Source organism: Eulemur rufifrons, chromosome 30 (genome assembly GCF_041146395.1).
Source record: "Eulemur rufifrons isolate Redbay chromosome 30, OSU_ERuf_1, whole genome shotgun sequence".
NCBI classification, from domain to species: domain Eukaryota; kingdom Metazoa; phylum Chordata; class Mammalia; order Primates; family Lemuridae; genus Eulemur; species Eulemur rufifrons.
The window spans coordinates 37,362,967-37,507,145 of NC_091012.1; the positions used below are offsets into that span (position 1 = coordinate 37,362,967).

Here is a 144,179-nt window from a genome sequence, read left to right on the forward strand (position 1 = left end):
AAAATATATAAAGCAAGAATAAGTGGAACAATTGAAGAAAACTGAAAAATCTGGCATTATTGTGGGAGATTTTAAACACAATTCTCTTAATTATTGTTAGGGCGAACAGGAAAAAAAAATTAGTAAACACATAAATGTGAACAATACAATTAACAAGCTTGATTTATGGTTATTTATAGAAACTTGTACCCACAATGAGAATATAAATTCTTCTCAAGCATGCGTGCAAAAATGGACCACAGTCTCAACGATGTTCACATACTTAGTTTCATGAAAACAGCACTCTTTAACCAAAATTAAATCAAACTGGAAGTCAATAGCAACAACAAAATGTATTCAGAAATTTGAAATCACTTTTCTAAATAAAAACTTAGAAATGAATGATTAAAAATATTGCATGTGAAAACTATTTGGATGCAGTGAAAGGGAAACATAGAGGGAATCATACAGCCTTAAGTATTTATATTAGAAAAGAACAAAAGCTTGACAATTGAGTTGTGTCCAACATGAGAAATTGAAAGAACAGTAGAATAAACCCAAAGAAAGTAGAAAGAAGGAGCTAATATAATAAAGCAGAAATGAAATTAATGAAAAAGAAACTGCAATAGAGAAAATCAACAAAACCAAAAGTCGGTCCTTTCAAAACACTAATAACCTAGACAAACCTTTTGAAAGATTGATCCAGGGAACGGTAATCCACAACAAAGTGACTATAATCAACAATCAGGTACAGTATACTTTAAAATAACCAAAAGAGTGGAATTGGAATGTTCCTAACACAAAGAACTATTAAATGCCTGAGGTGATGGACACCCCAATTACCCTGGTTTTATTAATTCTCATTGTATGCCTGTAACAAAATATCACATGTACCCTATAAAGATATACAACCATAATAAAAGTTTTAAAAATTTTAAAAAGAAAAAGGTAATCTACAAATAAATAACATTAGGAATGAAGAGGCGGACATAATTATGGATCCAGCAAAAATTTTAAAAGGGAAGTAAACTGCAAGGAAAAAGTTTATATTAAATTTGAAAACCTAGATGATATAGACAAATTTACATAACACTAGAACTGCATGTCTGGTGGAAATGATAATCTTTTTAATAAATCTACTAAATAACCAGAGGGAAAAATGAACCTTGATCTTTACCTCACTCCATACACCAAAATTTATTTTGGTCAGAAATCTAAATGATCTCTTTCTATATGTGATATTTAAAAAAAAACAGAATTCTAGAAGAACACCTGGGACATCATCTTCATGACTTTGGGGTTGGCAAAGTTTTTAAATAGAGTACAAAAAAAGATTAATTGGAATTAATTAAAATAAGAACTTCTGCTCATCAAAAGACACTAATAAGAGAGTGAAAAAGCAAACCAGAGACTCATAGAAGACATTCATCATATATACATCTAACAAAGGAGTTGAATTCAGAACCCCTACAAATTGTTGAGAAAAAGACAACCTAATAAAATATGGGCAAAGGGCCTGAAAAGGTACTTCATGAGGACATATACAAATGGCTACTAAGCAAATAAATCGGTGCTACTACTCATTAATCAACAGAGAAATGCAAATTAAAGCCATAATGAGATAACGCTCAACACCCACCACAAGAGCTAAAATTAAAGACAGAACTTACAGACCTTACATGTGTTTGAGAAGATATGGTACGACCACAGCTCCTCCGGTTGCTGAAACCACATTGACATACTTGGCTCCCCCAGCACTTTAGTTGACAGTTCCTCACAATGTTCCCTTGTCACAGCTTGACAAACTGTGATGTCAACGCATGGCAAGGCTTACCTTCGTATCATTCCCCATTGGCAAGAAACAGAAGCACTGTGCTCAAGCCCAAAGGCGCAACCAAATAAATCCCCAAATCTCATATTAAAGGTCTACCCCAGGGACCATCCACAGTACCAATTCTGTTTCAGATTCATTAAATCAGGAGAGAGAAACCACATAGTGATTCCAGCAGTGAAAGTTTAATATAAAGAATTATTAACTATAACGAGGGAATAGAGTGACAAGAGATTGGCTAGCAAGAAATAAAGAGGCCTCAAAATATAGAAGGAGTAGATATAAGGAGTGGTCACTATCCCCCCAAACTGAGACAGTGTACCCAAAGAAGTCCACCTCCCCTCTCTGCCCCCCTCCACCTCCCAGCCATTGCTGAGATAGAACATTTATGGAAAAGCCACCCTACTTCCTTGGCTGAGTTAAAGCAACCAAGGCAGAATCCCCCAAGGATTGAGTTAGATCCCACAAGGAAGATTTTCCTGCTCGCAGGTGAGAAGGAGAACCCAAGGAAGAATCTTACCTAGGCTGAGATTGAGCATCCAAGAAAAAGTCCCTCCCCCGTCTCCTGCTCCTGCACCCTGGCAGAGCTGAGATAGATCTCCTAGGAATAGTCTTCCCCAAAGGGCTAAGATACAGACCCACGGGACAGCCCTCTCCATAAATGAGTTAGAGCATCGTAAAAGCACCTCAACCCCCTCATGGGAGCAATACAGCACCCAAAATACAAGCCTCCTCCCCCAAGAGTTGAAACAGGGCACACAAGTAAAAATCCCTGGGGACGGAGTTAGAGGTCACAAAGAATAATTTCCCCCTAGGGGATGGAGCACTCAAGGAAAAGTCCTACTCCCCAGAGTTAAGAAATATCCTAGCAATGCTGAGATAGAGCACTAAGGATGAGCCACCCTAGGTTTGAGATACAGCCTCCAAGGGAAAACCTCAACCCCAGAGCTGACATAGAGCACCCCAGGAAGAGACAGAACATCCAAGGAAAGCACCCCACACACAGCTGTGATGAGTACACAAAGAAGAGTCCCCACGGGGCTGAGATACAGCATCCAAGAAATAGTCCTCCCCCACCCCAGGGGGGAGATACAGCATCCAGGGAAACTCCTCCACTTCGTGACTGACATAGAGCTACCAAGGAAAGCATTCCCCAGCATGACCGTGATGAGCTCCCAGGGAAGAGTCCGCCACAGTGCTGATATGAAGCATCCAAGTAAAAGTCTTCCACACAAGGACTGAGATAGAGCCCCGAAGAGCAATCCCTCTAGACTGAAATAGATCACTATGTCAAATCCTTTCTAGGGCTGAGATAGAGTACCTCGGAAATAGCCCCACCCAACGGGGATGAGACAGAGCCCACAAGGAAGCAAAACCCAGGACTGAGGTAGAGCTCCCAGGTAAGAGCCCTCTCCCAGGACTACGTTAAAGCCCACAGGAAGAGTCGTCACCCCAAGGCTGAAATAGAGGAACCAATGAAAATCCTCTGAAGGGCTTGGACAGAGCATATGAGGAGACGTTCCTGCCACCAACACCACCCCCACCAACGGTTGAAGCCCAAATCCTGTTGGAGAGGTCCAGCTGTGACTCAGTGTATGGCTGACAATGGATTGGGGTGTCACACCAGTAGAACTCACTGGAAATCCACCCTCCAGAATGTGAGATGTGGCACCGAAGAAAGGATCCCTTTACCAAGGGCTAAGATAGGCTTCCCCGAAAAAGTTTCTCCTGAAGCATTGCTGAGATAGAGTGCGTTCAAACAGCTCCCCACTACAGAGGGTAAATATTACAGAATACTCAAATATCCACCCCCCGACACGCAGACACACACGAGACACAGCACTCAACGGAAAGTATTGCCATCCCCACTGCTGAAATCCCTACCTCCTTGAGGGAGCCTGGAAGCACCAAACACAATGACGGCAAAGGTGCTGTGGTGTACCAGCACTGGTGGAACTTTCTAGAAATCTTCCCTCTGGGAGTTGGTGGCAATGCACTCCCTCGGGTATCTGGGAATTATGTCCAGGGAGGGGGGGACGCGAGGGGGTGCGGGGGGGCCGGGCATCTCAGCAGAAGCGCTCTGATATGTCGCTGCCCAAGGGGGATGCAAGGGAAGCTGCTGGCTCAGAGTGCTTCTGGCCACCGTGCCCTGTCCCGACTGCGCACTGGGAAGCTGCCTGAGGTGCCAGGGCCTGGCGGGGACAAGCCTCCTGCCCAGCAGGGCCCGCGGTGCCAGCCCGCCACAGCCAAAAAGCCCTTTCCCTTTAACTGTCTCTGGCGCCCTCTACAGACAATCTTCGGTGACAACTGCCACAGCAAAGAGAATGAAGGGAACTCAGAACCTTTCCACAGAGCAGGACATAGGGCGAATTCAGAGCTGCCAGGCAATATAACCAGCACGCTGCATCAGCAGATTAAAGGAGGAAAGTCATAGGATCATTCCAATCAACGCAGAAAACACCTGTGTTCCAATGCAACAGCTGTTCGTGAAGAAAAATTAAAGGCATTTAAGAAAGGTCTCTATGGGAAACCCCCGGCACACATTATTCCCGGGGGAGGAACATTAAAAGCATTCTCCGTGAAATCAAAAAGGACACACTTGCCCACTGTCATCACTTCTGTGCAGCGCTGCACTGCGGGAGTTGCTGGCTTGCACCTGAAGAGAGTAGGGGGGGCTGTGCACGCAGAGCGAGCTCTCAGTTTAACTGAGCGCCAGCTCTGAGAATGGCGCTTTTCCGGGAGTTTGGGGGCATGTCATGTAGTGACAATTGTCTGGACACAGACATTCTAGGGGAGCTCCAACCAGTAGCCCCCTCCAGAAGCTGACAGTTGCCTGACGCTCAGAGCCACCACTGTTGTGAGCTTGTTGGTTTCAAGGCTACCACGGAGCTGAGGGAAGAGGGCAAGTTAAAACGCCACTAAGCTTGCTGTTCTCACTGCGATTTAGCCATTTTTATTGAATAAACATTCTTCAGAATGCTGCAAGCCTTCTTCATTTCCCAGAGTCCTGAAAATGTTTATGTTGACAATATTTGCCACTGTTTTATAGAGGAGTGGATTTTCACAGGACTTTCCTCAAGATTCCAGAGCTGTCTCTTCCTATATGTTACATTGTAATCTAAGTATAAATTGAACAAATGAGATTGTAAAGAATTTATATTATTTCTCTCTCTTTTTTTTTTTTGTTTGAAAGCTAATGTAGGTGGTGTCTGCATGTTATTCACCTGTATGGGCAAAGCAGGCCTGAGGTATTGCTTCTTCAGTCCACTGGTTATAGACTACTCCCCATCAGGACAGAGGTACAGACTGAGAGAGGGTGTCATTACTAATTTTATCGACATGTGACAAATTACTCCAAACTGAATGGCTTAAAGCAACACCCACTTATTATTTATTGTCTCTCAGCTCTGTGAGGGTCTTGACGTGGCTTTTTCCTTCAGTTCTTAAAAGGCTGAAATCAAAATTCTGGGCAAACTGTTCTCATCTAGAAAGTCTGGGGTAGAATGCACTTCCAAATTCATTCACAGTGTTGGCAGAATCCAATTCCTTGCCACACAGGACTGAAGTCCCTGATTCTTGCTGGCAGTGAGCTGGGGCTCACTCTCAACTCACAGAGGCCATTATCAGATCTTTTCATGTGCCCCCTCCCCATCGTCAAGCCAAGAGTGGTACATTAAGTTCTTGTGCTTCCTACCTATCTCATCCTCCTGTGCTACCAGTTGGAGAAAGTGTCGTGGTTTCAAAGGGCTCATATGTGCAGTCTAGGCCCACCCACAGAATCCCTCTATATTTAGGTTAACAGATTAGTTAATTTAATTGCATCTGGAAAATCGCTTTTGTCATGTTCTGCAACATAATCAAGGGGTGAAGTTCATGGGGATAATTTTGTGATCCTGCCAAGCACAGGGGAGAAAATTATTCAGCAGGAGTAGGATCCAGGGCATTTTGGTCACTCCTTCATGTAACTTACTTTCGCCTTCAAGACCTGCTTGAGTCCAAACTTGTACTTCCATTGATAAAAGGGTGCTTATGTGTATACATATCACTATGACATGGTGAGTCAGAAAGAAGCCAGGTTAGGCTGGGCAGTTCAGGTGGCATGGTAATGTCTTGTCCCATGGTCAAGGGTTCAGTCTCTGCTAAGGCCCATTAGTAAGCCAAATGTTTCTCAAAAGGACCAGAATGGCATTTATGTCTCCAGGAAATTGGTGCCAGTTCAGAGCTGGGGTCCATAAGCATTGAGAAATCTAGTAATTTCTCTTCCCTATGTACTCTCACTTTAGTAAAGGGCTACAGACCTTCTTTGAATAAGAATGGGGAAAGATTAATGGCATAAAATTTTTCAGTGTAGAAAAGTTCCTTCTCAAGAGGCCTCCTCTTAATTCATGAGGTTTTAGGTCTATAAACTAGTCAAATCTGAGACTTGATTGCAGCACAGCCACTCAATCATCCATCATGAGGCTAAGGAGGGCTATGTCTGAAATGTACCTCTTAGTACTCCCAAGTCCAGTGATTAAAGTCAATGGAAACTACAACAACCTAATTGATTTAGGACTGCTAATGGCCATGAACCTGAGGAATGAAGGTTTGCATCTCCCCACCAGGAAATGAACCGTCACCAGGGTAGGTGCTTGCTGAGGGCAGAGGGAGTATGGAACAGGTAGTGGAAGAAGTAACCACATGATTATATGGAGAAATAAGGACTACAATAGTTACGAGTATTACTTCCTTATGTTGGTATGGATTCATTCACATGTATATTAACCAAATATTTTTGGTTTTGACCCTCTCTTATTCCCTGATCTTCTAACACACGATGTGTTATTAAGTTAACTTCATTTTCCAGTATTTAAAATACAGGATATTGGGTCGGCGTGGTGGCTCACGCCAGTAATCCTAGCACTCTGGGAGGGAGAATCCCCTCAGCTCAGGAGTTCCAGACCAGCCTGAGCAAGAGCGAGACGCCATTTCTACTAAAAATAGAAAACATTAGCCGGACATGGTGGCACATGCCTGTAGTCCCAGGTACATGGGAAGCTAGGGCAGGAAGGATGGCTTGAGCCCAGGAGTTTCAGGTTGCTGTGAGCGAGGCTGTCAACAGAGTGAGACTCTGTCTCAAAAAGAAACAAAATAAAATAATGAAAAATAAAACACAGGATACCAAAGGCAGAGTATGAATGAGGCAGCAGGAGAATGAATACGATTTATAAAAATATAGGCCTGTAATGCCCTCTTTTGGGGAAGAGTTAGTGTTTTCTCGGTTTTAGGTGGGAGAGTTGTATCATGTTAGGCAGAATTGTGACTTTGTTATTGTCTCTGCTTAGAGATTAAGAATGGTATAAGGTGATGTTCATGATACCAAAGTGACAAGGGGCGGGGTATCACTTGTAAAGTGTCAATTTGGCTAGGCCGAATTATATTACCCACAATTCTCTTTCGGGGACGTAGCTGGTGTGCCACAGGAAGGTTCCTTGACGACTGGGCCTGATGGTTGAAGGACAGCGGCAGCCGTTCACACACATTGCTGCTGGTCTGCCGAGTCACCTTATTGGTGTGAAGCAGCAGTCAGACCTGCAAGTTCTCTACCTTTCCCTGGATCCTCCTTCTGCTTCTCTATCTCCTGGGCCAGGTGCATGTGCTTACCTCCGTGACAAAGGGCCCTCCCTGGCTTCTGCAGGGTCTCACCAGGTCGAGGCAGCAAACAGGAACATGTCCTTGTAGGCTTCCAGATCATGTTTGTGGGTTTCAGCCTGTTACCTCCCTATCCTCAGTTGAAGTGACAGAAGCCTTCTAGAGGTGGCCTTATGCCACCTTCCACCATTGCATAAGGCCAATTCCTTTTAACGAATCCATCAGTCAACCTATCCCCTACTTCCATTAAGCATCATTGTACCCCCTGCTGATAGAGTTGTGTAGTTTTCCTCTGTGCTGATACCTTGTACACACAGCCTGTCTTGAAAGGCATCTTTCAAAATTTTCCTGCTAAGTTCCATATTTCCTAATCAAGCATGAACAAACACCACTGTTGACAGTGAGTGATGTTTTGAAGTCTAAATCCGTATGCTCTCATCTTATGTTTTGAAAGAAAAGAGTACAATGTATTTTTCTGTGAAGCAGTAACAAAGCACAAGAAAGACAACTAGAAATTTCTCCAGTCTTAATGGACTTGTGAAAATCAATAAAATGTTTAATGTTTATATATGCAAAGTCAAGATCTTTTTGTATACAAAATATTTGCAAATTAATAACTTTACTGCTAAACATAAACATTAAAGAAAAACTACAAGATAGTTTGTTTTTCTTTCAGTGCTTTAAAAGCATCGAATGTGCAAGTCATAGGTGGGGACACCAGCGTTACAGGAACTGCTGCCTCAGCTGCAAACAAGTACATCAGGCCAATTCCATGTAACAACTACCTTTATTATATATGTATCTGTATATACCCACAGGCACATAAATATACATAATCACACCTTAACATCTCCTCTTAATTCTGCTTTTCTGGTTGAAGGCTGACGAATATAGGTTTTAGTATTGAGAGTGGTTCCAAAGGGCCAAAATCTTTTTTTTTTTTTGGTTGTTTGAGACAGAGTCTTGCTCTGGTGTCCCAGCTAGAGTGCATTGGCATCATCCTCGCTCACTGTAACCTCAAACTCCTGGGCTCAAGTGATCCTCCTGCCTCAGCCTCCCGAGTAGCTGGAGCTATGGGCACGTGCCACCACACCCGGCTAATTTTTTCTACTTTTAGAAGAGATGGGGATTTTACTCTTGCTCAGGCTGGTCTTGAACACCTGGCCTCAAGTGATCCTCCCACCTCGGCCTCCCAGAGTGCTAGGATTACAGGCGTTTAAGTCTGGCAAAAGGGCCAGAATCTTAATGAATGATGCCTTCCTTGAATTCATTCTGGGTTCTCTGGAATGCATCTTTAATCTGATTAGAATTAGAGGCTTTAATGATCCTGTTCCCAGTGGTAAAGTGAGCACTGGTAGTCCACAGCAGGAAGTGGCAAAGAGTTACTCAAATGTCCACCTTTAGATTCCTGTATCAAGTGCCTATAAAAGATAAGTCTCTGGGTGACCAAGTCTGTGATACCTTAGAATAGTTTAATCAAAATATTGAGTGTTGCAGAGTTGACTGGTTGTTTCTAAATGTGCCGGAGAACTTGAGGAAGGAAAATGATGAGCTTGGGCCCTTAACGTCTTGGCTCAAGGTCCGAAAGGAGGACCTGAAACTTCTATTACTGGCCTGAAACAAACTGCTGCCTCCTGTAGCCACTAGGCCAAGGTTTGGGAAAATAAAAACCAAAGTCTACTCCTGTGAGTGGCTCAATTACAACACAGATTAAATCCACAACCTCACAGGGTCTCTTCTGTTAATGTTGGGGCACTAACTGGGGGAAACAGGATACTGAAAATTGGAATGGGAAAATATGGGTGCATGCCAATGAATCTGGGCTACTTGAACCCTGTCTTAATAAGGGCTGCTATAATAAAATACCATAGACTAGGTGGCTTATAAACAAGAGAAATGTATTTCCTACATTTCTGGGGGCTGGAAGTCCAAGATCAGGGTGCCTGCCTGGTCGGGTTCTGGTGAGGGCCCTCTCCCAGGTTGTAGAATGTTAACTTCTTGTGTCCTCACATGATGGAAAGAGGGCAGAAGAGCTCTCTGGGGTCCCTTTTAGAAGGGCACTAATCCCATGCATGAGGGCTCCACCCTTATCACCTAGTCACCTCTCGAAGGCCCCACCTCCTAATGCCACCACATTGGGATTAGGGTTCCAACATATGAATTTTAGGACAACACATTCAGTCCATCGGAAACCCCTACATTCTGCGAGATGTCTTTGCCAACAGAAGCAGCCCTCCCACTCCTGCTTGAGAAGGTTATTTCCCCTTTGTCTGGAGAACCTGTGCGGATCTCACCTGAGATAGTAGCTTTGCAGGGCACTGCTGATCCTCCTCTGGAGCTAACGCCACCACCCCTCGTTGCTCTTAACCTGCACTTAGACTCAAGTTCCCACAGGCCAAAAGAAATGAGTTGAAAACTGAGAAGCATGAGGCATGACATTCATTAAAAGAACTGCATGATATTTCCAATATACAGTATATACAGGGGCCTGGAGCAAATGTGTGAGGATGGCTCTTAAGGCTGGAGTATGAAGGTGGAAGCAATATAATGTTAGATCTGGCATCAAATATTTGTATACAAATTTTTCTAGACATATGCTTCTATTTCCCTTAGATACATAGCTAGAAGTGGTATTCCCAGGTTGTTTGGTAAGTTTTTAATTTTTTTTTTCTTGAGGCAAAGTTTCTCTCTGTTGCCCAGGCTAGAGTGCAGTGGTATCATCCTACCTCATTGCAACCAGAATTTCTAGAGTCACCATTATCATAATATTCAAAATGTCCAGTTTTCATTAAAAAAAACGATGCATACAAAGGAATAAGAAAGGATGGACCAATGATAGGGGGAGAAGAAAAATTAACAGAAAGTATCCCTCAGAAAGCATTAGAATTGGACTTAGTAGACAAAGACTTTGTTTTAATTTTCAAACATTTAGAGGGTAGAAGTGTATTTTGTTACATGGATGAATTTGTCATGCTGAAGTCTGGGCCTTTACTGTACCTATCACCAGAATAGTGTACATTGCACTCAATAGGTAGATTTTTGGCCACTCCTTCATGGAACTTACTTTCGCCTTCAAAACCTGCTTGAGTAGGATCTTGTACATACCACTTCCATGTGATCACAGGATGCTCCTGCACATACACAGCGCTATGGCTTGGTGAGTCAGGAAAAAGCCAGTTTAGGCGGGGCAGTTCAGGTGGCATGGTAATGTGTTGTCCCAGGGTCAAGGGCTCAGTGTCTACTAATGCCAAATGTTTCTGAAAAGGACCAGCATGGTGTTATGTCTCTAGGAAATTACTGCCAGTTCTGGGCTGGGGTTCTGTAATAAATTTGCCTATTTCCCCTTCCCAGTGCAACATCACCCTAATAATGGGCTTCAGGCCCCTTTGGGTAAGAATGGGAGAAAAAGTAATGGTATGAACATTTTCAGTGTAGCAGGGTCCTTCCTCAAGAAGCCTCCCCTTCACACATAAGGTTTTGGATCTTTAACCAAGTCGAGTCTGGGATTTGACTGATTCAGAGACCCTTAATGATAATGAGAGTAAATAGAATATTTAGAAATGCAGAAGATCCTGTAAAGCACCTGTTAGTGCTCGTGTGCAGTGATCAAAGTCAATGGAAACTACAACACCCTTCTTCATCCAGGACTGCCAATGGCCATGAACCTCAGGAATGTAGGTGTGTGTCACCCCAGCAGGAAAAGAACCACCACCAGGGACCTGCTTGCTGAGGACAAAGGGAGTAGGGAATGAGGAGTGGAAGAGGTGACCTCATGACCGTATGGAGAAACAAGGACTATAATAATTAGGAATACTACTTCCTTATCGTCACATGAATTCATTCACACATATATTAACCAAATATTTTTGGTTTTGACCCCCTCCATCCACTTAGCTGCCAATATAAAATGTATTACCAAGAGTTAACTGTATTCCTAAGTATTTAAATACAGGATATTAAAGGCAGGTGTAAAGCAGGTAGCAGAAGAATGAACAAGACCTCAAGAGAACAATTGGACTTTATATTCTCTTTAGGAAGAAGGTTAATGTGTTATCATTTGTGAGCAGAGAAACTTGTCTCGTGTTAGACAGAAATACACCTTAGTAATTGTCTTTATTTAGAGGTTGGGTATGGTTTTAGGAGTTGTGCATCGGTACCCAGATGACAAGAGGTATCCTAGTAATGTGTCAGCTTGACTAAATGAATTCATTACAGATAATTGCCTTTCCTGTATGTTTCCAGTTAGAGTATACCACAGGGAGGTTCTTCAGAGAGTTGGAGAATGTGCAGGACGAGAAGCAGCAGCCATCCATTGCTGCTGGTTTGCTGATTCACTTTTTTGGCATGAAGGGGCAGCTAGGCCTGCAATTCCTCTATCTTCCACTGGATTCTCCTTCAATTTCTATAACTTTTGCATGAGGTGTTTGTGCTCCATTAGGCAGGGTCCTAGATTCAACTGAATATATTCTTGTCACTAAGGTCAGAGGTAACAAGAATGAGACATATTTATCTGTCTTTATGGGGTTCCAGATCATGTTTGTGAGTTTTAGCCTATTTTCTCCCCTACCTCCGTGGAGGTGACTGCAGCCTTATAGAGACTTCTTTCTTAACTGCATTCCACAATTATCTAAGGCCAATTTTCCCTAACAGCAGAAATAGCAAAAACAAACATATATATCCCTTACTTATTCTGCTACTTTAGTTGAACTCTGATTGATATAGGCAGGAAGATCACTAAAACTTTATTAGCCTTATTATCCACCTGCTTTTAAATTTTGCTTGTTTTTCTCTGTGCTGATATCAATGTAATAATATATCTCTATATAGATAGGCACTTTTTGAAATTCTATCTTTTATAAATTCCTTGGTATTCAATTCAACATTTTTTTTTTTTTTTGAGACAGAATCTCGCTCTGTTGCCCGGTCTAGAGTGAGTGCCGTGGCGTCAGCCTAGCTCACAGCAACCTCCAACTCCTGGGCTCAAGCGATCCTCCTGCCTCAGCCTCCCGAGTAGCTGGGACTACAGGCATGTGCCACCATGCCCGGCTAATTTTTTTTATATATATTTTTAGTTGGCCAGATAATTTCTTTCTATTTTTAGTAGAGATGAGGTCTCGCTCTTGCTCAGGCTGGTCTCGAACTCCTGACCTCGAGTGATCCACCCGCCTCGGCCTCCCAGAGTGCTAGGATTACAGGCGTGAGCCACTTCACCCGACCAGTTCAACATTTTTGAATCAAGTATAAACAAATACCATTACTGATGGTAACTGATTGCTTTAAAAATCATCATTACATTCCATGATCTTGTATGTCATGAATTTGAGTGGCGCTGGGATGGACAATCATTCTGCTCCACGTGGCATCAGCTGCCATCACTCAGTGGTATTCAGATGGCAACCCTGCTGCTCTGGGGAGTTTTGTGGTTGTTGTAATAAAATACACACAACCTACAGCTTATCATTTTAACAATTTTAAAGTGTACAATGCAATGGCATTAAAGTACACCCACAATGTTATGCAGCCATCACGCAACTATATAGTTCCGGAATTTTTTGACTACCCCAAGGGGAAACTCTGTACCCACTGGCACTCACTCCCAATTTCCCCCTCTCCCTGGCCCCTTGCAAGCACTAACATACTTTATCTCTGTAGATTTGCCATTTCTTGATATTTCATAAAAATGGAATCATAATATGTGCTCTGTTTTCTGTCTTCTTTCACTTCTCATAGTGTTTTCAGCGTTCCCCATGTTATAGCATGCATCAGTACTTCATTCCCTTTTATGGCTGAGTACTACTCCATTATATGTATATATCACTTTCTGTTTATTTACTTACCTATTGATGGACATTTGGACAGTTTTTACCTTTTCTCCTTTGGGAAAAGTGCTGCTATGAACAATTGTGTGCAAGCTTTGGACCACCTCTTCTTCAATTCTTTCGGGTACATACATAAGAATAGAATTTCTGGGTCATATGGTAATCCAATGCTTAATTTTTGAAGAAATGTTTTCCACAGTGCCTTCACCATGTTGCTTTCTCAACAGCAATGTTTAAGGTTTCCAATTTCCCTATATTGCCATCAACACTTGTTTTTTTCCATTCTGAAAAATTATGGCTATTCCAGTAGGTGTGAATTGCTATCGAGTTATAATTTTGATTTGTGTATCCCTAATGAACAATGATGGTGAGCATCTTTTCCTGTGCTTGTTGGTTAGTTGTATATATCACCTTATCTGTATCACAATGGCCACTATTAAAAAGTCAAAAAAACAATAGATGTTGGCATGGAGGCAGTGAAAATGAAACGCTTATACCCAGTTGATGGGAACGTAAAGTAGTACAAAGTCTATGGAAAACAGTATGGAGATTCTGCAAAGAACTAAAAAAGGAGACCTACCATTTGATCCAGCAATCCCACTACTGGGTATCTATCCAAAAGAAAATAAGTGATTTTTAAAAAAGAAACCTGCAACTGAATGTTTATAGCAGCACAATTCACAATTGCCAAGATATGGAATCAACCTAAGTGCTCATCAACTGATGAGTGGATAAAGGAAATGTGGTGTATATATACACCATGGGGTACTACTCAGCCACAAAAAGGAATGAAGTTATGTCTTTTGCATCAACTTGGATGGAACTGGAGACCATTATCTTAAGGAAAGTATCTCAGGAATGGAAAAATGCCACATGTTCTCACTTGTAAGTGGGAGCCAAAGGAGGGAAATATATGGTCCTAAAGTGATGTAATGGACAATGAAAATTAAGAAGGGGAGGATAGGAGGGGGTGAAGGATAAAAATCTACCTATTGGGTACAATGTACACTATTCTGGTGACAGGTACAGTAAATCCCCGGACTTCAGCATGACACAATTCATCCATGTAACAAAATACACTTATACCCCCTAAATGTTTGGAAATTAAAACAAAGTCTTTGTGTACTAAGTCCAATTCGAATGCCTTCCGAGGGATACTTTCTGCTAATTTTTCTTCTCCCCCATCATAGGTCCATCCTTTCTTATTCCTTTGTATGCCTCCTTTTTTAATGAAAATTGGACATTTTCAATATTATGATAATGACGACTCTGGAAATTCTGACCAATCCCCAGGATTTATTGTTGTCACGTGTCTTTGGTTTTTTTTTTAAAAGTAACTTGTGTGAAGTACTTTTGTAAAGACTGTATTTTTTGTTGTGTATGGTTCCTGAAGTTTGTTTTCCCTTAGCTTAGTGATCAACTAGTGGTTCAACAGAAATTTCCTCAAATGCCTGGAGCAAAAAATAAAAGAAAATACTTTCCAGGTCTTAGTAGACTGGCTCTATTGAGACACTCCTTCAATACTTAACAATGTTGTTTATAAGTTTTCCTTAGCCTTCACTTTCTGCTTGTGCTGAGTCTAAAGATTAGCCAGAGGTGAAATCTTGTGGTCTTTTCAGGTCTTTTCTGGGTATGAGTCTTGCCCTGGGCACGCACATGGTTTTCCAGATACCCAGGTATACATGGGAGATTGTTACAGCTGTTATTCTCCAAAGTATCTTACTCCCCAGCTTTTCCTCCCAGCCTTTTGGCATGTCTATTGTTTGCCCCAGGCAGCAGCAACTTGTTCATTTGCCTTTAAATGTTTTTGAGAAATATCTTCCACATAGCTGCTTCTGCACCCTGAGAGAGTTTGGAGTTCGGTAAAACAAAGGCAATCAATCCCCTTGTGTCAGTCCAGGGAGACCCCCAGAGAGGGTTAGACAAATGCAATTCCTTGGGAATAAGGTCCTCTTTCTTCCCTCCAGAAACAGGAACCCATACTTGGAATGTAGGCTGCCATCTTCAAAACCACTGCCATGCCAGGGAGGGGAATGGGGCAAGGGTAGGTTGAAATGCCACAAAACTCCATAATATTTCAGTGACTTTTCTCCTGATCCAGCATTCACTTAGTTCCTGTAAACCTTCAATTATATTCTAGAGGTCCAATAAATTTGATTCTGACAGGGTTTTTTCCAGTGTTTTCTGAAAGGGACTGGCTCCCCGAATACCCTGCTCTGCCATTTTCACTAACATCTCTCAGTCCTGTGAGTGATGTTTTGAAGTTTAAATCCTTATGTTAATATCTTAATTTGTTTAATAGTGTGTGCTTATTTCTGAAAAGAATAACAAATCTCAAGAAACATATAACTAGAAATTTCTCCAGCATTAATGAACTTGTGAAAAATCAATAAAATGATTTATTTTATATATGCAAAGTAAAAATCTCTTTGTACACTTAAATTTTTGCAAATTAATACAAACATAACAATACTGTTCCATATAAACTTTTGTATAAACATTAAAGGAAATATACACATTATTTTTCTTTAGTGCTTCCAAAGCACAGAATGCATAAGTCCACCTGAAGACTTTCTATCGTCACATGCAAGAACAAATATCAGAGGTTGGGGCAGCCTCAAGTGCACTTTGTAATGTCTTTAGAAAAAATTAAAGAGAGTAGGAGGTAGATTGTTTGGTGACTCTCCCTGCCCCTTCCCACAGAGAAATAAGTTACTTGAATAGCAGCTTGTTACTCTTTGATTCAAACTATCCTGAATATTGCATGGTTTAAAAGGCACAACTAGGAATTGTTAAAAACTTTGTTCGGCACACACAAGAATATCACTTTATTCTGTACACCTATTCTTTCTAAAGGACATAATAAGAGCACCAGGTAGTGCTCCACTTGCAGGTAGCCCCTAGTTACTCTAAAAATGCCGGGAATGGCAAAGTTAAAATGAGTTAACCCTCATTATCTGGGGTGGGGGCAGCAGTGTTTACTGAATTTAGCCTGCTAAATTAATCACATCACCTTCCTCAATTGGGAAAAGAAACAAAAATAAAAAATTAATACTTTCAAAAAGTTCTTTAGGCAAAAGCTTAGCTTTTACTGCCAGATAATCTTTAAAAAAAAAAAAAAAGCTCCACTGCTTTCTGATAGCATCTGGAAGGCAATTCCCTTGACTCAAACATTCTAGGAGGCTTCGACAATATCCCATTCCATCTTATAGCACAGAGAACTTGTCATTTTTTCACATCTGTCTTTGCATTAACATGATGATCTGCTGTTGATGTGATTAATGTTGAGAAGGTGGTAGGAATCTATTTTTTCTAGTACCTTCTCAAGGTACTGAATTAAGACTCGTCTTTTAAACCTGAAAATAAAGAGAAATTTTATTAACCAGAAGATACTTAAAACACTTATGATGTGCAAGGCACTGTGCAGGATACGAAGTGAAGTTTACAACCTACATGGGAAAGATATGGTTTAGCAAATATCAGTAGTGCCAAGTGAGGGCCCAAGCCTATCTCAGACTATGGTAAGCCTAGAAAGATGAAGGAGTTGAATTCAGAATATTCATAATATTCAGGTAATATTAATCCAAATACTTTTGGAGACAGCCTTAACTATGAGTGAGGACCAGGGTTTGAGAAAAGCAAGGCAGAGCCTGTTCCTCTCTCTCCTGCATTGGGCTCTACTGCAAAAACAAAAACAAAAACAAAAACAAAAACAAACAAACAAAAACACCCAAAAACCAAACTACAACAACAACAACAACAACAACAAAAAACCTAAAATGGAAAAGTTCCTGTTTATACCCACCTTGCAGCTTCCTTGATGGTAAATTCAACAAACTGTTTTTTCATCTCCAGAGGTCCTTGTACTTCTTCAAGCAAAATGAAAATTCTTTCATACTCTGAAGATATTAAAAAAAATTTCAGTATTTTTATAAATATAAATGAGAAATAAAATTCAACTATAGTATATCCTCAATAATCATTCTTCATAGGTGGAAAGTTAAGTTTAATTTGTATTTTAAACATGCAAATCAAAATATCTGCACACATCTACTAAGGAAACTCTTGTAAACACTAACCAAATGTGGTAGGCTGAATAATGGCTGTCCAAAGATGTCCACATCCTAATTCCTGGAACCTCTGAATATGTTACCTTATATTATAAAAGGGACTTTACTTTGCAGATATAATTAAGTAAAGGATCTTGAGATCAGGAGATTATCCAGGTTTATGCAGATGGGCCCAATGTAATCACAAGTATCCTTATAAGATGGAGCAATAGGGTTAAGGTCAGAGAGGAAATATATAAAAACAGGAGCAGGTCAGAGAGGTGAAAAAGTACTAGTGCTGCTGACTTGAAGGAAGGGACCATCGGCCAAGGAATACAGGTGGCCTTTAGAAGCTGGAAAAGGCAAGGAGAGAGATTCTCCCTAGAGCTTACAGAAGGAACGCTGGCCTGCCAACACCTTCATTTTAGCCTAGTGAAAATAATTTCAGAACCGTGACTTCCAGAACTATAAGATAATACATTTGTGTTGTTTTAAGCTACGAATTTTATAACTTGTTACAGCAGCAAAAGGAAACTATTATAAGTAAGGCGGAAAAAAGAAAAGTGTACAGTGTAAAAGGGTATATTGTATCATTTTACTTAAAGCATGAGAAATTGCTTTAAATTATGTGTAAACCCAATACTGCCTTAAAATGCACCTTAAGAGGTGCTTGAATGTATTCTGAATCAGAGAACGAGAGGGACCTCCTGCCGCATTATTGATAGATATTCTTTCACTACTTACTTCGTCCAAACTTTCGGACTTCCTTCATTAATTGATGTTTTATATCAGCATTGATTCCTTGCGCCATAGCAGGAGTTATTTGCAATGTATTTGGCATAGTTCGTTCGTCTACAGAGAGATTGCAGTTTTTGGCTCCTCCTCCAAGTGCATTACTACCAGGTTTGTGAATCAGCCCATCTTTGCTGAGACTAGTGAAGTCATCAGAGAGAGAATCCAACTGGTTGGCTGGAATACCATCTCCTGCCATGTTCATAAGCTCCGGTGGAGATTTTGACAGGAAGCCATCAGGTGGGGATTGACCATTTTCCATCTTCTCCTCATGGACATCGTGAATGACAGTAGCATCTGGAAACCAAATTAAGAAGTTGAGCTGTGAGGTAGGTGCATTATGTCAACCCCACAGGTATATCCCTGAGCTCTTCAGCTTCTAGGAAATCATTTATTTCATAAAGCAGGAGGAAATACCTGGTGGAGATCTGAGAGCCCTCAAATTCAGCTCAAGAAATATAATACAACAAAACCACCTTCTTCCATTCATGACACTATGAATACATATGGAAACCAAGTAAGACAGTACAATAAACACACATTCATTGATCCTTGGTACTCATGGTTTAGTGTTAGCTTGTTTTTTTTTTTTTTTTTTTTTTTTTTGAGACAGAGTGTCGCTTTGTTGCCCTGGCTAGAATGAGTGCCGTGGCGTCAGCCTAGCTCACAGCAACCTCAAACTCCTGGGCTTAAGCAATCCTACTGTCTCAGCCTCCCAAGTAGCTGGGACTACAGGCATGCGCCACCATGCCCGGCTAATTTTTTTTTTTTTCTATATATATTTTTAGTTGGCCATATAATTTCTTTCTATTTTTAGTAGAGACGGGGTCTCGCTCTTCCTCAGGCTGGTCTTGAACTCCTGACCTCAAGCGATCCACCCGCCTCGGCCTCCCAGAGTGCTAGGATTACAGGCGTGAGCCACCGCGCCCGGCCAGTGTTAGCTTGTTATGCTTTATAAACTGAAAATCAGCAAGTCTCAATTGATGTCAAGATTCCTATAATTTACCTGTAAACTGCTATGCTGTACTGAGCTGGAAGCCAGACTGAGTGAGCCCCCCTCAACCTGCCTCCTATCTCAAATATTCCGAGAAAATAGAGGCAGCCATTAGGGCTAAACACTATCTCCTCACCCTCATGGGGAAGTCAGGCAAGAAGTGCACAATGGGCAAAGGAAAGCAGCAGAGCTGGGCTGGCCTTAGGGAAGGAGCCTGCAGGCCCCAGGGAGAGCAGCAGAGGGAGCCCAGGGGCTGGGCAGGGCCTTCCAAGGCGGGGTCCTTGGGCAGGGCCTGGAGGAGGAGGGAAAGGTGGAGGGAGCACTCTGGGCTGCAAGGAGGGCAAGGGCAGGGGGCACAGTGGGGCCGCCTGGCACGATGGAGTGTAGGACAAAGGCAGAGGGAGCCAGGAGCCCCATGGGACACATGTTAGGAGCGCAAGGTGGCGGAGGGGCCAGGGGAGGGGCCAGGCCGTGCAGAGCCTTGCAGACTAGAGTCGGGAGCTCAGGGTGTGTGCTGAGTGCTTAGGAAAGTTGAGGACGGGTTTTTGGGAGGGACACGGCATGATGTGACTCGTGTGCTGACACAATCATTCTGGCTGCAGGATTAGAGCATGGGTTAGACCAGGGAGAGAAGGGGAATCAGACTGATAAGAACCTATTGTAATAGCTCAGTGAGAGATCACGGCAGAGTGGAATTGAGGGATAGAGAGAGATGGTGAGATTTAGGGATGATGTTGAATGTTCAGTTTTCTGGACTTGCTAAATGCATCAAAGTGAGAAAAGAATAAAAAAAAATCATGATTACTCTAAGGTTTGTCACCTGAACAACTGGGTAAATAAATAACAGTGCCAGAGGTGTGCAGGAGCCAGTGAGTGCACTACTTCTCATGAGGTTGAATCATGCCCCATTCTTCCTGACTCTGGTTCAGTGACCTCAGGTTGATAGCTTGCCATTGATAACATAGTGTTATTTGCACGAGGGAAATCTGCAAACGTGACAGTCCAGAGCTTCTCTACCCTCCCAAGCCCTCATGAGTGTTATAGCTTCACTGGCACATTGCTGGATGGTGTCGTTAAGTGCAGTGCAGAAGGCAGTGAGTGGAGCTGTCATGGAGAGGAGTTCAGTTGAAACACATGAAACCTACTGAGTGTGATATGCCTACTAGACACCTAAGTGGTGATGCCATGTCCATAGTTAAATGTGAGTCTGGAGTTGAGGAGCAAGCTGTAGTCTAGAGGCACAAATCGATATTGGAGTGGTTGAAATATAAATCAAATTTAAAGCCCCAAGACTACATGGGATCACCTAGGGAGAGAGTGCAGTGAAGAGAAGGGTCCCAGAATTGAGCTTTGGGGCCCTACAATATGTAGAGGTGGGAAAGAAAGGGAGAAACCAGAAAGAGGATGGAAAGGAGATGTTTGTAAAGGGAAAACAAAGCCCTAGGAGCTGTGGCATCTGGGAACCCAAGAAGGTTTCCACGGTGAACAACTGTATCAAACGCTGCTGAGCAGGAATGGCATACGGCAGGCACTGGGAACCTTGATGAGAACTTTCAGTGGGGTGGAGGAGAGCTAGACACCAGGCTGCACCAGGTTAGAGCAGGAACAGGAGGTGAGAGCAGAGGGAGCAGGTGCACGGCCGCCCTACTGCCTCAGAAGCCTGCTCTATCCTCCTCGCTCTTGCAGCCTCTCCAAATGGTTGGAGCAAACACACACACATCTCTCCATTTCTTCATTAATTACTGTGTTATTTACTTCCTAAGTACTGTATTAATTACTGTTAATCACTATGTTAATGATCACGTGTTAATTACTATGTAATTATGGATCTTTCCCTCCTCATATAGACTGAGATCCCTGAACTAGGGTCACTGCCCCACATGGGGCCTATTGTACCTACCATATAGATGATTTAGCAATGGTTTACTTGATGAACAAAAACGGAACACAACAGAAAGGAATAGAAAGGAAAATAAAAGTGTTTAGTGTCTTAGTCCTCTAGGAGCCATAAGGAAATCACAACCACTACTCTATACCTGTATGTACAAGGGTGGGTTTTATGAGGTTTGGATAAGATGGGAACCACGAGGCTGAGGGTGGTCCCTTTCCGCCCACATGGTTAGTTACAGTAGGTGGTGTTTGTGGTTTCCTCAACAGCAGGGACATACTCCGCCTTCTCTTCGATGACATAGGACTGTTGGGTTCTCCAGGACGTTTCACTTTGTTTTGTGGCCCTGCTACAAACTCATCTGCTTCATCAATCATCATTCCCTAAAAAAACATCAATGAACATACTCCATGAAAGACAAAAATTCAACTGTTACAAAACTGCAAGCACTCTTAATATGCATGCATAATCAATCACGTATTACATCACTAATGTAAGCCTTAATCATGAGCCAAAGATTGACTGCACCCCATGCCAACTCTATTCTCAGAAAATGCAACTCAATTTTAATCCAGTCTAAGTGGAACAAGGAGGAAACTAACATACAAGGTGTTATCCAAGGCCAAACATACTATGATAATGATTGATCAGAAAACTTAGGAAGGAGCAACTCTAATCAACCAGAATGGGGTAAAGCCACAGTCAGTTACGTTTTTGAAGAAGTACAAACTATTTTGCATCAAACAGTGGTAGGGGAAATAATTTCCTTTTTTGGTGCCTTTGTGCTTTAATCTCATCATTAAGAAACACAAATTATCACTGTACAGGACGCTGCATCGATTGTGAAAGGCAGGTGGATGGAAAATGTAATTCTCCCAACTGCAACCTCACAGGGATTCAAATATGTTTACCTTGGTGCTGGGCAGGGACTGAGGAGGCTTTTCACTCTTGGGGTTAGATACAAGATGAGAGCCAGCCACACAGAAGGTTAGCTAAAAGCTGTTCTCATCTAAGCATGACCCAAGAACATATGCCCACCTTATTTGACAAAAACCATGATAAATGACATTTCTAAAGGATTTTTTTTACCTATACAGATAGCGGAAAACATTTTCACTGAGCATTTACTACATGTTTGGCAATATTCTAAACAGTGTAACATATACTAACTCACGCAATGTCATGCAGAGTTCTATCAATTAGGTGTAATTATTATCCCTAATACTACAAATGTGGAAACCAAGGCATAGAAAGAAAAAGAAAACCTCCAGTTAATTGAGGATTGGGGTGAGGTGGAATACCTTGGGTCTAGTTTGGCCACAGAAGAGATTATTGCATGTTCTGAGCCTTTATACCAACGGTCTCCTCTATGAGTGCAGATATAGTCTCATCTGTTTTCATGCTTAAGTAGTCAAGTCAGTATATCTCACACATACACACACAGACAAACACACACAAACACATGCCCCACATTTATTTATTTATAGAGATGGGGTCTTGCTATGTTGCCCAGGCTGGTTCCAAACTCCTGGGCTCTAGTGATCCTCCTGCCTCAGTCTCCCAAGTAGCTGGGACTACAGGTGTGCACCACCATGCCTGGCTCAGGCCCCACATTTAGATCTTTAGTAGGACCATTCAAATAAAGCAACATCATCTATACTGCATATTTCAAAGGAAACACCCATCATTGTCTAGGTTGAGCACTATAGATCAATCATGGAACCATGGAAATAGAGGAAATAAATGGTGATCTCAATATTAAAAAAAAAATAGTATGTGGTGGTGGGAATGAATATAGACTCCAGAGCCAGAAAGAGGTGGGTTCAAATCCTGGTTTTTATCAGTGACGTCACAGAGTAAGGCATTTGACTACTGTGAGCCTTGATTTTTTCTTATTAAAGGGCAGACAGTAACATTCACTTTGCAGAAAGGTTGCAAGCATTAAATGAGATCATTTAAAACACAAGCTCCTACTAGATACTCGATAAACGACAGCTATAATTTTATTCAACCAACACACTCTGGCATCAGGAGGCTCCGACTTTCCATCCACAAAGAGCTTTGGTGTCATATTTTATCTTTTAAGCAAACGAAGAAAAGCCTCTCACTTGTATTCATCTTGCGAGAAAGAAAAGAATTATAGCAAGAATATCACACTTTAGGCAGACACAGAAATAGGTATGCTACCTTCTTATCTTGTTTAAATGGATTGCCAAAAGTATGCAGTCTTTTTGGTTGATCTGGATCGATCTCTCGTAGTGGAGAAGGCAACGTCTTCAGATATTCCTGATAGTTACCCATTTGTGCAACTGGAACACTATGAAGGGAATCTGCAAAATCATCAGAAAAGAAATTAATGCTATATAGCTGAAGTGTATGATCCTTTTGAGATGACATGATCATAGTTTGGCTTAGTAATGTGTACCTTGGTATCAAATAGAGTCTAGAATCTCAAATCTAGCATTCTGGGATCTAGAATCACCTCTCTTCCTCCCAATCATTACTGAGTCTACCATTACTACTGCCTATAGGTTCACATCACTAGAGCCACAACAACTCTCTTACCTTCAAACCAGGTTTGAGAACAGGATGACCTCCCATATACTGCCATCCCAATTCAAAACACCACATACCGTCCGCATTTTGAAAAGCTTAGGCTCTGTGGCATTCTCTTAGCATCCAGAGAACCTTGGTTAGTGGGTCTTAACATCTGAGAATTTAATGAAATCTGTAGGTTCTCTTCCTAGAAAAGCCCCCATATACACAAAACTTTGTGTATAATTCAGGAGGTTGGCTAGGCTAAAATTTCCTCATTTTAGTGGACAGGTGACTGTTTAATATTAATGACATGGAGTAAAAGAAAATTGAATAGTCACAATTATCCTGGATGCTATCAGATTCCTTACTTTCATGTAAATGAGGTATTCTTTATTGAACTCATCACAGTAGGCTGGGTGGTATACAGTGCTTGGGTGTGCACGTTGGGAAATCTGACAGACCTAGGTTCTGCCATTTTCTGAATGGCTAAACTTGAACAAACTACTAAAATGCTCACTGTTAGTTTCCATGTTCATAAAGTGGGCATAAAGACAGTATCTATCTCCTGGGGCTGTTTGAGGCTTACAAGAGCTAAAGTACAGCGAGTGTAGTGTATATGCTGGTTAATGCACTCTTGCCCTTAAACTTGAGAAAAACAAACTGTGCCTGGGTAGACATAGGGAGTCAGTGAAAATAGGCATTCTGAACACTAACGTACTACAAAATAACCTACTCATTATGAAACAGACACTTTTGTGTAAGTCATGCCTGGCATTTTCTTAATCAATGAAAAGTACTTCATAGTTCATTTACCTTCATCTTGTCCAACAATGAACTTGTGCATTTTTAGCAAATTGGATCTCATTCTGGTCAACTGGTCTAAAAGACCTCTACGTGGAATATCATAAGCATTTCTATATGTCTGAGGTTTCAAATCCTATTTGTTTTTTTTTTTTTCTCTTTTCTTTTTTTTTTTTTTTTTTTTTATTTTTTTTATTTTTTTTATTTTTTTTTTTTTTTTTTTGACAGAGTCTCACTCTGTTGCCCAGGCTAGAGTGAGTGCCGTGGCGTCAGCCTAGCTCACAGCAACCTCAAACTCCTGAGCTCAAGCGATCCTCCTGTCTCAGCCTCCCGAGTAGCTGGGACTACAGGCATGCGCCACCATGCCCGGCTAATTTTTTCTATATATATTTTTAGCTGTCCATATAATTTCTTTCTATTTTTAGTAGAGATGGGGTCTCGCTCTTGCTCAGGCTGGTCTCGAACTCCTGAGCTCAAACGATCCGCCCACCTCGGCCTCCCAGAGTGCTAGGATTACAGGCGTGAGCCACCGCGCCCGGCCTCAAATCCTATTTGAAATGAAACATAATTTCAATAACTCTAAGACTTTTAATACAGAAACGTAATACTTAATCCTCTTAAAATCTTACTGAAGAGAGTTATATTCAATACAAATAACCACAGTAGAATTTCCCAAGTGGAAAATTTTCATTTGTGTTCTAAATTCTAAAACATCTACACAGTATTAAAGTCACTGGGAATATCCCTTTTCAAATATGTCATTTAAAACACCAAATCCCAAGATTTATACCCGTGGTAGCCTTGCAGGACCATTGTTTGTACGCCAGACTTATTCCTCGGACAGCCATAGAGGTGAGCTGCTGGGATCTCCCTTCAGGAAAGCAATGCCTGATGCCGCAAGGAGTGCAATAGCTGAGAGCCTCCTGCCGCAGTGCTTAGGGATCTGCTGCAACACTGAGCTGAGGCCGTGCTCTTCCCAGGCTGCCCACGGCCAGTGACTGAGAGGCAGGGGTGTTAGGGCCTGGCCAGCTCTGCCCAACATGGCCCTCTTCTATGGAAAATCTAGGTGCCAGAGGTCCCCGTTGTGTTGGTCAAGACTTTCTCCAAGTTTCATTAACGTCTGAGCCTCTTCACACCACATCCTCCTTCCTTCCGCCCTCCTCTCACAGGTGCTAGATCAGCTCTGTGGCCTGAAGGCTCTTCCTGACTACTCCAGCTCACTCTCCCCTTTACCTTTCAGGGGTTTTACCCTGAATATCTTGTACATTTCATTCCATATTGGTACCTGCTGGCAGGGCATTGCTAAACTGGTCCATTAATCACTACTAACTCCAAACAGGATTGTTATTATTTCAAAATGAAAGGAATATGAAAGACATAAATGTATCAGATATGTTTAAACACATGCAAACTATTTGTCACAAGTTACCTTGTTTAAGAGCCCTACTTGGAAGCCAGCAAATTCTTTGGTATTCAATTCTGTCGGTCTTGGTACAGTCTCTCCTGTGATTTCTTTCAATAGTTTTCTAAAATTTTTATTGTGAATCAAGGACACACCACCTCCAGAGTGATTTTTCACTTTGATTCCAATTTCCTGGGGAGGTTTCTTCCCCACTGATGCTAGTATTCGTTCTGATTCTAGTTTGGTCTAAAATGAAAGTATATACCATGTTATGAAAACATCTATATTATCACTGTCATTTTTACTACTTAAGAAAGATAATACTTTTAAGAACCCCACAGAATAATTTTCAATTGCAAATCACAGAAAAATGGGTAATTAAGCATTTTCCTGTGCTTCTCTGTACTACCACAGCAAACAGAGAGAGGGGGCTAGAAAGACAAATAACTCTTTTTTTTTTTCTCTCGTCTAGTGTCAAAATTATGATTGAATCATTGAGAGAATAAAAACTATGGATAAGAATTTCATTCATAGACATTTAAAAGCACATTTTGTTATCATAAAATCTACTCTAAGTGAACATACTCATTTCAGACCCAGACATAAAGGCTTAAGACTCTATATTTAAACATGTAAACTAATGCTAAAATTCAGATCACATAGATTGGGATTATACATGAAAAAAATTAAACTGTTTATTTCTAATATTAGACTATCCAAAAAAGTCTTAGAAGGTAATGCTTAATTAAACAGATATTACCAAGTAAATAATTTGTAAAAATCCTCTTAATAAACACCATTATACCATATTGGTTAATATTGCTTGAGTATATTGCAGCAATATATATTTGGCATATTTTGTGTTTTACATACATCTGAGATGGTTCAAGAAACACTGGTGGCATAGTTATTAAATTAGTAATCAAATTAGTGATTAGAGCTATTACAAATTAGTAATGATCTTTTCTTTTTCTCTAAAAGATAGAATCTACCAATGTCCAGTAAGTCCCCCAAAATTTTGGATTTCTTATGGTTTGGTCAGAGATATTTATTAATTTTCTCTAACTATGGGAGTTAAGTCTATGTTTATTATCTCTAAAAATATTTTTAAGCCATGAAATATGAGGTAAGAGCAAATGAAGGGTCTGTTTCCTTAAATGGTCTTAAAAGCTCATTTATAAAACTATACAAGCAATGTTCCCCCGAAGGTCCCAGAACTTGCATTAGTTTTGCCTCTGTTCACTATTCTTGCTTGTGGCTACATCCTGCTGACACAGCCTTAAAGGCCTAAGGTAAACATCAAATAAAAAAAAATCAACAGATCAATAGATAAATAAATAAATAACCAAACCAAAACATTTACAACAACAACAAAAAAATCTATTAGCAAAGAGGAAAAGGGGTCAGGGGGACACTTGGTAGATGAGAAAATCTGGGTTTGCCTTTAGTTTCTTTTGCATTTATGAGCACACTGGACTGGTAGGAGCTGGTAAGCTCCAGACTGTACTGGAGTTTTTGCCATTTCCTGGCAAGGTGTGTCAGCATCCCAGTTGAGGCGTCCCTTTGGTCCTTTAGTGAAACCTAACTCTTTGCTTACTACTCTTCATTTTCTAAAGGCCAAACTTCCAAATATATCCAACTTGAACATTATAATCACTGCAAATGCTACTACGGTTCCCTACCTGGGAATACATTTGTGCATAAGATAGCAAAACTGTGGCATTAATTTGTCATATAAAAGAACACATTCATATGGCAGTAAAGCTCTAACTCAGTAGTTCTCAAACATTTCAATCCTACAAGAATGGTCTAGGTAGAGGTGAGAAGTATGATAAGGAGGGGTGAGTGGAGGATGAGGTACTAATAGAGGGGGGCAGGCAAGGGACAAGGTGAATAATGGTAAATGAGGAACAGATGGAGGGTGAGAAGAGAGGAGGCTCAACTCCACTCTTCAGGTCCCCTTGGGGCCTATCACCCTCCAGTTTGAGGAACACTAGTCTCGTCTCCCCACTCTCCAGGGAAAAGCATGTAGCTGTTTATCCAAGGGCTTCATGCACCTGAAAACTAATTTCAGGCAAGTCATTTAATCACACCATGCCTCGGTGTGCTGACATAAAAAGGGGGGATGCTCTAGCCCAACGTGATCTGAGGAGAAACTAGGTTGAGGATAGACCAAAAAAATGTGACCCGTGAGGGGATTCTATTAAGCCTCTGCCCCTCTTAGGCCACAAAATATCAACCAGCTTGTGGGGAGGACAAACTGGCAGGCAAAAGGAGAAATGGCACAGCATCAAATGATACTGACAGACCCTTAACTGCAGTTTAATGGTGAAGCTAGAAGCCATAGAGAATCACATTATTACTAATCCATAAAGTGTAGAGATATATACACATTTAATTTGAAAAATTACAGTTACACTAAAGAATAAGGAAATGCACTTCTGAGGGCAAAGGATTTTTGTTCGTTTGTTTTTACCAATACTACCTGTTGGCTGAGTTTTTTAAGGTAAGAGATAACACTGTAACTAAGTCCACAATCTAAATTATCTGATATCAGATTTGGAGCTCCCATCATCCTTAGTGCTTTCTTTAATGGCTATAAGGAAACAAAATACACAACAGTAAGAATAGAATAAATCTTAAAATACTCAAAGTTCAGTTATAAGGGGCAAAGGGACATGATTCATTTCTTAGAAGTCAAGGTGCTGCACATAAAACCAAACATGGAACATTAAAAAGTGGCAATGAAAATAGCAGAGAAGGAGCAGAAAGTAAAAAAATCAGAAGAGAGTGGGATAGGAAGAGCAAGTAACAGCAAATTCAAACAGGTAAATTGCGTTCAGTCTTATTTCCCAATCATAAAATCATTTCACGTTGCATCTTATTGCGCACCCCATTCCGGCCATGGCAAATATGAACACACCCCAATTTCTCCTCCCAGTGACACAAATGGCACCATTTAAGATCTGCCTTTTCACCTCTAGAAACTTGGCTTAAAGTTTACCACATCAACCTCTGAAATCGTTTTGATAGTCTTAATTTAGATTATATTACCAGTTCAAATCATCATGAATACTTTCCTCCAATTATAAAAACCAAAATGAGGCCGAGTATTTTTTTTTACTCTTTTTGGATCACACCCACCATCAGTACCCCAACTTCATGCTGTGTCTAGGACGCGCTTAAGATGCAATAAGCAACTATAATATCTTCAGATTCTTTTTTCCAGAGGTAAAACCCATAATGACCATTTCTAGAGTTAAAAAGGGAAGTTGATGTAATATATGAATCTAGACCTATTTATTCTTAAATTCCAAAATTATAATTTCATAAGGTTACTTTTACTAAGAGAAACACAGATGTGTTTTATAAAAATAACCATGGCAGTTAAAGGAAATAAAATACAGAAAACAGTTCTTTTTTTGTGCCACCATGACATCTCCAAACTCTTACACATGGTTTGAGAGGGCAGTGATGACACAAATATCTGCAAAATAAAAACATAGCTATCTTATTGCAAGGGTAAAGATTTTGACTCATTGGTTTCTTGTGATTAGAATTATCACTGATATGTGTATATACATACAAATACATACTAATAAGTAGTATGGAGGCAGAGTTTTTAAGTAGCTGTCAAAAGCCTGTCGCCACTTCAGATTTGGCTTAAGCTTGTGAACTTTAAACAAGTCATCTGTAATAGAAACACAAATAAAATATTATATCATTCCAGTCCTGAGTTCCAAGATCTAACTAAGTAACTCACATTTAGAAATCTCAGATTTCCATTACGGTAGATAAACTTTTCATTGGAGTTTATTTGATTATCTTTTTTGGTGGTTGTAGTATTTACCAAAATTATATATAGTATTTCTCCAGAAAATGAAATAAATTCTCAAGTTACATGTTCCTCTTCTGTTTGCGATGCTACATAAAATATAATATTAAAACATCAACTCTGATCCACTTGAAATATTTTCCCAATCTCTTACATATTGGTAACTTAACTGAAGTAATTTTCACTCACGATAGAATCCATGGCCACAGGTTGATGGAATAATATTTCTTTCATTTAAACATAGAGGGTATTATACTTTTTGCTGAAAGGTCAAGATAGGAGACTTTACAAAGTATATGAGAACAAAAGCTAAGCCTCTAATCTCTAGCCAATGATGGACAAGCTCTAAATTACATTTTGCATTTTCCTTAATCAGTCCATACTTTGTTTAGCCATATTTCTACCCCTCTCCATTTCTTTGATTTCTGTGGTCAAGCATTTTGAGCCAAACTTTGGGTCACTCAAATGCAAGTTAACAGTTGGGTGATAGTAAAAGCAAATAGAGATGTTAGATCAAAGTTTAAAATTCTGTACAACTAAACATGTTTCTTGAATACCATGTGCAGTAATATAACTAAAAATATTTACCTCAAATAAGCAGACATTCCCTATCTTTTCACACTTAAAATTTACTTATTTTAATACTCTAAATACATTATATATACTTCATGAACAGTTCCTTCACATCTCATAATTTCCTACACATCTCATTATTTCCTTTCAAGTAATTAAAAATCAGTATCCTCAGACATCAACATGAACCTTCCATATGTATTGTAAAGATACTATACCAAAGATACTATAAATTTACCCTCTATTTTGTTTTGTCAGGTTTTATTAGTTCTTATTTAAAAAATGCTTTACTTCCAGAGACAAAACTATCCCTATGCCAACATGCATCATTTCTCTACAAATAGGGCTATCCTTTGAAATTCTAAATTACTTGAGTTAAGAAAAGTGACTACATATTTCCTTCCTTTTACTGCTATAATAAATTATTCACTCTTGCTAAAATGAATTTAAATGAATTTACAAAGTCATAAAATGTAAGTCTTTTGTTAAAGATCTGAAGAGATTTCTGGCTCATTGCAGCAAGCAGGTCCTTTAAAGACATTCATATCTTGACAAAAAGGAATGAGAGACCAGGGACATAGCCTGTTACACTGTGCCTTTACCATGGGGTCTGTTGGGAATCGGGCAGATTTTAAAAAGTAACTGACAAATGTAAATACTGGAGAGACTTTTAGATATAAAAAGATTAGATAATCTGAGTCAATAATATTCTGTATTTCTAACAATGCCAAGGGCAATGATCCCATCCAGCAGCTGGTTTTGTCTAATTATTTCTTGCCAGATTTTTTTAAATGAGGGTCAAGAGAAGAACGAAAATCTTCCACAGTCTAGATTAAGGGTAGCAAGCTCTTAGGGTTACACTGCTTTAGTCACAACCTCTGTAGCTCAAAAATGATTTCCATGGCATTCTATTCATATGGAGTCTCTAGGATGGTACAGTAAAGATGTCATAAACAATTAGCTGATCAATATTTGAGAGAAGAGTAGATGATAAAGAAGAATGAGAGTAAAACGATGCTTCCAACACCTCCCAAACTACTGATATTTTCTCTTCTAATTCCTTTCTCTCCATTTCCCTCTTCAAAGAGAAGGAAGACCTGGGTTTGAGTCCAAGCTCAGCCACATCCTTAGCTGAGTAAGTTTGGAGAAATTACCTTTTTGAGCATCCATTTCGTCTATAAAATGGGTTAAATAATAATTGCCTTACCACAGGACTATTCTGAGTAACTAAATTATGACTGAAAATACTGTATAAAATGAAAAACAAACCAGTGTAAGCTGTGATGCATCGGATATACAGTGACTGATACACATCAAATTATCCAGCTTCTATTCTCTAGTCTCACACCTCTTCCTTTCTTCCTCCTCATCATGACTGGTCTTAATATGGAGCTGAATTTTATTTTTTACACATGCTCAGTTCTTAATTTAAAAAAAACAGGTGTATTGAATGTGACACATTTAAGAAAAGAAAAAACAGAAAAGTTGTTACAAATGTTCTAGTTTCTGCAGTTATTGGGCCTCAATAGAAAAAATAATTTCCTAATTTCCTGATTGAGAGAGATCTTTTGCCAATGACAATAATCTGATGAACTCTCTCTTGACATGATTCTTCTGGTAGCTCATTGATACAATTAAGCGTCATTTACCCAGCCCAGAAAATAAGATATATTATATTTTCAGTTAAGTTTTAGTGGTTAAATAATTAAACTTTTGTTAACTACTTTTGATGGAAATCTTGTGTTAATAAAGAGGAAACAGGGGTCACCATTATGGACATTCATACTATGCAGTAATATATTGACCTTTCTGGGCACTATAAAGTATGTGTGACTTAACTTGCTTTTTTACTAACTATCCCTGCCCATTAAAACTGCAACACTATACAATAGCCTTATAGTATATCTTTAGTATGGAATAACAGTACCTTCAGAGCTACTAAGGTAATGTAGATATTAATAATGGCAATAATAATAATCACATTTATTGAGCACTTACTATTTGCCAGGAAAGTTCTAAACAATATAATTGTATTAACTTATTTGATTCCAAATAAATCCCTTTGAGTTAGGTATTATCATTATCCCCATTTCACAGATGAAGAAACTGAGGCACGGAGAGGTTAAGTATCTTGCCCAAGGTTATAAAGCTAGCAAGTAGCAGAGCCAGAGTTCATACCTGAGCATCTATGCCCTACAAGTCCATACTCTTAACTATTATGGATGTTATACTACCCAGAGAATTAAGTTATGGTGGAAATGTTGAGTTCATGCCTATTTCAGAACCTCAACAGGAAACCCAAGTTTGGGATTCAGGGGCACAAGTGCCTCCAGCCTCAAAGGATGTAAAAAACCCTATGCTCCTCAGACACAGATTATAGAAAAGCCGGGAGATGGATATTTGAAGACAGGGGAAGAATGGGAACTGATTCAAGAGTGTAATGGCCCTCAACTGGATGTGTGGGGTTAGGGAAGGGGGAGTAGTCAAAGATGCTCCCAGGGCTTCTGGTTTGGCATGTCTGCAGAGAGATGGTAATGCTACTAACTAGGCTATGGAGAGAAGAGGAAGAGCATGGTAGGGGTGGGCTAAGAAGTTCTGCTTGGCTTGGAGTCACCCTTGAAACATCCAGAAGGCTGTTGGGCAACTGGAATCATTTAGGTCACCATGCTCTAGGCAGGGGTGGATTCTCAGTGTTGTAGGCTGAGGAGGACCAGGGACACATGCCGCACATGTCTCACCAGTGACAGAAAGCATTTCAACCAGAAAGAGAACTTGGCATTTGAGGAATAGAGTGAAACAGACTAAAAGATGACCAGAAAGACAGTGTCAGGATTTGACTTGGCATAGTACTAGGGAGTCTGGAGATGGGCAACATGTGGCAACTTAGGCACAGAGGTTTTAGGCAAAGGAAGAACTGAATGCTTAATCACACTATACTGCTTTGTGATCTCCAGTACCTGTATGATCAGCAAAGGCCAGGATTAGAGGGTGTGTCTTACTATTTTAAAGTGCTATACACCTCAATTTCTAGTGGAAGACCAGCTATTCTAGTTAGAGACATTTTCATGTAATAATTTGGAAGACAGGCTGAGTTTAGACCAAAGATGGGATCCTGGAGTTCATTCCCTAATAGTTCTATAGGATGTTTACCATTGCTCTGTGCTCTGTAGTAATGAGGCCACCTCCACCCATGTGGTGTCAGTGGAGGTCAAGTAGGGAAGCATAATGAAGCATTCCTACCTCTCCTAGCCAGGAAGGTATCATTTTAGTGAGGATCTAGAACTCTCACCCCCACACAGTAATAACATGGACACTTCCCTCTTTGAGTATCAATGAAAAACAAGAACCTGGACTTCTACCCCCACCTTGCATTAGCATTAATGAGGCAGCACCTCCCAATCTCTGCCTGGGGTGTGTGAGAGGAAGCAAGCTAAAATAGAGGGCTTAAATAAGACCCTGAGAAATCAAAATATAATATGAAAAATGTACAGGTTTCAGTTGAAAATCACTCATCATACCAAGAACTAAGAAGATCTCAAAATTAATTTAAAAAGACAATGAAGGATGCCAACGCTGAAATAACAGAGATATTAGAACTACCCAACAAAAAATTTAAAGTAGCCATCATAAAACATGTTTCAACAAGTAATTATGAACAGGCTTGAAACAAATGAAAAAATATAAAGCCTCAGCAAAGAAATAAAAAATAAGAAGTAGAAGACATAAAGAAGAACCAAATGGAAACTTTAGAACTGAAAAATACAATAACCAAAATAAAAAGCTTGGTGGATGGGCTCAACAGTGTAATTTGGGGACAGAGGAAATAATCAGTGAGCTAGAAAATAAAACAATGTAAATTATCCAGTTTGAATAATAGAGAGAAAATAGACTGGGAAAAAATGGACAGAATATCGGGAACCTGTGACATTGTAAGAAAAGATCTAACATTCATGTCATTGGAATCCTGAAAGGAGAAGAGAAAGAAAGTGGGGCTGAAAGAGTACTCAAGGTAATAATGGCTCAAAACTTTGCAAACTTGGAAAGACACATAAACCTACAATTACCCATTGGGTACAATGTATACTATTTGGGTGACAGATACACTAAGTGCCCATACTTCACCAGTATACGATTCATCTATGTACCAAAAAATCACTTGTACCCTCTAAATCTATTGAAATAAAAAAAGAAAAAAAAGAGAGACATAAACCTACAACTTCAAGACTTAGCTGAATTAATCCCCAAAAGAATAAATCCAAATTAAACTTCTGAAAAGAAAACTAAAGCTAGAAATAAATCTTGAAAATAGAGAAAAACAACACATCACTGACAGGGGACAAAACAATTAGAATGAAAGTGGATTTGCTATTAGGAACCAAAAGAACAGTAGGAAGTGACACAGCATTTTTCAAGTGCTGAAATAAAGACTGTCAACCCAAAATCCTATACTCAACCAAAAAATCTTTTAGGAATGAAAGAGAAATCAAGACATTCTCAGATGAAGGGAAACTAACAGAATTTGTCACCAGCAGACCTATCCTTAAAAAATGGTTAAAGGAAGTTCTCTAAACAGAAATGAAACAGTAAAACAACAAATCTTGGAATGTCAGGAAGGAAGAACACGATAAGCCAAAAATATGGGTTAAAACAACAGACTTTCCTTTTCCTCTTGGGTTTTCTAAACTATGTTTGACAACTGAAGCAAAAGTTATAATATTGCCTCATGTGTTTCTAAATGAAGGCAGAATGGTTCAGATAATTTTATTATGAGTGGGGGAGGGAAATGTGATATAAAGAGATAAAATTTCTATACTTCACTCAAATTAGTAAAATAATAACAATGGGTAGACTGTAATAAGTTATTTATATATAACACCTAGAGCAATACTAAAAAAGCTATCCAAACAGATACACTCAAAAACACTACAGATAAATGAAGATGGAATCCTTAAAAATGTTCAAGTAATCCAAAAGAAACCAGGAAAATGAAAACAGAGAAAACAAAGAGAAAAATATAAAATGGCAGACTTAAGCCCTAACATAACAATAATTATATTAAATGTAGATGTCTAAATACACCCATTAAAAAAAACAATATTGGCAGACTGGATTAAAACAACATGATCCAAAGTTGTGCTGTCTACAAACAATTCACTTAAACATAACAGTTATAGGCAAGTTAAAACTAAAACAATAGGAAAAAATATACCATGCAAACATCAAAGAAAAGCAGGAGTCTATATATTAATATCAGATAAAGTAGATATAAGAGCAAAGAAAATTAGCAAAGATACATTATATAATGATCATTCCAGGAAGAATACACATGGATACTAAATGTGTATGCACCAAATAATAGAGCTGCAAAATATGTGAAGCAACAATTGATGGACCTGAAAGAGAAATAGACAAATCCACAATTATAGTTGGAAACTTCAACACCCCTCTTTCAACAACTGATAGAATAGACAGAAATTCAACAAGGATATAGCAGAAATGAACAACATCATTAACCAACAGGAATGATTTAATAATTATAGAATACCCCTCCAATAATAGATCTACATTATTCTCAAGCTCCTATGGAATATATACCAAGGTAGACAACATCCTCTATATAATACAAATATGTTAACCTATTTATAAGAATGGATATCATACACAAAATGTGTCCTCTAACCACAATGGAATTCAACCTAGAAACTAGTAACAGAAAGATAACAGGTAAATTTCAGAATACTTGAAAATCAAATAATACACTTCTAAATAATTTATGGATCAAAGAAGAAATCTCAAGAGAAATCAAAAGATATATTAAAGTGAATGAAAATAAAATACAATATTTAAAATTTGTGGAAAGCAGCTAAATTAGTGCTGAGAGAGAAATTTATGTCACTATGTACTTACATTAAAAAGAGGAACAGTCTCAAACCAATAATCTAAGATCCCACTCCAAAAATAAAAAAAAGAAAAGCAAACAAATCCAAAGCAGGCAGAAGAAATTGATGAAATTGAAAAAAGAAAAACAACTGATAAAATTAATGATACAAACAGTTGGTTCTTTGATAATATTAATAAAAGTGACAAACCTTTAGCAAGGCCGACAAAGAAAAAAGACATAAGACCCACATTATCAATATCAGGAATGATACAGGTGATATCATTATAGATTCTGCATACATCAAAAGGATAGTGAGGAATCACTAAGAATGACTCTATACATATAAATTTGATAACTTAAGATGAAAACCAAATCCTCAAAAGCACAAGTAACCACAATTCACTCAATGAAATACATAATTTGAATAACTCTATAACTATGAAAGAAATTTAATTAATAATTTTAAAATTCCCAAAAGGAAGGGTCTAGACCCATGTGGTTTCACTTAAGAATTCTTTAAACATTCAAAGAATAATTAATGCCAATTATATACAATCTCTTTCAGAAAGCAGGAGAAACACTTCCCAATTCATTTTATGAAGCTAGTATTACCTTGACACCTAAACCAAAGACAATACAAAAAAGAGAAAACTACAGATGAATATCTTTCATGAATACAAACACAAAAATACTCAACAAAATATTAGCACACAGAACTCACTAATATATAAAAAGAATTATACAACATGACCAAGTGAGGTTTATTTCAGGGAAGCAAGGCTGGTTCAATATTTGAACATCAGTCAATGTAATCCATCATACTAATAGGATAAAGAAGAAAAATCATATGGTCATATCAACTGATGCAGAAAAAGCATTTGAGAAATTTCAACACTTACTTATGATTAAAAATACTCTCAGAAAAATAGAAGGAGAACTCTTTAACTTGATAAAGGAAATCTACAAAAACATCATACTTAATAAAAGAATGAATGCTTCCCCCTCAAGATTGGGAACAAAGCATAGTTGTCTGTTCTCACCTCTATCATTCAGCATGGTACTAGAAGTTCTCTACAGTACAATAAGGTAAGAAAAGGAAATAAAAAGCATAAAAATCAGAAAGGAAGAGGTAAAATTATCTCCATTTGTAGATGACATAATTGTCTACATTGAAAATTCCAAGGAATCTATGAAACTCTCCTAGAACTAATAAATGAGTTCAGCAAGGTTGCAGGGCACAATATAAACATGAAAATCAAATGTATTTCTATATACTAACAGTGAACATGTAGATACCGACGTTAAAAATCCAACACCATTTGCAATCACTCAAAAAATCAAAATACTTAGGTGTAAATCTAACAAAACATGCATAGTACTTGTATGCAGAAAACTGCACAACACTGGTGAAAGAAATCAGAGAATATCTAAATAAATATTTGCAAGTCACATATATGATAGAGGACTAGTATTTACGATATATAAAGAACTCTCAAAACGCAACAGTAAGAAAAGCAAACAATCCATTTAAAACAGAGGCAAAAGTCAGTTCTCCAAAGAATTATAAGATGGCACATAAGCATATGGAAAGATAGTCAATACCATTAGCCATTAAGGAAATACAAATTAAAACCACAATGCTATATCACCATACACCTATCAGAATGGCTAAAATAAAAAAAAAAAATACTGACAACACCAAAGGCTGGTGAAGATGCAGAGAAACTGGATCACTCATACACTGACAGTAGGAAAGTAAAATGGTATAGCTGCTCTTGAAAACACTTAAGCAGTTTCTTAAATAACTAAATATGCAACTACCATGGGATCCAGTAATTGCACAACTGAGCATTTAGCTCAGAGAAATGAAGACCTGTCCTCACACAGAAACCTGTACACAAACATGTTTATGGTAGCTTTATTCACGATAGCCAAAAAGTGAAAACAGCACAGATGTCCTCCCACAGGTCAATAGCTAAAGAAACTGTAGTATGTTCATGCCATGGTTTACAACCCAGCAATAAAAAGGAATAAACTACTGATATATGTGACAACCCTGGATGAATCTCTAGAGAACAATGCTGAGTGAAAAAAGCCAATCCCAAAAGGTTACATATTGAATGATTTCATTTATATAACATTCTTAATATGATGAAATTATAGAAATATAGAATAGATTAGTGGTTGCCAGGGGTTAAGGAGGAGGTGAGGGCATGTGGCTATAAAAGAGCCACATGAGGGATCCTTGTGATGATGAAAATGTTCTATAACTTCATTGTATCAATGTCAACGTCATAGTTGCAATATTGTACCATAGTTTTGCAAGACATCATTTGGGAAAACTGGATAAAGAATACATGGGATCTGTCTGTATTATTTATTTTTTTTAAATGTTATTTAAAAATTTGTGTTAAAATACATAACATTTGCCATTTTAATTTTTTAAGTGTAAAGTTTAGTAGTGTTAACTACTTTCACATTGTTGTGCAACAGAACTCTAGAACATTTTCATCTTACAAAACTGGAACTCTAATCCCACTGAACAACTCTCCCTTTTCCCTAGCCCCTGTTTCTATGAGTTTCACTACTTTTAATACCTCATATAAGTGGAGTCATAAAATATTTATCTTTTTATGACTAGCTTATTTCACTTAGAACAATGTCCTCCAGGTTCTTCCGTATTGTAGCATGTGACAGAATTTCCTTTTTTAAGGCTAAATAATATTACATTGCATGTACATACCACACATCCATCAATAGACATTTGGGTTGTTTCCACCTCCTGGCTATTGTGACTAATGCTTCAGTGAACATGAGAGTGGAAATATATCTTCAAGATCCTGGATTCAATTCTTTTGGATATATACTCAGAAATGGGATTGCTGGATCAACGGCAATTCTATTTTTAATTTTTTGAGGATAGTGGTTGCACCATTTTAAACTCATACCAACAGTACACAAGGATTCTAATTTCTCCACATTTTCACCAGCACTTTTTATTTTCTGTCTTTTTTTGATAGTGACCATCATAATGGGCATAAGGTCATATCTCATTTTAGTTTTGATTTGCATTTCTCTAATAATTAGTGATATTGTGCATCTTTGATATGCTTATTGTCCATTTGCATATCTTCTTTGGAGAAATATCTATTTAAGTCCCTTGCCCATTTTTTAATTGGGTTATTTGTTTTGCTGTTGTTGAGTTGCAGGAGCTCTTTATATATTCTGGATATTAATCCTTTAACAGATATGATTTGTAAATATTTTCTCCCATTCTATAGGTTGTCTTTCACTCTGTTATGTCTTTTGATGCACAAAAGTTTTTAAGTTTGATACGGTTCCATATGTATATTTTTACTTTTGTTGCCCTTGCTTTTGATGTCATCTTTCTCTGTATAATTTCTTACAACTGCATATGAATCTAAAATTATCTCAAAATAAAAAGTGTGTAAGTGGTATCATGTAGTATTTATCCTTCTGTGTCTGGCTTATTTCACTCAACATAATGTCCTCCAACATAGTGCCTATAGTTAACTGTATTGCATACTTGAAAATTTACCAAGAGAGTAGATCATATGTTAAGTGCTCTTATCCCAAAAAAATGACAATAATAAATAAAGAGAGCAGGAGGAAACTTTTGGAGGTGATGGACAGGTTTGTGGCATAGACTGAGGTGATGGTTTCATGGTTTATACTTATCTTCAAACTCGTCAGGTTGTACACACTATATATGTACAGGATTTTTGTATGTTAATCAGACCTCAATAAAGTGAATCAAAAAAACTGTACTCAGAAAATAGAAAATGAATACCATTAACAGTCTAAATGAACATTATCTAATCTCTTTATAGTTGTGGAAACTGAGGTCATAAAGGCATATTTAAGAAAAGAGATAAATAAGTCTGCAAAATACAGACACTTTTATATTGGTGGTAGTCTTATTAATCTCAAAGACATAACCTGGATCTTATATTAATGACAATAACTCTTAGAAAGAGGATAGTTTTAGATTGGACTAAGAAATAAAATAAATAGGCTATACAAAACAGTCATACTAATATATTTATGATGATTCATTTTGAAACTTCTCAACTCTCAATATTTTAAAATACTGCCTTATCAGTACATAATTCGCATGTAGTAATTATAACACTAAAAGTCTTATGCCTTTGATGATCATATGAAAAATTGGTAAAGATTTGATCCTTTTTTCAAAAATTAAGAAACCCCACCAGATAAAAACATTCACAACTTTACAACTAGAAAGATACCGTGCAGTATTACATTACTCTAAATAGATGTGACTCTTCAAATGAGAAAAAAAATCTCTGCACACATTTTCAGTAGTATCTGAGTAACAGCTTCTTGAGTTGTTCCTTTTAGAGTTTTGCCATGGAAACCGCATCTTCTACAACCACACTTATTCCAGAAGTTACTCTTGCACCTATTTCCTTAACTCACCACTCTGCCTAAAACAGATGCCTCAAGAGCATTTAATCTTCTGGGGAGAAATGAGTGCAAGCCAATACCCCCGTGGAACCTCTATTTTCTGAAGAAAACCATCTGATTCCTAGAATGTTAACCCCAATTAATGGTATTTTTGGCCCAAATTAGTCATCAAAAAACTCAAGTGCACTTCAAACCGGGGGGCTGGGAGAATGTGCATTGCAGCTTGTAACCCAAAGAGCAGCGTAAGAATCACACGTCAAAGGTCAAGTATCTCTTCTGTTCAATGTAAAAACAACAAAAAGAAAACACACAAAATAGAAAACAGTAGGGAAATTATACCCTTTCAAATCAGTTTTTGGACTTTTATCTATCCTGGTATCAATTATTCTTTGACTACATTTAAAATGCTTAGTTCATTATCTAGTTTTTATTTTGTTGTATTTTAAAGATGATTAAATAGCACATATTTTACTTACCTAAAAGAGGAAGTAAAACTGGGTAATTGTAAGGCATCACAAAGAGGTTTACACAAGTTAAAGTTGTACTGGCTTTTAAATAACCAAATGGATATCCAAGTTCATTGTATTTTCCACTGCTAGTAACAAATACCTGAGAACATAAAGTAATATACAATGTTGACAATAAGGATTTTATGTCAAGCCAAACTCACAGCAACGTTCTATAGCAGCATCTATGGCACAATGTAATTTAAAAATAGGAATTGTGCTTTTAGTCTACTGTTATGTCAAAATAGATCACATTAAATATGAATGTTCAGATTGCAATTCTATAAATTATATTAAGAAGTGAAACTATACTATGCAACAACCATTCAGAGACCACAGGCCACATCAAAAATACCAAAATATTCAGTTGGTTAGTACAATGGAAAACAAGGCTGAAATACCATTAAGTGACACCAGCCATTAAAACAAATTAACTTCTTAAAAGAACAAGCGGTTAAAAAAAAAAAAAAGACAAAAGAACAAGTGGTGACCAGAGTGTAGACTTTTAGGAAAATGGAACATGGTCCCATGCCTAAAGCACAAAATTATAAAAACAAAGCCCACTTAAAGGATTATGTAAACAGTCCTCATATGTACTATCATTATTAAGTCTTTACTCTATTTCCCTTTGCTGCCCTATTCCCTTACCCATTTATTCATCTTATATTTACTGAGAAACCTATTATAAGCCAGGCACTACTGCTAATTATTTTGAGGCAGCAAGGAAATGCTTTGGTTCATTCTGGAAGGCATTTTCTCTTGCAAGTTACACTGGTAGAGCAAACATTCAATAAGATTAAAACATTGATCTTTATTCCATATGACTATCTTCTCATTCCTTATTGACATTCTTGATTTGATATATATATCATCAGCCCCCATACACTTGATATGCCGTATCAGAGTCCTCTAGCTACCATGTTTTTTCTCTGTGTTTCATGTTCAGACTCTTTGGTCCAAATCAGGACACCAGTATATACTTTTAGTGACCTAGACTCTTACTTTTGCAAGATCCTTTGGTGGGATCACCTAAGATAAAAGTCAAACCCTGATGTTGAACAGAATTCATTTACCTTGCTAGTTCTTGGTACCAGCAATATCACCTGCCAATTCACTAAATTCTTGTTATATTTAGTTATCACTGAGAATAAATCTTTCCTATGTAATTTATGACTCCTATGTAATTTATGACTTAAAACATGAGTTGTGCTAAAACATGTTCTACTGGATTCTGTCCCATAATTTAAACCCTAATAGAAACAGATAGCTATAACAAAACATGCTGGATTTTATTTCCTATGTGTATATTAGAAGAGGGAAAAATTCATCATGAAGGATAAAAAATTTATATACACACAGTGTCAGGGGTCAGCCTTAGATTCCCATGAAAGAAAAGCACTGTTTTTAGTTCTCCTTCCTTCCTTCCTTCCTTAGTCCCCTGAGTTTTTTCAAAGTCCTTATCACTCACAGATTCATAAAATTTGGGGGTTCCAAGGGATCTTTAGAGACCATCTAGTCCAGAAAAAGTAAGTGCCTGGTACAAGGCCACATAGTTGACGGCAGAGTCTCCATTATGCTTTTGCCAAATTTGCTGGCTCCTGGTTCATTTTATTCTTTTTCACTCCTACTGATTCATCACATTAAAAATACTCTAAAACAAAGTAACATAAGGTATAGGAAAAAGACATATGGCATATTTAAGGGGCTGTACACGAGTGAGGACAAGATTTATGTTTCTTTGGAGAAAGTTTACAAGGAATGTGCCATATAGAAAAGAGGGGTTATTTTAGGGAAAAAGTACAATTTGTAATTTTATTTGCTTTCATTGAAAAAATGCTTTTCGACCTATAAATTCAAACCTCATATATTTATTTTAAGTTAGCAATTTATCATCCACATTTCTACATTTCTAGCACTTTCTGGGAAAATTATTAAGTATATGGCTCAATGAATGCTCACAAAGTGAATGTACATGTGTAAACAGCACCCAGGTTAAGAAACACAACCAGACATGACCAGAAACCCCCTCGTGTTCTCTTCTGGTCACTACCCTGCACCCCCCAAGAGAAACCACTATCTTAACTTCTAACAGAGTAAGTTAGCTTTACCTCTCTTTGGATGTATATAAAATGGAATCATACAATATGTGATATTTTCTGTCTGGCTTTTTTTGCTCAGTATTATGTTTGTGCGATTATTCTGTTTCTTGTGCTTTTACATCCTTGCTTTAAGTCTGCTCCTTTTTTATAACTCGTTTTAGCACCTTGGGAGAATTTAGCTTGCAGACATTGAATTATTGTAGCAATAATCTCACATTTGAGGATAAAACAGATGGCAGTCTGAAAATGTTCTTTGTGTAAATAGAGCCTAACAACTACTGATGGCTATATGATCCTGGTGTTTAGAAATAGAACAAACATCTTTACAGCGTAGGTCTTTTTTGTTGCATCTAAATAAAAAGGCTGTGACTTGCCATGTCTGGATTTTTACAAATTAAACTCCATAGGTGACTCCATTAGCCAATCAGAAAGTCCTTCTGGCTGAAGTCTAACACTTGGAAGAGCCAGGGTACGATATCTCTGTACATTTGACTCCTCCAAGTAGTAAAATCCACACTACACACACCAGTGTGATCTGTACTACGGGAAGAAGGGTTCTATTACATTACACTAATATAGATATTAGCTTCAGGGCTCATGGTTATCTGCCCAAACTATCCTGTACTTCCAATCTGTCAAGTTCAAACTAAGGGTTGAGAACCTTGCTTCAGCTGCAAAAGCCATACCTGAATAAAATTACATCCTTTAGGTTAGGGATTTTTAACCTGGTGTCTGTGGATAGGCTTCAGGGTGGGGAAGGTCTCCCAAATCTTCAAATACATAGTTTCATCTGACTTTATTGCATTAAGTGACAATTTACAGTAGACTGATTCATAACAGCCTGAAATTATTTGCTTGGTGCTGTCGCTTATTTGATAGCATTTGTGAGAAATATTAACAGATTCAGTCTAATTATTTCAATATTAACCTCTTAAAACAATTTCCAGATCCCAAAGTGGTTACAGACATTTGGCTAATAGGTAAGGATAAGTACCTGCCAGCAGGTATGGGGAGACTTTCGTTCCAAGATGTACTGAGTTAAGGGTGAAGGTTCAAGTTCATATTTATCAAAGGGAAGTTTGTCTATTACCATTGGCTCACAATCTACACAGGAGAACCTCACAATAGGATGAGATGTTCGTGGAGGCTAAAAAAAGAGAAGAAAAGATGATCAAGTATCAAGCAAGCTTACATTTCTGACAATTCTGCAAGCCGTTTTGTATTTTGTTAAACCATCACTGAGATACAAACTAGTGTTTTGAGAAAGAGCGTTACTAGAACTCTAGTAATCACCAGTGGCTTTCATGGGAGAGGGGACTCAGATCCTTTCTCTCTACCATCTACTCGGCATTGGGAAGAGGAAAAGTAAGTTACGAAACTCATAACTAGAGTTTCAGTGAAGTAAAAAAAAAAACTGCTTTGAATATGTTTAAGAAGTAATTATGATCTGTAGGATGAACTCTGAATTTCATATCTACTTTGCAACCTCTAAGCATTGTCTATTCTTCATTCCTTTATACCATGAGGTTACAGATAGTTCAGATACTACTGGGGAAGAGGAATTCATGCAACTTTCAAATGAAATAACGACAGAGCTCAAGCCACTAACAAGCAAAATGAAAAATAGTAAAGGCATGGAACGGGCAAGATAGAGAACAATAATGAGCCAGCCACAATTCCAGGGCTCAGATGAATTTTTACAGCACTGCTAACACCCACATGCTTGCCTTGAATAGCTGCAGCTAAGGATGCTTTTGGCTAGGCTGCAAAGGCCTGTGTACCTGGGTTACCAAAGCAGATTAGTTGAGAAGTCATTTTATGAACAGGTTTAGCTTGTGTGACTGGAGAGCACCAGAGAGAGAAAGGGGGACAGCAAGGGCAATATGGAAAGACAGGTAGACAGGACAAGTCCCAGGGCCAAGGGTGAGAGGTGGGTCAGCCTATTCTTGCTGAGAGATCTATAAGGCTAATAGGAATATGAAAAATATCTTTGCTTCCTTCGTAAAAAATAAAAACAATCTCATTTGCCTTTATTTTATTTTATTTTTTTTTTGAGACAGAGTCTCACTCTGTTGCCCAGGCTAGAGTGAGTGCCGTGGCGTCAGCCTAGCTCACAGCAACCTCAAACTCCTGAGCTCAAGCGATCCTCCTGTCTCAGCCTCTCGAGTAGCTGGGACTACAGGCATGCACCACCATGCCCGGCTAATTTTTTCTATATATATTTTTAGCTGTCCATATAATTTCTTTCTATTTTTAGTAGAGATGGGGTCTCGCTCTTGCTCAGGCTGGTCTCGAACTCCTGAGCTCAAACGATCCGCCCACCTCGGCCTCCCAGAGTGCTAGGATTACAGGCGTGAGCCACCGCGCCCGGCCTCATTTGCCTTTATAATTTACAGACTTACAAGATGTTTTCGGGTTGAGAACAATAGCCCTCAAATGAGCTTTTAAAGATGGAGGAAAGGTAACACGAGCTATGTGTGGATTATTTGGAATTTCTCTTATTCTAGTTTTTCATGAGCTCAGTTTTAATTAGCCTTGTGAAATATTTCTGACTTCTTAGATTTGAACATGTATTAATAAAAAAGCAATAAATACATGAGTGAAGCCTCTTCACCAGCAATAATGAAGTAAATTCACCATAAAACCTATTCTCTGGGGTTTGAAGGGGCTGAGATTGACAGGTGTGCCACCTTGGAGCCCTGAGGGGAGGAGTGGGACATTTACCCTCATGCACAGCAGTAGCTGAAGGGCTCTTCAGTCTTAAATTCAGGCCTTTCATGGCTACTCCTGAAAAAAATTCAGGAGGCTAAAAACAGTAATCCAGTGCCACTGCACTCTAGCCTGGGTGACAGAGCGAGACTCTGTCTCAAAAAATAATCATAATCCAGGAGAAAATGCAGTTCACTGTCAGAAATTTCTAAAACTTAGAATGATTAGCTGAAACAGGAAGGTGTTAAACTAGAGAAGTGATCTGTTTGCTCAGCGGCCCCCACCCCCCGCCCACACAAGAGAAATTACTCAGGCCTTCTTAAATTTGGAGGGAGAGGAGGAAGAGAAAAGAGAGAATGGGTTTCATACAGTCTCCCTTATTACTAGGCACTGTCTCCTCACAAAAAAGCCACTTGATCTGGTACGAGGAGCAACTATAATATCAAACCCTCTTCTACCAAACTCAGTGACCAAAAAGACAAGTCCTTGCTTAGGGATCATTTTAAAAATATTGCTTAATTACCAGTCATTGCTACAGAAGTCCATTGGTTACAAAAAAGATGAAAAGTAGGAAGAAGTAGAATTGTGAATACATTTTGAATATGTTCCTGGAGCCTATTTAAGGGGTGAATTAGGTTTGAACTTCCTGAGGCTGTGCATGAAAATCAATGCCAGTACTTTTTAGACATTGCGTTTACTACATAAATCAAGTCAGATGCTCTGAAATGAAAACCAAGTCACAAATTACAACAGCATCAAAAATAACAATGTTTTAACATCCAAAGAGGGCAGTTCAAGTGGCAAAGACAACTGAAAGAAAGAATAAAAAGTGCCAGAAAATAAAGGAAGTCCTCGCTTGCTTTTAGGCACGAGTTAGACTTGCAGTAAGAGGCAGAAGGCAAAGGAGGGAAGACCTACTTGCCTGTGGCTTGGCTTAAAAGCCTCAACGCTATTTTAAAAGGTTCACTGTAATCAGCAAATTGAAAATCCAGAATGATGTTTACCTTTTTGTTTTATGACACTTACTAGTGAAGGTAAATTCTGATCTGGCCAAAAAGATTCTGGAATTGGCCAATGTCCAACAGGAACACCAGTTTTAGAGTTAGGTCGTACATAAATGAGTTTATGACAACTATGCCATGGTTGAGCAGCAAATGAATTGCTTGGCCTAGATGAATCCATAAGTCCATCTAAAAGTTAAACAAAAGACAAACTAAGGCATGAATTTCTTTTTATAGCTGCTAATCTTCTTGTACAAATTTTACAGCTGAAAGCAAAGTCCAAAATAAAACAAAAACAATGATTCATGAAAAATGGAAGGAAAAAAGTGACTACTAGGATTTTTTCATGTTCTCTCTGGCAACTCTTTTCATCAAATTCATCCCTTCTAATCTAACACCGCCCACCATCTTAACCTACTATGAGGATAGGTAGCTATGTGGAAAACTAGTGTAAAACTAGTTTTAAATTTTCTGAGACTTAGACACATAAATTAAACACACCAAAACATGACAGTTATTTTTTAAGAATTCAATTACCAAATTAGGCAAATGAAATTGGTCATTTTCTGGCATAATTTTTGTATTTTAGGAATCTGACAAAATAGATCATAAATTCCAAGTAGATAAAAAAATATTCTTTACTGAAGAGCTGGACCCAATGACCACAAAGGCAAAATAAAAACTATCCAAATTCACTTAAAGGTAGAAGAAATGTTGGCAATACAATCTATCTATCTATCTATCTATCTATATAGCTGGGGGGGAGGGAACACAAAGCAAATGCATCAAGTTTATTATGGATTAATTCACTATAGTTTCCCCATCCACCATTAAAATTCCATGGAAACTGGGCATTGTATGATGCTAAATAACATATCCTGAATGCATTTTAACGATTTAAACTAGCATATTTCATTTTCTCTCCCCCCAAAAAAGAGGGCAAGGCAGAGTCACATAACTTTTTATGCAATGATTTGTTAGTCTAAATAATATTTGTAAAAGATGCGCTTTAATGATTTGAGTCTCATTTTTCTTAAATTATAGGTCACTTGATTTACTTATTTAAGTGTTACTTTAAACAAGTAATTACTTTAGACCAGATCTACTGGGTCCATTTAAGCTCTAGAGAAAACATGTAATGGCTTTGGAGGGCCCCCCTGAAGTTGAGTTCACAATTCTCAGAATGTGCATTTTTCTGAGGAAAGGCTCTTTGGCTTTCATCAGAATCTGGAAGGTTAAGAACTCTGGACAAAGGGGAACTAGAGCTAGAAAGAAAATCTGAGCTATTCACATGACACCAAATCCCAGTAGGATTTCAATATGAAAGCTTTCAGTTTATGCTAAGGTAGTGAGCACAAAATTATGGACTGAGCAGTCGATCACTAGCAATATAACATGTCCTTCCTATAACATTAATTTAAAATAGGCTGTGGGGCCTCAGTCTTCTATAGCGGGTATTCTTAACTTGGGAGTTCAAGAAACCCCTGAAATTATTTATAAAATTGTGTGTGTGGCCTATGTCCATTTTTCTAGGGCAAGAGGTCTACATTTTTCCAACAACTTCTCAAAGGGATCAGGAAACTAAAGCGAAAACAACAACAACAAAGGTCAGGAACTGCTTCAGATAGAAATGCATAGCTTTCTGCTCTGTGGCACTTGGCCCCTTTGTTCTTGGTCAAGGCAATGAAAATGTATGGATGGGATCAGACAAACACTGCTAATAATGGAGCCTATATATACACATGTACGTATGTGTGTGAAATGAGAAGAAGTTATAACCTAGAACAGAGCTCTAAGGAACTCTCGCAAAGCATTACCATGGTGCTGTTTAGTTTCCTGATCCCTTTGAAATCCACATGCATTCAAGTGGTTACAAACATCCATTCACAAAATATCTGGAGATTCACTATATTTAACTTCCTCTATGCAAAAGTAACTCGGCTTTTATCTCTTTTTTGATGTTGAACTTTCTGTAAAATCTCATTTGAAGAGAAAAGGTTCTGCAGTTAAAAAGTGACCGGACAAATACTAGTGTAGGATCTTAGAGAACACAAGTAGTTCCTGGATAAACACTCACAGTCTCTCATTGAGGAGCAGTAACTAACACAAATTTCATAAAGATAGCTCACCATATTTGGTGCTCCCAAGACCAAAACCAGATTACTACTTAAGTGGCACATTGTGGTGAATTTCCAGATATTCTGTGAATAGAGAGATAAATGACTCAGTATCATCCCAAGACTGGGAACAGGGAATATAAAATGGGCTGGTAAAAGGAGAGTGTCTTAGGAATATTGGACATGAGATTAAATTTGTTAGAATTTGGCCACCTGACATGTATACACAGGCAATGAATGTATGGTAGTTGTTTGGATGGATGCTTGTAACTGCTCGAATGCATGTGGATAGTGAGATCTGTGTCTATCATAATTTGTTTCACGTCTTCTCAATCTCAGATCATTCTCCTATACAACACTTTGGGGTTTAAAAAAGTTTTATACTGTACCTTCTCCAATAGGAAGTGGATCTGGTCCCGTTTTTTCAAAATTAATAACTACACCACTCTGAACTTTTTGAACTAGAGATTCTAAACATTGATTCAACATTCTCTGTGTTCTCACACAGTAGGAGCGACCTATACCAGAAGGAAAAACAAATAGCAAAAGTTTGAGCAAATAAAATACTATTTTATAATACAAGCATTTAAAATCCTAAAATTAACTTGAAATAATCATAACTACATTGGCAGCAAATATCATACCAATGATGAGCTTAAGCAACAGAGTTAAAAGATTTTGAAAGAAAACAAGCAAAGACTGGATATAGTATTTAATGAAAACTATACTCTGCTGCTCTGGATTCTTTCTTCAGAAATGTTAAATATTTCCAATACCTCCTGTGACTTCACACATCTGTGTGATGGCAGATTCATCAGTTGGTACGCTCCCTAGTTGCTCTGGTTCAGTAGAAGCCACTCCAGGCAATCGCAACACCAGGGCAAATAACCGTTGATCCCAACGAAAAGGTTCTTTGGTTAGTTCACTTCCAGGCAGAGGAGAATTCAAAGGAAGATGAAGCTGATGAGGCAAAATTTGAAAAGGTTCATCATAACAACCCATACAAAAATGAATAAATAAAGAGTTAAAGGGTTCACTTTTCTTTCATGTAACTCAGTAAAATTAACCAGTTTTTCAAAAGGATTACCAAAGTGGGAGATTTGACCAAACTTATGCTTAACTGGAAATGCCTCCCACAGAAATAGCTGCATGTTCTCTGCCATTTGAACAAAATTAAAAAAAAAAAATCTCACCTCTTCCTGAACACCAGCAGTACTTGTTAACTTGTTTCCATCTGTGATGGTAATTAAAATAGATGGTTCTAAAAAAAATGGATTTCTCCCCTAAAATACATTTAAAAAGCATTAGAGCCATGTAAAGTAATAAAATTGTATTTAAACTTTTACATATGCCTTACCAATGATCTCTCAAGTATATGACAAAACTTACGTCTGGATAAATATTATAAGAAGGAAAAGATTAGGGAACAAAATGGGTAGGAATCAAAATAACAATCCCTGAAGAGGTAACATTCAGTATAAACTGAGGAATTCTTATAATTCAGAAACTCCCCAAACTATTAACATTCACATACCTCTCTCCTTGCTTTCCAAGTAATCACAAAATAATAACATTAAAGAGATTGTAATGGGGGCATCATCCATGTCATAAATCCATTCACCTGAGTCAAAATCCTGGCACAGATAGGACAATTAGCCTCTGCAACCTGGACAGCGACTCTGGTTACTGTGAACAGAGATTTTAGGGGAGGAAAGGGCAATGGTAGCAGCAGCAAATGCTATTCTGCCTTTCCTTTTATCCTAGAGCCTTTTCATCAAATTGGGAGGGGCAGGGGAGTTAGGACACTGAAAGTTTTCCTCCAATTGTCTTCTTCTAATATTTCTCAGCAATTTATTCACCCCAGTCAGACATCTGATGATCTGATGGTAGGCAATTTTAACTATTTTATAATCCAGACACATAAAAGAACCAAAAAAAGAGGGATTTTTTAAAAGTATGTATTTAAAAGGTATATGAATCTCTATTGGGAGGTTATGAAAAATAACAGAAAACTTGGTAACCATGCTCAATTTTAAATTCTTACCCCAAGTCACCAAAATAAATTAGCTGTACTCACTTAAATTTTTTTTACCTGTCCATAATTGTCTATTCCAGATATTAATCTATTGAGATTTAACAAATCAAATGAGGATCTTAAAGCCTGACCAAGAGTAGTCAGTCCAGAAGCCTGAAGATTTTTTAGTTCACTCATGAATGTTGCGTGATTTTCCTTCCAACCAGCCTGAAAACCAAACATTTACAAAGAAATTCCCAATTATACAATGAACAATATATAAAGTGCAAATAACCACTAAACAGCAAGTATCAAACCTCTAACAAATTGATTGTTCCTTAACCTAATTCTATTCTATATCTTGACTGATCAAGTAGAACTAAAGTAAGCAAGCAGTTTCAGAAAGATCTGCCAGCTTTAACGACCAGAGCAAAGAATTCAAACAACACATTAGTCCATTAAGGCTAGAGGGCTTTGGCTCAAGAGGTCCAGTTTTCTATTCAAGCTCAACCAAACCTATCAAAATACCTCGGTTCCTTTAGCTTGTCACTGATGATGACCATGAATAAGGGGGTGAGGAAGTTTAGTTATTTTCTAAATGCATTGTCCTTGGTAGAGACAATTAACTATATTGAGTGTCTGATCTATATGAATTTTTCTAACCAAGATTCTTCCTCCCAAGCAAGATTTTCACTTTTAAACAAGAGTAAAAGAGGACTTATAGAAATAGAACCACACTTATTTGTAGATAACCCTTCTGGCATCGTCAAGCATTCAGAAAGGCCAAAATCTAGCATAAGGGGAGAAAAAAAAAGAAACAAAATGTTTTGGCAAAGAAGCAGCATCCTCTAGGCACCCCCAGCAGCTGTGAACAGCAGCAAAGAACCAAAGACCCAAGGTCAACAGCCAACATGCTGTGATTCATTCGTTTGTAGAATAGAAGAAGGGAAAGGATCATGCTGACTGGTCAGGGATGGTTATAAAAATAAAGCAGCACAAAATGCCAAGAAGAGAAGCCAAAAGAAGAAGATGGCAGCTAATAATAAGTCACAGGGGAATGGGCCAGCAAGGGAGGGAGCAGACAGCACAGCTTGGCAAAAAGGTGCAACAAACAACCACCTGAGCCCCAGTAAGCCTGAGGGCAGCAGTGTGATATGCTGGATGCTGAAGTAATGCCAACCAGACCGGTGCAGCTGGACGTGGAAAGCAAGAGCAAATAATACAGAGGTAAACTCAATCATTTGAATGTCATGTTTAGCTGAAGGCATATTGTTCATTATCCATACGACTACAGCAAATATTCTTTTCTAGTTTCATGGTCTTCTAAAGCAATTTAGATTGGCAGAATGCCTGAGAAGTACAAAGGGGGCAGGTTATTGCATACGGATGCTATCAAAAAATATGTGTGTGAGCTTGAGCAAACCTGTTGGCTTCTTAAGACCTAAGTTTCCTTATTTGAAAAGGAGGAGGATTAGATAAGCAGGGACACCGTGTAAGGTTGCAGGTTGCAGGTTGCAAATGATACCACCCTGGGGGAGAGTGTCATTCACACTGTAATTTATGAGTATGGCGCCCCCTAGGGTTAAACAGTTTACAACTTGCACAACTATACAAGATGAAAGAGGTTCTGGTTAAGATTCATTCAGGGTCCAATAATTGGGGATTCTGTGAAATTAAAGATGTCCTTAAGTTGTTGGTTTTTGTTTTAGTATTTCTAACATATCCTATAGGTGGAAGGATCTAAAGGTAAAAACTTTCCATGTGCTCCTTTGGCCAAACTGTATATATGACGTTTAGTACCTGGGAAAGCAGGGGATGAGAATACTTCTTTATGGCCCAAGGAAAAATCTTGCTGTACCAGACAAACTAAAATTTAGTGAAAAGGAAGAATTATGATTCAAATTGTCTTGTCAAGTACCTAGAACTATCAGTAGGTGATTGTAAATCACACTGAATATGGAAATTAGATTTCTTCTTTAGGGTAGAAGAGAAAGGTAGGAGGAGGACAGTATCAATTCTTTATTTATTCAAGAAATTTTTACTGACCAACTATGCTATAGTGGGCAGAATGCTACATGCTGGGGACATGGAGAGGAATTAGCCCTTGAGGGGCTCCTGCCACAAAGGAGTAAGAAATGCACTTAGGGTGACTGAAAGAACAAGTGACCGGAGAGTTGAGGGAAGGTGTCTCACGGAAGATGGGGCATTTGAGAAAGCCTGATGGGATCAAAACAATATCAAAAGACTCACTGATGTGAGGGGTGCAGGGGACTGTCCAAGGGAAGGGAACAGAGTTCATGAGAGGATAGGGCTTACTGGAGAATCATCAGCAATCTGATTATCATTGCTCTGGGCACTCGGCAGGAGGCAAGGCCGATAAGATCATTTGGGCTCTAACTGTAAAGTGCTTTATACACCATATTCAGTAGTTTGGATTTTATCTGTTGGCCCTGGGAAGAATTCGAGGTTTTTAATTCGGGAGCAGCATGATCAGATCTGTGTTTTAGCAAGATCGTTCTGTTGGTAGTTAGGGAATAAATTGTGGGGTGGAGGGGAGGCTTGAAGCTTGAGGAGGCAGGAAAACTGGTTTGGACACTGTTGCAAGATCTTATGAGAAAAGTGATGAAAGCCTGGCAGAGGGGATGGAAAGGAGGTTGCAGATTAAAGAAGTATTTCAGAGGTGGAGTCCTAAAGACTTAGTAGTTAATTAGAGGGATGGGCGAGAGAGAAAGGGTCATGCATTAGGTTGAGGTTTCTGGCTTTGGCAAACTTGTGAATGATGAGGTCTTTTACCCCAAAGCCACTATATAAAGTTGACTTTTTTTTTGAGTGACTTCATTTAGCAAACTTATTTCCACACTGTAAACTTATGGTTAGTTATATTTATATTAAATATTGAACTCCTTAAGGACCACGTGGTAGTTCAAAGTATGACTAAAGCAAAATTAGTGGACTATTTGATTTGGAAAAGGGACAAGATTTGAGTACCACTTTACAACTCATCAGCATTTAAAATAATGTGCCCTGATTGTTAGTAGTCTTACTCATGAATCTGTCAGAATAATTACTCTTTAAATTTTCCTTTATAATATAGATTGAAAGCATTTTACATATAGTTGCTATGTCTTAATGTCTGACATTCTGTTTTTAGGTCAATTCCTATTCTTTGCAATGAACTGGATAATATGAGAAATTTTTAATGCCACTCCTACCTCAGTACTACAAAGTGTGTGGGCCACATTTACTATTCAGAGCAATGAAATCCTTGGTAGCAATGCAGCTCCTATATCAAGAGAAGTACTAAATGCCCATACAGCCATTTCTCAAAATGCTGAAGGAAAAAAGGCCCACAGATTTATTGTAATATTTAGAGAACCTTATTAAAGTGACAAATTTCTTCCAAAAAGGTAATTATAAAGAGATAGCCAGAAAAAGTATATGTTTATACTCTCCATTCATTGTTTAAAGCTAATTTTTTTCATAAATGAATTCAGGACCACTGATTCGCCTTCCTAATATAGTTTCTTCTTTCAAATTACTTTACTCCAAAGATATCCTACTCTCAGTAAAACCTTTACTTCTGATAACTTCTATGCATTCTTACAGAACTTTACAGCTTACAAAGCACTTTCACATTTCACACTGGCTTAGGACAATCATATAAAATAGGTACAGTGTTACCATCTCTATTTTGTTTTAACAAAGAAGGAGGAAGTAAGACTTAGGTATTTGTGGGGGTGACAGAGGTGGCAAGTCACAGTCTACAACTGCACTATCTGATACACTGGCCCTTAGCCACATGTGGCTATTGAGCTGTGAGTAGCCTGCATTGAGATGTGATGTAAGTACAGAATACACTTGGGATTTTGAGGACACAGAACAAAAAAATGCAAAATACCCATTATTCATTTTATATTGATTACATATTGAAATGATATTTTTTATATTTTCAGTACCAATAAAATATATTAGTAAAATTAGTTTTACCCATTTCTTTTTACTCTTTAATGTGGCTACTAGAAAACTTTATTAATTATGTGTATGGCTGACATTATATTTCTATTGGACATTTTTTTTTTTTGAGACAGAGTCTCACTCTCTTGCCTGAGCTAGAGTGCCGTGGCGTCAGCCTAGCTCACAGCAACCTCAAACTCCTGGGCTCAAGCGATCCTCCCAGGTAGCTGGGACTACAGGCATGCGCCACCATGCCCAGCTAATTTTTTTTTTATTTTTAGTTGTTTGGCCAATTTCTTTCTATTTTTAGTAGAGACGGGGTCTCGTTCTTGCTCAGGCTGGTCTCGATCTCCTGAGCTCAAGCAATCCTCCCACCTCGGCCTCCCAGAGTGCTAGGATTACAGGTGTGAGCCACCGTGCCTGGCCCTCTATTGGACATTGATGTTCTAGAGAGACCTGAAGGTCAGGCAAGAGGACTTGGTCCTGATGCACCAGATAATTGAGGCATTACAGATACCAAGGCAAGGGGGAAAAGGATAAAAATTCAGGAAGACCAGTCTGGCGGTGACATATAGGACAGAATGGAGGAAGGTGAAGCTGTAGTCAGAAAAAAAAAAGCTAGGAGGCTTGAACAATAATCCAGGCCTGTGGGAATCGGGCCCTGAATTAGGATGGGCATGGAGAAGAAGGAGTTAAATGAAAAAGATTTGAAACAAACAAGATATGACTTGGTGACAGACAGAGCATGGGTCTAAAGGAGAGAGAGAGTAAAAGATGATTAGGAAGCTTCTATCCTGGGAGGCCCAAAGAATGGAGGTTTAGGACAAAGAAGTAACCTGGGATCCATAAAATCCCGAACCAAGAGTTTATCATCTTCACAGGTCAAGTTTTAAAAGTCTCACAGAGGTAAAATGATGATGATGATTATGATGAATTATGATAGCTAATATTTATCAGTGCTTATATGTTAGGAACTCACCTATGCTAAGCACATCTTTCTCATCTGAGCCTCATAACCACCCTCAAGGCAGGTGCTGTTATTATGTCCATTTTATACATGAGGACACTGAAGCTTGGGAGAGCCAAGCAACTTGCCCAAATCAAACAACTAATAAATGGCGTAGCCAGGATTTAAACCCAGGTAGCCTAACTTCAGAGCCCAGCAACTTAAACCACCATACTAGAGACTCTTCCGTACATTTCATATACAATTATACCTCATTTTATTGTGCTTTGCTTTTTTGTGCCTCACAGATAATTATGTTTCTCACAAATTAAAGATTTATGGCAACCCTGCATTATTGGCATCATTTTTCCAACAGCATGAGCTCACTTTGTGTTTCTGTTTAACGTTTTGGTAATTCCCACAATATTTCAAACTTTTCCATTATTATTATATCTGTTATGGTGATCTGTAATCAGTGATCTTCAATGTTACCATTGTAATTGTTTGGGGTGCCACAAACCATGCCCACATAAGACTTCATAAATGTTGTGTGTGTTCTGACTGCTCCATCAACCATCACCCCCGTCTCTTTCTCTCCTCTCTCTCCTCTGGCCTCCCTATTCCCTGAGGCACAGCAATATTGAAATCAGGCCAGTTAATAACCCTACAATGGCCTCTAAGTGTTTAAGTGAAAGGAAGAGTCACAGGTCTTTCACTTTAAATCAAAAGCTAGTGAAATGATTATGATTAGTGAAGAAGGCATGTCAAAAGCCGAGACAGGCTGAAAGCTGCGCCTCCAAAGAGTTAGCCAAGTTGTGAATGCAAAGGAATAGTTCTTCTTGAAGGAAATTAAAAGTGCTACTCAAGTGAATACATGAATGATACGAAAGCAAAACAGCCTTATTACTGTATGGAGAAAGTTTGAGTGGTCTGGATAGAAGATCAAACCAGCCACAACATTTCCTTAAGCCAAAGCTTAATTCAGAGAAAGGTCCTAACTCTCTTCAATTCTGTGAAGGCTGAAAGAGGTGAGGAAGCTGCAGAAGAAAAGTTTGAAGGTAGCAGAGGTTGGTTCATTAAATTTAAAGAAGGAAGTCATCTCCATAACATAAAAGTGCAAGAAGCAGCAGCAAGTGGTGATGTAGAAGCTGCAAGTTATCCAAAAGATCAAGCTAAAGTCATTACTACACTAAACAACAGATTTTCAGTGCAGACGAAACAGTCTTCTATTGGAAGAAGATGCCATCTAGGACTTTCATACTTTCATAGCTAGAGAGGAGAAGTCAATGCCTGGCTTCAAAGCTTCAAAGAACAGACTGACTCTCTTGTTAGGGGCTAATGCAACTGGTTGACTTAAGTTGAAGCCAATGTTCATTTACCATTCCTAAAATCCTAGTGCCCTTAAGAATTATGCTATATTTATTCTGTCTGTGCTCTGTAAATGGAACAACAAAACCTGGATGGCAGCACATATGTTTACTGCATGGTTTACTGAATATTTTAAGCTCACTGCTGAGACCTACTGCTCAGAAAAAAAAAAAAAAGATTCCTTTCAAAACATCACTGCACATTGACAATGTACCTGGCCACCCAAAGCTCTGATGGAGGTGTACAAGGAAATAAAAGTCACTTACATGCTTGCTAACACAACATCCATTTTGCAGTCCATGGGTCAAGGAGTAATTTTGACCTTCAAGCTTTATTATTTAAGAAATATATTTCATAAGCCTATAGCTGCCATAGGTAGTGACTCCTCTGATGGATCTGGGCAACGTAAATTGAAAACCTTCTGGAAAGGATTCATCATTCTAAATGCCATTAAGGACACTTGTGATTCATGGAGGGAGGTCAAAACATCAACATTAACAGGAGTTTGGAAGTAGATTCTAATCCTCACAGATTACTTTGATGGGTTTAAGACTTCAGGGGAGGAAGTAACTGCAGCTGTGGTGGAAATAGTAAAACAACTAGAAGTGGAACCTGAAGATGTGACTGAATTGCTGCAGTCTCATGATAAAACTTTAATAAATAAGTAGTTGCTTCTTATGGAAGAACAAAAAAGGTGGTTTCTTGAAATGGAATCTACTTCTGGTAAAGATGCTGTGAACATTGTTGAAATGGCAACAAAGGATTTAGGATATTACACAAACTTAATGTTATTGTGTAAAGCAGTGGCAGGGTTTGAGAGGATGGACTCCAGTTTTGAAAGAAGTTCCAATGTGGGTAAAATGCTATCAAACGACATCGCATGCTACAGAAAGATCTTTCATGAAAGGAAGAGTCAATCAACGGGAAAACTTTTTGTTGTCTTATTTTAAGGAATTCCCACAGGCACCCCAACTTTCAGCAACCACCCTGATCAGTTAGCAGCCATCAACATTGAGGCAAAGCCCTCCACCAGCAAAAAGATGAGGATTCTCTGAAAGCTCAGATTGATCATTAGCATTTTTTAGCAATAAAGTATTTTTAATTAAGGTATATACATTGGGTTTTTTAAGACATAATGTTATTGCTCACTTAATAGACTATAGTAAAAAAAATAGACTATAGTATAGTGTAAACACAATGTTTATATGCACTGGGAAACCAAAAAATTCTTGTAACTCACTTTTAACACAGTAGTCTGGAACTGAACCCGCACTGTATTTGAGGTATGCTTCATAGACATGTCATGTTTGATTACCATAAAAATTCATAAGTTTAATGAAATTTCTAAATTTCATTTTAATTTAAGCCTACTTTCCGTAATGTCTAAGTATAGAACAATTGGGTCTGGGAAACAGTAAATTAGGAATTGGAAGACCCTGGTCTATTCCTGACTGTCACTAACTAATGTGGCAAGTGGGCCAGAGTAAATCACTTAACCACACTGTGGCTCTGTTTCCTCATCCAAGGAACAAAAGAGCTGAAATACCAGCTCTAAGATCCCTTCTAGTTTTCATATCCTATAATTCTATACTTTGTTACAATCCTTTATATAAATCTGACTTACAGAAAGAAAACATCTCCTGTCTTAGTAAATATGTTAATTCAGTCGTGGCTTAAATTTGTATAGTTAACTAAAAATGTTTTTTCATAGTAACAGAAAAACATGGGCCTTTCAGTCTATCAATGACTGGTTTCTGGTCCTGGCTCTATCCGACCAGCCACTAGCCATTTATTCCCCACTCATATCACTACAGAAAGCAGAGATTTTGCACTCCTCTCCTCAGAAGGGAAAAGCCTAAATGAAATGTTTTCGACCACTCTCTGCACCCTCATTTCCATCTTCTAATCTGACTGGTGGGTTTGGAAACAGGAAACCCGCATGCTCTCACTATATCTGTTGCTGAAGCTCTTTGAAATTTGCTGGTATGTTCTCTGGCATATGGTGCTTGAGGAGCAGGCTCCACACCTACAACAGACCTATAGGGGAGGTCTGTCAGTATGTGAACTATTTGGAAGGTTTTTGTGAGCACACATCTAGGCTAGATCCTCCTGTCTAGCTTTTACCAGGAATAAGGCTGTTATTTAGGACACTGGCTGGCTCGTGTGTCTTGTTTCTCCATTGGTTTCAAGTGGAGGAGGGAAAAGAGAGGGTGTTATTTAGTGCCTCCCCCAAACCTCAGCATCCTAGTACTTGTCCTTCCTGAACTTCATCTCATTTTGGCCAAACCATTTCTCTGATTCATTGACTTTTATTTATTTTTATTTTTTAAAATAGAGGAACCCTTTCCTCTGTTGAAATCTTGCCAGGAAGTATAAACAAGTAAAAGAGATAAAAGCAGATCAACTGTCCAGAAGGGGATGTGGGAGTGGTGTTAGAGCCCTTTCTGAAAACTCCTGTTCTGTCTCTAAAGTTCACTTGTAATCCTTTTCCAAAATATTAGTGATCTTGCTAGACTTCGTATAATGTGCAAGTTTAATAAACATGCTATTAATTTCCCCAGCCAAGGTAACTGGCAAAGATATTTAGGACATCTGTACCTGACTTTCCACAGAAGTGCCCCTTACAAACTGTATGTAAATTGAACATATATACATCCAAAAATGAATAATTAAGATCTTCTAGGGTGGTTTTTAAAGAGAATGACTATGAATCTTTTCAAAGAGCAAAAAGAATCCTTGTATTTTACAGATTGTCACAAGCCAGGCTCTTTCACACAACAGTGAGAGAACTTTTCCAGGGGGAGGCTCCACTTGCTGTGTCCCCCTGACTTGGTACTGAGCCACTGCACTGACCCATTTTGGGCACACACCCCACAGTCTATCTGGACATTCCCCTGAACAGCAGTTTAGTCCAGTTCAAGTCTTCTTAGCTCATTAGCAAGCCCTTCACAATGAATGAATAAAAAGCCTCGTTGACATCCAGAGAGACAATATGTTGCTTTCCTCTTCCTCGACAAGACATTTTTTATCTTTTATTAAAGGAAATGAAATCAGCCTGGTAATATTTGCCCTTCATAAGCCCATGTTACAGTGCTATCCTGGACCTTGGGCTCTTCTAGGTGGTTACAAACTAGATGATTAACGGATTTGAGCATTTTTCCAGATGTCGCAAGTTAAAGCTGAAGAGTCTAAATTTAGCAGGACCATCATTTCTCTTGTTGAAAGATAAATTATTTTCCTTTTTCCATCTGCTCTTCGTAAGTTTTGGGAAAACTTGCTCTGCAACAACCCAGACAATTTGCATAAATCAATTCCAGCAGTATTTTTCAACCAACTTTACTTTCCTCTTCAATTTAACGTTCTATCATCTTTGTCATCACAAAATGTTCCTGTGTTGGGAAACTGACCAATGAGATGGAATGACATCAAAAATAAAGAGCCCTGCTTTTCCAATCAACTCTGTCTCCTGAGGAGACAAATGACTTTTCCCTTGGTCTTTGCCCTTAGCCTTATATCTAATATCTGTGCAAGTTAAAACTTTTCAACGTCAAGAATTTTCTTCTCGGCCGGGCGCGGTGGCTCACGCCTGTAATCCTAGCACTCTGGGAGACCGAGGCGGGAGGATTGCTTGAGGTCAGGAGTTCGAGACCAGCCTGAGCAAGAGCGAGACCCCGTCTCTACTAAAAATAGAAATAAATTATCTGGACAGCTAAAAATATATATGGAAAAAAGTTAGCCGGACATGGTGGAGTATGTCTGTAATCCCAGCTACTCGGGAGGCTGAGGCAGAAGGATTGCTTGAGCCCAGGAGTTTGAGGTTGCTGTGAGCTAGGCTGACACCACGGCACTCTAGCCCAGGCAACAGAGCAAGACTCTGTTTCAAAAAAAAAAAAAAAAAGAATTTTCATCTCGCAATTAAAATGAACTCCAATTCTAATAAGATACAAGACAAGGTTTACCTGCCCTCTTAGGCAATAGAACACTGTGACAGCTGTGATATCTTAAAATGTTAAAATATATTTTAAAAGTTATGTTTGCAGCCAGCAAATCTATAAAGGGGGTTGTTAAAATAATGAAGGACACATTAAGAAGATGTTTTATCATTATAAGAATGATATCTTACTTCTTACACCTCCTTTTAAAACTCCCTTCTTGCATAGTCTTTTCTGACCCTGTCTGACACATTTTTTTCCCTGAATGCTCTAGCAATTTGGCCTGATTTCACTTTTTTTCTTTTTTGTGCTTTTCTTACTTGGCTCAAGGCACTGATATACTTCAAGGCTCAAAGGAGGCATTTTATTATTCTGTGTCCTATATGTACTATGTAGCTTTTTCTGATAAAATTACTTGTTTCAAGAATGTCCAGTTATCTTGGATTCCCTTTGGTCAAAGTTACTTCCCCAAGGGCTTTTCTTAGTGTCCTGAACTTGCTAAAATGTGCGAAGTCCATTTTATTTGATTAAACCAGTTCTCCTCCTGAGAACTCTGCATCATTCTGTGGTGCATTCTACCAATTTACATCCACATGTAAACACTACCAGGAAATACTATCAGTCAAGACACATAAAAGTCTAGCTTACTTAAATCTTCTACCCTCTAAAGATGTTCTTAAGAAATTGCCCCTGCTAATATATTGCAGAAAATTATTAATTTGACAGTCTGTAGCCTGCTGAATTGTTTTTTAGCAGACAGTTAAAGACTTCCATGACCACATATTTTAAATAAACTGGGCAAAGAAACGATTCACAGTTTGATTTCACTGACAAACAGTACACCATTTTGCATTTGCTCTCTGTAAAATAATACCTAGTATGAGGTTTTTTAGTGTATAAACAAATCATAAGGATCAATCTAGAAAATTTGCAAATTCTATTTATTAAGTTTTCAATTCTTACCCCCAGGGAATTAGGATAAAATCATGAAGCAGCACACCTCTCAAAGTTCACTGGAAAGCACGATAAGATCAAAAGAAATCTGACCTTCACCAGTGGATGATAACATGTAGAAACCAATAATTTTAGAAGGCTTTCTCCTCTGTCCAAAAGTCAACCGCACTGCTACTGAAGCAGAAACATCTTAAAACTTACCAAACTTGGTCAAAGATAAACGTTAAAAGTTTTCTTTCCCAGCCTCAGACCATTTCAACAGCAGCTATCAACCAATACCCATTATTAGAAAAAACTGCTATTGTGTACATCACATGTTTGGTTGTTTAGATTTTGGCTTCTAACAAGAGACACTTTTATGGACACATACACAAAATAAGAATTAACAAAGGTGGCCTTAGAAAAATCACACATGAACAGGAGTGAGATTAAGCCCCCTAAACACTGCAGAAAGAGTTAAACATGAAGTAGCAGAATGGCCATGTATTACTTTCTAAAGATTATATAGCATCTCTTTCCTCCAGACTAATTCTCTTTTAAAACATTCAAAAAAAATTTATTAGCTGTTTTTTACATGGTAAAAGTAACATGCATTCACTGGTAAAAGTCCCACAGTCAGTCTGTTCACCAAACCTTCACTTCCATTCTTCTAAAGTAACCATTGATAAGATTCTGTCCTGAACATTAAACTGTTAGCAGCAAACAGAAACCACATCAATAATATAGAGTGACATTTACCAATTTAACCACTAAATGTGCGATGTAGCACATTAAGCATATCCAGGAACTGTTTTCTAAAACTTAAAGTATATTTGAAATCTCCCTGAATTCTAAGCCTCAATTATTCTACTTCCTGCCTTTCACTTATACAACTCTCTCCTGTACTTTCTCAGAAGGAGCCCTGGAAATAATCTAGTCTAATTCCTTCATTTAACAGATAAGGAAACTGACACCATAAAAGGTTAAGTGACTTGCCTGGGGTCATGTGTGTAATTAGTAGCAGACTCAGGTTAAGAACCAGGATCTCCAGCTTTCCAGTCCAGCACTCTCTACAGAGCTGCTTAAGTGACAATGACACTTGTCTTACTACACCATGGCAGAGAGTGTGAGCTACCAGACAGGATGTACTGTGACCACTTTTCTTATAAAATCTAATTCTTATAAAAATATGTAGCAATAGTCTAAATCCACTTCTAACATACAGTTTAAAAGTATCACTATGAAATGGAGTTTGCACTGTCTATGCACATACATAAGCTTTTAAGGAAAATGGACAGCTGTGCTCTGCACATTGTCAGCATTCTTGTTCAAGAAATAAGAGGAGGGAACCCCAACTTTCCGATGCCATGGCTGTATTAAAGGCTAGATATTCTCCCTAGAATCCTATGTCTACTGTCTAGTTATATGGGCTATCTTCAGCAGAGACAGAAATGCAAAGAGAGACTGGGGTTCTTATTAAACAGCAGTGCCTCCAGGCAACTGCAGGCCAATTTAAATCAAACCATCTTGGTCTAGTTCAGGCTAATCAACCACTAAAGGTCATACCCCAGCTCCCCCCCTCCTTGCCTACAGCAACTTCTCATCATTATAATAGCATTTTAAAGCACCTTCTGTCACATCCTCCCCCTCAAGTCACACCCTTAATTGACCGCTTTCACTTGACTTCCCTCTCCTCCCCCAGGTCTCCAGCTTTCCAGGCTCTGTATCTCCTCTTCTAAGGGCTGGTGTCAGGAATGGAGAGACACTCAGAGAGTGAAAGAAACAGATTTGGCTGAAGTGTAGGGCTCTTGTGGGAAATGATAGGAAATAAATTTATACAGACACATGGAGCAGATCCTAGAGAGCTCTGAATGGCAGGCTGGGCGATTTAGACCTGACCCCATAGGCATGAGGAGTCTTTGAAGGCTAGTGGGGAGGGTGAGTGATATAATGAAACCAGCTTTTTTTAGAAAGTTAGCAGTTGCTCTGAGTGGAGAGTAGGAGTTTGGGAGGCACTTGGGAGCCCAGTTAGAAGGTTGGTACAGTGGCCAAAACTTAAAAACATGAGACCCGGATTAAAGTGATAGCAGTAGAAATTGAGTTGAAGGAACACACGTAAGAGACATTTCAAGGGGATAACAGATGGGCCATAGAGAATGGAAGGAAAGAAACAAAGCTGAATAATGACTAGATTTCAATGCTGGGTAACTAAAAGATGGGGAATATGGAAGAGGGGTGAGTTTTGGAGACAGGTCTGACTGTGAGCTGATGGCAGGATAGACAGTGGAGATGTCCTGTAGTCACTTGAGATGCCTGGGTGAGAAGGTGAAGATGGTGTGAGGCATCAGTATAGATGGAGTATTTGAAATCATGAATGAAGTTTAAGCAAGGTAAAGAATTTGGAAGATAGGGAAAGAATTGTCAGAGAGATGCGGGTAGAGAAACAGAATAGAGGAGGTGATCAATTTCTGGAAGGAAGGGGTAGTTGGTTTTGATTGTAGTCAAGGACAAAGAGGATAAACATTAGTAATGTGCCCAAGCAGCTCTATAGTAAATCCTAGGACCTCAATAAATGATATTTACTTTTCTCAATAGTACTACTGCACAAACAAAAATGTTTTGAGTCATTTGTTTAATAGCATTCAAATCCAGAGTTTGGCTCATGGTACCAAGTTCACCAAACTATTCAAACTACATGGCAAAATATAAATAATGAAAGAGCGACTGGTATTAATGAATAGTATAATCAGGTGAATATGGTTTCAGATGCAGAACACTACTTTTTCTATGAACATCTGACACATGACCATGAAAGTCTTCATGTAACATTTCTCTGGTTAAAATCCCAGTGGCTGAGTTGGCAGCATCTCCATTTCTTCTCTGAAATCCACCCCTCCACCCCAGGCCACCTAACTGAACAGACAGAAAAAAGCTAGCCGGCTACGACAGGGGTGTGGCTTGAGGAGAATCAGGAGAGCTGGATTAAAAGAGGACCACACCAGCAGGTGAGGCTCAGGCTGATACACAAAACTCTGCAAAGGCATTATGGTGCATCCAGGCCTTTTTAAAAAACCACTTCTGCCTCCTCCACAGTTTGTGGATTAGAAGAAACTAAATGGCTACTGCAGAATACATTGAAAGTCTTTCTTTTCCCCACAGGAAAGACATTTATTGGGAGATTGGTAAAGTGAAGAAGGCATATCAGTTTCTGGCGACCATTTGATAGCCAAGGACTACCCTGTTGCTTTTACAAGCCTACCCCTCTTCCTACAGGGCCTGCTCAGCCTAGGCCACCAGTCCATACCCTCTAGTCTCCAACATATACATACTGTCTCAAGCTCCATCAACTGAGAGTCTCAACAATTCCCCATCTGTCGAGAGTAGGGGCACAGCTGTGACATCAAAGACAGAAGTGTTTTACAAACAAATGCACCATAATACACAGAAGTAGTCAGAGAAATAATAAAAATAATAATCCTAGCAGTAATAATTTTCATTCATTGAGAGTTTGCTACAATACCAATCACTATCATATTAAAAGCAGCTAGAAATAATAGCATTATAATTCTGTCTAAAAAACAGTGACTCTGGGAAATATATCATAATGAGAAAATACCAGTGAGAAGTTATCTAAAGGAACGTTCTGTCACAATTGATAGGAAAGAGAAGTGGTTAATTACTTAAGACTCTGGAGTAGAGGCAGACCTGGGTTACTATCAGCTGTTACTTAACCTCTCTGGGCCTTGGTTTCCTTATCTATTAAATAGGGATGATAACAGTACCTAGGAATAGTACACAGGCTGACTAGGAAGATTAAATAAACACTTTATATTCATTGGCACATTGCCCTGTACATAGTGTTACTCAATAAATGTCAGCTGCCATTATTAGAAAGCTATTATATGATTGTTCATTATTACAAGGAAGCAGGTATAAGTCAAATTAACTGAAATGTAGGGATATGCTGTAAGAGCCAGATAACACCTTTTTGACTGTAAGGCAGGATTTAGGAGGATCCCAAACTAGGCCTATAAAACGGGCCTACCTCTTATATATGCTATTCATCAGCACAACTGTATTTCCACCTGGCCTCAGAATTAGACATTGCTATTTATTCCTTAAATGGGAGTCATGATAGTAAAAACAACATAACCGGTCATTCCTATAACCCCTCCTAGGAGGACTGAGCTTACTACTTTCAGAAGTAAGAATCCTGGGAGCCCTCTGGTCACGTGGACCTTCCCCTTCCCCTCCTTTTAATGCTAGTGATAACTGGCCATGATAAGACAAGGGCTCTGCTAGGAAACATTAAGAGCAGTGATACAAACTCCCCTTTGTCTCCTAGGTTTTACACTATGCCTAGCTAGAGAATTTATTCTGTGTTCTGCAGTTCCTGAAGAATGCTGTTCCTGGGAATTCTTGGGCAAAGTAGCTATGTAAATCTAATAAAGGACGTGTTACATATTTCTAATGCACTGAAAGCATGAAACATTTAGTGCCACTAGTGAGTACATGTTATAAATGGAATTCTGAACTACTGTAGTTACACTAGTTCACATATATATTGAATTGTACTTAGCCCAGGAAAAACCTTCTAACCCAACCAGTTGGATCACCAACTGCATCCAAAAGTCTAAGCAACCAAACTGGCTTCCAATGCAAACAAGAATGAGATGCTTTCATATTTTGCTCCAGGGCCAAGGGTTATTAAGCCATCAACTCTGAACTATATGATAACCTTTCATGTATAAATGAGTCCTTTATGGTGATGTTCATTTTAAACAGAACTTCCAGAGAAAGGATCCTCCTTCAGAAACAATTTCTAGAATATGAATCTCATAAAATATCTGAAGAAAAACTATAGACCAACACTGCTAATAGAAATATGGTACAAGCCACATATGAAATTTTAAATTTCCAAGTAGCCACATTAAAAAGGTAAAAAGAAACAAGTGAAATTAATAACATTTATATTTATATTTAACCCAATATATCCAAAATATTATATTTCACACTGTTTAGTACAGTATCCACTTAAGGACGAGCCACCTTTCAAGTGCTCAATTCCACATGTGGCTAGTGGATGCTGTGCTGAGCACTGTAAATGTAGCCGATCTACAAATATGAATAACTGGCATATGGGAAGGGCCATGCCTACCTCCACTGCCACCTTAGCCCCTCACCTTCTCTGCTGGAGCCCTTCTGGTGTCACTACCACTCACTGGAACCACCAGTCCACAGGGAGTTGTGAGGAAGAAGTGGGGAAGGATGTGTTTTTAACAAATCAAGTTGGAAACCCAAACCCATTTCCCAGTAGAAACAATAATAAACAAAATAGTTCAATGGCTATGTGACATTAAGGGTTAAAAAGGCTTTCCTGCGGAGGAAGGTCTGGGAACCTAATCACCACTTCCAACGTTGTACCCAGAGGGTAATGAGTTCCAAGCTCCCAATGCACATATAAAGGGACTGCCTGGATCTCTCATTTACATTCTCTTGGTAAAAGGGAACAGGAAGGAGCCCATGTTTACAAAGAGTTTTTCATTTAAGTACTTAAACTAGTAGGTTCCTTTCTTCACACCCCCCATCCCCATACAGAGGGTCCTTTAATCCTGCCCTTCTCTAGAAAGCATATTTCTCCCTGAGATGTGGAACTGCTGCCATTTTTGGTCACTCTGTGAAACTGAGAACCCTGTATTCTGAGCAGTTGTAATTATCTTCCTGAAGCAAAGGAAAATATTTGCCTTTTCCTTACCTGTGCCCTGCCTTCTACCATTCCCCCACCCCAACCCAATCCCAACCCCATGTCCAAAAGCTCTCAGGTAGCAAGCAAGTACTAATGCAGAACTAGGCAATTTAAACTACATCTTCTGGATCTCCCTGGCCTTTAGTTCTTCCCCCTCCCCCCGCCCCAACCCATCTCAACAGTAATAACCAAACAAGCACACAGACAACAAGCCTTGCCCTATTTCTCTCCAAATCCACCTAACAGCTCTTCATCCTAGAAGAAATGTACAAACTGTAGCCTGTAGGTCTCAAAGCCCTTTTGTGGGCCAGTCTCAACTAGTTACAATCTTCACCAGATAAACCAAATTCTCAGAATCCTGTGCATCCTCCCTCCCCCACTTCCAATCCTTTGGTTAACAGTGCACTGCTCTGGGCACTTCCCCACCTTCTCCAGTCACCTTTTTCCAATAACTATCCCCAAGACTTTTGAGGACTAGGACCTTGTCTTTTACTATTCTGGTCCCTCCCCCTTAGGCCAGGTCTTTCCTGGTGTCACTTTAGGCCCCTATGACAGCCTGGTGCAGAGGAGGTACTCAATAAACATGGTAAATGACTGCCTAGACTGCTGTAGTGGCAATCTATGGTCAGACTTAACTTTTGGAAATACCACTTTGATCATATCACTACAATGGTGATAAAAGTCAGACCAGGAGTTACCTGTAGGGGAGGGAGAGATTGTAGGAAGATGCAAGAGGCATTTTCCCAAGTTTATGGAAATGTTCTATATTTTGGCCTGGGGTGGTGGTTACACGAATGTATAAATATAAAAATGCATCAAGTCATTAGGATTCATGTATTCTACTGTATATAAGTTATACCTCATTAAACAAAAAGAAAAGGGAGGTATATACATTTATCTTGTAAAAAATACAATTCCACAATGTTATAAAATTGAACCTATATGAAAAAGCTAGCTATAATAAATGTTAGCAATATCAAATTGTTAGTAGTGATTACCCTTTGGGGAAGAGCAGTGGAAATGGGGGAGGCTGAGTAGCTTTCACACTAACATATTGCTTGAAATCTTTTTTCAAGCACTTTATTGAGTGCCCACTAAAACCTAGTTCAATCCCTTAGGTAGTAGGGGTACAAACATAGAGAAGTTCAAATATGTGCCCTTTAGAACTCACATTAAGGAGGCCAACATGAACCCTAATATTCACCATATACCATGCTATATAGTTAAGGTGTGGACAAAGTGTTAAGGGATAACCGAGGGAGTTGTTACACTGATTAGAGTGGGGTGAGGCAGAGGGATAAGATGACTTTTGAGAATGTAGAAAGAAGAGTTGAGGCATGTCAGGCCAACTGTGTGTCCTGTGCAGAGGGAACAACATATGCAATGGCACAGAAGCAAGAGAGATAGTGAGTTTGGAGAAGAGGATCTAATTTCTCATTGTAGTTGGAGCCTGAGGTCCGTGGGAAGAGAAGGGAGTGGAAAGACATGGGTGGAAAGGTAAGATAGGGCCAGGTCACGAAGGGCCTTGGAGGCTAGGTCAAGGAGTCCGGTTTTATTCTGAAGTATAATGGGGAGCCACTGAATGATTTTTCCTAGGGGAATGCCATTTTATTTTATTTAAAGAATGATCAGTCTGGTGGCAATTAGGGGGAAGAATCAGTGGAAAGCAAGACTGGAAGTAGGGAGACCAATGGAGTGGCTGCTGCAACAATGGACCAGGTGAGAAATGATGAAGGTTGAAATGAGGGACAAATAAGGTAATGGATACAAGAGAGGTTGAGGATACAAAATAGACAGGCTTCCACAATTTTGTCTGTGTTCCCTAGTCATCTTCCAGCAAGTCCCTAGAGTGAAGATTGTATTTACTTCTTCACCCAGAGATCTAGTCTTCCATCTTTAACTCTCCCCTTTTCTGATTTCAAAATACTATCACCAGTCAGTAAAAGAAGGTGAAAAGGAAATCAAGATCATGGGAGAAATAATTCATCATAAAAGGCAGTGCACTGCCTTTGTGGCATTTTGAGTTTTAAAAGCATCTTCCATTGTCTAAGATTGCTCTCACAAGCCATGTTGCTACTATTTCACCCAAAAACACTTCCATAGCTTCCTAAATACAATGAAAGTCTCCCCTAAAAGTCTCTCCTTTCCAAATAAGGCCTATAAAATATACTCGTGGGCACATGAAAAAGTTATGCCTTAGCTGAAATTCCAATAAATGTCTAATACATATCATTTAAAAAGCTTAAGTTTACTTTCTAAATCTGTAAGCCAAAATTCTGCCTTTATCTAATATATGTTGACAAAAGGCATAAAGACACCAGTAAGCAAAGCTAGCTACAGGATGTGAAAAAGCAACACTCAAGGGAAAATTTTACTTTTTCAAATGTATGTTTTCAAATTACAGGCTTAGGATATTTCTTTGAAACATTATCTCTTCACATTTACAAAAAGAACCCCTTCTGACCAGTATTTATACATGTGGTTCAACTATTTCTAGAAAAAGTGATTCCACTTTGTCTTAAAAAATAATTTCCTTAAACAAAAAATAAATAATTTTAAGAAAGTAGCTTCAAACATAAAACTATTTTGAATACTTATGTTAGTATATATCCGAATCTTATGGCTTACTTTCTTTCAAGTTAATAGTAGTGACAAGCCTACCTCTCCTACTCCCTGAATAAAAGGAAATTATGATTCATAGCAAAACAAAACATACAAGAAGCAGAGCCTCAGCCAAGACTAATAAGAACTATTAAACACACCCACACACCCACACACACCCAAAACACACTTTTTAAAACCATGTGCTAGTCTTACAAGGATACATTAGAAATTTTAAAATATTACATAGCATTTAATCCTAGCCATGTATACTAAAGACACCAATGTATAAACGTAATGTTAACACTTGTAACACTATGTATAAAACTTGTCTACAAAGTAACACTTAAAACAGATGTAACACATGATGTTTGCATTTAGCACGTAGTATAAAACTTGTCTACAAAGCCACACTTAAAACAGATGTAGCACATGATGTTGGCATTTCACACGCTTTTTGTATGGTACCCAAATCAAACTTAATTCCACACATGCAAGGCTTGATTGCAAGTAATAGGCATAAACAATTATAAAAGAGCACACAGCTATGTACTAAGGGGTATGCAATAAAAAGTTCCTAAGTCTTTGGTGAAATACTATATTCACATAATCAACAGTATACATTAGTGAAAAATTCCAGTCACAGTAACTTTTCACAAGATTTATTGTCAGAGCTTGTAAGTGGATATACTGGGAATAGTTGCACGCCTATTAAGAAAAAAACCTTCCAACCAAATGCATAACTCATGCCTGTTACAATACCAACAGAAACGAATCTTCTAGTAGAAAATAAAATTCAATCTACAGTGTTTAGACTTGGATATAACCAAAACCTGAGAAGTAAGCAGTTATTCTGAGAAGAGGTAAATGATGGCCCTCCGACCTTATAGAGAAATTGAAAAAATACATTCAAATTATTCTGCAGAATAAGCTACCAACAAAACCCTATCCAACATCACATTTCTGAAAGAGCCTCCTAATGAGAATGAAGTTTTTAAAGTAGGAACTAAGATGCCTGCTGACAATCAAAGAAAGACCTATTTGATAATCAGTGTGACAGAAAACAGACATTTATGGCTCGCAGCTATTAGCAAGTGAAAGGCTAAATTTTAAGAAAAAAATCACCAGATGTTCTAAAATTTCAGACCTTCTAAGCTGGCTAGATCCTAAAAGCAAAAGAACAAATAGTTACCACATGCTGAGAGGAGGGCTGGGGGAGACAAGAGAGAGTGACTGAAAAAGAGACTCAGAAAAAGAAAAAGCTACCAAATTTTGGCATATCAGCAGTAATTCAGGTATAGAAAGCTAAATGACAAAAACATCATTAAGATCATTAACCTTTTCCTAGAACATGTACTTATCACCTAAGAGTAAAATGAAAAACCTAAATAACCTTGGAAAAGCACAGACTAAGAAGTTAACCAATGATTAGTAACTAAACATATTACATAAAGTATCTTCTTTGTATCTAACCTACATAAGAAAAAAAAATCAAACTTCACTTGAAAGAATGTTTTTTGCTTTAAAAAAAATGTAGTATATAAAACAACAGGATTAAAAAAGCTAAAAGGTGAAATTTCCACTAAAAACAAAATCCAACTTTTTCTCTCTGTTCCATGGAACTATCTGGAGCCTTTAAAATACCAAGGATAAGTTACACAGCCACTAAAAATTTTAAGTATGAAGGCTATGTGGTGACCCGGAATAATTCATGAGATAAAATAGGTGGAAAATACAGAATACAAAGTAATATGTGCACTGTGATTACAATGCTAGGTGAAAAGATGTAAAGATGGTTGTTAAGCGTGGGATGAACAGCAACAATAATTTATGGTGTATTTTAAAATAACTAAACGAGTGGAATTGGAATGTTCCTAACACAAATGATAAATGCTTGAGATGGTGGATACCCCAATTATCCTGATATGATCATTACATATTGTATGCCTGCATCAAAACATCACATGTACCCCGTAAATATATACACCTATTATGTGCCCATAATATATTTTTTTAAATTTTAATGAAAGGGTGGGATGAAACTTTTTTTCCTTTTCAAAGGTTCTGTAATATGGCTATGTTTAAGTTTTACAGGCCAAAAACTATTTTTAAACTATCCTTCCTGGCATTTAGAAAAATGGTAAATAAGCTGTTCCTTTAAAGAAAAAAAAAAGGCACACTGCTGTGTAGTTTACCCTTTTTACTACTTCAAATTAAGGAGCATATCTTCAAATGGCCACAGTACAGATGGTGGTTTCTTATCTGTCTTAGTAGTCAAAAGGTATAGATATTCAGACTTAGGGTGCATAAACATCTGCTTTTCTATGGGGAAATAAATGATCACATCCTTTTTGGGAAACTGACAGTTTTAAAAAAGCTATGGCATTTTGAAAGATGTCTACTTGCTCAATTTTTCTAAATGGATAAATCAAAAACTGAAAGCAAAACATTGAAACCAGAACAGTTTTAAAGGGAACCCACTAATCAAACTGTTAACCGAAGCTACCAGTTACAAAATTAAAGTCTCCCTTTGGTTTCCTTATGTCTGAAGGAACACTCTCTTTGGTCAACTATTCAGTTTGGTAGGTTTCATTCATTAAAACACCTTACTCTACCAAAACAGATCACAACATATCCAGACTATGCCTCCCCCGGCACTATTAAGGTAATTCTGAGAGGTGGGGAAAAAAAGTCAAGCGAAAGATGTCAAGGAATATGGTAATATTTTTTTTTTTTTTTGAGACAGAATCTCACTCTGTTGCCCAGGCTAGAGTGAGTGCTGTGGCGTCAGCCTAGCTCACAGCAACCTCAAACTCCTGGGCTCAAGCGATCCTCCTGACTCAGCCTCCCGAGTAGCTGGGACTACAGGCATGCACCACCATGCCCGGCTAATTTTTTTCTATATATATTTTTAGCTGTCCATATAATTTCTTTCTATTTTTAGTAGAGATGGGGTCTCGCTCTTGCTCAGGCTGGTCTCGAACTCCTGAGCTCAAACGATCGGCCCACCTCGGCCTCCCAGAGAGCTAGGATTACAGGCGTGAGCCACCGCGCCCGGCCAGTAATATTTTTAAAATTTCAATATGCAAGCAGGACTCTTAAGCAGGTTGATTTAACAGTTTTAAATTCTATTTTATCTGACCACTGTCGGCAAAGCAGTTCCTTATCTCCTCATCATGGGGACATAAATTAAGTACTCCACAAAGGCTAATTCCTCCCTACTTTTCTCCTGTAGGTCAGAATCAAATCATCCAACTTGACTATTATAAATGATCACAGTTGAGCTCTCCCTTTCCTTTCTTTCTTGGGCCTGGACAAATCGCTCTATGTGGCTAACACAAACCTAATAGATAGGCCAGGTCCCTAAAAAGCTCTCCCCTTCAGGGTTCGAACTCGGCATCCCGCCCCGTCTTTGCTTCGCTGGGATCTCCAATGAAACAGTAACAGTAGCTAAGGTAACTGAGAACCGAGTTGAACCCGATCAAGTCGGAGCAGAAACGAAACGACTTTCTCCGGGCCTGGGGGTTGGGAGGCTTGCTCTGCGGACAGATTTCCGATTGGGCGGCGGGGGGGGGGGGGGGTGGTTAGAGGCCAGAGAGTGCAAAAGCAGTTGTCTGGTCTTTGAAGGCCGGTAGCAGGCTTTGCCACGCTCTCAGCAGGAAGGGGAGGGGAGAGGGAGGGAGAGGGGGAGAAGAGCCAGAGGAGGGGGAGGAAGACAGGGAGGGGCGGGAGGAGGAGCCCAGGCTCCAGGAAAGCCCGCGCGCCAAGCCCACAGCAACTCTGGGCGGAGTCGCAGGCCCCACCCGTCCCCTGGGTCGCTGGCGTGCGCGGTGCGCCTCGAAGGGGCGGGCCCGCCTCGCAGCCTCCCTCCGGGTTTTGGGCCCTCCTTCCCTTCTCCACCCTCCCCTTCCTCCTTTCCATCTCAGCAGCGCCCTCAGTCTCCCTCTCGCTGGCTCATACAAAAGCAAAATGTCCGCCATCTTCCGAGGCGGCTGCGGTCGTCGCGCCACGAGCTCGGCCGTCCTGCGATTTCTCCCCGGACCGCCCCTCCCCCGTCCCCTCTCCCCGACCTCAGGCGCCGCAGCTACTCGGAAGCCGCAGACAGCACCACTCCGCCCGCCCTCTGCCCCCCCCACTTCCCCCCAACCCGCACGCCCCGCCGAGCGACGCAGGGCTACCTTGGGCGGGGGCAGGGGGCAAGCAGCCCCCGCCGACTTGCTCCCGCTTTCTGCCCCATGCCGCCTTACCTTGATGCAAAACGGGGGTTCGTCGTAGGTGACCAGCATGTACCTGTCTCCGCGGCTGGCCGGGTCCCGGGCGCGCAGCTGCAGGATGAGGGATGACGGAGGGGGTCGAGTAGGAAAAGAGGGGGAGAGAGCGAGACAAACGTTACAGAAGCACCTAAATCCACCTCCTACAATCCCTCGGGAGATCTCCCCATCTCTCCCCTCCCCTCCCTTTACCTTCAAGAATAACTCCACAGCGCCTTTGGCAATGTCCAAATAGGAGGTGCCCAGGTCAGTGTGCTGGTTCATAGAGGCGGACGTGTCTATGAGGAACAGCAGGATGGGCATCTTCCCCCGCACCCCTGGCTCCACTCCCCACTCTCCTCGCCCTCTTGCCCTCACTGCCACGTACGGCCACCCGAACCCTCAACTCTCCAAGAGCCAGGGGGCAGGGAGCAAGAGGAAGACGGGGAGACGGGACGGGACGGATGGGACTGCTCCTGGCCTCCTCTTTCTGCAGCCCCACCTCCTCTCCCTCCAAGGGAACTTGAAAGTGTGTGAGTGTGTAGCCCTCGGGGCCCTCCCCCTTCCTCTCTTCTGCTGCCACCACTACTGCCGCCGCTGCCGCTACCAGGACTACTGCCTAAGCATCCGTCTGCACTCACTAGAGCGCTCGCCCCAGACTGAGCGTTGTCTCTGTTCACCGACACACAACTTCTGTCTGCTCACCTACCATCGGCACCACGTGACCAGAACACACGCCATTGGCTGGAAATTATGTGGTATTTGCATATGCATTAGATGACAGGGCAAGGGGAGGGACTTGGACGAACCTGGGAGTTGAAGTTTGAACCCAGGCAGGGGGTAAGGGGAAATGTTAAGGACCCACGTTAGGGTTGTTCAGCTGGTTTGGATGGATTTTCTCTTGCTCTTCAAAGATGGTGATTCGAAAGGAAGAGTGAATTTGAGCAACAGTTGTACAGAAGCACAGAAGCAGATGCTTGGACAGGCTGCACAGAAAACGCTTTGCTAACTGCAATCGATCAATTCTGCCAGTGGCTAAGACCAAAATATTTCAGAAACAGCAAACTTCTTTCCTGGCAAGACCTACTCGCATTCCTTTAGATCCCTCCCCCGTCTTGATCAGTATTTGTGAGTCGGTTGCTGGCCTTGCATTCCACATATATCATCTACTTAGAAAGGAAAGGAAAGCTTTAAACACAGTTGCCTAAACTGGCCTTTTGTATGCACAGGCTTCTTCAGTTTCACAGAGCTCTTTGAAGCATTGGTCTGCCTGTGATAACTCCATCACTGTTGTGTCTGCACAGCCTTTACACACTAGACGTTTGCCAACCTAAATTCTGATTCAACTTACATTTATTAAGCACCTATTAAATGTCAGGCGCCAACGGTAGCCTTGTTTAATCTCTGATTTAAGTATGGCAGATGGCATTATATTAAATTCTCAGTAAAGGCAACTGCAGCTCTGCGAGGTTAGGGTAACAAGGAGAGAGGCTCTCAGGTCTGGCTCTGTGGAGAGGCTTAATAAGTGGCCAATCATACTTGGTTGACAATTTCATATGACACCATTTTTAAATATAGAAGTGTGTATTTCTAGCAGTATACTATGCACAGTGTGGAATCCTGGGCTTCAATGAGTTTACAATTTCATTGAAGATATATATATAATCTTTTACATATTCTATATACACATTTATATGTTCAATGTATTATATATATTCTCTATGTAATATATGTACATATTCAATAACATTTTCAGAGAAATAAGATTTCAAAAGAGGTCACATGGCAGTACATGGATCAAGGACAAATTAAAAGTGCTATGGAAACAATGGTACAGTAGTCTAGAAATTCAGAAGACTTCATGCACAAAGTACAAAGGGATAAGGGAGGGAACTCGGACTGGAAGGAATGCCATGAACAAAAATTCAGCCAGAGATAGTATTATGTATGGTGCATTTCAGGCAGTCTGGTGGAATGTAGGGAATTAATGAGGAAACAAGGATTAAAAAGACACTAGGAGCCCCCATTTCCATTCTGATACAAACATTGGGGAAGGTCAATGAATGAGGGTGTGAAAATGTAGGACTGATGGGGGCTGGTGTGTTAGTTTTCTATTGCTGTGTAACAAGTTATCACAAATTCAGCAGCTTAAAATGACACACATATTTATTATCTCACAGTTTCCATGAGTCAGGAGTCTGGGTTTAGCTGGATTCTCAGTCTCATAAGGTGCAATCAAGGTATTGGCCAGGCTGCGTCTTCATCTGGAGGCTCAAGTGGGAAAGAATCGGCTTCCAAGCTCATTCAGGTTGTTGGCAGAATTCATTTCCTTGTGGCTGTATGCTAGCCGGAGGCTGGAGGCCCCTCTCAGGTCTACCTGCTGCTTCAGTTCCCTGCCCCATGGCCTTCTCCATCAGCTGTTCACAACATGGCTGCTTGTTCAGGACCAGCAGGGAAATCTCTCACTCCAAGATGGAGCCTTATATAATGTGCCGTAATCGTGAGAGTGACATCCAATACTTTTGCCATATTCTATTGACTACAAGCAAGTGACAGGTCCCACCCACACTCCAGGAAAAGAGATTATACAGGATGTAACACCAAGGGGTGTAGATCACGGGGGCCACCTAAGAATTCTGCCTAACATTAGGTGGTGATGGGATTCTTACCTGAAAACAGATTTTGCCTAGTTTACAGATGTTATTAAAGTGAATTCCAAGTAATATTAATAATATCCCACTTTTCCACCATGCATGGTGGCTCACGCCTGTAATCCTAGCACTCTGGGAGGCTGAGGCAGGAGGATCGCTTGAGGTTAGGAGTTCAAGACCAGCCTCAGCAAGAGCGAGACCCCCATCTCTACTAAAAATAGAAAAAAATTAGCCGGGCAACTAAAAATTGAAAAAATTAGCCGGGCATGGTGGCACATGCCTGTAGTCCCAGCTATTCGGGAGGCTGAGGCAGGAAGATCACTCGAGCCCAGGAGTTTGAGGTTGCTGTGAACTAGGCTGATGCCACGGCACTCTAGCCCAGGCAACAGAGTGAGACTCTGTCTCAAAAAAAAATAATAATAATATACCACTTTCAGCCTACTAAATAAGTGAATTGGGTTGATTGATTGCTTGGACTATGCTTTGGTTGAAGAATTACGAGATTTCCTATTATGAGTTTATATTTTATTTATATAAATGAATAAGGACTGCTGAGCCATGATATGCCCTGGTTCACAAATGGTATTTTAAGATAACATAAAGTAACTCCTTTATACTTTCCTCCCAACTTTTCTATGAGAGTGCCTCACTTTTATAATCAAAAAAGGGGCTTTGTTAAAAATTACATAAAAAGTATTTTTAAAAGTCCCTCCAAGGTGAATATTACTGAAATGGTTTTCAAAAATAACTTACCAGCATTATCGTGGTGGGACTGCAAACTAGTGCAACCCCTGTGGAAAGCATTATGGAGGTATCTTAAACAGATTCAAGTAGACCTGCCATTTGACCCAGCAATCCCATTACTGGGCATATACCCAAAGGAAAAAAGGTCATTCTGTAGCAAAGACACATGTACCCGAATGTTTATAGCAGCACAATTCACAATAGCAAAGATGTGGAAACAACCCAAATGCCCATCAATACATGATTGGATTAGTAAGCTGTGGTATATGTATACCATGGAATATTACTCAGCTATAAGGAATAATGAAGATACGACATCTCTATGGTTCTCCTGGAGAGAGTTGGAACCCATTATATTAAGTGAAGTATCCCAAGAATGGAAAAACAAGCATCACATGTACTCACCAGAAAATTGGTTTCCCTGAACATCACCTAAATACACATCTAGGAATGACACCAATCGGATATCAGACTGAGGTGGGGGGTGGGGGAGGGGATGGGGGTATGCCTACACAATGAGTGCATTGCACACCCTTTGGGGAATGGTAACACTTGAAGGTGCTGACTCGGGAAGGGGGGGTGGGGAGGGAGGGACATATACCTACCTGATGGGTGCAACGCGCACTACCTGGGGAACGGACACGCCTGGAGCTCTGACTCGGGGGGAAAGGCAGTACATGGGCAACGTATGTAACCTGCAATTCTGTATCCCCCATAACAATAAGATGAAATAAAAAAATAATAAAATAACTTACCAGCATTATCAAAGCACAAATAGTTTCAGTCACATAATGCTCTAGTGGTTGGAGACATGCAGGTCTCACAGGGTGGCCCTCTGAAGAAAAGATGTTCTTCTCCCTATGCAAGTGAATGACTTTTAATGTATTTATTTTTTTTTTCTAATGAGGCATGTTATTGATTCTTCTTGGCATAAGCTCAAGTGCAATTGAAATGATGTAAACATAGAATCTGAAAAATATCCATGTCTCATAAACTACAAAAATGACAATGTACCAAAAAATCACCATTTAGTGGATTTATGGGCTTATTCAGATTAAACCAAACCCCAAGCTGTCACTATGAAGCCTCTCTTCTTCACTTCCTGGAGAAAAATGAACTCTGTATTATGCTAGAATGTGTGTAGACTTCTTTACTGTGTATCTGTAGCACACATCAACACTGAAATCTCCAAAGCCCTTTCTATATCTCTCTGTTATAGAACATCAGCTCCTTGTGTGATAGGTTATTTGTGCCTTGGATTTGTCTCTCATGCTAGGATGTAAACTCCTTGAGAGTAGGCAGAACCTATATCCAATGCCTGGTGCAAAGTACTTGCTCAATAAATGGTTGTTGAAAGAAATTGTTAAATATGCTGTGGTATTCCGTCTTTCATTGTCTTTCCAGGTGCTTGGGTATTATACTGTAGCTTGTTTCCTAGGGTTACCTTGTTGCCCCCTGCCTGCCATCCCCCACCCAAGCAGGGTGGCAGGTCCAGCTCCTTGTCCCTGTGGATCAAGGGCCTTTTGGATTTGGGCTCTAGTTGGCCCCTTTAGGCCAGGTCCTTGAACTGACACTGCCAACTCCAACCCTGAACCCTGGCAACTTCCCTTCCATTCTACTCAGGCTTTCTTCTGAAGCAGCTCTTTTCTGGGCTGCTGCTCAGTGTTCATCTGCCTCAGTCAAATCTTCTTCCCAACTGCTCCCACATTTTCAGCCCTTTTTCACTACCAGGCCTCTGGCCAGCTAGTGGAAAAAAATTTTTTTTTTCATTGCAGCTCTATGACCTGTACTAACCATCTTGTCTTCTTTGCAGTTTTCCCATGTTTTTTGAACTCATGAGCTCTTGAAAAGTTTCCTCTTTCTTTTTCTGTGCTCTTCATCTGCTTTTCTTTCACTAGTAACCCCTAAATCAATTCACTTTAATACCTCCCCATACTCCCCCATTCCAGACCTTCCTGCCTCATGTTTGGGGTTCCCAGATATCTCTTAGGAGGGAATTGCTACCAAGTACTGTTCCCTTGGCCTTTGTTCCCTTCACGCGAATGTTAGCAGACAGCCCCAGGTTTATATGCCATGAAGCTGGCCCTGGCGTGGTCCCCACCATACAGCACGTGCTTTGTTTGGTGCAGGCTGGCCTGACTTCTCGCTCTCCAAATATCTGTTCCCTCTTGCCTTTTAGCAGGCCCTAATCACTACATCTTGGCAAAAAGACTTTGCTTCACTTGATGACTACCCCCTTCCAAATCCCTCCTTTCATGGTTCAGAGAGGAGTAAAATCTCCCTGTCTGGCTTTCCCACCACCCTCTCCCTCCTCCAGCCCACTCAATCTGGTTTTTCTCCCCAGCACTCCATGGAAACTGCTCTGAGGTCTCCAGTGGCCTGCTCTTGGCCAAGTCCAATGGTCTGTTCCATATTTTCCTTTGTTGACTGCTGAGCTATTTGTCACTTGCCTCCCTGATCTCCCACCCCCACCTACCTTGATTTTCATCACCTGCCATTTCTCTGGGTGTCTTCCTACCCCTTAGGCCATTTCTTTTCACCTCCACTGACTCTTAAACTTAATCTCTGTCTCACTCTGTGGCTACCTCTTTTCCTCTCACTGCCCAAGCAAAGGACTGTGCTATTTCCACAATTGTTATTCATTTAGCCATTCTTTCTTTTATTCAAATACTTCTTGGGTGGGCCTTCCTTATGACAGTCTATGAGGAACAAGGGAAACAGTATATTGTAGTGGTTAAGAGCTTGGATTTTGGGGTTCAAATCCCAGCTCTGCTGTTTACCAGCTGTGCGACCCTGGGCAAGTTACTTAACCTCTCTCTGCCTCAGCTTTATCATCTGTATAACTGTAATAACAATAGTACCTCATAGGATTGTAATGAAGATTGAATGAATTACTAAAGAGTTTATAGAAGTGCTTAGCACAGAGTAAGCTCTGCATAAGTTTTAAATAAAGGCAAGAATAGATATAGCCCATGCCCTCTTAGAGCTTGCATTCTATTAACAGTGGGGGAAATAATCAAAAGAGCAGATGTGCTTCCACATTAAATGCTATCAGAGAGGAAACACAGGGTGATATAAAACACTGAGAAGGAGCATATGTTCTAGAGGGGTAGAGAGATCAGCAGGGGCATGAAGAGAAGTTTTCCTGAAGGATCTGTCTTTGAAGCCGTCACTTGCGGGAACATAGGAATTAGCCTGGTGAAGGAGATTGAGGGGGCTGAGGAATGGTGCAGGGGAGGAAGGAGAGTGTCCCAGGCAAGGAATCGTGAGGTGGGTGAGATGGTGAGAGAAATTGAAAAAGGCTCCTTGCGAAAAAGGGAAGTTCTGTATGGCTGGAGTGCAGGGGATCTGGGGCAGGGGAGTAGAGAGAAGCTTGGAGAGGTGAGCAGGAGCCAGGTCATGCAGGGCTTAGTGGGCCCTGTAAGAAGTTGAATTTTATCCTGAGGGTGACGAGGAACCATTGAAGGATTCTCAGCAGACTGTTTTGGTAATATCATTCCATCTTCAGCACAGAGAATGAATTATTTTTGTACTCAAGGTGGGCTGAATTGTAGTGGTGACAAGGGGGTGGAGAGAAGCATATGGGCACCAGGTGCACTTGGGCAGGAGAATAGCAGGCCCTGGCCATTGAATGAACACCCAGTGTGGGGAAAAGGGAGGAGTCAAAGGTGACCAGTATTCTGGACTGGGCAAGAGGGAAATTGTGGGGCCACTCACTGATGCAGGGGACAAAGGAAGATGCACACTGGGGAGAAAGGCTGTTTAGCAATTATTTATTAAGCATCTACTGTGTGCTGGGCATTGTTCCAGGACGTAGGTATACACCAGCAAACAAGACAGGTCAAAATGCCCTTGGGACAGATGATAAATAAACAAGCAAATATCGAGTATGTCAGATGGTGGTAAATGCTGTAGAAAAAATAAAGTAGGGTAAAGGGTCAGTTTGTCTTCAGGGGGACAAGGTGTGTTTGACTTGCTTGTGGGCCACCCAAGTAGAAATAGCTAAGAAGCAAGCTGGCTAAGTATAAAATAAGCCTCAGAGTGGGGAGAAGCTGCCCATGCAAATTTTTTTGGAATACACTAGACTTGTAGATGCTTCATTTTTTAAGCACTAACTATGTATGATGCAAGGGGCTTGGCACTTTGTATACTTTATCTCAGAGCACCTTACCTATTACTCTTCTATTACTTTTATTACTCCAGGTGAAGATGAGGAAACTGGAACCCCAGTCAGCTGCCAGGGAGAGCCCTGAGCCCAAGCTCTCTTTCCCCACTCTGCAGGAACAATACCAGAATGAGAGGGGATGTGCTGGGTGCCCAGGAGCCCAGACACAGATTAGAAGAAACCCAGCATGAAACCTGTTCTCCAGCAGAGAGGCACAGGGAGCCAGGGAACTGCCCCTCAGGGAGGGCAGCAGGGTGCAGAGGGGTTAGGGAGGGGAGGGTGTGAGTGAATCAACCAGGCCTGGAGACTGCTCTCCCTCATTCCCCAAAAGACCTGCCTTGTATAACCCATCCTGTGTGACTGTACGGGACCTGGGTTTGTTGTGATCTGCCTACTGACACCTGCTGTTCTATCTGTGCTCAGGAAACCCTCTTTCTGAAACCTGAGGGGAGAAGGTCTGCTGAGGTCTGGTTGCAATGGTGGGACACCAAGAGAATTGAGGTGGACCCCACGCACATGTTGATCAAGGGCAGCCAAGTGCCCAGCACAAGGCCTAGCACAATCCTTCTTAGCTGCTGCCTTCTGCCTGGGGCTCAGGCACAGCAAGTCGTATGGACATTTATAGACCTGGTTACTCTGAGAGGTGGCGTAGGCTAAATATAAAAATAGCTAGTGATGAAACTTGGCCCAGGGAAGTCCCCACACAGACTCCCCAGCGAGTTTGGCCACTTGGGTAACTTCCTATCCCAAGTCAGGGTATAGGAGCCTCTGGGCTGAGTCTCTGGAATCTTGGTCTTTCCCCTTCACATTTTCTGTGCTATCCTCCTCCTTCGGTGCCTCACCACCCTGAGGCCACTGCCCTGTTCCCCCTGTGGTACAGAACTGTCAGGACCTCACAGGCAAAAGCATCATTATTCTGTGTGTGGAGCCCCAGGGAGGCATGGGACACACAGAGAGGGATTCTAAGCACAGCCAGTCTCAGCCTCTCCTGCCCTCAGAAACCTAGAGGTTTCCGCCCTTCCCTTCCTCCACATCCACCAGGCCATCAAGTACTGTGGAGTTTTTACCTTTTAGGTATCACTCTAATTTGTCTCCTCACTGCTGTTCCCTCGCCCATAGTACTGACATACCTTTAGTTCCCTGTTAACTTCCGGGAAGGATTAGTGTTGTGAAAAATTCTTAAACAGCTTGTACACCAAGGCATTTCCACTAATAAAAAAGGAAACAATTTGATTCCTGCCAAAGCATAGATTTCATCATTCTTACCTCGTCTCCTTAAGGCTATTTTTTAAAAAAAATGACAACCTTTAAACCATGTTAGAACATGTCCTTTAAAATGTAACAATAGTAGAATTGCATTTTTACTTAGGTGTAGCAAGAACCCTTATAGTTAGTTTGTCATAAATCACTTAATTTGTCCCAAATATATTGCTAGTTTCTTCATTTTCCCTCCCACTACATGGAGATGGAAAAATTCTTGACAGCAGAGCTGGCTGGCCTCTCATGGCCACAGAAGTCACTTACCTGGTATTAAGTTCATCAGGTATTTACTTATGTCTTCTCTCCTTGGCACTTTGCTAAATATCTGGGATAAAAAGACAAACAGGACATGGTTCCTGCCTTGGTGAGCTTCTACTCCACTGGGGAAGGCCAGGAGAGAGAGAGAGAGAGAGAGAGAGAGGCACAAGGTTCTATGTGAGCACAGAAGGGTAGGACTTAGCTGACCAGTTATCAGGGAAAACTTACTGGAGGAGGTGGTATCTGAACTTGATTTGAGATGAAGAAGAGTTAGTGGTGAAAAAGAGAGTCAGTTGTATTCCAGGATAAAGGACTAGTAGGAGGCAGGATCTGAGGCTTTGAAACAGATAATGTGTGTGGTGGCCCTCACTGGTGGCCTGTCCAGGTCCCCTTTGCTGGCCTATGCACCCATCCTACAGCTGCAGTGAATGTGGGCTTCTCTGAAATCCCTTCTCTGAAAACTTGTCCTCAGAAGTGGGAACCACCTTGTCCAGAGGTTAGGCACCATGCCATATTGCCACACTGGCAAACTGCCACCTGTCTTCTCCCAACCTGCATCCAATGACTGCACGACACAGCCCCCTTGCTTCAGAATGGGGTCACCTTTGAGGTGTCATTCATGTTTCCCAGCTTTAGGGATCCAGCCAAAGCTTGACTCCAAATGAACCCATTTCCTTGCTTAGCTCCATCTCCTGCCCTATGCTGCTTCTCTCACTCGTTTCTTCCTGAAAGCTCTCCCCCAGTAAATTACAAGGACCTGAATCCCTGCCTCAGGCTCTGCTTCTAGAGAACATGACTTAAGATAGTATGTTCAATGAACTTCTAAACATATGGCATACCTTGCATTTTAGGTGTGAGTTAAAGAATAGATGGAAGATTAAACCCAAGAATTAGGCAAGAGCCAGACCACAGAGAACTCTGCATGCCATATTAAGGACTTTTGAGTGCTTTAATTTTTTATATTGAGCCTTTTAAAGACTAAAGCACCCCTCCTCAAATCATGGTCCCCACCTTTAATAATGTAGCTTCCCCGCCTTTAGTGACTTATTCATTTAGGTTAAAGTATTGGGGGTTACTGAAGTCCTTAGCCCCCTCTTATCTCCCTTAGCAAATCTCTCTGAAAGCAATAATCCATTGAGACATGAATAGTCTAATTCACCTTAGAGTATGATGCAGTGTGACAGATTTATTTTTTAAAAATGGCCCCACCTATGGATATATGCCACCCCACATACCTTTACAATGTGACTAACACTCTTCCCATTGGGAGGTGGGATCTGTGTTTCCCACCCTTGGCTGTAGGAAAGGGGGCTTGTAACTACACTGGCCGATGGCATACAGTGGTAGGCTAGGCTGCATGATGTCCAAGGCAAGCTCCTAAAAGGCATTATGGTTTCTATCTGGATGTGAGAGTGTGTGTGTGTGTGTGTGAATGCTCTCTTTTGTAACCAAGCCACCATGTCATGAGGAAGCCAGGACACATGAAGAGGCCACATGTTGGTGTTCTGGTTGACAGTCCTAGCCAGGCCCCCAGCCAACACCAGTCACCAGTCTGACATCAGTTGTTAGACATGTGAATGAAAGAGCCATCAGGCGATTCCAGCTCTCAGCCTTTGGATCATCTAGGTGAGGGCACAGACAACATGGGGCAGAAACAAGTTTTCTCTGAATTCCTGACCCACAGAAACTGTACAGATAATAAATGATTATTGTTGTTTTAAGCCACTAAGTTTTGGGGTAATTTATTTGTAGCAAAAGGCAATTTCTCCCTCAAAATCAGCTCCTGTAGCCTTCCTAAGCAGGTTCACGTTATCTCCAAAGTTCTTTCAGTGACTGAGCTTTTTTTAAACTCACTCGTATCTCTCCACTTACATAGAATTAGTTGTCAGGTCCTATGGATTTTCCTTTCTACAGTGTCTCTGCCATGTATCCTTTCCCTCGGTACTTGCCTTTCTCCAGATTAAACTAAAGGCCAACTCTAATCATTTTCATACTCCTGCTTAGTGTAAAACTGTCAACTTTTACAAAAACACAGCTTCAAGATGGAATTTTATATATATATATATATATATATATATATATATAAAATCCTAAGTATATATATTTCCAGAAATAATGCTTTGCTTGTTCATTGTAACAAATTCAGATTTGTTATCATATAGATGTGTCCAAGAAAAAGCAAATGTCTCACTCATCAGAGGTAATTACTGTTACCATTTGGGATGTTGCATTCCAGACATTTCTCTAGGTGTGAGTATGAATTCTAGGTATGTATGTGTATGTGTATGTGTGTGTGTATGTCACAAACACAGAGCTACATATTATATGCACATATAAATAGATACAATTAAGAAACATTTTTACAAAACTAGGATCATAGCACACATATTGTTCTGCAATTTAACTTACTTTATTTTATTTTATTTTTTAACCTAACATTATTTCCTGGATGTCTTTTCAGGATAGCACATGCAGATCTACTTCATTCATTTTAAAAGTTGTATATTGTTGTACCATGATTTAAGTGTTTTCTTATTGAAAAACATTTGGTTATTTCTACATTTTGCTATCAAATAGCACTGCAATAAATATTGTTATAATGTCTTTATATACTCATACCATTTTCATAGGTTAAAGTCCTAGAAATGCAATCACTGGATCTTAGGGTGTGGACATTTAACTGTTATGTTTTTCTAGGTGTGAGTGTGTGTATTCTAGGTATGTATGTGTGTATCTCACACACATAACTACATATTATATACATATATACAATAGATATACTGTATTTTTACCCTCATAACAGTGTGTAAATGCCTACTTTCCCACACTCCAGCCAAAACAGGGTACAATTAATCATTTTTAATTTTTACAATGCTAGTGGAAAAATGCTATTGCATTGTTGTTTTAATTTGTTTATTTAATTAGTGCAATTGAAAAGCTTTTCATAAGTTTATGGGCCACATGTATTTCACTTCCTATGAATTGGTTCATATCTTTTATCCATTCTCCTATTGAATTTTGAATTTTTCTTAATACTTTCTATGAGCTTTATATGTCATAAAACTGTTACCTCTACCATGTGTTGCAGCTATTTAATTCAATCAGTTAATACACGTTTTAACTTTGTTAATGGTGTCAGTTAAAAGTTTTAATGTTTCTGCTGTCAAATTTGATTGGCATATTCTTTACAGTTTCTGGGTTTCTTGTTGTGGTTTAAGAAGCTCTCCTTAATCCATGGTTATAAATATGTTTTATACTTTCTCCTAGTACATTCATGGTTTTATTTTTTAAATGTTTAAATCTTCATTCCAAAGGCAAAAAGCACAGTAGCAACAAAATGGACCACAATGTAAGTCTTTCAACAGGGTACTAATTACATAAATTATAGTATACGGTTGGCCCTTTGTATCTGCAAGTTCTGAATCTGCAGATTCAACCAACTACAGATGAAAAATATTTTTTAAAAATACCAATGCAACAATAAAAATATACAAATTTTAAAATGATGCAGTATAACAACTATTTATATCACATTTACATTATATTAGGTATTATAAGTAATCTAGAGATGATTTAAAGCATATGGGAGAATGTGTGTAGGTTATATGCAAATACTGCCATTTTATATAAGAGACTTGAGCATCCTCAGATTTTGGTATCCTCGGGGGTCCTGGAACCCAATCCACTGCAAACACTGAGGGATGACCATATACATACAATGATAAAGTAGATCTTTAATGCATTGACATAAAAGATGTTCAACACATTAAGTAAAAAAGACAGAGGGTATAATATGATTCCACTTTCGTATATATGCATAAAATGTCTGGAAGTATATATGCCACGAATTGTTTGGATTTTTTTAAAAAATACTGTCAGAAAGGAGATTTTCCATTTTGAAAAATATTGCATCAGTGGGGTAAGTTAGAAATGTGCAACATATGGATAAAAGGAAAAAGGAATAAGTTGTAGGAAACAATGAGAAAGCAGTTAGAAATTTACAGTTGACACAATTTCACATCTGTTAACTGTGGGAACTGACTACAGAGACATAATTAGACTTAACATCAAATAGACTTTACAAATACACAGACCATTTCCCAGTGTTTAACACAGCTCAAATATAAGAACACATAATTGCTCTTTGACAAACATGTGTGGTAAATTAAAATTGTGATTAAATTAACTCTATTCTAATAAACTACCAAAACAATGAGACATTTGAGAAAATAACAATTTTCGATTAAAAGAGAAAAAGCCTTCAGTGGCTCCCCGTCACCTAAGGCTATTTCCCAAACTAGCTTGAACATAAAAATCACTCCAGGTATTTTTAAAAGAACAGATTATAGGCACCACCCTTGACCTAAATCTGATTACAATCCAGATTCTAAATTCTCACAGGAGGAGTCTGCAACTCTATAGTTTTAACAAGCTCTCAGGTGATTCTTCTAATCAGACAAGTTTAGAAAACACTGATCAACAGAAATAAATCCAAACCCTTTACCTGGACATTTAAAAATCTTGGTGACTCCTGTCAGCATTTGCAACTCCTTGTGAGGTATAATGCTACATTGTTCCAGTTACTGGAATATATCAGATACCACCTGGGAAGAATTTTTTATTGTGATAGAATTCACATCCCATAAAATTCATCTTTTTTAAAGAGTACAATTCAGTGGTGTTTAGCATGTTCACAAGGTTTAATATAACCATCACAACTCTCTAATTCCAGAACATTTTTTCATCCCCCAAAGGAAACCCCATAGCCATTAGCAGTCACTCCCTAATTCCCCCATCTTAGCCTATTTTCTGTTGCTTATAACAGAATATCTGAAACTGGGTAATTCATAAAAAAAGAATTTATTTCTTGCAGTTATGGAGGCTGAGAAATCCAAGGTTGAAGGGCTGTATCTGGTGAAAGCCTTATTGTTGGTGGGGACTCTCTGTAGAGTCCTGAGGTAGCACAGGATATTGCATGGCAAGGGGGCTGAGCGTGCTGGCTCAGATCTGTTTTCTTCTTCGTATGAAGCCATCGGTCCCATGCCCATGATAACACATAATTGAATTAACCATTTAATCCATTGATCCATTTATGTATTAATCATGACCCAATCACCTCCTAAAGGTTCCACCTCTCAATACTGCCACATTGGGGTTAAGTTTCACCATGAGTTTACAGGGGACATTCAAACCACAGCACCACCCATCCCCAACAACCACTAATCTAAGTTCTAGTTCTATGGGTTTGCCCACTCTATACATTTCATATAAATAGAATCATATAATATGTGGCTTTTTGTGATTGGCTTCTTTCACTTTACATAATGTTTCCAAGGGTCATCCATGTTGTAACATGTATCTGTATTTCATTCCTTTTTATGACTGTATATAATTCCACTGTATAGATATAACACATTTTCATTATCCATCCATCAGCTGATATTTATGTTATTTTCACTTTTAGCTATTATAAATAACTATGCTATGAACATTCACGTCTGGGAAACTTTTAAAACTACCACATTTCTAGGTCTCATTCCACATCAATGGAATCAAAATATTTGGGTGGTAGGGGATAGGTTAGTGCCTGGACATTCTTTTTTTTTTTAATTAAGCTCACTAAGTGATTCTAATAAGTAGCCAGAATTGAGAATCACTGGGTAAGGTGTCTTAAGACAGTGGTTTATTTGTGGTTTTATTTTTTTGTTTTTTTGGTTTTCTTTGTTTGTTTGTTTGTTTTTGCAGTGGCTCTATTTTTTTTATTTATTTTATTTATTTTTATTTTTTTATTTTTTATTTCAGCTTATTATGGGGGTACAAAATTTCAGGTTTTATATATATTGCCCATGCTCCCCCATTTCCCCGGGTCAGAGCTTCAAGTGTGTCCATTCCCCAGATAGTGCACATTGCACTCATCATGTAGGTATACACCCATCCCCTCCCCCCACCCCCCACCTCTGTCCAATACCCAATTGGTGTTATTCCCAAATGTGCACTTAGGTGATGATCAGGGAAACCAATTTGCTGGTGAGTACATGTGTTGCTTATTTTTCCATTCTTGGGATACTTCACTTAGTAGAATGGGTTCCAGCTCTATCCAGGATAATACAAGAGGTGCTAGATCACCATTGTTTCTTATAGCTGAGTAGTACTCCATGGTATACATATACCACATTTTATTAATCCACTCATGAATTGATGGGCATTTGGGTTGTTTCCACATCTTTGCAATTGTGAATTGTGCTGCTAAAAACATTCGGGTGCAGGTGTCTTTTTTATAGAATGACTTTTGTTCTTTTGGGTAGATGCCCAATAATGGGATTGCTGGATGGAATGGCAGGTCTACTTGAATCTGTTTAAGGTATCTCCATATTGCTTTCCACAGGGGTTGCACTAGTTTGCAGTCCCACCATCAGTGTATGAGTGTTCCTGTCTCTCCGCATCCACGCCAACATGTATTGTTTTGGGACTTTTTGATAAAGGCCATTCTCACTGGAGTTAAGTGATATCTCATTGTGGTTTTGATTTGCATTTCCCCAATGATTAGAGATGAATGGGAAAAAAATTTCACATACTACATATCAGATAAAGGACTGATAACAAGAATCTATTTAGAACTCAGGAAAATCAGTAAGAAAAAATTGAACAACCCTATCAAAAAGTGGGCAAAGGACATGAATAGAAATTTTTCAAAAGAAGATATAAGAATGGCTAACAAACATATGAAAAAATGCTCAGGACAATGGCCTTAAAATGTGATCCCTGAACCAGCAGCATTGGCTAGGACTTGTTAGAAATGCAAATTCCCAAACCCCACCCACATTTACTCAATCAGAATATCTGGGAGATAAGCCCAGAAATCTGTGTTTTAATGAGCCCTCCAGGCAATTCTGATACACACTTGTTTGAGAACCATTGTGCATCACATTACTGTCATAAAATCTGCCAGCTTCTGAATTTCAGAATACATTTGGGGACCTCCATTTCCAAAAAGATGGAGTAGATATGTTTCCTCCCCACTCTTCTTCCTAATAAGTACAGCTAAAAACTGTGGAGTTTAAATAATAATAATAAGAAGAAGAAGACACTGAAAGGTGGAGAGAAGGCAGCAAATGGAGTAGGGACTTTGGGACCCAAGGCACTACATGGTGGTGAGTTCCCTCAGCTTTCTTTTTGCGTCATATATCCTAGACTGGGTGCTGGAGAAGCTGGCAACACAAAATGACAAAAGGTGCAGACAGAAAAGCCACAAGGAAAGCCTTTTCTCTCCAGCTAGAGGACAATCAGGATATCTGGAGAAGCCTAGCAAGAGAGAAAACTTTTAGATAATAACTGTTTTACTCTATCCAAACCCCACAGAAAACCCACCCATGCCAGTAAAGTCTTAGTGGGGATCTTAGACTTCCACCCTCAACAGGCTGTAACAAGGTGCTCCAGTGCACCTGCTAGGGTGGTGGTAGAGGAGGCCTAGTGGAGAGTCAGGACTTTACCACTGCCCAGTGGAAAATAGTTCGCTGCATACTCCCATACTCCCTCTGTGCCAGTGAAGCCATGGGAGGAGCGGTAACAAGGCACTCCAACCTCTCCTCCCCAGGCAGGTATCAGGGAGACCACGTGAGGATCCAGAACTACAAACCCTTCACAGCAATAGTGAGGAGCCCCGACCAAATGTCAATGGAGACCAAGTGGCGAGCCTGGACTTCTACTTCCATCTGTCAATAAGAAGGCAGTGTCTCCTCTCCGCCTGCTAAAACAGTACCAGAGAAAACCAGCTAAAACCAAAGGTTTATATAAGAGCCAGAGTCTTGGACATAATATAAAAATGTCAGGTTTCAATAAAAAATCACTTGTTATCCAAAGAACCAGGAAGATCTCTAGCGATGAAGAAAGAAAGGCAATCAGTAGATGCCAACTACTGATGATGACAGATATGTTAGAATCAGCTGGAAAATATTAAAGGAGTCATTATAAAAATACTTCAAGGAGCAGTTATAGACACATTTGAAACAAATAATAAATAGAAAACCTCAGAAAAATTAATATATAAAGAAGAAGCAAATTGAAATTTTAGAGTTGAAAAATACGAAAAACAAACTAAAATATTTGATGGACAGCCTAATAATAGAATAGATAGGACAGAAGAAAGAATCATTGAAGTTGAAAATAGAGCAATAAAGATTTCCCAATTTGTGTAACAGAAAGTATATAGACAGGGAAAAAATGAACGGAGCCTCAGAAATATGTGAGACTATAATGAAAACGTTAACATTCATGTCAACTCTCCTCTGATTCCCAAAAGAGGACAAAGAGGGAGGAGTTTAAAAAGTATTAAAAAAATAATAGATGAAATTTCCAAAATTTGTCAAAAGAAATAAATATACAAATTCAAGAAACTGAGCAAACCCCAAATGGGGTAAACTGAAAGAAATGAGGGCCAAGGTAAATCACAGTAACAATTCTGAAAACTAAATACAGAAAGGAAATTTTGAAATCATAAGGAGAGAAATGACTCCTTACAGATGGGGGAAACAATTCAAATAACAGTGGTTTTCTCTCATCATTGAAGACAGAAGGAAGTGACTTTTTCAAGTGCTGAAAGAAAAGAACTGCCAACCCCCAATTCTATATTCAGCAAAAATATCCTCCAAGAATGAAGGGGAAATCAAGACCTTCTCAGATGAAGATTAAGAGCATGTGATACCAGTGAGAAAAAATGGTTCAGGAACTTCTATAAACAGACAATTAATAATAAAAGGAGTCTCAGATCATTAGGAAGGAAGAAAGAATAAGAGCATGAATAAAAATAAACTTGAATACAATCAACTTTTTGTCTCCTCTTGAATTTTCTAAGTTATGTTTGATGGTTGAAGCAAAACTATAACATTACCCTGAACTGGTTGTCAATATAGGCAGGGGAACTATTCAAGACAACTGTGTTATAAATGAGGGAAGGAAAAGAAACTTAAAGGGAGGCAAAGTTTCTACCTTCCCCTAAGCTGGTAAAGTGATGACACCAGTAGACTGTGATAAGTTACATATGTATAATGTAATACCTAGAGCAACCACTAAAAAGCTGTACAAAGACATACACTAAAACTGTCAGGGATAAATCAAAATAGAATTTTAAAAAATCCAGAGCTGAAAAATTTGTGAACCCAAAACTGATAGAACTGAAAGGAAAAATAGACAGGTCCACAACTGTAATTGAGACTTCAATAGCCCTCTCTCAACAATTGAGAAAACCAGGCAGAACATCAGCAAAGATATGGAAGAACTCAGTAACACCATAAACCAAAAGGATCTAATCAACATTTATAGAGTGCTCCAACCAACAACAGCAGAAGGCACATTCTTTTCAAGCATCCATGGAACATAATATCAAGATAGACTATACTCTGGGCTATAAAGCAAACTTCAACAAGTTTAAAGGAATTGAAATCATTCAGAGTTTATTCTCTCACCACAATGAGATATAACTAGAAATTAATAGGAGAAAAATAACAGGAAATTTTCTAAAGACTTGGGAACTACAGAACACACTTCTAAAAAATCCATTGATCAAAGAGGAAACCTCGAGGGAAATAAAAAAATACATTAAACTAAAAACAAAACGAAAATATATTGAACTGAATTAAAATGAAAATACAACATATTATAATTGGTGGGACCCAGCTAAAGTAGAGTTAAAGAGAAAATATATAGCACTAAATGCTTACATTAAAAAAAGTTATCAAATCAATAATTTAAGCTTCCACATTAAGGAACTGGAAAAAGAAGAGCAAAGTAAAGCCAAAGGAATGAGAAGGATGGAAATAATAAAGAACAGAAATCAATGAAATTGAAAATAGAAAAAAATTACAGAAAATCAATGGAAAAACAACGTTGGTTCTTTGAAAAGATATATAAAATTAACAAACCTCTAGCAAGACTGAAAAAGAGATAAAAGAGGTGACACAAGTTACCTTCATTCATTTCAGGAATGAAACGGGATATCACTGCAGACTCTGTAGCCATTAAAAGGATATAAAAGAATACTGTAAACAACTTTTCACACATAAATTTAAGAACTTAGATAAAATGGATTAATTCTTTGAAAAGCACAAACTACCAAAACTCACCCTATGTGAAATAGATAACTTCCTATGAAGGAAATTGTATTTGTAATTTTATATGACAATTCTACACTATAACAAAATGGGGTTTATTCCAGTGATGCAAGGCTAGTTCAGTATTTAAAATATCAATGAATGTAATCCACCATATTAATTGGCTAAAGAAGAAAAATCACATGATCATATCATTCGATGCAAAAAAAAATTTGACAAAATCCAACACCTATTCATGATTTTTTAAAAACTCTCAAAAATAAGGAGGGCAACTTCCTTAACTTGATAAAGAGCACCTGCCAAAAACCTTCATTGAACATTATGCTTAATGGGGAAGGAACCTGGCCGGGCGTGGTGGCTTACGCTTATGATCCTAGCATGCGTGGGAGGCCGAGTTGGGAAGGTTGCTTGAGGTCAGGAGTTCGAGACCAGCCCGAGCAAGGGGACCCCAGGAGTTTAAGGTTGCAGTGAGCTATGATGATGCACTTTACCCAGGCTGGAAAGTCTAAGGTTGAGCGGGTCTGCATCTGGCAAGGGCCTTCTTTCTGCATCATCTGAGGATGGAAGGTGGAAGGGCAAGAAAGCAGAGAGAGAGAGAGAAAGGAGGGAAGGGAGCCAAACTCATCCTTTTATCAGGATCCCACTCCTGTGATAACTAACCCATTTTGCAATGATGGCATTAATCCATTCATGAGGGCAGAGCCCTCATTGCCTATTCACCTTTTAAAGGTCCCACCTCTCAACACTGTTGCAATGGGGATTAAGCTGTTCAACATCATTAGCCATTAGGGAAATATAAATGAAAACGATGAAATATCACTACCATACACATATCAGAATGGCTAAAATAGAAAAAAAATAGTAACAACACCAAATGCTGGTGAAGATGTGAAGAAACTAGATCATTCATACATTGCTAGTGGGAATGTAAAATGGTATAGCCATTGGAAAATATTTTGAAAATTTCTTTAGAACTAAACCTGTACTTATCATATGTCCCATGATAAATGCCACTCCTTGGCATTTATCCCACAGAAATGAAAACTGATCTACACACTACAACCTGGCACTATTGATAACCAGTGCACCTGACCAGTGCATCCAGGAATGGGGGATGCTGGGGTGGGGGTGCCTTTTTCTATCTCTATTTCCATCTATTAAATTTTGCCCATCCTCAAAAATGTTTGAATATCAGCAATTTCAATATTTTGTTATTTAAAAACCTCTGCTATGGTACCTTCCTTACTATAGCATAATTTTCAGTTATTCATGTACAGCTTTCCTCTCTCCTACTAGGCTGTGAGGTCCTTGATTTTTCTTTATGTAACCCACCACATCACCTAAAACAGTACTTTGAACTCCCAGTTGGTGGGAGTGGCCAATCTCTAGGACCCAAGGTTGTCAGACTATAGTGTACCTCAGAGACATGGTGGATGCTCGTTTCAATGCAGATTCTTGGGCCTCGTCTCAGACTTGCAGAATCAAAACCTCTGTGTGTAGAATGCAGAAGTCTGTGTTTGACAAGCTCCCTGGCAGATTCAGGCTCTCAGAGGATCATGCACTGAGAACCTCTGCTAGGGCTGAAGTGTTCAGCTGAGAGTAAGGTCTTGTTAAAAATCACAGATGTTCAGGTCTTACTGTGTCTTGCAGTATTCTTTCTTATGCAGCATCTCAATCTTAGCTACACATGAGAATCACCTTGGGAACTTTAAAAATCCCTGTGCCCAGACCACACACCAGAGCAACTAAATCAGAATCTCTAGGGGAAGGCAGTCCAGGATATCAGTATTTTTTAAAGCTCCCCAAACAATTCTATTGTGCAGCCATAGTTGGAAACTACAGTGAAAACAGGAAGGGCAACGACCTGATCAAGATTCATGTCTAAAATACAAAGTAGAGAGAAGCAAAGTGATCAGGCCAGGGTGGTACTTCTTGGTATTTGCTAGGCTTTTAAGTGTGAGGTGGAGATACAGTAGGTAGAGCCACTGCTACAGATCGAGCCTGGATTATCACTACAGTCCTGACATTATATTAGACAGTACTTGGGTCATTTTATTTTGTCTCACACTTCACTAGAATGTGAATTCGATGAGGGCAGGAAAGGTCTATCTTTTTCCTTGCTGTCTCCCCAGCACCCAGTGCTAATCAAATACTTATGGCATGAACCAAAGAATGAGTACCATTTTGGGGCTATCTCCCTCAGAATTGTCTGGGGCATTCATTAAAACAGATGACCTTCACTATTGCACTATTTTTCTTCTTTCTACTCTGTCCAGAGCAGTTCTACTAATGTTCCTTTTTCTTTCTCATTAGGCCAGTCTTCACAACATCCTCCAAAATAGTCCATCATAAAACCCCTTCAAGCTATAATAGTTAGCAGGATGAGTGCATTCACTCATTCATTTACCAAACATTTATTGGTGAGTGAGTGCTAGACTCCGGAGAAACGGCATTTTAATAGGGAACACATGCAATAAAAAGTGAACACATTAATAAATATAGAACTATAAATGATAATATATTCCATGAAAGAAAAGAATACGATGTACTATAATAATGACTATCAGGAGACCCTAACAGACTGGAGAATCTGGGAAGGTCTCTCTGAGGAAATAGCATTCCCCAGATTTGCAGAATGTGGGAGAGTTAATCAGTTGAAGAAGGGCAGGGAAGAACTTTCTGGGCAGAAGAAACAGCCTGTGTGAGTGTCCAGAGTCAGGAAAGAGCTTGGTACTTTTGTACTGAAATAAGGCCAGAGTAGCTAGACCACAATAATATGTGGCAGAGTGGCTGGTGAGGAGGGCAGGACCAGTTCATGCAGGGCTTTGTAGGACATAGTAAGGAGCTTGGATCTCTTCCTAAATGTGGTAGGAAGCTGTTGGAAGGTTTAAACAGGGGAATGATATGATCTGACTGATGAAGCTGCTGTGTAGAGAAAGGATTGTAACAGGGCAGGATTGGAAGCAAGGAACTCACATGGGAGGCTCCTAATGTGTTCGGGTGGAGTAGTGAAGGTGGGGAAGAGTGAATGGATTCAGGATGTTTTTGCTGGAGAAATCAGTCTTTTTCACCACAGGTGGTGACAGCCTCACATCAATCATTTCAGTTGGAAAGAAACAAACATCTTAGGTTAAACCAGTGACTCACATTATGCTCTTTCAAAGCATAATGTACACATTGGTTCATTAACTTCTTTTATGAGGTACAATTTACATCAGTTAAAGGCACAGATCTAAGTGTACAGTTTTATGGTCTTTGGAAAATGTATACATCCGTGTTACCATTACCCAAATAACCCCAGGAAATTTCTTTGTGTCTTCTTATCTACCGCTCATAGACACCCCCATTCTGAATTATATCACCACTGGTTATTTTTGCCTGTTCTTGAATCTTATATATTGTATATATTCTTTTGTCTCTGGCTTTTTTGGCTCACCATAACATAGTTGAGATTCACCCAATGTTGTGTATAAGAGGAGTACATTCCTTTATATTATTGAATAGCATTCCACTGTATGAATATATCACAATTTCTTTATCTTCCTGTTAATGGACATTTGAATGGTTTCCCGTTGGTTAACTTCCAGTCTGACTTGTTTCATTAGTAGACTAAGATATGGCTTCAATTCACTTCTTAGCTATATATTAATACCATCATTTTATACTTCAAACTTCCACTCTATCTTACATATTTCCCCTTCATTCATCATTTTCCTTTCTTAAAATTTTTAAACCTCTTCTATGGGAACTTTCTTCTGTTTTTATCCAAAACAATTCTGGTTAACATACTTTCCAGAAATTCTCATATTCTTACTCTAGTTGTGTCTATCTCTAGAAAACAGATGATAAAAGTCAGCTAGATTCTTATTTATAATACATTTTCTTTCAGAATGATGATTCATAAATGTGCCAATAATCCAGATAGGTGATGAGGGTGGTGTCTTATTTGTAATTTTAATTTCATACTGAATTTAGATATTCTCAAACTGATAAAATAAATTTAAAGAACTCTGCATTTTTCAAAAGAAAAAATTAGTAAGAAAAATGGCATTGTTTTATATTTTTCGCAAATCTCTTTAAAGTCTGATATAATAAAAGAGAGCTGGATTCTCAAATCTGCTTCTGTGTTTAATCAGTTGCCATATGTTGTTTTTGTTGCATTATATGAAAGAGAATCAGGACTCTCATAGATACATAGTTGGAAAAAAGAGGAGCATTTTATAACTTTTGAAGATAATTCTGGATATTCTTTGATACTACACCAAAACTCAACAAGTGGTAGTTTCTTTTTTTTTCTTATTACAACTTTATTGAAATATAATTGACATACAATGAACTACACATATTTAAAGAGTACGATTTGATGAGTTTATATATATACATGTATCCAATATATAAGTGTAAATATATATAGTTGCTATGTAACAAATTAGGCCTCGGTTCCTTGTAACATGGGCCTTTCCATAGGGCTGTTTGAGTATTCTCATGCTATGGCAGCTGGATTCCCCCAGAGTGAGTGATCCAATAGAGAATGCACAAAGTAACTTGCAATGCTCTTGAGGACTTAATCCTGGAAATGATACCCAGTCACTGCTGCCATATTCTATTCATCAGAAGTAAGTCACTAATACCTGCTTGTACTCAACAGGAGGAGAAGTAAGCTACATCTGTTGAAGGGAGGTGTATCAAAGAATCTGTAGACGTATTTTTAAAACTATTATATCCATGAAATCATTGCTACATTCAAGATAATGAATATATCCATCATTCACTAAAGTTTCCTCATGCCCCTTTGCAATCACTCCCTCCTGCCCCTCCCAGCTCACCACTTGTTCCAGGCAACCACTGATAATGCTTTTTGCTGCTATAGATTTATTCACATTTACTTGAATTTTGTATAAATTGAATCATAATATATTAACTCTTTCTTGTTTGTAATCTTTCACTCAGCATAATTATTTTGAGATTCATCTATGCTATTGCATTTATTAATAGTTAATTCTTTTTTATAGCCAAGTAGTATTTAATTGTAAGAACATTCAACAGTTTGTTTATCCAGTCACTTGTTGATGGACATTTGGATAGCTTTCAGTTTGAGGATATTACAAATAAAGTTGCAAATAAAGATTTCATGCACAAGTCTTTGTATGGACATATGCTTTCATTTCTCTTGGGCAAACACCTAGGAGTGGAATGATTAGGTCTTATGGTAGGTATATGTTTAGGTTTTTAAGAATCTATAAAACTGTTTTCCAAAGAAGTTATATCATTTTAAATTTCCACCATGACTGTATGAGAGTTCTAGTTGCCCTACCTTCACACCAACACTTAGAATGATCAATTTTTATAATTTTAGCCATTCTATTGAGTATGCTATAGCATTCATTGTTTTAATTTTAAGTTAATGATAATTTTAGTTAATGATTAATGATGTTGAGAATCCTTTCATATATTTATTATTATCCATATACATTCTCTGGTAAAATGTACGTTAAAATATTTTGCCCTCTAAAAAAATTGGATTGGAGGCTTTAAGATGGTACCTGACACTCATGTCCCCCACAAAGAAGAACGAAAACAGCCAGTAGATCACCACATGATGAATAGAGGTTCTAAGAGGGAACGCTGGAATTAATCAGGGAAGGGAAGGGAAATTTTGAGGCATGGAAGGAGAGGGAAGCAAAGCAGCTGGCCTGGCCAAGATTGGCTTGGAGCCAGGAGGAATTCCCCATTGCAGAGAAAAGGTAAGCAAGATATCCAGGTCCCCAGCAGTCCATTTTCCCATCACTCCTGCAATCCTAGCTATGGGAGAGCTTCTCAGCCCTTGTGGGCCCTGAGCCTAGTATAGAGAGCTACCTGGAGTCCACAAAACAGCCCTGTTCCAGAGAGGGAGCTCACGCTGGGTCCTTCACACTCCCCAAGACCCAAGCAGCTCCAGCACAATGCTACTTTGAGAGCCCAGCCCCCACCAGACTGTATCCTGCTATGGGGCTCAGCAGCTCCTGAATCTTCACATCCCTGAAGCATGCTGTTATCCCCCACATCCACCTAGAAGGCTACAGTATTGTGACTCTGGTTGGACCCAGCAGTGTGGCTGGGTCCCCAGCACTCTAATCCATGCAGTGTCCTATACTCCAGTAGAAAAGGTAGTGCAGCACACAAAGGGAGCTGTAGCCTGTACTCTTGAGAGCCTGAGAGCCATCTGCCTGGGGCTATTGTCACTGACAGAAGCCATGCCTCCTCCAGGAGCAGTGCTGCAGTGCACCTGCATGCACTTTCAGGGAGTCTGGAGACTAGCCCTGCAGCGCCACCCTGTGGCCCAAAGACAGGCCTGCCCTACCTGCTACCACTGCCAGTGCCTGTGCACATCATTTGAGGACCTGGGGATTGACCTACCCTACCCACCAGAGCCAGCACCTGCATGCATGATTGGGGTACATGAGGACAGGCCTGCACCACTCACCTTTGCTGCCAGCACCTGTTCATGTTACCCAGTGGTCTGGGGACCCTACAACTAATCCCCCTTCCACTGCCAGAATCCATGCATACTTTCCCGGAGCCTGAGTAAGGGCTCGCCCTGCCAGCCACTGCCACCATTGGTGCCCAAAGACTGGCCTGCCTGGAATCCCCATCTCCAACAAAGTCTTGTCACAGCTTCCACTAACAACCACACCTTAAGCCACTGAGGAACTCACAGACACTATTGACACTGATTACTTTTAAAGAGATCATATGGAGACTACACTACTGTGTCTACTCAGAATCAAAGCCAACGTACCATACTCAACCAACACTCTAAATACATCCATAGCAAAAAGCTTTTCCCTACCAAAGCCAAGCCATAAAATTGGAAGGAGCAATTGTTCCACCAGCTGTGCAGATATCAATGAAAGGACACAAGAAACATGAAAAAGCAAGGAAACATAACACATCCAAAGGAATATAATAACTCTACAGTAATAGAGCCCAAAGAAAGGGAAATCCATGAAATGCCTGAAAAAGAATTCAAAATAATAATATTAAAGTAACTCAGTGAGATACAAGAGAACACAGATAAATAACACAAACAAATCAGGAAAACAACTCACTATCTGATTGAGAAATTCAGCAAAGAGATAGATGTCAAAAAGAATCAAACAGACATCCTGGAACTGAAGAATGCAACAAATGAAATAAAAAGTACAATCAAGAGTTTTAATAGTAGAGTAGATCAAGCAGAAGAAAAAAATTCAGAACTTGAAGACAAGTCTTTTGAAATAACACAGTCAGACAAAAAAGAAAAGGAATAAAAATGAATGAAAAAGCCTATGTGACACATGGGACGTCATAAAGTGACCAAATGTTCAAGTTTTGGGAGTTCCAGAAGGAGAAGAGATGGCCAAAGGCATAGAAAAACTATTTAATAAAGTAATAGCTCAAAAATTACCAAGTCTTTAAAGACTTATAGACATCCAGATACAGGAAGCTTGAATACCTCCAAATATTAATAGATTAAACCCAAAAAAGTTCTCTCCAATGTACATTATAGTAAAACTGTCAAAAGTCAAACACAGAGAATTCTAAAAAAAAAAAAAAAAAGCAAGAGAAAAGCACAAAGGTATCATTCAAAAATGAAGGAGAAATAAAATCTTTCCCAGACAAATGAAAACTAAGGAAATTCATCATCACTAGACCAGTCCTATAAGAAATGTTTAAGGGGGTCCTATATCTGGAGGTGAAAGGATGATATATACCTTCATGAAAACACATGAGAATATGAAACCCACTAATAGAGCAGATACACAAAGGAGAAAGAGGAAGGAATCAAACCTTATCACTACAGATAATAAAGATAAACAATAAAAGAGAAAGAAAGGAACAAAACATATACAAAACAATCATAAATCACTTAACAGAATGGCAGGAGTAAGTCCTCATCTATCAATAACAAATTGAATGTAAATGGCTTAAGTACTCCTATTAGATGATATAGACCAGCCGAATGGATAAAAATAAAAAAAATATTAATACGGCCCAACTGTGCTGCCTACAAGAAACTCATTTCACCTGTAAAGATACATGTAGACTGAATGTGAAGGGAGAGAAAAAAAACATTTCATGCAAACAGAAATCAAAATCGTGCAGGAGTGGCTATACTTATATCAGAAAAAATAGACTTTCAGTCAAAAAATATAAAAAGAGACAAAGTCATTACATTAATTTAATGATAAAGGGATCAATTCAGGAGGAAGACATAACAATTGTAAATATATAGGCATCTAATACCTGAACACACAGATATATAGAACAAATAATACAAAAGCTAAAGACAAAGATAGACACCAATCCAATAATAGTTGGGGGTTTCAACATCTTGCTTTTAGCACTGGACAGGTTATCTAGATAGAAAATTAACAAAGAAACATCAGACTTAATCTGCACTTATCGACCAAATGGACCTAACAGACATTTACAAAAATTTCATCCAACAGCTACAAAATACACATTATTCTCCTCAATACATGGAATATTCTCCAGGATAGATCATCTATTAGGCCACAAAACAAGTCTCAACAAATTTTTAAAAATTGAAATCATATCAAGCATCTTCATAGACTACAATGGAATAAAACTAGAAATCAATAATAAGAGTAACTTTGGAAACTGTGCAAATACATGGAAATTAAGCAACATGCTCTTGAACAACCACTAGGTTAATGAAGAAATTAAGAAGAAAATTTAAGAAATTCTTGAAACAAAATTAATTAAAAACACAATATACCCAAACCTGGGGGCTACAACAAAGGCAGTGCTAAGAGTGAAGTTTATAGTAATAAGCACTATATCAAAAGAGTAAAAAGGCTGACTAGAAACAACCTAACAATGCACCTGAAGAAACTAGAAAAGCAAGAATAAACCAAACCCAAAATTAGTAGAAGGAAAGAAACAGTAAAGATCAGAGCAGAACTAAAAGAAATAGAGACTACAAAAATGCAAAGGGTCAATAAAATGAAAAGTTGATTTTTTTAAAAAGATAAACAAAATTGATAAACTGCTAGGCACACTGACCAAGAAAAAAAGAGAGAAGACCCAAATAAATAAAATCAGAAATGAAAAAGGAGGCATTACAACTGATACCACAGAAATACAAAGGATCATTAGAGACCACTGAGAATAACTATACTCTAACAAATTGGAAAACCTAGAGGAAATGGATAAATTCCTGGATGCATACAATGTACCAAGATTGAGCCAGGAAGAAGTAGAAAACCTAAACAGACCAATAACAGGGAATGAGATTGAATCAGTAATAAAAATTCTCCCAAACAAAGAAAACCCCAGGAATGGGTGGCTATACTGCTGAATTCTACCAAATATTTAAAGAAGAAGACCAATTCTTCTCAAACTATTCCAAAAAATGGAAGAGGACAGAATACTTCTAAACTCATTGTACAAGACCAGGATTATCCTTATATCAAAATCAGAAAAGGATACAACAAAGAAAGGACAATATCCCTGATAAACACAGATGCAAACCTCAACAAAATATTAGCAAACAGAATCCAATAACTCATCAAAAAGATAATACACCATGATCAAGTGGTATTTATTACAGGGATGCAAGGATAGTTCAACATACATGAACCAATAAACGTGATACATCACATCAGTAGAATGAAGAACAAAAACCGTAAGATCATCACAGAGATGCAGAAAAAGCATTTGATAAAATTCAATTTCCCTTCATGATAAAAACTCTCAACAAATTAGGCATAGAAGGAATATACCTCAACATGGTCATATATGAGAAACCCACAGCTAACCTCATACCAAATGGGGAAAAGCTGAAAGCCTTTCCTCTAAAAGCTGGAACAAGACAAGTATGCCCACTTACACCACTATTATTTAACATAGTACTGGAAGTCCTAGTCAGAGCAACGAGGCAAGAGAAAGAAATAAAAGACATCGAAATTGAAAAAGAGGAAATCAAAGCAGCCCTCTTTGCAAATGACATGATCTTATATATAGAAAAACCTAAAGATTTTACCAAAAAATTCCTAGAAATGATAAATGAATTCAGTAAACTTGCAATATGCAAAAATCAGTAGCATTTCTATACATCAACAATTGGCTGAAAAAGAAATCAAGAAAGCAATCTCATTTACAATATCTACAAAAAATAAAATACCTAGGAATAAATTTAACCAAGGGGGTGAAAGACCTCTACAACAAAAACTCCAAAACACTGATGAAAGAAATTGAAGGACACAAACAAATGGAAATACTTCCCATGCTCATAGATTGGAAGAATTAATACTATTAAAATGGCTATACTGCCACCAAAAATCTATACATTCAATGCAATCTCTATCAAAATACCAATGACATTTTTCACAGAAATAGAAAAAACAATCTGAAAAATAATATGGAACCACAAAAGACGCTGAATAGTCAAAGCAATCCTGAGCAAAATGAACAAAGCTGGAGGCATCACACTATCTGACTTCAAACTATACTATAAAGCTATGGTAATACCAGCAGCATGGTATTGGTATAAAAACAGACACATAGACCAATGGAACAGAATCGAGAACCAAGAAATAAATCCATATATTTACAGCCAAGTGATTTTTGCTGCAGGTTCCAAGAACGTACATTTGGGAAAGGTTACCTTCTTCAATAAATGGTGCTAGGAAAACTAGATATCCACATGCAGAAGGATGAAACCAAACCCCTATCTCTCACCATATACAAAACCCAACTTAATATGTATTAAAGAAGTAAACAGAAGACCCCAAAACAATAAAATTACTAGAAGAAAAAATAATGGAAACACAGGTGAGGATGAGGAGAAAAGGGAACTCTCATACACTGTTGGTGGGAATGTAAATTAGTGCAGCATTATGGAAAACACTATGGAGGTTTCTCAAAAAACTAAAAATGGAACTACCATACTATCCAGCAATCCCACTACTGGGTATTTATACAAAAGAAAGGAAATCAGTATATCAAAGGGATACCTCCATCCCATGTTTATTGTAACACTATTTGCAATAGCCATGATATGGAATCAACTTACATGTCCATCAACAGATGAATGGGTAAAGAAAATGTGGTCTATATTCACAATGGAATACTATTTGGCTGTAAACAAGGAAGAAATCCTGTCATTTGCAACAACATGGATGGAAGTGGAGGTCATTATGTCAAGTGAAATAAGCCAGGCACAGAAAGACAAATGTTGCGTGTTCTCATTTAATATGTTGAAGCTAAAATAATTGATTTTATGGAGGTAGAGAGTAGAATGATGGTTACCAGAGGCTAGGAAAGGTGGGGGGGGGGTGGTGAAGATTCTTCTGCCTCAGCCTGCCAAAGTGCTGGGATTACAGATGTGAGACACTGCACTGGTCAGTATTATTTATATTTAAATAAATGGTAGAATTCATCAGTGAAGTCATTTGGCTTGGTAGTTTCTTAAAGGTTAGTTGCAATGTGGAATGTGAAACCATATCAATGAACTTTTTACATTCAGCTTTTAACTCAAACAATTGGAAAAATGCTATGCACTGAAACAACCATCATACTTCAATATCTTATGCATACTTTCCATCTCATCACTATAGAATATAAAAGGATTGAGATTTAATAAAGTTAATAATTTTTGCCCTTTCACCAACGTCATGAAACTGCTTTTTTTTTTTTTTTTACTCTAAGGGTGTGACATTGAAGAATAAAATGATTACTAGTTGTTTATTTCCACTTCCTGGACTTATTCTAAGTGGCTAGCAGTTTAACCCACCATTGCTTTTGCATCATAGGTGCAAACTTAAACATGGTGAAAAGACAAATAATATTTTGATATTATTATATTAGTTTTGACCTTTTGGACCCCTGATCATCTCAAGGAATCTTAGGGGTCCACAGACCACACTTTGAAAACCACTGCATTATGGTATGAGGACAAGCATTCAAATATTTAGCTTAAATTTAATACCCCAATTACATTCCATGGTCCCTGCACTCATGGCTCCTCAGTGAATATATAAAAAATTTAAAAATGAGAATTCAATAAGAAGAGTTTCTCTCTATCCAAAATGAGATCTTAAAGGAAGTAAATCATAACTGGGGAAATGTAGGCCTTTAAAATTATGTTAAATCAGTTGGTTCTGTATCTCCTAATTGAACTATACCAAACCATAATTATTTATGTTTGATTAACAAAGATAAACTCTCAAATTTCAAGAAATTAATCTCAACTACTTGCATGTGACCTTACTTACCTCTTTGACTTATAGTTTCCTTATCTGTAAAATGGGAGATGATAATAATAGGACTTAACTCATAATGCCATAAGAACTAAGTGAGATCTTGAATATAAAGCACATAAATGTCAAATAAATATTAACTATTCTGTCTCATTCTTTTCATGGCTACATTATGTTCTGTAGTGTGAATGAATCAAAATTTACTCTGGCTATGCCACATATTCTGATAGCTCTGGGAACTTTGGAAGATAAGAGTCATGGGGTTGGAGTAATACAATTTTGGGAGTGTTGAAGGAGCTATGTACTTTCCAATAGATGCCAGTCCAGTCTTCAACCAGGGCAGTGTTTCTCAATCTTGGCTCTATTGACATCTCAGACTGTATAATTCTTTTTTCGTGTATGTGTTTGGTGGAAGGTATTGTACATTGTAGGATGTTTAGCAGCATCTCTGGCTTCTACCCACTAGATGCCAGTAGCATCAACCCCAACCACCACTACCCTCCCCCCGCCCTTGCATTGTGACAACCAAAAATGTCTCCAGACATTGTCAAATATCACCAAGTGGGCAAAGTTTCTCCAGTTGAGAATCAGTTAACCAGGCACTCAAGAAAGATCCTTCTGGATAAACTAAACATTATAGGAACAGAGTTGTATAAGTAAGATGTTTTCTGTAGATAATTTACTAAATATCTTTGTTGGAAGTGCCAACAGCAACAATAACAGCTATCATTTACTAAGTTCTGTTAGGCACTTTGCAAACATTAATCTTCACAGCAACACTCTGAGGTAGGTATTAATATTCCCATTTTACAGACAAAGAAAACAATATGCAGAAGGATTAAGTTCCATGTCCAAGAGAAAGGCAAAGCTAGGATTAGTATCTGATCTAATCGATAAGCTCATGCTCTGAACCAGCATAGTATTGGTTAATTATTTTGTTAGAAATGTAGTTTCTTTGTGGAATGTTAATGTTTGCTGTGCATCATATAATCCTGTCTGGTGACTCTATTGGGATAACTGAGTTGAGCATAATTTAGATGGGAAATAGAATAGAGGATGACTTCTTGACCCAATACCTGGGATAGCCCTGGGATAAAGTTAATTGAAGTATCACTTTGATGGATTACAGAGACTTCTGAGGTAAGATCAAAGAGACATTTGTATAAGGCCTTAAGGGACCAAATTACCCATCTCATTGGTTCTGGAAGCCATGGCAGTAATTAGTCAAGCAGCCTTGCAAAGGTGCTGGCAGGACTTCTCTGATACCTCTGATTATCTCCCTCAAGGGGGAACAACATCACCTTTGGTTGACCTCAGGCCTGGCTGCTAAGCTCTCTGGTTCAGTTGAAGAGAAAATGTTTGGGGGAATGTTAACCACACACTCTAACCTCTGGGACAGTGTTTTGCCAACTTCCTGCCACAACCCATTAAGGGTCATGAAATCAATTTAGGCAATCATGAGCAACATTTAAAACAGACAGAGGCCAGAGTAGAAAGTATCAGGGATCTCGCACATTCTAAGCAGGATCGGCTACATAATTTCCCAGTCCCAGTGCAAAATGGAAATGTGGGGCTCCTTGATCAAAAAGCAGGAATGAAGTGTTATCAAAGGGGCTCAAATGTAAAGCTCTTGCCTTTCTTCTGTATTCTCTCTCTCAACTTGTCACAGTGTTTTTTACTTTGCTATTTATTCTCACACTAAGTAAAAAATTAAAGATTTTAATTATTAATGTGAATTTTATCATTCATCTTTGTTTGGCAAGGCCAGTTTAAAATGCAAATATAAGAACATTTAACTTACATGCAGAATCACCAAAATTACACAATTTGTATTTTGTAACTCACATTTTGTCCTTCTTATCAGAACAGTAGAAACACTGCACAAAACTAATTCAACTGTTTTTATTTCACTTCTTGATACATGTGCTTCTACCAATATTATCTGCCTGTGGCTTACTGATGTGTAAGGAAAGATAAAAGGGAAAGAGCTGATTTATCTTTCCTTTCTTTCTATGTCATCATTTTCAGTAACTGGTTGGCTAATACAGGAAAGTAACACAATAGGATATGATGGGGTTCCTTGGTTTTCATGTTTCTCAGAACTCCATTGCATTCTTTCTGTGTTGGAAACAAGTTCTTGTTCAAAAGGTAAGTGTGACCTCTTTGGTCTGTCACCACCACCAACACTCCACCCCACATCCGCCTTACTCAGTTGCAGATGGAACCCACTTTCCTTGTTCTCCCTTTGCATCTTGCTGAACTCCCAAGCACTGTGGGTCCGCTGTAGTTCTATTCTCCTGGGGCATCACAAACACCATATGCAAATGGAGCAGCAAAAAACAGCAGCACACACACACACATTGTCCACGTTTCCTTTGCTCATGTGCATGCTCCATTGTCGCATCTGACTTCACTTACAGAACACAAGTTCAAAAAGAAAATTAGTAAGGATTTCTAGACAGCGACAGCAGAGCATTAACCAAGCACAGGGCTGTTGTAACAGGTCACATGCTTAGGAAGCTGGCCCAGATGATAAGGTATTGTTTGTGAAATTTTTACTTTAAGTGTGTGCTTGAGTGTGTGGTAGATGTATACTGGGGTCATTGTCAAAGTTTGAGTCCCTTCTCTAGGGGAAGGCCAGGCTTTTTCCCTTTCCTTCCCCTCCTAGGGCTTGGAGGTATCTCTGGGAAGAGTAAAGTGATTTTAGTTAGAACAGGACTGGGGCTGATCTCTTTAGTGTAGTCCAAGATCCCTCTGTGTTTTCCTTTACCCCCTGCATCTCATGAGGCTGATGTGATAAGACAACCTAGGGTGGCCTCCTGCTTGAACTTTCCCAAACAGGAAACCAGGGCCTTGTGCTTGCTTAGGCCTACTTCTAGGCTAAGTTTTTTTAAGCTCAAGGGACAAAAGGGGTCCTTTCATCTCACACAGTGCAGGCCAGTTTACCAGGATAAGTAACTACTTAGCTATTCAATATAGGTGGGCTCTTCGCTGGGGCATCTTTGTGATTATATCCTACCCTTGGGAATCTGTAGGGAAGGATGGGTAGCAAAATGGGCTTCAAGGATCCAGAGAAACTTAACTATACCTGCCTTTTTCACTATTAATATAATAGGCCTTGACATTAATTTGACTTTTTCCATAGTAAAAGCTCTGTAAGTTCCACAGAGAATTCAGAAGATACAGGAGACAATAAAAATTGCTTATTATGTATAATAATTTCATCATAAACACTGTGAACATATTTTGTGTGTTTTCTTCCATTTGTTCTTCTATGTGTATACATTGCAATTAAAGACAATGGATCATATTGTCTATAGAGGTTTAATCTGGTTTTATTCATTCGCCATTCTGTTTCTTTTCCCTAGAGAGTGCTGCACATGCACAGACAAATTCTCTCTCTCTCTTTCTCTCTCAGTCTTCTCGAACCCTGTAGATGCATTAATATCATTGGTTAAGCTAAAGTTAAATCAGTTGTTCCTTGTAACTAGGAAACATTTTCTCCCCCTCAGGGGAGATTCTTTTTCCAAATGTCCTCATAGTTCTTGTAATTTGTACCCACTGCCACTAGATAACAGGGAAAGAATGAAGATGTTTCTTTAAAGCTAAAATCAGACTTCTACACCAAGTCCAACTCTTTATCAAAAGAATATATCCCATTATTACATCTTTCTAAGTACCAACACTTTAAATATGATACCTATTATACCTGTTAACAAACATAAAACCTTAATTATATATATCTTTTTCTAAGTAACTTGGCAACCTTTTTTCCCTTCTTACCTTTAAAACTTGACCTAGACAGTAAGAATTTCTCTTCTCCTGATGCCTACCTGGACTTATCCTGGCCTCTAAGCTTTGGCTGTGCCATTTTGCTCCAGTTTCTGGCTTCCTGTCCTCCAGAGAGCCATCTCTCCTCACCTGTCTGCTCCTAAACAGTGTTTTAGGGACAGTGTTTTATTGATGAAGATAGAATTGTGGCTTTAAAAAAAATCAGTAGCTGACTTATCATAGTAACTATAAAAAGTAACTATTTTTCCGTAGAATATAGTTTTAAACACATCCATGCAGAAAGAAAAGCAGAGGTTTCAAAATAAATACAACGGGGTTCCTTCCCACTATTAGCTGATTTCCAGCCCTCCCACTTTGGCTGATCCCATGATTCTTGAACTGAATTTCCTCCCCTCATCCTCTTTCCTTCTCTTCTAAGGATCACTACCCAGCTTCCTCATGAGAGTTAACACTAGTCAGAGAGAGTTGGGGTGGCTGGGCCCTGGTGTCTTCCATTACATCCAGACAAGGAAAGAGAATTTGGAGAGAATTTATAAGAAAATACCTCTGTTTATGTTGTTATCACAAGTACATTCCAGAATAGATAAAAAATGGTGGTGGCAACTAGCCAAGGATCTCATAGCTCTGGTTATCTTGAGTTTGGAAAGTATGAAAATCACAGAATATTGGACTCTGGAAATCATCCCATCCTTCCTCACTTTGCAGACACAGAAAAAGATCCAGAAAGTGAAGAACTGGTTTGAAAGTCACATATCTATTTAGTGGAAGATCTGGGGCTAAAAGCCCAGGTTACCTGATTCTGACTTCAGCATTTTCAACTCTGCCAAACTATCTTAACCTGAGAATTGCTCTACTTGTAGGATGATTTTAGGCTCTAATGAGCAACAGTGTGCTGAATGGTAGAAGAGCCAAAGGAGACTACTGCCACTTGCTGGCAGTATACATAAATTGGTGGCACTGTTGTTAAAAAGGAAATTCACATACTGATTTATTCATTTAATTCCACAAATATTTACTATCAATCTGGCACGTGCAAACAATATGCTGGCTGCAATGAGGAGGAAGGTTCCTACCTTCATGTGGCTGACATTTTAGTAAGGAGGTCATTAAAAAACCCAAACTACTTAGTAAGAAAGTATAAGTGCCATGAGAGCAGTATTGACATAGCCACGTGGGAGTTTATTGGAAGGACAGTTTACTGCTTTCTGACAGGGATCTGGGAGGATGGGGATTTGGAGAAAGGACAGGTGAGTTTGGCTTTGAAGGACAAATAGCTTAGGATTTGTTGAAATGGGGATGAGGCAGAGGATTCAATCCTAAATCTGGCCAAATATCTAAAGCCTGAACACTTAAACATTGTGCTGTATAAGCCCTTTGACTGGGTTGAGATTTAGGGTTGGGAAATAGCATAGGCCCTTGAATGCCATGCTGAATGATTTGGATTTGTTCTGTAGACAACTGGTAGCCACAGATGATTTTAAAGAGAGTGTTCTGATCAGAACAGTACTCTCATCCCCAAAGTGCTGAGCATTTAGATTGGGGCCCAAGAGTGGATCAAAGATGACAGTGCAAGGTACTGGGTTCCATCAGAAGCTCACACCGGTCATAATTATTCTGCAGTTTAACTGCTCAGAGCCCTTTGCTAAGCTCCACTACATTACACTTGGCTGGTCAAGTTAAGAGCTGTCAAATCTATTCCCCACGCTAGAGAGTAGACCAGCATTTTCTCAGAAGTCAGCTTTTATTCAAAGAATGTTACTATACATTTTCTTGGAGGAAGGTTTTACATTTTTGTCTAATTAATGTCATTTCCTGATTCCAAAATTTTCTAACGTTACATAACTCTGCAAGTATTATAAAAAGTGAAAGTGTCCCAGCTCTACAGAGATAGCTGCTGTTAAATTGGTATCTATTCTTTCAAACATTTTTTCATGTATGTGTAATAGTATTTATCAAGACAAAACAATTTTGGTTTTTTTTTTTTTTTTTTTTTTTTTTTTTTTTTTGTTGAGACAGAGTCTCACTTTGTTGCCCAGGCTAGAGTGAGTGCCATGGCGTCAGCTTAGCTCACAGCAACCTCAGACTCCTCGGCTTAAGCGATCCTACTGCCTCAGCCTCCCGAGTAGCTGGGACTACAGGCATGCGCCACTACGCCCGGCTAATTTTTTCTATATAGATTTTTTTAGTTGTCCATATAATGTCTTTCTATTTTTAGTAGAGACGGGGTCTCGCTCAGGCTGGTCTCGAACTCCTGACCTTGAGCAATCCACCCGCCTCGGCCTCCCAGAGTGCTAGGATTACAGGCATGAGCCATCGCGCCCGGCCAAGACAAAACAATTTTGAAACAAACTATTCATGCTATTTTAAAATTTGCTTCTTTCAAGGACCTATACAGTACCAATTGTCTGTCCATATTAGTACATGTAGATCCACCTAATTAAAATAAAATATACCTTTCTATATTTTCTGTTTCTCTATTAATAGATATTTGAATTCTTTCCATTTTTTTCTATTACAAACAATGCTTCAATAAATATACTTATGCATAAATCTTTGTACATTTGTGGGGATGTTTCTACAGGAAAAATTTCTAGCACTGTAAATATTGGATCCTTGGGTCTAAAGAGTGGCCTTTTAATAGATACTACCAAACTGCCCTTTGAAAATGTTAAACCAATTTGCACTTCCAGCCAGAGTATTCTGGCTTGTCTACATACTTTTTAATACTATTAAACTTTTAAACCTTTCCTACTGTAAAGGACAAAAAAAGGATGTCTCATTGTTCCAATAATCAATATATATAAAGTATCTATATTTCGGTGAATTAAGAAGCTAATGCTAAACAGCCTCTGTCATTCTTCCATATAACCTACAAATATCCTCAAAAAGTTTGTAGGATCATTTCTCAGGGCCAGGCATGTTAGATACCCACTCTAGGAACACATACCAAGACATATGAGTATATCAGGTACATAACTTAGTAGAGCTTATATATAGGAAATATAGATAGAAAGGGACAACAGGTGTGACTTAGGTTGCACACTAGTCTGATTCAAGGAAATAGCTGAATCACTCATCAAAGGACACAAATAAAGAAAATCTTCATCAGATAACAAAGACTATGGAGTGTAGTTGATCTGTCCTGGGTCTGTCACTTGCCTCTTTGTCTTGTTTCATTCATACCATGCATGAACAACATTTTCCAAACAGTGACAACAGCATCATTAATACAGTGGCTCAAGTAATGCGATCATTTTGCCAGATGACTTAGTGTTGTTGGCTCAAACTCAAGAACAGACGATGGTAGAGTTTCCAGTCAGGAAAACCAACAAATGTAACAAAAACCATCTAAGGCCAAACATTTAAGTAGTTGTCTCTCTGAATACAATAGCCAACAGATCAACTTAGCACACCATAATCATGAATCATCTTAATTTGTTTGGGCTTCTATAACAAAATACTAAAGTATTTTGGGTAACTTATAAACAATAGAAATTTATTGTTCACAGTTCTGGAGGCTGGGATGTCCAAGATCAAAGTGCCAGCAGATTTCATGTTTGGTAAAGGCCTGTTCCTTATACATGGCACCTTCTACATGTCTTCATATGGTGCAAGGGGCAAGGCAGCTCTCTGAGGCCTCTTTTATGAGGTTACTAACGCCATTCATGAGAGCAGAGTTTTCATGACCTAATCATCTCCCAAAAACCTTCTAATACCATCATCTTGGTGATTAGGTGTCAACACATGAATTTGGAGTGGGGGCAGACTTGAATATTGAGTCCACAGCATAAATAAATCTAAGTGAAATCTAGCACTTGCCCAGCTAGTGTTAGTCTAGCTGGTTCTCTTCTATGCACATTGGAGGATTTTGCTTCCCCATTCTCCTCTGCTATTGGGATGGGGCATGCGACTTGTTCTGGTCAATGAAATGTAAGAGAAAGTGACACATTTTATGACCAGAGTATTTAATTGCCTGAGTGAGACCCTCCACTCTCTCTTCCTCCTCCCACAGTGGTTGTAGAAGCATATAAAGAGATTCACGTGCCACAAAAATCAAAGCAGCAGATATTGCTGTGTCAGCACATCAAGGAAAGTTGCCCCAGAGTGTCACCTGGACCTGCAATGGATTTTGTAAGTGCAAGAAATTAAATTTTATTGTAGTCAGACACTGATATTTTTGGTGTGGCTATCACAGCACAATGAACACAGCATTCCTTGGCCAAATGAATCTGTTAAGTGGCCTAGCTGGTGCAGAGGCAGAATGGTGAACTAAGAATCAATTCCTGAGTGCTTCCATGTGCCCAGGAGGGTGCTAGGTATATGCACAATGCAAAGATGTCTGAAATACATTCAAACTCTCATTGTCTCTATTGTCTTTTTTGGTTCCCCCTCTTCCAATGGTCAGAACTAAATGCTTCCTCTTGTGTGTTTTCATAACATTTTGCTTCTCGTCTCCCACTCAACACTTCAGCCAGGCTGAGCTATCAGCAGTTCCAAGAACAGGTCATTATCTCTTCCAGGCTTTTGTCAATACTTCTCTTTCTGCTGGGAATGTCACTTCTCCTCTCCAATTCTTTGTTTGGTCAGCTCTTACTCATCTTTTATGTCTTAAGATTACAACATCGCCTCTTGAATACTTCCCTGATCTCCCAAGTCTGGGTACCTCTCCTCTGGGTTCCCACAGCTCCCTGAACCTCCTTCATCACATTTATCACGCTGCAAAACGAGTGCCTGTTCAGCTGTCTGTCACCTCCACCAGATGGCTAGGGACTGCCTTGTTTGCCTTTCTGATCTAGCATCTCACCAAGATCCTGACATAGAGTAGGATCTTGTGCCTACAACATGTTTTTGAGTGAAATGAATATGACATCTAATTGCAATATGACCATTTGTAAATGAATGAGCTTTCTGGGTTCACAGGACAGCGACAGAATAGACTCAACCAGAGTAGAAGGTATAGAAGCATGTTAAGAGTTATGGGAAATAAGAGTGGATGGGTGTCTGGATAAGGCCTGATGGGGAGGGTCTTGATAGGCTAACAAATGAGTTTAGACTTTCTGCTATTGGAAATCTGTGGAATCATTGAAAAGTTTAGCACAAGGAAGTGAGTGGTGTGTGTGATGTTAAGGGACCATTACTCTGGTATTAGTGTGTGGGATAGATTTAAGGCGGGCATCACTGTGGTTATCCAGGCCAGCTAGTGATCATTCAGGCAGGAGAAAATGAGGGCCTGGGCTAGGTTGGAGGTGGCAGAGGTTTAGAAAAATAAATGGTGGTTGAAATTTTTCAAAATCACCAACAGGAGCTTGGGAAAATCACCCCGGAATGCCTTCTCTGATTATTGCAGTCAATTTTTCAAATCCAGATAAAATCAAGTTAAAATGCATATCAGTATTATCTTAAAGGGAAACCAGTCACAGATCAGGATGATTGAGTGTGGCTACCAGAGTAGCCAGTCTCATCACTTTTCAGTCTCACTTTATAAGCCTCAGGTAATTTCTATTTTTGAGTGCCAAGGACTTAGTCCCTCTCCCAGCCTCTGCACCCTCTTTCCATGAGTTCCAACATGGTGAGACTCCCAAAGCCACCTCACCAATTGGTCTTAAGATAGGGATTATTGTGCTGACTTGATACAAGTTGTGTGTGTGTATGTGTGTAGTGTGTGTATCTTACAGTTCTCTCACAGCAATAGCATGTAGAAACACAAAGCTGTTACAGGTAGGATCCTTTATTTCTGCAGTCCCCAACCTCCAGGCCATGGACCATGCCCCACAGTGTTCCTCTGCCTCTGGTCCCCCAGCCCCCCACCTCATCTGTGGAAAAATTGTCTTCATGAAACTTAGAAACAGGGAGAGGGATGTACAGCAGGAGATGAGTGGCAGGCCAGTGATCAAAGCTTCATCTGTATTTACAGCCGCTCCCCATCACCTGCATCCTGAGCTCTACCCCCTCCCTGTCTGTGGAAAAATTGTGTTCTATGAAACCGGTCCCTGGTGCCAAAGCTGTTGGGGACCAATGCTTTATTTGATAGATATCCTGAGCTGAATGGTTGATTAATACACACACATACACATGCAGATGTACACACTCACATGCACACACAAACGTGCACATACACATACACACCTCTAAACAGGAAGAGTTGATGAATTGAATGAATCAGCCCAAATGAGAAAAATTTGTTATATTAATACAATATAGAAACAGAGAAATTCTAGTTTCTCTGCATAAATTAACAGTAAGTCCCAGAGCAATGCCAGTCAAAATAAGCTAAAAATATGTATCCAGAATGGACATATAAACATTATTAGGAATATAAAAATAGCACAATCAATAGACATGTAGATTTAATTTTCTCATTTGATATCCTATAATACTCATTAGAGTGTGGTGTTTAAGAGAACAGGCTCTGAAGTCAGTCAGTCAGATATGACTCAAGTCCCAGCCACCACTTGCTAGCTATGTGGTTTTGGGTACTTCAACCTCTCTACAAAACTCAATTTCCTCAAATGTGAATTGGAGGTAAGAATGATATTAATTTTGTAAGTTTTTTATGAAGATTGAGAAAATATATATAAAGAGGTTGATATATGATAGTGCTAACTATGCTATCATAGTGATTGTTCCTTAAGTACAAATGTGAGGTTGTATGTCCCTTATTAGCTGCAATGTTTTTTCAACTGGCCAGATGGAAGACCACCACAGCAGAGTCAAAGGATGATGGAGACAATTAAGGCAAGAAGCCAGAGGAGGAGAGTCTCTACTGAGATATAGATGAATTAGCGTCTTCATTATGCTAACCTGTGTCTGGGGATTTTTATAATAATTGATTGGTACCAGTTTCTATAATAACCTGGTATACTTTGAAAAAGCTATCCACATTATATAGGTACTATGAACTTCACTGTGTTCAAAAGGCTTTTCTCTCTCAACTGTTTCTCTTCTCATCATAATTTAAGATTTAGAATACCTGGGAGGTTGCAGTTCAAAGAGTCATTCATTTTTACTCTATTGTAGTCTTAAGAGTGTAGCCTCTGGAACCAGACTATCTGGACTCAAATACTGATTTTACTACTTGATAGCCATGTTGTCTTAGTCAATTTATTTAACTTCTCTGTGACTGGTTTCCACATCTGAAAAACAACCATAAAAATAGTAGCTCCCTCATAGGATTGATTGTTGTTGAGGATTAAATGAGATAATCCCTCTGCTACCTTGTATTGTTGTTTTTATGTATGTGTACTGTCTTCCTGACTAGATTGTAGCACATACCATTGGGGCAGGAATTGTGCTCTTTTCATCTTTGGTGTAATATCCTATAGACATATGTTGTTGATTACGAGAAAACTTGAAGTAATGTTTTTCCTTAACACATAGATTTTGAAAGACTAACACATTAGTGATTTTAGTTAACATTTTCTATGTAGACTGAAAGTAGGTCAATGAAATGGGTCACCTAACACTCTAGCTTTATAAAACAAAACCAGACACTTCTCATACTATAATGAGTATCTCAATTCACACTTATAACCCAGTGTGTGGCATAAAGTTTTGACTTTTGTTTTGAAGAGATCCCAAAAGGCAAAAGTGTTTTTAGGATTTCTGCTGTGGGTATGGCATTATATGGAACTTTTGGGTTTGCTTCCTAAAGAAAGTGTCTTTTTCTGGAAAGCATATAATTGGCTACAGAGAGATCCATCCTGATTTGTTGCCTAGTGATGGCCAGAGGAAGTCACCCTATGGTGAACTGTAAGTATGTTTGCCATTATGGTTTCACACAAAATGGCCTTGTAGCAATGTTCAGCAAAAGCAGTACAGTGCTCATTTGCTCTCAAAATGGTTACCTTGGGGACGTCCTATATTCTGGATCTCTGGTTTGCTCTGGGGTGCCCTAGGACCACTGGTGAGATTGGGGTTGTGATAAAAAAGGGTCTAGTGGCTCCAATAAAGTCCCCTAGTTACTTGGCATTACTCTCTACAAATGTGGGTTTTTCAGAGATTCCAAGGAAACTGATTATCCTGTATACTCCCTCAAGATTTCCTAACTGCTTCAGAGTCTGGACTCAGAGTCTACTCTCTAATCAGCTCTTATTCTTCGAGCTCTGACTGCCTTACTCTCTCCATACACCTTGGATTAGTTTTCTAGGACTACTGTAAAAAAAAAAAAAGTACCACAAACTGGGTGGCTTAAAATAACAGAAATTTATTGTCTCACAATTCTGAAGGCTAGAAGTCTGAAATTAAAATGTCAGCAGGGTCACGCTCCCTCTGAAACATCTAGGGGGAATCCTTCCTTGCCTCTCTTTCAGCTTCTAGTGGTTTGCCAGCAATTTTGGCATTCCTTGGCTTGTAGATGCATCACTCCAACCCTTTGTCTTCATATGGTGTGCTCCCTATGTGTCTTCACATCATATTCCTTCTATGTGTGTCTGTGTCCCAATTTCCTTTTTTTCTAAGGACAAAGTCATATTGGATTAGAGCCCACATTAATGACCTTGTTGTGACTGGATTACCTCTGTAAAGACCCTATTTCCAAATAAGGACACATTCTGAGAAAGTGACTGGGAATTAGGACTTTAACATATATTTTCTTGGGGGGAGGGGGACACAATTCAACCCGTAATGTACCTGTTTGTTGTGGTTTTGGTTTTTTTAAATCTCAGCAGACTTCTGTTCCCTGGCCCTTCTGTGTTGCCCTGGTCAATTAATTAATCTGTCTTTAATTCCTGTATGTTCCATATTAGACGTGTGGTACATTATTCAAGGACTGCCTATCCCCCTTATACTTCTAATCCACTTCCCAGAAAAACTCTAACCCCAGATCAATGCAACTATACCTGCCTTCTTACTCTAGTGCTGCTGAGTGCTGCAAGAGGAAATCCTGCCACCATGTGGATGGGTGCCGACCACTACAAACTCATGGTCTCCATCCCCAACTCAGTCATTGACATTGTCCAGGATCCTCCAGAGAGAGAGAACCAATATACTGTGTGTGTGTTTATGTGTGTGTGTGTGTGTGTGTGTGTGTGTACAGAGAGAGAGAGAGGGAGGGAGGGAGAGAGAGACATTTTAAAGGATTGGCTTTAAATTGTGGGGGCTGGCAAGTCCGAATTCTGCAGGGCAGGCTGGCAGGTTGAAGACCCAGAGAAGAGTCAAGCTGACAAGTTGACATGTAAAATTAATCATCATACTCTCATGCTCCACAAGAACTACTGGAAACCGTCTTCACTCTTCTTAACCCTCAGTCGTAGTAAAAGGACTTTGCTCCCTACTCTCTAGGGAAAATGGACATTTTCAGTCAGGAAGTCCCTCAGCTTTCTGCCTTCATGCCACTAAAAACCCACCCACCTCCACAGCCATATTTGCCTCCTCCCTTCTTGTCATGGAGGAAGAGGGATTGCTCTTTCTGAGCCCAGTCTCCCCACTCGTACTCTGAGTTTTGATTACCATTCCATTTTTAGGACATACATAGTGTAAAAAATATGGTGACCTCCCTTAAATATTTGTTGACTGACTCACTGAATGCCTTCCTGATCCCTTTCCCTCTATTTTCAGCCTCTCCTTCATTCTTTAGTGTTTCTCATCAGCATTTAACCAAACTCAAGTCTTTCCCATTAAAACTACAACATAATTAGCACTCTTGACTATGTTCTTTTTTGTATTTCTTTTTCTGAAAAATAAAAATTGTGTATATTTAAGTGTAGAAAGGGATGATTTGATATATGTACACATTTTGAAATGATTACCACAATCAAGCTAATTAACATACTCATCGCTTTACATAGTTACCCTTCTTTCGTGCGTGGTGAGAACACTTAAGATCTAATCTCTTAGCAAATTTCAAGTATAAAACACTTAAAAAATGTTTTTAGAGGCTGGCTTATGCCTGTAATCCTGGCACTTTGGGAGGCCAAAGCTGGAGGATCGCTTGAGCTCAAGAGTTCGAGACCAGCCTAAGCAAGAGCAAGACCCCATCTCTACTAAAAATAGAAAAATTAGCACACACTGGTAGTCCTGGCTACTGGGGAGGTTGAGGCAGGAGGCACTTGAGCCCATGAGTTTGAGGTTGCAGTGAGCTATGATGACGCCACTGCAGCCTAGCCAGGGTGACAGACCAAGACTCTGTCTCAAAAAAAAATTATTTTTTAGAGATGAGGTCTCACTATGTTGTCCAGGTTGGACTCAAACTCCTGGACTTGGTTGATCCTCCAGGCATGTACCACTCTTCCCAGCCAACACTAATACATTATTAATGACTATAGTCACTGTGCTGTTACATCAGATCCCCAGAACTTATTCATCTAATAACTTTGTATCCTTTTGCTGACATCTTTCCATTCCCCCCACACCCAGCCCTGGTAACCACTATTCTACTCTCTATTTTTATGAGATTGACTTTTTTAGATTCCACACGTAAGTGAGATTATGCAGTATTTGCCTTTCTGTAACTGACTTATTTCATTTAGCATAATGTTCCTCAGGTCCATCCATGTTGTTTCAAACAGCAGGATTTCCCCCTATTTTAAGGCTGAATAATATTTTGCTGTATATGTGTACCACATTTTCTTTATCCATTCATCCATCAGTGGGCACTTAGGTTGATTCCATATCCTGGCTATTGTCAATAATGCTTCAATAAACATGGATGTGCAGATATTTCTTTGAGATAGTGACTTCATTTTCTTTGGACATACACTCAGAAGTGGGATTGCTTGATCATAAGATGTGAAGCAGTTTCACTAATTACCAGTCTCAAGAGAGGACTCTCACTGTGTGAAGAATAGCAAAGATCATCACTATGCCAACTACCAGAAACAGGAGTCCGTGTACTTCATGGCCACTGCATCCTGGGCTAAACTGTTTGGGTCCCCCATGCTTTGGCTACCTGTTTGTCTGAGTCCAGTGAGACAGAAAACACAAACAGCAAGTTAGATGAAGTGGGTTTATTACTTACAGATAGGTAACAAGGGACAGAAGAAGTCTTGCATCCATTGTTAGCAAGTCTCCCAAGGCTCAAGAAAGCTGCCCAGGGCAGATGGGGTCTTGACTGTAAGTCAATACTCCCTTTGTACCACAGCTGATGAATCAAGAAAGACATCCTACCCTGGGTTATATACTTCAGGGACCTTGTGACTCACCAGACAAAACTTTGAAGGACATCCTACTTCTAGGGGAGAGAGGAACAAAGCCTGGGCTGTCTAGGATGGTTCTTCCCTAACTCAAGATGTTATATTCCCTAGGAGGGACAGGAACAAGGCCGGGGCTGTTTCAGGCAGTTCCTCCCTATCTCAGGATATTGCATTCCCAGCATATTCTACAGTTATTCTTGGGACCCACAAGAAACAAAAAGGGGAGAACTGGGTGAGTCTCAGTCCCCCTGGAAAACTGTCCTGCAATAAGGCAGTTCTATTTTTAATTTTTAAGGAAATTCTACACTGTTTTCCCTAATGACTGTAAATTCCAACCAACAGTGTGTAAAGATTCCCTTTTCTCACATCCTTGCCAACACTTGTTATGTTTTGACTTTTTGATAATAGCTGTGGTAACAGGTGTGAAGTGATATATCATTGTGGTTTTTATTTACATTTCCCTGATGATCACTGATGTTGAACATTTTTTCATGTGCCTGGTGGCCATTTGCATGTCTTCTTTGGGAAAATGTCTATTCAGGTCTTTGCCCATTTTCTAATCAAGTTATTATTATTATTTTGCTATTGAGTTATAGGAGATTGTTATATATTAATATTTTGGATAGTAACCCCTTATTGGATATATGGTTTGCAAATATTTTCTCCCATTCTGTATGTTGCCTGTACATTTTGTTGATTCTTTCTTTTGCTGTGCGGAAACTCTCTTTAATTTAATAAAGTCCCACTTGTTTATTTTTGCTTTTGTTGCCTGTGCTTTTGGACAGCACCCTTAACTCTGTGTCCCTCTGTAGCTATTACTCTTTCTTCTTTCTTCAAAATCACGTTTCTCAAAATAATTGCCTATATTTGCTGCCTCCGCATCTTGCTCCCCCATCCACTCCGCAACTACTGCAATCTGGCTTCTACCCTCATCACTCGATTGATATCACTCTTAACAAAATTCAGTCTTTTTGTGTCCAGTCATCTCCATACTATCGGACATTGTTGACCACTGCCCTTTCTCTACCCCCATCCTCAAAATTCTCTCTCTACTACATGACTTCTTATCCAGCTTGTACCCCAAGGTCCAACCTTTTAATTGCTTTCTTGCTAATATCATTATTTCTGCCCCTCCTTACCCTTCAGTCTTCCCTACTTGGAAGAACTTCATCACACTTCTCTTACTGAAAGGCTTCATGGTTCTCCATGGTGTGCATTGTTCCTCACTACAACGAGAAATAAGCCCAACTTGTTCCACTACAGGTATGCTCCTGAAGGGCACTGGCACTTTCAAACTACCCAAATATTGGGGCATAAGAAGCACTGGCAGGCCTAAGAAAAACTAAACATAAAGTATAGAAAATTATCACCTTCCCCCATGCCCTTGCCACAAGCCAGCATTACTTGGCACCCACTCAGTTGAGCTTATTACAAGAACACTGTGATTAGATTTTTCTGTCATAGACGTAGGTGTCCTATGTAGAAATTGATCCCTAAGAGTGGGGCCTGACAAGGGAAGGATGCACAATGTGGAACTGGCTGAGTCAAGGTCAGGTGGATGGCGGTGATAAGCCTTCTATCTTGAGTTGGGACATAGACAAGCTTGGTTATATGGCTTCAAAGCAGCTGGTAATTTTTTTAACTGTGTGCCTACTAAGGCTAGGGCCTTACTCAACATTGTAGAGAATGGAGATATAGATGTTGCTTTGGCTGCTCCTTGTGGCATTCAGAAAGATTCTATAAAAGACAGGTTTAGGTTGGTGGAGCTGACCCATCTGAAAGAAGTGAGGAAAATACAGCTTTTCCTAACAGAGACCGTGCAGTCTACAGTTCAAGATGGCTGAGTCAGTCAATTGTGAAAGGTGGACAAAGCCCAGTTATTTTCCCCAAGGTGAAAACAGGGCAGTGAAGGTGGAGACCCAGGAGGAGCCAGAGCCTGATCCTCCTGGCCTCTCCCAAGCACCTGGGGAAGATACTGATGATCCCCATGGAGTGTCTCCATCTCAGACTATTGTTTTCAATTACCTTGAAGCAGAAATCAAGGAAGCCATTACGTCCAGGGCCAGAAGAATAGGCTTAGCAACAAGGATTAATGCTAAAAGATAGAATCACCCACTCTGGAATCTAGTTTTTGGTAACTCTCTGCTTTAGTCATCAGTCTATAGAATTGACCAGAAGTAACAAGATCTCTATTTCCTAAGTTGATAAAGGGATTGTCTTGCTGAAGAAATCTCCAATCTCACCAGCAAGAACCTGTGAGTGCTTATCCTACCCCACACCTAGCCTAATACCAGGAAGTGGGCTGCTACAGCCCCAGAAGGGGCCTCCTTCTTAGTGCCCTCCTCAGATGTGGCCATGAAAAAAATGGACAAGATAGATCTTCCCAGAAAGCAGAAACCAAGGGTAGCAGGGAGGTCATCCAAGAAACCCACTCCTCTCTCAGGGTGGGGAGACCCTGCTCCTCCTTTCTGGCAGAAAGTGAGACCTTCAACAACTTGGGTACCACCAAGGTGGTTTTTCCCTCTCTCCTTTCCAAATGGAAATCTTACCACAGGTATTATATTATCTTACTCTTATTTTGTATAGGGACTATTGGGGATTGTTAATGTCATCCTTTATCCCTAGGCCCTTGAACTATGAGGTGCTACATCCAGAAATGAACAAGAAGAAGGCCCATTACCTAGAGGTACTGCACTTGAAGCTTGATGAAAGACAAACGTGAGACTTTGTGTCTACTTCTTCAGGAAGGGAATGAGTGTCTTTAGCATAATGTATGCAAGATGATGACATTATGTTAAGGAACATTTTTGCAAGTAAATGAATGGAAAGAAGGGTGAATGTGGATGCTGGGCATTTGAGGGGGCTAGGGAAGTGGGGAGTGGTTGGACTACAGTGAACATCAGTTGTTATGCATACCTTGTGTTTCATTTTCCCATGTTCTGGTAAGATCATCGGAACTGTGATGACAATCTGTGCTCAATGAATTTTCAATCACTTGGATTTCATTAGAATAGAGTCCTCAAAATGAGAATTGCTAGGTCAGAAGGTACAAATTATTTCATGGCTCTTTCTCTCCCCACCCCCTCCACCCCGGGGCAGGTAGGAGGAGCTGGAGGGTGGAACCCAGGCGGGGAGAGGCTGGCCAGAGTGGACCAGCAGCAGGGCCCAGGATACAGGGGAAGCAGGGAGCCCCAGAGAAAGGAAAAGCAGGCCCAGTTGGACTGAAGAAGCTTGGAGCAGACAAGAGAAACGAGAGAAGGGTTGTGGGGCTCAAGACCCCGCCGTATGACGGAGCCTCTGGGCACACTCAGCGTCGGGCTTCGGAGCAGCTCGGTGAGGGACGCGAAGGCAAGAGTGCCAGCCCGTTTCAGAGAGGGACGCGGATGAGAGAGGGAAGGCACTGTTAGGGCTGCACTCCAAACCCGCACCTCTGGGGATCTTCCTACTTCATAGCTCTTAATAAATATTTGAAAATTGCTTCTCAAAAGGGCTAGACCAATTGATATTCCCACCCAGTGATATAGGAGACTATTCCTATGTATTTCATCAACTATTATACTTCTGAAATTTAATGCTCCACAAATAAATCTTTCAACTTTGATGACATAGGTGAGCCTCTATGGTGATCCTCTACTTAGATTGACTGATTGACTAAGAATCTTCCCCCAAAGTTTTTTCTTTTCTTTTCTTTCTTTTTTTTTATTATTATTTTTATTTATTTATTTATTTTGAGACAGGGTCTTGCTCTGTTGTCTTGGTTAGAGTGCAGTGGCATCATCATACCTCACAGCAACCTCAAACTCCTGGGCTCAAGCAATCCTCACCCCTGCCCCAGGCCTCCCAGAGTGCTGAGATTACAGGCATGAGCCACCACACTCAGCCCCTAAAAGGTTTTCTTGGTCCATATGATAAAGCTGCACCCCCAAACAAGATCCTCCCCAAGTTTCTTTCTGATCAATTCCACTGCCTACATTAGAGAGATTCATGCATTTATTTCTCCTCCTAGGATACCAATTTTCTGGCTGCAGTCCTGAGCATCATTCCACTTCCCAAGCCTTTCTTCCTTGGCATTTCATTCAAATCTGAACACCCTCAGATAGCAATTAAGACATGAAAGTCTACAGTATTACTGTGTGAGATATCTCAGGGTCCCAATAGTAACATTTTATGGTAGACTTGTGAATTTCTAAGAGAGTAGATTTTGAATGTTCTCACCACAAAAAATGGTAAGTATGTGGGGTAATACATGTTAATTGGCTTTCTTTAGCCATTCTACAATGTAAACATACTTCAAAACATCATGTTGTATACCATAAGTATTTGTCAATTTAAATAAATAAATAAAATCTTACTTGGCTCAAATTAGCTCCTAAATCAGAATTTTCTGAATTTTGGAAACACAAACAAAGGTTTTAGATCTGAAATGCTAAATGATACATGCTTGTATAAGTGTCAGTCTAAAACTCACAGTCTGCAGAGAAACAAATGAGCTCCCAAAAGGATAAGAGTCTTGCCCAAGTGCACACGGCTTGCCAAGGAGCTGAGACTAAAACCGAGGTTTCTGGACTCATCATGCCACTCGGTTCTCCCTATATATTATGCTACTGCCTTGTTTCAGCCTGCTTTACTCTAGCTGGGCAGATGAACTCCTTCAGCCCTGGCTCTTGGTCCTGTCTTGGCTGGGCTTCAGAGACTATTCCCCTGAATCCAACCAGGACCTGGATCTATGGTGGCTACTAACATGGCAGTGGTTCATTGCCTGGTCCTCACATCTAAAAACATCCAGCTTCCTACTCCTATAGGGTCCACAGCCTGGTTAAAACTAGAGTTACTCTCAAAGCTGGAGCCTATCTTTCTTCTCCCTAAAGACCCTTTCAGGTCAGGAGCTTGAAAGGACCTTTCCGTTTTGTCTTGTTTTCCTGCCTCCAGCTCGCCCCTCAGCACTTCCAGCCTCTGACTGGATGCAGTGTCAGAGAAACTGCAGATCAATCCAGAGATGACTGCAGACTCAGAGCTGTCTTGGAAGAACCTGGGGGGAGGTGAGCATGAAAGAATGTCTTTTACCGGTCTGTTACTTCCTACTCTAATCCTGGAAATCCTTGGATCAGTGGATCTTACATTTCTTTTGGCCACAGGCCACATTAGGAAACTGATGAAAGTGATGGACTCTCTCCCAAATTCACATTTGCACAAAATTAGACCTACAATTTCATGGCCTTCAAAGACCATCTGAATCCCATCCATGGTCAACAGAAAACTGTGAGGGATTTGATCAGAGTGGTTACTTCATAGTCTTAAGCAGAGATACTTTCCAATAATTATGGGGAGAATTTGAACACTGCAGGTTACTTCCTTGTCTCAAACACAACACGGGTAATTGTGTCTAGAGTGGGAGGTACGGAGATTTTTTTTTTCGTACCAGGTTTCTTCCTAGGCTCATTCACATTTCCTAGGCTTCCTGAATAATAATGGGGATGTTATCACAATAGGCAGCCACCTAGAGTCTTCCTGCTAATGTATCTCTCAGGCACAGGATGCATTGTTCTGCACTGTCAAAAATAGTTTCAGGCTCCAGCTTGGGTTATAACATTGGGAACGAAAAGCTGCTTATGATGGCTTCCAGTTAGCTTTTAAGATGACAGCTGAGTTAACACAGTTATTTTTGCCAAGAGTAGCAGAGAAAGCTTGCTATCAAGCTTTCTGTAGTGTCTCTCTACTTGCCATGGGTAAGTCTCTGAAAATTATCATGGTAACAGAATTTATAGTTGATGAACTCAGAAGATTACAGGTAAAGTGGAATCCAGAATCAAAGGCCAAATTGTGAATCTGTAAAAGCTCTTAGAAATTTTTTTTTGGCTTGTCAACGGAAAAAAAGCCAAACTCTGTAAAATAATTTTAAAGAGATTTATTCTGAGCCAAATTTGAGGATCATGACCCGGAGCCACGCCCAAGAGGCCTTGAGCAAGCGGACTCGCTGTCCCTGGGTTACAGTTTGGTTGTATACATTTCAAGGAGACAGGGGTTACAGGTAAAGTCATAAATCAATACCTGGGACTCATACATTGGTTTGGCCCGTAAAGGTGGGCCATCTCGAAGTGGGGGCTTGCAGGTTATAGGTGGGTTTAAGGATTCTTTAATTGGTTAAAGACATGAAGCTTTGTCTAAAGGCTTAGAATGTTTTAACACAGTTGCTGTTTATCAGAGATAAGCCACCGGACATAGATTTGTTGCATAAATTGAGGGCCCGTAGGTTTGTCTTGCCTACCCTTATGCCTATTAATGGGTTACAAAGGATGTCCCCAAGAATGGAAGGGGGCATGATGAGGCAAGTCTGGCCTCCCTCCTTGTGGCAGGCAATTTAATTTTTAGGATATTCCTTTGGCCACGAGGGGGTCCAGTCAGCCAGTTGGGGGGGGGGGTGAGCCTTAAAATTTTATTTTAGTTCACAGGCTTTTACTAAAATGAAATGTTAAAGACTACACACCAAATAAAAAGAATGTCAGTATTTTAAATACTTTTAAAATTAGAAATAGTCACAAACAGTTGTGTACAATTTCCATCTACCATCCCTTAATCATTAGAGCATTTTCAGCATCTCTGTTCCAGTTTAATTTTTATTGGTGGTGTTTGTTTTGAAAGTAACACTCTTATAACAATTAAATTGTATAAAAGTTATAAAGTAAAAAGCAAAAGTCTGAAATCTCATTCTCCACTCCGAGATAACCACTCTTAATGGAAGGACATTTGGACTTTTTATATTTTGGCTTTTTTTGTGGGGGATTATTTTTCAGGCTGATGGTTTTCACAGCTACTGTGATTTTGAGGCTGCTGGATTTTAAGACTTCTGTGAAGCTGAGGAGAAGGGAATGAGAATAGTCCAAATTAAATGCCATAAACCCTGTTATTCTTACTGAGATTCAGCAGTTTTTGTTTTTTTTTAATTTGTTTGTTTTTTTTACATTGCATAATATTATTATAATTTTAAACTTGAGGTAAATAGGAAAACATAACATATTTTACTAGGGACATCATTATCTAAGGATATACATCAAACAGAATAGCTGCTGTACTGATGTTTATGGAGCATAAGATGTGACCGGGAATGCAGATTAAAGAGAACTAAAATAAAATAAATTCAAAGAAGAGTATGATCTTACATGTACAGATAATGATAATTTGCCATAAGCTGAGGTGTTTGAAAAATTCAGCTCTGTTCAAACATTATCCTCTCATCTATTAAAAATTAGAATTTTGATTAAAATAGGTAATAATTTCAATAAGATCTATTTTCAATTTCTCAAAGAAAAAAATTGCTATGGCAGAAATTTTACATTGTGCTTTTCTTATGAATTTAATATCAGTAAGGAATCTTTTTCATATAAAAAGACATTTACATTTAAATTAAGGGTAATCATGCTTCATTTGATCAAATATTACAAAATTATCTGAAAGGTTATGTTGAAATGAGATTACCGATCTTGCTGACTTTTTTCTCTAAATTTATTAGTTCTAGAAACGTTGCCTAAAATAATCTAAAAACATTGCCTAATCTTGTACTTGTTAAATTACGTGTCTGACATTATCCAAATTAGCCTAGTTCCCCTTCAATTTCTCACCTGATTATTAAGAAAATATATACAGAAGGGAGATGGTGTAATGAAACAAAAATGTCCCTGATTTAGTAATACTGGGCTTCAAATTCAGTTTTACCTCTTCCTGAATATGTCGTGTTGAATGTGTTTTACCCATTTTCTCTTATGCGAAGTGGGAATTGTATAATTCAGAGAGTGATTACAAAGATGAACTGAGAGAAGATTCAACACACCTAAGACAATATACTGCTGGAGAATGACTCCCCTACTCTCCTCACAAATAACATCATGATGACAAAAGTTACACATGATTCAGATTTAATTTTTAACCTCACAGGAATGCTAAAATGTAAAACTTTTTAAACAAACACTGTATATTTGTATTAAAAACTGTTAAACTATTTGTATTATGAATTTTGTCATTAGTACGATGGCTTACTATTTCCTTATTTTCCATGTAAACAGCATATAAAATCGGTTTCATAAAGTTTAAGTCAGAAAGGCATTTTTGTTTTTGTAATTCTATATACATATTTTGATAGGTTTGAGGGTACAAGTTGGATTCCATTACACGTATGTATTGTATAGAGGTGGACTTTGAACTTTTGGTGTACCCACCACTCACATAGTGTACATTGTACCCAATAGGTAATTTTTCATCCCTCATCTCCTCCTACCCTCCCCCCGTGTGAGTCTCCAATGACCATTATAGCACTTTGTGTGTCCTTGTGTAGCCATAGTTTAGCTCCCACTTATAAGTGAGAACATGCTGCATTTATTTTTCTGTTCCTGGGCATTTCCTTTTTAAATAAAAGCTCCTCAGATTGTTGCAAGTCTTTGGTTAATTTCCAGAGTTCTGAAAAAGTTGATTTTGATAATTTCTTTCAGTGTTTTTGTTACTTTTAAGTATAAGGAGGGTCTCACCCTGCCATTCTGAACTTCCCAACACTATCCAAGCCTTTCATATTTCTCTTTTTAAAAAAATATATTTGCTGTTATTTTCTGCCAATTTCTGGCCCCTCTTCCATGCAAAGGAAGGGAGAGATTATGACAACTGAGATATGAAGGAGTCATAGCTTTGGAGTCAGACTGACCCAGACGTGAATCCTATCTCTACCACTCGCTGGAATTGTGATCATGGGCAGATAGGCAATTTCCCTGAGCTTACAGCTTCTCATTTGTAAATGGTAGTAACTATACTTGCCACACCCTGTCTTTGTGAAGATTGAAGGTTATCATGAACAGAAAGCTTTTGGTACAGGGCCTGGCAGACAGCAAGTGTTAGCAAATAGTTAAAGTCTCTTAGTTGCAGTATCCAGCATCTTTGGGGATTGAGTTGTAATATATAAATACACTTTACATCAGTGTCAGCTTTGAGCACCCAAACTTTTAATACTTCTTTCATGGGAATTTAGAGAATTACACATGACCTCTCCTTCTTCAACTGAGTGCCCTGAAAATAATGTACTCTTTTCTTGAAGACTGAAGATCATCCTTATAAATATTAAGTATTTATGCTGATATTAATTTATACTAATGCAATATATAATATTAATTCTTTTTTATTTTATGTCATTAATTTCAACATATTATGCTTTTAGAGTTACGAATGTGATGGCCACAGTTCATTCTTTCACTATTTGGTCCCAGTCTATGGTTTTGATAACTTTTCTGCTTTCTTACCTTACCACCTGTCAGCTTCCACCTGCCATGAATTTGCTTTCTTATTTTACCGCCAATTGTTCTGGGAAGTATGTGGATTTCAGTTCAATTTCATATTCTTTCCTTTCCCCACTGCCAGTGTCTGCCTCACACTGATGACTAGCTCATTTCCTCAGTTTTCTTAGCACTTCCTTCTATAATCTGCCTTTGTGACCATATCTACAACCCGGCCAAGTTGGAGGCATAGTAAACACTAATACGAGAGGAATAAAGGAGTTTGAACTATTTTTTTTTTTCGTGGAGACAAAGTCTCACTTTGTTGCCAGGACATGAGGGCAGTGGCATGATCATAGCTCACAGCAACGTCAAACTCCTGGGCTCAAGTGATCCTCCTGCCTCAGCCTCCCAAAGTGCTAGGATTACAGGTGTGAGCCACCTCGCCTGGCCCAAGAGTTTGAACTTTGCCCTGAAGACAGCAGGTGAGATGAGTATATGTTCATGTTGGGGAAAAGGATTGAAGGGGGAAAGATAAGGAGTTAGACTGTGTGGAGAATATATCACTCTCTCAGTAGTGGAGGATGGATCAGGTTGGTGAGATCACTGGGTGGAAGAGAGGGAGAATAAGTGGTTTAAGGGCAGCAACTAGCTTTTAAAGAGTCTCAGAATACAAACTTTAACATAAAGAAATGAACCTTTGTTGAAGGGTGTTGGAGAAGGGAGTGGTGTGGCCATATTTATGTTTTCCATGGATCACCTTACCTAGGATGAAGAAGATGAATTTAGCATTGGTGTGGATGGAGGTGAAAACCTGGAAACAGAACAGTAACAAAAAACTTGCAGTGACTTCAAGGGAAAATAATGTGTATCTCAACCATGGCAAGGCTGATGGGAACAAAGGAGGGGATGGATTTCTGAAACTACAGGAAGTGGAGTCTATCTTAACTGGATTCGTGAGGGAGAGGGACACAGCAGACTCAGAGATGCCTTCTGACTTTGTTGTGTACGTTCACTGAAGTCTTTGTTCTATTAGCTTTTCGGTTCACTAATAATAGGACAGAGATTTCCTTACATGCCTGGAGACAAAAATAAAAACACCCTTCTGTTCTTTGTAGATTGGCTCTGTGTTAGGCCCTTCCTCAACACTTATTCAGGCAGTTTACAGCTTGGACTCAGCCTTCACTATGTGCTTGTGCAGAGCTTAAACGTCAGCCATAGGTGAAAGCTCAGAGTCTTCTCAGGTCTTCTTTGAGCATCCATCCATCCCTGGGCATGTGCATGGCCTTCTAGAGCCCTCAATATACTCAGAAGCTTTACAAAGCCCATATTCCCCCATCTACATCCTTCCCCAGCCTCTTATTAATACTTCTGAGGCTTTCTGGTCTGTCTATTGTTTGCCCTGTCTGTTATCCCTTGCCTTTGACAGCTATGGCTAGTATATTTGCCTTTAAATTCTTTCAGTTAATACTTCTCAGGGGGCTTCTGTAGCCCTGAAAAGGTTCCAAGGCAGGCAATACAGAGGCACACCCCTGAGCTGATCCCCCAGGGGCCTGATCTGGGGTTTTCTTACCTATGGTTAAATGATACATTTAGTCTGTTTGCACCTGGATGTGTCGTTAGACAAGCCTTTTAACTTAGGCCTGTTGCTGTTCCAGTATAGTTCACTTGAAGAACAGCAGCAATTAGGAATTAGAGCACTAGGGATAGGAGACGAAGAATCCAGAGCCCGGATTGGTGCAAGCTTTTTATGTCCTTCACAGAATCCTGCCAAGACATCGAAAGAAGCTTGTTAGCTGTTCACGGAATGAGAGTGGTCAGCTTTGCCTAACAGGGCCATCAAGAAAAGGCTCACAGAGAGAGGACCCTTGAGTTCCATCTTGACACAGGCCGAAGAATTTTCTAGCTGAGTCTGAGAAGGTTGGAGCCAGATGTGGGAAGGTCCTCCTGCCATGCAGAAGGAACAAACAGTAAAGACATGGAAGTCTGAAACATCTTATATGCTTCAGCAAATGTAGGAAGTTGGCTGAAGCACTTTTCATGCCTCCTTTCATGGAACCATCGCAACATTCCTAGGAAACAGGTACTATCATTATCCCCATTTTACTGATGAGGAAACAAGCTGGAGGAGTTAAAGTAACTCCCCCAGCTTCCAAGTAGCTGTGGGAGATGGTCAAGGGCTATTCACAGAAAGGGGGAAACAATTATAGTCACTATCATCCACTGTCCAACACCACAGAACACAGCCTTTATTCTATCTGGGCTCCCATGTTGCCACGGTGGGACACAAAGTCAGCCTATCCTTTGTTGAGCTATCGTTCTCAGTGCCAAGGTTCCTCACCATGGAAGCTTCTGTGGCCTTTTTCTGATACACCTTTATTCACAGTAGGTTTTTAAGTGCTGGTTTTCCCAGTGGCTACAGCTGACCTACTTGTATCCACCTTCCCTACCTCAGCAGCAGCACAACAGTACCTGCCTCGGCCCTGGGTGTTTGCTCTCAATGGCTCTATTTGTGGGATAAGGCTTAGCCACCTTCACTGCCACAAGCCTTTCATGCTGCCTCCCTTCCTTCCTCCTCTCAAACTAATTCTGATAATAGTGAGAATCTGTGGAGTTTTTCAGGATTCTGATGCTATGTTTCCACAGAAGTATTCTGTTTGGGACGGTTCCTGCCCCGGTTTGAACTCAGCAAATCTGATTTGCTCATCTCCATTCCATTTGCCAGAGCTCTCTCTCCAACCTCTATGACATCAATGTATTTGCTGAGGCTTTCTTTCCTGCTGCCTTCCAAAAGTTCAAGAATCACAAGCTAGTAGATCCCTGTTAGTTTTCATTTTTACAAACATCCGTTCAACTCCCTTTAAGTGGTAAACTTCAATCAAAGAGATCAAAATCCTTCTCTGGGGTCCTAGCATCACACCCCTGGAAAACACTCTAATTCATTCACCCTTCACAGAGTGTATTAGTAAGAACTTAACCAGAGAAGTAGAATCAGTAGAATATATCTATACCTATACCTATACCTGTATGTATATCTCTATCTATCTATTTATATATATCTTCATCCCCATCTCCATCTCTATCTATAGAGTTTATTGCATGGAATTGGGAATTGTGAGGCCTGGCTAAACAAGTCTAAATAAGTCTGTATGGCAGGCAGTCAGGAAAGGAATATCTTGGACAAGCCGGAATTCATAGGCATGGGCTGAAGCTGAAGTCCACAGGTAGAATTTCTTCTCTTTCATGGGGAAGCCTCAGCCCTGCTTTTAAGGCAGACATTCCAACATATTGAATTAGGCCAACTCAAATTAATCAGGATAATCTCTATTACCTAGAGTCTACTCATCGTAGGTTCTAATCATATTTATTATATAAACTCCTTTTACAGTAACAACTAGATTAGTGTTTGATTAAATAACTGGAAACTGTAACCTAGCCAAGTTGACACATCAAAAAAACCCACCACAAATAACATGAGCCCAGTTCCCAGAGAATTGTGTCCAAGTAGCTGGACCCAAGCTAAAATTCTTAATTTCCCCGCACGGTCTGCTATGGACTTTCCTTCCAGCTGAAGGGAAGGCCCTGATTTTTTTAAAAAATTCACTGTTTCTATGTCCTACTTACGGACCAGCTTCAAAGACAGTCCCTCTCCTGATACTTCTCAAGAGATGATGCAGTTACACCTTAGACAAATCATACAAAGTTGAGTAGTTAGTGTTCTTCAACTATATCTATAAAGAAATCTATACATCTACACAGATGTAAATTTTTGATAAACAAAATACCCTATGTACTTCTTTAATGTTATTTGAAATTTCAAAATAAATCAAATATCAGGAAAAATAAAGCAACTAACCAACACAAATCAAAGGAATTCCCATTTGAATTAGTCTTCTACTTCTTCTATAACAAATTACCACAAACTTAATGACTCAAAACAACCCAAATATATTATCTTTAAGTTCTGTAGTTAATCTGATGCATGTCTCACTAGGCTAAAATCAATGTGTTGACTGGGCTGTGTTCCTTTCTGGAGGCTCTAGAGAAGAATCCATTTTCTTGCCTTTTCCAGCTTTTAGAGGCTGTCTGCATTCCTTGGCTCATGACCCACTTTCACTTGCAAAGCCAGCAATGGCCAGTTGAGTCTTTCTCACATCACATGACTCTGACATTGACTCTTCTTCTGCTTCCCTCTTCCACTTTCAAGAAATCTTGGTGATTCCATTGGGTCTTCCCAGATTATCTAGGATGGTCTCTCTATTTTAAAGTCAGCTGATTAGCAACCATAATTCCGTCTGCAATTTAATTCCCCTTTTCCATGTAACATAACTTATTCACAGGTTTCAGGGATTAGGACATGGACATCTTTGAGGGAGGTGTTATTCTGCCAACCATACCATTTTGGAATGTGTTTTTCCCATATAACAGCTCACACAGAGCTTTTAGTATGCTCTCTTTTTTTTCCTTTCTTTTATTTTTCTTTGATATGCTCTCTTGAGAGCAGCAATAGAGAACCCTTGATTTCTCTCTCATATACATCTAGTACCCAAACATGGCACCTCTCCAAGTGCCAAGTATCGATAGCAAAGTAATCTCAAAAACATTCTTCTTAGTGGTGCCTGAAAGACCTTCACAGCCTGTGAGAGATAAATCTGTTTCCCAAGGGACCCTTCTAGTAGTTTAGCAGCTGAGCAGGTGTGGAAAGAAAAATGACTTTCTTAAAATATTTCAACCCAATTAGGCTCCTAAAATGTAACCCGTGTTTCCCAGGACACAGGCATAGAGGTAAAAATAGGATCATAGTAATAAACTCGAATTAGTACTTCTCTGACTGAACCTGCACCAGCTTTGATGATGCCTCAGATCCCCTCCACAGTGCCCCCTGATGACTTCTGGATGTACCTCAGGGATTTCTCACATATCCTTGGAAGAACAGTTCTTTTCAGCTCTAGTTCCCACTCACTGTGGTCATCCATGTCTCTTGATGCCAACAACTACTGCTGCTATACCAAAGACTGTGTCAGGGGCACAGTCTCCCAGGCCTGCAGTGGTCATTTAGCACACTACCCCATAGCTGAAGAAAGAAATACCAATATCCAATTCTGTCACTGATCTCACAGTACAAATGTGAGTACTCTACTCTTAAGTACAAATATAGAAGATGGTTATTTAACCTTTAGGATTGAAGGATTTTGCTGCCTGTCTTTCTAAATGTCTTGGGAATTTGCTGGTCTGGGGCATAAAAGGAGAGGACAGTGTTGCACAGGCACAGCAAAGCCATGGCGAGAAGTCTCAGGTATTCACAGCTGAGTTACAGGGATACACAATCTTTTATAGACAATGGAATGACAACATGAACAATGCTGATGGCCAGGGAAGATCAAGAACTTAATGTTTATGCCCCAGAAAGCATGTGAATGTAAAATGTATTCAAAGTTCATTATTTTAAGAAATTTAGCCATTTAAAGGTGGTAACACAAAATTCACTAGATTGGAAAGAAGCACTAAAGTACTGGAACTCAAGACGAATTTAGTTCTGCCTTTGCCTAAGTTCTTCTGAGCCTAAAATTTCATATAGTGTCTGTTTCCAGACTCCCCAGTACTAGACTTGACAAAAGTGCCTCTCCACAAACTACCTGTGGCAAGGAACCAGGCTTTTCAATTTTTCATTCTTCTTTTAGAGACAGGATTTTGCTCTGTCACTGAGGCTGAAGTGCGGTGGCCCAATCATAGCTCACTGTAACCTTAAAATCCTAGGCTCAAGCCATCCTCCTGCCTCACCGTCCTGAGTAGCTGGCACTACAGGCATATGCCTGGCTAATTTTTAAAAAAATTTTGTGTGGATATGGGGTCTTGCTATGTTGCCCAAGCTGGTCTAGAACTCCTGGCCTCAATCAATCCTCCCAGTTTGGCCTCCCAAAGTGGCAGGATTACAGGCATGAGCTACTGCACCTGGCCCGAGGCTTTTCAATTTTCAATCCAGTAAAAACAAATAGTTTTGTAAACTACTTCAAAAATGAAGTACTAGACTCACATCTATTAAGATGGCTACTATAAAAAAAAAAACAACAGAAAATAACAAGTGTTGACAAGGAGAAATTGGAGCTCATATTCACTGTTGGTAGGATTGAAAAAATGGTGTAACTGCTACAGAAAACAATATGAGCATTCCTCAAAAAATTAAAAATAGAATTACCATATGATCCAGTAATCCCACTTCTGGATATATATCCAAAAGAATTGAAATTGGGGTGTCTTAGCTCATTCGTGCTGCTATAACAAAATACCTGAGACTGGTAATTTATAAAGAACAAAAATTTATTCCTCACAGTTCTGGAGGCTGGGGAGTCCAAGATCAAGGTGCCAACATTTGATGTCTGATGACGTTCCAGTCTTTACTTCTCAGATGACACCTTGTTGCTCCATCCTCTGGAGGGAACAAATTCTGTGATCTCATGTAGCAGAAGGGATGGCAGAGTGTGAATCAACTCCCTTAGGACCTTTAATAAGGGCCTTAATCCCATTCTTGAGGGCTCCGCTCTCATAACTTAATTACCTCTTAAAGGCCCCACTTCTTAATACAGTACAATGCAATACACTGGTAATTAAATTTTAACATATGTATTTTGGGGGACACATTCACACCATAGCACAGAGTATCCCAGAGATACTTGCACATCCGTGTTCATAGCAGCACTAGTCAAAATAGCCAAAAGGTGGAAGCAACCCACATTTGCATCGACAGATGAATGGTTAAACAAAATGTACTATATACAAACAGTGGAATTTTATGTAGTCTTAAAAAGGAAGGAAATCCTGTCACATGACACAACATGGATAAACCTTGAGGACATTATGTTAAGTGAAATAAGCCAGTTACAAAAAGACAAATACTGTATGATTCCACATATATGAGGTATTTAAAGCAGTGAAATTCGTAGAAACAGATAATAGAAGTTTGATCAGTACCTGAGAGCAGACAGCAGGGCCCAGAGAGCCCTGAGCAGTCCCACCACGGCTGACAGCCTAGTTACTATCACACCCTGGGAGAAGCCACAGCTGGCACAGCTGACCTCAGTCACCGAAACCGCAACCATGAGCAGCCAGGCAGAGACCCAGCAGCCGTTCCCTGGCCCCTACCCCGCTGCCTCTGTCCTCAGTGCTGTTGACACCAAGCCCTGGGCAGTGGCACAGGGAGCAGGGAGCAGGGAGCAGTGGCCTGGGCAATCTCACATTGGCACTGCCTGCCGGCAGGGACAAGAAAGTCATAACAACGAAGGTTTGGGGAACAGTAAAATAGTTCAATGTAAAAAATGGATATGGTTTCATCAACAGGAATGACACCAAGGAAGATGTATTTGTACACCAGACTGCCATAAAGAATAACTCCAGGAAGTACCTTCACAGTGTAGGAGATGGAGAGACTGTGGGGTTTGATGTTATTGAAGGAGAAAAGGGTGTGAAGGCAGCAAATGTCACAGACTCTGGTGGAATTCCATTTCAAAGCAGTGAATATGCAGCAGACTGTAGCCATTCATGTTGCAGGGGTCCTCCATGCAATTACCAGCAGAATTGCCAGAAAAGTGAGAGTGGGGAAGAGAAGGAGAGATCAGAGAGCGCTCTGAAGGCCAGGCCCAACAACGCCCACCCTACTGTGGGCAAAGGTTCCCCCATACTGCATGGGAGACCCTATGGGTATGGACCACATTATTCCAACCCTCCTGTGCAGGGAAAAGTAATAGAGGGTGCTGACAACCAGGGCACAGGAGAACAAGGTAGACCAATAAGACAGAATATGTGTTGGGGTGTAGAACACGATTCTGCAGGGGCCCTCCTCCCCAAAGACAGCCTAGAGAATATTGCAACGAAGAGAATAAATGTCGGTACCCCCCACAACTTGAATTACCCAAGCAGATGCCCAGAAAACCCTAAACCACAAGGTGGCAAAGAGACAAAAGCTGCTATCAACCCGCTGAGAATTCTTCCTCTCCAGAGGCTGAGCAGGGTGGGACTGTGTAAATGCCAGCTTACCATCTCTACTGTCATTTGATTTAATCATCCAACAAGAAGAAATGAATATGAAATTCCAGCAGTAAGAAATGAATAAAAGATTGGAGCTGAAGCCCTTAAGTGCTTGCTTTTTGCCCAGTGACAAGATAACCAGAACTATGTGCATCATCTATGCAGCATGACGTTTTTTATTATTTTTACCTAAAGATATCATTTTTTGGTAATAACAAACAGATTTTTTTTTTTTTAAAAAAAAAAAAAAGCTTGATTTTTCTCAATACGTCTCTAAAGGTTTTTAAATTACTTCATACCTGGTCAAGTTGAAATTTTTAAAAACTTCATTTTTAATTTGTAATAAAAGCTTACAACTTTATTTTTTTTAAAGTCAAACTGCAAGCATCTGTTAATAAAGGTAATAAATAATTTTAAAAAGAAAGAAAATAGAATAGTGGTTACCAGGGGCTTGGGGGAGAGGGAAAAGGAGAGTTGCTGTTTAATGGTTATAGAGTTTCTGAACTTCAAAGTGAAAAAGTTCTGGATATCTGTTTCACAGCAATGTGAGTACATTTAGCACTTACACTTAAAAATGGTTAAGATGGTAAATTTTATGTTATGTGTTTTTTACTACAAAAGCTTTAAAAATAGTAGCTCTCTATTTGAAGAAAATTTTAATATGCTAGTGTAAAATAAAGAATTGAAAGGCCAAATAACACATTACAAGAGACTAGAAGGGAATTAACTCAAAATGATAAATGGTATTCATGAAAAGCCCACAGCTAAAATAATACTCAATGGCAAAAGTCTGAAATCTTTCCTCTAAGATCAGGAAAAAGACCACTTCTATTCAACATAGTATTGAAAGTTCTAGCTAGAGCAATTAGGCAAGTAAAAGCAATAAAAGGCATCCAAGCTGGAAAGGAGAAGTAAAACTCCCTATTTGCATATAATGTGATCTTTATATAGAAAATCCTAAGAAATTTAGAGCTAATAAAAAATTCAGCAAAGTTGCAGAATACAAGATCAGTATTCAAAAATCAGTTTCATTTCAATATACTACAATGCACAATCTGAAATGAAAATTAGGAAAGTAAATTCTATTTACAATGCCATGAATAAAAATTAAATACATGGGAATAAAGTTACACTTGATATGCAACTTACACTTGTACACTATATAACCTTTACTTGTACAGTGAAAATGGATATAAATCATTGCTGAAATAAATTAAAGATGAATCAAATAAATGGAAAGACATCCTGTGTTCATGGATTTAAAGACAATATTGTTAAGATGGCAATATTTTTCAAAATGTAATCAATGCAATCCTACAACCTACAACCAACTGTCTTCGACAAAGCAGACAACAACATACACTGAGGGCAAGAAGCCCTATTCAATAAATAAATGGTGCTGGGAAAACTGGATAGCCACATGCAGAAGAATGAAACAAGACCCTGTCTCTAGCCATATACAAAAATTAATTCAAGATTGATAAAAAACATATATGTAAGGCATAAAACCATAAAAATTCTAGAAGAAAACATAGGAAAAACTTTTCTAGACATTGGCCTAGGCAAAGAATTTATGACTACAACCCCAAAGGTAAATACAGCAACAACAAAAATAAATACAGGGACTTAATTAAATTTAAAGGCTTCTGCACAGCAAAGGAAATAATCAACAGAGTAAATAGACAGCATACAGAATGGGAGAAAATATTCACAAGCTATACATCCAATAAAGGGTTAATATCCAGAATCTATAAAAATTCAAACAAATCAGCAAGAATAAAAAACAGCCCCATTAAAAAGTTGGCAAAAGACATCAACAGAAGTTTTCAAAAGAAGATAGACAAATGGCCAACAAACATGAAAAAATGTTCAACTTTGCTAATCATTAGGGAAATGCAAATTAAAACCACAGTGACATACTACCTTATCCCTGTCAGAATGGCCATTACTAAAAAGTCAAAAAACAACAGATGCTGGCATGCATGCGGAAAGAAAGGAATGCTTATACATTATTGGTGGGAATGGAAACTAGTACAACCTCTATGGAAAACAGTATGAAGGTTCGTCAAAGGAATAGAGACTTACCATTTGATCCAGCCATCCCACTACTAGGTATATACTGAAACGAAAAGAAGGCATTTTATGAAAAAGGCACCTGCACTTGAATGTTTATAGCAGCACAATTCATAATTGCAAAGATGTGGGAACAACCAAAGTGCCCAACAATTCATGAGAGGATTAAGAAGATATGGTATATACACACCATAGAGTACTACTCAGCCATGAAAAAGAATGAAATAATGTTGTTTGCAGCAACTTGGATGAAACTGGAGACCATTATCCTAAGTGAAGTATCTCAGGAATGGAAAAAACAAACACCATATATACTCTGTAATAACTGGGAACTAAATGATGGTTACACACAGGCACAAAGAGATGTAAAGGTCATTGGAATCCAAGAAGTGGGTGGTGAGGGGTTTTTAACTTATCTATCAGGTACAATGAACACTATTCTGGTGATGAGCACACTAAAAGCCCCAACTTAAGCATTATACAAGGTATCCATGTACCCCCTTAATATTTTGAAATAAAAAATAAACAAATAATACAAAAAAACAAAGAAAAATAAAAGATGAATGTCAGAGAAACTTGTTCCTGCTGACCTAGAAGAAAGCAGACAGCCCTACTGTGAATGGCTATGGGGCCATGTGGTAAGGAACTATGGGTGGCATGTAGTAGTTGAGAGTGACCCCTGGATGACAAGCCAGCAAAAAAACAGGGATCTCAGTCCTACGACCACAAGGAAATGAATTTTGTCGACAACCAGTGAGCTTGGCAGAAGACTCTGAGGCATATATGAAAATTGGAGCCTTGGCCAACAACTTGACTTCTGCCAGGGTTAGGCCCAGAGCAGAGCAGCCAGCTAACCTGTTCCCAGACTCCTAACATTTGGTCTTCTTATCCTTGGCATGCCTCTTTCCTTACCAAGGCCCCCGTTCAGAAATGATACCCTTCATATAAGACATTTAAAGGGCTTAGGCCGGGCGCGGTGGCTCACGCCTGTAATCCTAGTACTCTGGGATGCCGAGGCAGGTGGATTGCTCGAGGTCAGGAGTTCGAGACCAGCCTCAGCAAGAGCAAGACCCCATCTCTACTAAAAATAGAAAGAAATTATCTGGCCAACTAAAAATATATATAGAAAAAATTAGCTGGGCATGGTGGTGCATGCCTGTAGTCCCAGCTACTCGGGAGGCTGAGGCAGTAGGATCACTTAAGCCCAGGGGTTTGAGGTTGCTGTGAGCTAGGCTGACGCCACGGCACTCACTCTAGCCTGGGCAACAGAGCGAGACTCTGTCTCAAATAAATAAATAAATAAATAATAAAGGGCTTAGCAATAATGGAGTCAGTTTTCATAAATCTCTTCTAGGAACCATGGAAACCAGAAGTCTTTCACTCCTGCCAGTTGTTGGGAAGTGGTCAAGTAATGAGGAAATAAGTCTTTTCCCAGAGTAGCACTTCCTTCCCCACCCCACCCCATCCCTTGGAAACTAGTGGCCCTACATAATTTGTAGAGGCATGGATAAATTATTCTTGTTAAGGAATCATTGTTCCTCATCTTCATTCAGGGGCTGTGGAGATTTCAGCAGCCACTTCCATGTTATTCTAATAACCTTGACACAGACATCAACAGATACAAATAATTTAAGCAGTCCATGTCCCAAATCACACTCTGCTTTGTGTGCTGAAATCTAGAAGGAACAGCTAAGATTGCTTGAGATTTATCTCTAATTTTTAAAACTTCACAAGACAGGTGAAGGCTTTTTCTTCTGCTGATCAACAGCAATAGGTAGCTAGTAATAACCTATGCCAGCTAATCTCACAAGCACAAGAACCACTGCCTTCTTTCTCAGCAGAATAATGCATCCTGCATTCATGGATTCTGCATCATCCTGGCCATTAAAGGCATGTATCTCTATATTAAGGGCCCATGAACATTCAGATCTTGCCAGTCTTCTTTTTTATTTCCACAATTGGAGATATGCATGGACTTGAACTTAGGAAATGTTCATAGCAGTTCTTTATCATAAATCACTCATCTCTAGCAAATCATGTCAGGGAGTCAGGGAATAAGTAGTGAGGACAAGATTTAACTCCAGTTTTGTAGGAACTTGGTGTTAGGTAAATGCTATGGTCTGAATGTTTGTGCCCCCCAAAATTCATATGATGAAATCCTAACCCTTAACGTGATGATATTAGCAGATGAGGCTTTTGGGAGGTGATTGGGTCACAAGGGCAGAGACCTCATGAATGGGATTAGTGCCCATATAGAAAAGCCAAAGGGCCAGGTGTGGTGGCTCACACCTGTGATCTCAGCACTTTTGAAGCTGAGGTGGAAGGATCACTTGAGGCCAGGAGTTCGAGACCAGCTTGGGCAACATAGCCAGACCCCATCTCTATGAAATTTTTTTTTTTAAATTAGCCAGGCATGGTGGCATATGCCTATAGTCCTAGCTACTCTGAAGGTTGAAGCAGGAGGATCACTTGAGCCCAGGAGTTCAAGGTTATAGTGAGCTATGAGCATGCCACTGCACTCCAGCCTGGGTGGCAGAGCAAGACTCTGTCTCTAAGAAAACAAGAAAGAAAAGAAAGGAAAGAAAGGAAGAAAGAGAAAGAAAGAAAGAAAGAAAGAGAAGGAAAGGAAGGAAGGAAGAAAAGACATGGAAGAGCTTTCTTTTTTTACTCTCTCTCTACCATGTGAGAATACAGCAAGAAGGCAGCCATCTATGAAACCAAAAGAGGGCTCTCACCAGAGGATGACCATGCTGGTACCCTGATCTGTTACATCCAGCCTCCAGAACAGTGAGAAATGAGTGTTTGTTGTTTAAGCCACCCAGTCTGTGGTAATTTGTTATAGTAGCCTGAGCTGACTAAGACAGTAAGGAAGCAAGTCATGGATTTAGATGCAGAAACTTGAGACACGGGCCCTGTTATGGGCATTAGACATAAGCCAGGGGCTTAGTCCCAGAAATAAAGCATGAGCCTCGCCTCTGAGACCAGAGGGAGATCTGTCACAGAGTGCAAGTGCCAAGAACAGGGCAGAAATCCATGGTCTAAGAGTCAGGTAACCTGGCTATTAACCTTGGCTCTCTTACTCGATAGTTGTATGGCTTTGTATGTTGTATGTGCACATCATTGTGGGCCTTACTTAGTTCATTGGTAGAATAAACAAGTTTCCCTATGTCAGTGGATTTCAGCCTCTGGAGCCCAAATCTACCACAGAGCCATGCCTCTCACTCTCCACTGTGCACTTGAATCACTGGGAGGGTCTTGTTAAAACACAAGTCCTGGTTTATTATAGTAGGTCCATGGTGGGGCCCTTAGAGTCCACATTTCTCACAAGCTTGTGGGTGACAATGAGCTGCTGGTCCCTGGACCACACTTTGAGTAGCAAGCAAACATACAGAACCACAGAAGTGGCTCAGGGGCTCTTTCTACTGGTGGGGACCGAAGGCCAGAAGTCACCACCCTCCCCATAGCTTCAGCAGGAACAGCTTGCCCTTAATTTGTTTTACATATTAGGTTGCACCTAAGATTTTATTTCAAAAACAAAAAGAATCCTTTTGTTAAAATGAAAAGTGACTTGAAAACCATCAGATTACAGCTCTTTGCTGGGGAAATACTTCAAACTTTCTTTTTTTTTAATTTCAGCATATTATGGGGGTACAAAAGTTTAGGTTACGTATGGTGCCCTTGCCTTTCCCCTCCCCCCTAAGTCAGAGCTTCAAGCGTGTCCATCCCCCATACAGTGCACATCACACTCATTATGTATGTATACACCCATCTTCTCCCCTGCCACATCTGCCCGACACCCAATTAATGTTATTCCTAAATGTGCTCTTAGGTGATGATCAGTGAAACCA

At 39.4% G+C, this 144,179-nt stretch overlaps 1 protein-coding gene and 1 pseudogene across 3 annotated transcripts; one reads left to right on the forward strand and one right to left on the reverse strand.

Moving 5' to 3' along the window:
* Positions 1-16,434: 16,434 nt before the first annotated feature.
* Positions 16,435-75,103, reverse strand: LOC138377963 (integrator complex subunit 6-like). 3 transcript variants are annotated; one of them, XM_069463148.1, is made up of 18 exons: positions 74,852-75,103; positions 74,636-74,713; positions 50,987-51,136; positions 50,088-50,177; positions 49,671-49,854; positions 49,284-49,412; positions 46,803-46,966; positions 44,062-44,214; positions 40,939-41,071; positions 29,321-29,415; positions 28,210-28,320; positions 25,752-25,970; positions 24,335-24,458; positions 23,171-23,313; positions 21,132-21,366; positions 18,054-18,398; positions 17,066-17,159; positions 16,435-16,616 (listed from the first exon to the last, which is right to left on the reverse strand). In XM_069463148.1, exons 1-18 carry the CDS (start codon positions 74,960-74,962, stop codon positions 16,511-16,513), a joined length of 2,664 nt encoding a protein of 887 aa, XP_069319249.1. In that variant the 5' UTR covers positions 74,963-75,103; the 3' UTR covers positions 16,435-16,510. The 3 variants fall into 3 exon arrangements, with proteins under 3 accessions (XP_069319249.1, XP_069319251.1, XP_069319250.1); XM_069463150.1 differs by lacking the exon at positions 28,210-28,320 and having other exon boundaries at positions 21,264-21,366; XM_069463149.1 differs by lacking the exon at positions 28,210-28,320.
* Positions 75,104-137,331: 62,228 nt separating this feature from the next.
* LOC138378862 (Y-box-binding protein 1 pseudogene) lies at positions 137,332-138,255 on the forward strand (annotated as a pseudogene).
* The last annotated feature ends 5,924 nt before the right edge of the window (positions 138,256-144,179 follow it).

Bases quoted from the DNA above. Each gene is read 5' to 3' on its own strand.
- LOC138377963 (XM_069463148.1), bottom strand. From the start codon at position 74,962: ATGCCCATCCTGCTGTTCCTCATAGACACGTCCGCCTCTATGAACCAG. The intron at 50,178-50,986 runs GTAAAAAAAATT...AATGTATTTTAG, and splicing joins GAATAGACAATTATGGACAG to GGGAGAAATCCATTTTTTTT. The intron at 28,321-29,320 runs GTATGTATTTGT...GTTTCCTTATAG, and splicing joins TGCCTCCATACTACTTATTA to CCATTAAAGAAAGCACTAAG.